At 54.6% G+C, this 123,096-nt stretch overlaps 2 protein-coding genes across 8 annotated transcripts in view; both read right to left on the bottom strand.

Moving 5' to 3' along the window:
* Window positions 1–2,678: 2,678 nt before the first annotated feature.
* On the bottom strand, window positions 2,679–69,970 carry PXDN (peroxidasin). Of its 5 annotated transcripts, none has more exons than XR_003794929.1 (24): window positions 69,728–69,970; window positions 46,273–46,344; window positions 45,021–45,092; window positions 41,338–41,409; window positions 38,008–38,079; window positions 37,588–37,659; window positions 35,418–35,587; window positions 32,978–33,095; window positions 30,917–31,086; window positions 25,279–25,551; window positions 24,057–24,173; window positions 22,772–22,930; window positions 21,926–22,038; window positions 21,062–21,218; window positions 18,341–18,449; window positions 17,625–17,782; window positions 15,068–16,571; window positions 12,146–12,280; window positions 11,631–11,839; window positions 8,912–9,032; window positions 8,603–8,735; window positions 6,743–6,853; window positions 5,868–6,193; window positions 2,679–5,750 (listed from the first exon to the last, which is right to left on the bottom strand). XR_003794929.1 is itself a non-coding variant. In XM_029232145.1 (23 exons), exons 1-23 carry the CDS (start codon window positions 69,925–69,927, stop codon window positions 6,074–6,076), a joined length of 4,437 nt encoding a protein of 1,478 aa, XP_029087978.1. In that variant the 5' UTR covers window positions 69,928–69,970; the 3' UTR covers window positions 2,679–6,073. The 5 variants fall into 5 exon arrangements, 3 of the variants coding, with proteins under 3 accessions (XP_029087978.1, XP_029087979.1, XP_029087977.1); XR_003794930.1 differs by having other exon boundaries at window positions 2,679–5,746; XM_029232145.1 differs by having other exon boundaries at window positions 2,679–6,193.
* A 15,134-nt stretch (window positions 69,971–85,104) lies between these two features.
* The window catches only part of MYT1L (myelin transcription factor 1 like), a 133,520-nt gene continuing 95,528 nt past the window's right edge, over window positions 85,105–123,096 (bottom strand). For 2 of the 3 annotated variants that reach the window (XM_029232120.1, XM_029232123.1), the window contains exons 15-21: window positions 120,551–120,613; window positions 113,771–113,854; window positions 112,233–112,454; window positions 96,562–96,653; window positions 88,682–88,785; window positions 85,564–85,707; window positions 85,105–85,245 (exon numbers count right to left, since the gene is read on the bottom strand). In XM_029232120.1, coding sequence (XP_029087953.1) covers window positions 85,105–85,245; window positions 85,564–85,707; window positions 88,682–88,785; window positions 96,562–96,653; window positions 112,233–112,454; window positions 113,771–113,854; window positions 120,551–120,613 — 850 coding nt within the window. Of the gene's footprint in view, window positions 85,246–85,551; window positions 85,708–88,675; window positions 88,786–96,561; window positions 96,654–112,232; window positions 112,455–113,770; window positions 113,855–120,550; window positions 120,614–123,096 lie in introns of those variants that run through there. The other variant, XM_029232124.1, reaches the window with a different exon arrangement.

Here is a 123,096-nt window from a genome sequence, read left to right as displayed (position 1 = left end):
CACGGACGGCCCCGAGCGCAGTGTACGCACGCGCACGCGCACACGCGCACGGACGGCCCCGAGCGCACGGTCTTCGTAAGCAAATGAAAGCGTGGTTAGGATTGTAGTTCAGCGCAAACAGGAAACCGTATTTCAAGCATTCAGATTCCCGAAGTTACAGAATGTCGTCCCCCCACGGGAGGAACATTCAATGAATCAGGCATTTCTAGCAGCACCTTGGGTGAAGCACAGCATGAATCAAAGTGTTAATTCAACGTAGGTGTTCATTTTCTCTAAGTTTGGTGAAATGAGAAAAGTACTGGCCTTACTGTCAGAAGAAGTGGGTTTGAGCCTTGGGTCCACGATTCCCGACTTCTGTGGGGCCACGGGCAGCAGAGGCGAGACCCAGCCCGGCTGAGATGTTCCGCGGACACACGGCCAAGGCGGCACCAGCATCCCGTCCCCTCTCACTTTACTCACGCTGAATCACGATTACAAGAAATGGTGACCGTGGCTACTCTCCGAGTTAATTTCTGGTGCCGTAATTTTTAACGAACACAAACACCAATGTTTTCCAGGGATTTCCTGTGAGAACAGCTGCAAATTAAGTCGTCCAGCAGAGGCTCTGTTTGTGTGCCCTGATTTGCTTTGCTCAAAGATAGAACAACAGGAGAATTCGTCTGGGTGCCAGGAAGGATGAAGCTAATGGGAAAAGCATGTAACAATGACGTCATGCAGCTCCGAAGTTTAGGGCTTTCAATCGAGGGTTAATAACCATTACAGAGAGATTCGATTTTGATAAAACACATCAAAAATAACATTTTCCATGATACTTAAGATTATGCTCAATGTTGGAAAAGGAAAGGAGGTTATAATGAAAATCAGAAGATTCCTACCCCTCTCCTTCCCCAAACCTCCCGCACAGAAAAGCCACACCGGACTCACCGTTCTACCCTTGAACAGTCCCTGCAAGCGACAAAGGGACAGTCCCCTCCCTCCCCACTAACACCAAAGTGCCCATAGAGAAGCTATTTCTGAAAAACGGGGCTTCCTGGCAGAGCCGACTAGACCAGCATCAGGCTGATGTTCAGAGTTATAATGGGAAAAAAGCCTGACTTCGAGATCACTCTGTTAAGTTAGGGAAACGTTTACAGCAGGAGGTAAGGCTGCTGTGGGAAAGACCACGGAGACGTTCTGGCGGCCTTCCTTCCTCTGGAGACCCCGTCCCTGGAGAAAGAAATCCAGACACTGAAAGAGCAAATACGACTGAGCTATTTTCCACAAATCCCACAAACATTAAAATAGGCACCACTAGAGCCTCTGGAACCTTCCAGCTTCAAACATGCTGCTTCCCTGTCAACGCCTCCAGGTTTGGGGTCTGAGAGTATTTGTTACCATTAGCATAAAAGAAGGCAAATCCACAATTAGAAGATTTCAAGCATGAAACCTTAACACTCCATACCTGAGGAAGCAGGAACGTGGTCTGTTCAGGGCCTTTGTCAAAGTAGCCGCTTAAAGAAAACAGGATGGCAGCCCAAAGGGACGCACAGCGGTAAGGAGCCTTTTCAGAGGAGCCTACCGGACAGGACAGACACAGGCCTGGGATAAGCTGGCTGCAGGGGGCCCCAGGGCTGCCCTCCACTTGCGGGTGGCCTGGTGCAGGTCCCCCGCCTCTAGACCCATTTCCCCTCTCCTGCAATTACAGGACAACCCATTTAGCTGTTCAAGCCGAGGCTCCCAACAGTCCATGGTGGGCATTTGGGAAATGCAAGGCTCTGGTGGCTTCGGGGACAGAGGACTCCGCACCCCAATCGCTGACGTGCTCCGTCCTGCTCCCCCATCTGTCTCCAAGGTTCTAGGGTCTCATGGCTACAGCTGTGGATGGTGATGCGGTGGTAAAACCAGAAAAAACATACTCAGATGACTTCCTGAAACTCTGCCAGAAAATGCTTTTTTTAAAAATTGCTTTTGGGTCATTCTCTAAGCACAAGGAAGAATCCTTCTTTTTTTAAAAAAACACCTTTATTGGAGTATAATTGCTTTACAATGGTGTGTTAGTTTCTGCTTTACGACAAAGTGAATCAGCTATGCATATACATATAAGGAAGAATCTTTTGGCAAATCATTTGGCAAACAAAACACAACTATTTATGTCACTGAGCACATAATTTTGCCCACAGGAAACAGGTGTGAATATTTTAAGAAGGCACAAGGAATGTTTCCATACATTCTCCTCATTTTTCCTTTAAATAAGACTTTATTTTTTTAAGGGCAGTTTTAGGCTTACAACAAAATTGAGAGGAAGGTACAGAGAGGTCCCATATTATCTCCCTGCTCCCCAACTGTTAAAACTGCTTAATTTTTAAATATCTTTCTAATGACTTCAGATTTTTATTATGAAATAAAATACACAAAAAATTACCTAAAAGTAAACCGACAGCTTAATAAATTATTGTAAAGAAACTCATGAAAAGCACCAAGATCAAGAAATTAGGTTTTACCGTAATTATCTCAGAATACCTCTCTTGATTGTTTTTATATCAATCTCTCTCATTTTCTTTTTTTTTGAAGTTTATTTTTTTATACACCACGTTCTTATTAGTTATCTATTTTATACATAATAGCGTATACACGTCAATCCCAATCTCCCAGTTCATCCCACCCCCACTACCCTCCCCCGCCCCGCTTTCTACCCTTGGTGTCCATGTTTGTTCTCTACATGCGTCTCTATTTCTGCCCTGCAGACCGGTTCATCTGCACCATTTTCCTCCTCTCCTCATTTTCTAAAGCAAGATACAAACGCTTTTCGCCAACTTTACATCATCCATTTCATTTCAACTGAAATGGTACAGGATGCCCGGACCTGTGTTGACCTGGGTCAACCTCTGACCAAGAAAGCGCCTCATTTAATTTGTCTTTTGTTGACCGAGGGGTGGAGAGCGGGTGAGCTGCAGGTGGGCCAGGTGACATGAACCTCTGCACCTCGGGCCCCAGCCTCTGGCAGAGGCGGCCTCCAGCCGAGTGGAATGGACTGTGGACCCTGGGTCCCCTGGGGAGGTGGTCAGGGCACCGTGCCTGCTCAGAATCTGGCCGAAGGGGGACTGCTCTCTCCCACCCCCCAGCTCAGACTGACTGATGGTCTTTCCATGGGCCAGGGGGCCGCCATCCATCCCAGGTGCGGTCAGCACGCCAGGTGTGGCCGGCACATGGCACAGGTGCTGGTCTTGGGTCTTGGGGGAGGGAGAGGAAGTCCAGGCAGGCCCGTTTCCGGGTCCACAGCCTGGCCTCCACATCGTCCAGTCTTTCTATCAACCTGCGGCCCATATGCCCTTCTGTAGCCACTCTACCTGGGTACCTGCTTCCCGAGCTCCAGCTCATGGGGATCCTCAAGTACCCAACACTACATGGAGCAGCTTATTCATGTTACACAAAAACGTACGTAACACGACATCTGTCACTCGAAGAAAAGACAGCTGCTCGAGTCGTTCCGCGCGATCCCTCAGCTTCCCCTGTGACCGGGGCGAGCTCCCCAGGACAGCCAGCACCAGACGATTCAGGTTCAGCATTGCCTGCAGTGAGGCAGGATCGTGAAAGATCAAGTGTCTCATCACAAATTTTGAACTGATTTGGCAAATTCAAAAACTTCAGTACTGAATTTTTCCCTTTCAATTTTCTTCTTGTGATAACTCCATAAAGAGCCATGATTTTTCCAGCTCCTGCAAAGACACCCTCACATCCCTTCCAGGTCCCTTCAGGACGGCATCCTCTCTCCTGCCTGGACCCAGGGCACCAGGGGCTGGAAAGCTGTCATCACACGGTCACACGTTTCTGGCCACAGAGCCAGAAACCTTGGGGGTGGGGTAGGGGCTGGAGGTTTCTCCTGGGAGCTCGCCCCCAACCTGCCCAAAATTCACAACACAGAGGTCAGCTCTGTCCACAGGACAGCATCCCAGCCACAGGGGAGGACAGCCTCCATTTAACTAATCCCCTTGTTTTTCTTCCTTTTTCATTTTTTTCTATGAATGGTGGTCCATGCAGAGACCCTGGGCTCCCCCGGGGACCCGCCTCTGGGATCGGCTCATGAAAAGAAGAACACCCATTCTCCGTTTGAAAATGTGGCCCATTTATTGGAACTGAAAGGCATCGTTACATAGTGCAAACGGCTCTTTGGTGACGGACTGATCACAATGAACAGAAGAAAGGCACTTGCTCCTGGCAAAGGGTTAGAAAAGTAAGGGAATATGTACACGCAGCTCCCCACGGGGCTGGAGGCGTGTCCAGGCCCCTCCCACCACCTCATCAAAAGGCCGATTCTGCAGACGTTCCAATTGCAACCGCAACCGCAGAACTTCTCTGTGAATCACAGTCAGCCTCCCGTTGGGCTAGACAACGCCGTGCTAGGCTGCCTGTCTAAACCCACCCTCTGCGTGAAACCACAGATAAACCTCCCGGGCACCTTCAGACACCAAAACACTCCAGAAGGCGGGATTTTATACCTGAGCAACTTACATAGCCATCAACTTTCAGACAAAGTTATCCGTTTTCTGCTTATAGAGATTGGTTCCAAGATTTGGTTATCTATTCAGTGTGAGTTATTAGTTCAAAAGAAGTCCCATGCCCGTGAAACGCTGGAGTTTTTACTGATCACTTAGTGATGTGTGAGGACAGACTTCAAGCCGACCGTGTGTAAGCTGCTGTCGAGTCCTCGGGCTGGAATGTTAGCAGGGCAGGCACTGGGGTCTCCTGTGGCCGGGAAGGAGGCCTGTGCTGGGCTGAAACCAGGCTTTCAAACTGCCCACTACCTGCTGGATGCTGGCGGGAGCCCTGCCTCCCCTCCCCCATCCCGTGATGAGCTCCGCACGGGCCACAGGCTTTGGCCCCTCGGACCGACACGGCCGGGGTCCTCGAGGGTCTCCTGTGGGAAGGGCAGGTGGGTGCTGTATCCGCGCCCAGCACAGGACCCGGTTCGCTGTGGACACTCAGGTCTGCGGAACTGAGCAGGACGTCCAGGGACATGTTTCTCAGAACACAGACCACTTTGTATTTGGAACAAGACGGGAGGTTTTTGGTCAGTTAAAAAGACGGAGACCATGAGGTATGGAAGTTGCTTTTCACTGAATCCTACAAGAACTTTTGCAGAGTGGAAATGATTTTTCTGATGTATCTAAAACTAAAGCATGGGCGAAATTTCATCAAACATCACACGCTGTGAAACAGAAATGAGGTATAGGGATTGGTTGTTTTTCTTCAATGTACTCACACAACCTGAAGTGAGAAAGTTCCCAACATTCGAAATCCTCCCGTTGGAAGAAGAATCTAGAGCACTGTGGCCCTCCCGTGGGCTCTGGTGGGACAGAGCACGCGCTGGCCGTGGCTAACGCTGGCCGCGCAGGTCAGTAGGTACCGTGGTGTGGAGCGGAGGGTTTTCACATCTGGTCCACACCAGCCAGCGTGCGTGCAAGTTACAGGTGAATGCAGACCTGTTCTAAACGCGGCTGAAAAACCTTCCAATCCCGGGCGAAGGAGTCGGGAGCCGCAGGACGGGCTGCTGCTCCAGGCGGCGGGGTCATCCGCCCTGTGGGCCCAGGTGATGCCCTGGGAGCTGCCGAGGGCCGGGGCTGGGGGGATGTGCTCACTGCCCAGACCAGTCACCCAACACGCTCCGCAGACACTGCTCCATGTGCCAGAGACTGATTTTCTTTCCAATCCCGTGTCCCTCCTCTGGTGGCTCCACTCTGCAAGCTCCTGGTACCAGAACCAGGCGGGACTAACTTTCAGTTGAGAAGAAACGGTGACATTAGGTGAAATCAAGTTAGGAGCCTAAATGATTTAATCGTGCAATTTAATAGTAGCACCAATTTTTCATTTAGAAAAAATTAAATAAAAACCTGAGAAGTCTAACATGAAGTTAGGACACGTGTCTGCTCCGTGGTCTGTTGGCGAGCACTCCGGCCTAAGCCCCCTGGGCGAGTTCCGACATGGCTCCGTGCCGTGGCCCCGAGACGTCCCGGCCTCGCTGTGCCGTGTCCCCTGCACTGCCCGTTCCGGCCTCGCTCTCCAGGGGACAAGGGGGAAGCTCAGGGCTCAGAGGCACTCAGGGCTTCTTCCCCATGGAGTCTCCCGGGCAGACAGGACAGCAGGCCCCGCCGACCCTCACAGGTGCTGGACAATCAGCCGGCTGACAAGTCTCCACGAAGCAGGTGACCTGCCCGTCCTGGAGGAGAGACGGCGCCCGAGCCCGTCAGTCCTGGGGTCCCGGCCCCTGCATCTCACCCCACCCCCAGCTCTGACCTCCCACTGGGGAACCCGGGATCACGTCCCTGGGTGTCAACCAGGAGGAGGTCCGGCTAGAGAGGAGTTGGGAGGACAGGGCTCTGCCCAAACCTGACAACCACCAGGGACACAGGACGGACCCCTGCTCCTCCAGGGCCAGGGGACGAAGTCCCCTCCCCATGTGCACCGACCCGCCTGCTGTCCTCCCGTCCTGGCTCCCAACCCCGCCCCAAAACTCCCGCCCAGCCTGGGCAGCGGCCAGGCCCCTCTCCCCTGCGGCCACCACTGCCCCCTCAGTCCACTTGCTCCAGGACCGAGAACAGTGTGGACAGCCCCGCGCTGACCAGGGGCAGTGATGTCCGTGTCGACCTTCAGCAACGGCTCTGGGGGAAGAGCCCTGAGTTCTCAAGGGACGTGGGAGGGGACCCCACAGCTGAGCGCCCTGACGGCCCTGCTGCCTGCCCGGGTCCCCGGCGGCATCCACACTCACGCGGCATTCACAGACGGTGCAGGGATCCCGTTTCCATGTGGTACCGTCCGCGCGCGAGCTGCCGTCTGCATCCACGCACTCGGTGCTGAGCCGAGACTCGAGTTTCTTTATCTGCGGCAGAGCAGAAGCGCTGGTCACCGGGACGCAGCGGGCAGCTTGGGTACCGCGCACCTGCTCCCTCACTTGAAACGATGCCTCACGACGAACGGGGACCGAGGTGAATGTCTAAAGCACTTTCCTGGAACCTCAGATTTACTCGTTAGGCAGCTGGTAGCTGTTTGTCCAAAAGCTCCATGACAACAGCCTGACCTCCGCGTGTCTGAGGCCAGAAGTGCACGGACTGTAAGTTCGGTGAGTAGTCGGTAAAGAAGAGAAGAGAAACCTTAGAAAGAAGCAAAGAGAGTGCCGACACAGGACTGGGTGACGAGAGCATTCTGCACCAGCTTCTCAAAGGAGCTCTGGGCTGTGACCGGCTGCTGACCCCGACGCACACCGGCCCCAGCTTGGGGCCACCCTCTTGCTGGGAGGGAGGTGCTGACAGGGTGGCGGGGGCTGGAAACCCTGGGGCCTCTGCACCGTGGAGGGTCTGGCAGCCCCGGCCCATTTCCCTCTGGGATACGTGAGAGGAAAGTAAACTTCCACCTCGTTTATTTAGCCCACCATCGTTCGGGTTTTCCGAGTCTCAACTGACTCACAAACAAGGTGTGGGATGGGCACCGCCGGGCGTGGGGTGGCCAGCCTCTCACCGCCCCGTCCTGCATCCCCCATCTCTGGTCAGCCTGACCCATGTGTGCAGAGCGACCAGGCCTCTCTGCCGCTCCCTGTGGACTCTCAGGGGTCAGGGGTCAGCCGTCTGGCCCTGGACACTCATCCGAGGGTGCAGCCCCACCCTGGGCATGCTGTGTGGTCAGCTCAGGGTCTGCTTGGGTTTTCTGTCTCCAGCTCCAGGCAAAGGGCTTCTTGTCCGGGCCCCGAACCCAACGGGAGGCCAGCTGGGGCAGGCCAGCCCTCCCCCCGCCCCCCCCCAACCGTGGCGAGTCTGTTAGCACCTGAGGCTGTCAACTCTGTCCCCAGACCCCTAGGCGGGAGAAGCTACAGGGCAAGCACAGAGCAGATGCAGAGCAGCCGGCGCACTTCTCCCTGGAAGATACAAACGTCTTCCAAGCCCGCGGACTGAGACCCCCAGAAGCAGGACGTGGCCTGCACCACAGATCCCCCACTCGCAGGCCTGTCTCTGTAATGTTCCACAGCATCAGAAGCCCTTCTCACTGGCACCCTCTGCATGCGTCCCGTTAACCTGAGATCTCACTCTTCACTCCCACTTAGGTGACATCACACTGAGACCCCCGTGCAGACATGGCAGGGGCGGGGTGCGGAGGTCTGCAAACCCTGCAGACCCCCAGGGAAGAGCCCCGGAGTACGGATGTGCCAGTGCCCTTCTGGCACCCAAGGGGACCCGACTTCCATCAAAACCTCCTGATCCCCCCTGGGAGCAGAGGTTTAACAGTCATCCCTGAAGAGGAGGCTTTGGGCAGGACTTGAGGTTTGAATTCTGCGTGGCCCTGACCCGGAGCCCCTCACAGCCAGTGTTCGGGGGGAATCCGCGCCCCTCACCCAACGCGCCAGTGGGCAGCCCACGGCCGAGGGTCCCCGGTCCCAGGAGGTCCAAAGGCAGCTCAACGCGGCCCAGCTGGAGCCAAGCCAGAAAGAAGGGCAGAGACAAAAGTGACCTCCCTGGAGGCTCCCGGGCCGAGGACCAGGGGTATGTGGGCAGCACCTTCCCTTCACCGTCACAGGAGAAACGCACACCGGGCCCAAGGGTGGAGAGGGGCCGGGCAGGTGAGGATGGGGACGCCCAACCTGCTTCCTGAGGTCCCTGATGGTCTTCTGCATCTCCAGGACAAACTCCCGGAAGTCGCTTGTCCCTGCTACTGGTGGGCGCTCAAAGGCGGTGGCCGAGGCGTTACTGGGCCTCGTCCCGGGCATCCCGGCTCTGCTTGGGAGAAGCAAGGGAGACTCAGGACACAGCCAAGGATGTGCGGCTCCCGGGCCCGAGGGTGGGGCGCGTGGAGTGGCTGCATGGGTGCCCTTGAGGCACACCCCCCACAGACACCCAAGGGCCAGCTGGCAGGGTGCACGGTCCCAGGTCCCGGCGTGGCTCGGCCGTACCTTGGCATCTTCCCAGGCCCCGCATCCGTGGCTGGCTCGTCCTCCCGGTAGCTGAATTCAAGGGACCGCCTGCCTCGGAAGTGGTAGGAAAATGCGTTGAACTGTCCCCGGGTTCTGCAGTCTGCGGGCAAAGCGCAGACACGTTAGGGTCTCGAGTCCCACGAAGGGGACGTTAAGAACAGTTCGGCAAGTATCACTGTCCTTCCCGCAGGACACGCTGGGCGCTCAGGTCGGCAGCGCTGGAGGCACCGTCCCCACTCCCCTTCCCCTCCCCTCCCCACGTGAGCGGCCTGGAGCCCCCCGACCCCAGTGCTCCCCCCACCCCCGACAACACCCTCCTCCGGGTGGGGCATGCGCCTGCTGTGCTGCCCACACGGGAGTTGTTGGCACTATTTCAGTGACTTCTACAGTGATCTCAAAAGTGTGTGCATGTGTGTGTCTTCCTCTCCGTGACACATCAGTCCTCACAGAGAAGCTGAAATTCCTGACTTTGCTCAAGAGAAAAAGACACGCATCCTCCCAAGGGCAGCTTCTTAGGTTTCTCACGTGTGCAGGTTTCGTACTTGGATTAAACAAATATACAATTAAGAGATGAAGCTTAAGAAAGTTTGGGTTGAGTCTTTTTTTTGCGGTACACGGGCCTCTCACTGCTGTGGCCTCTCCCGTTGCGGAGCCCAGGCTCCGGACGCGCAGGCTCAGTGGCCATGGCTCACGGGCCCAGCCGCTCCGCGGCATGTGGGATCTTCCCGGACCAGGGCACGAACCCGTGTCCCCTGCATCGGCAGGCGGACTCTCAACCACTGCGCCACCAGGGAAGCCCGTAAGTGAGTCTTTTATAAACACTGAGGTGTCGATAACAGCTACCGACATTTGGTTCTGTCAAACCATAACTCTTTTTTTTCTGCCACTTTTTAGATATGGCTTCTGGACTAAAATAAAAACAGATAAAGCTTATAGAGCATTCTTTAAGTTTTGTCAGCTGAGGGCTATGCCTGCTATTTCTAAGAGGAAAAGAATCCAGAAGAAAGGATGTCGGAAACTGCATCAAGTGCGTAAGCCTCTGACTGTCCAGCTGAAGTAAGAAAAGGCTCTGGGCTGTGGCACAGACGACAGAGCCTGGATCCAAGACTCAGGCTCTAGCTCTGGGCTGTGGCACAGACGACAGAGCCTGGATCCAAGACTCAGGCTCTCAGAGGACTTCGGGCTTCTGGAGCAAAAACCAGAAAACCTGTCTCTGTTCCTTTCTAAGCAGCTACAGGGAATCTATCTGGTAAAGTTATCAGAAAATGAAGATTCTGTAACTGAAAAGAAAGACTGGCTTTTTCCAATGATTTTCAAAGAGAACAACTGCAAACACAAGAATCAAATTCTCTGCCATGTGTGTGGAAAACTGTTGCGACCTTAATATACTAGTCAGAATATTTTTTTTAAAAATCGAAAAAAAAACCCCAAGTTCCCAACAGCTATAAAAATGAGAAATTAATGCTTTGGAAACTTGGGCATGTAGCGAGCAAAATTTTAATATTTATGTGAATTCTCCTACAATGTTGCAAATCGTATTCATTATATATATATTTAACATATTATGTATTCCATGCATTAGTTACGCACATCATACATATGCACAGAGAGAAGCCACAGACACAGAATCACATCAGACACGCTCACTCACACACAGAACGTGCATCAACCCAGATTTCAATACTTACTAGTGAAAATAACAGCTCATTAAAATTAATTACTAGCGAGAACAACCTGGCCAGGGCTATTCCTGCGGAAATAACGAGGTGCAAAAGAAATCTGGTTTCTGCACCTGGTGTCCACGGGCATCGCCAGCCGAAGGTGGAGGGCCGGGGGCCGGGGCTCTGGGCCCTCCTTGTCCACCGCACCCGCAGGGGCTGTGTGGCCCGTGGTGTTGCCCCAGGCTCGGGGCCCCATTTCCTCACCACAAGAGCGGGCTTACCCAGAATGGGTCCTCAATGTTCCCCCCATTGCAATGTTCCCTGGGTCTCTGATCACAGTCGGAATAAAGCCAAAATTATGTTCAAATGAGAACCTGCAGTCGAGATTAGCTACGACCCGGCTCGGGAATGCTGCGTAGGAGCCGCCTGGACAGCGCATCCAGAAACAGCTGCGGCGGCAGGACAGGCACCGCCACCTTCACGGGCTCCCAGGTGCCTGGGTGAGGCCGCCGCGCAGCTGCCTGTCACACCCTCCACTTCCTCAGGAGGTGTTTTATAGCACGTTTCTCTGCTTACACAAGCTCTTCTGGACACTGAGAACACACAGCACGCAGTTTTAAAGTTAAATTTGATGTCTGGCAAGCTTTGCGATCTGATTCTTGTTCATATTTTATCTGCGGGGACAGACAGGCAGGCTATCAAATGCAGACGTGTGATAGGTTTTAAAGAAAAGCTGGGAGCTAAGCTCATTAAAGTTTTGCTGTCTGTTTCTTTTACTTAGTAGTTCTCATTACTAACTCCTATCTCTTGGCATTACAAATTCTTCAAAACCATGACTTTAATTATCCTCAGGTTCTACAGTACTGCTCAGTATGGATACTCCAGAATTTAGCGACCCCCCTAGAGCCGTCTGTTTTGTTTGTGTTCTCAATGCTGTGCTGATTCCAGCCCGTGCGTTAGCGGGCATTAAGCTTCCACCCAAACTGTCGGTGAAGGAGGACGGACCCCGGTGAGCGGCAGGGCCCCGGGACGCCCACCTTCACAGCAGTCTTGCCACACGCGGAGGTCCAGCCGGGGGATCTCGTCACAGCTGCTGTACCCGTGGGGGAACTCGGCCACTCGGAACACGTCCCTCTGCACACGCGTGATGTTGTCTGAATTGTCGCACACGATCCGGGCCAGCGACGTCTGCTTGATCTGCGTGAGCTGGGCGGGGGTGAAGACCCCCGGGTTCTCATACCACAACCTGCGTTCCCCAGAACGAGAGCAAAGCTCAGGGAAAACACGACACGCAAAAGCCCCAGGGGGCTGGTTAAAATATTCCTCACACTCAGTTTCGCCAGCGATGAGACGTAAGTGGTTCAATTAGGTTATCGCTTAAAAATGGACTCAAACGTTACTGTGAGCCACTCAAAAAACAAAGACCAAGAAATCTGCACTGACATCACCAGGGGCAGCTCCTCTGATGGACCAGCACAGGCCACTTCCAGAAGCACTGCCCGGCACACGGCCACCTACCGAGTCACCTGGCAGCAGGTGCGTCTGCACTTACCTGTCCCCGTCCCGTAAGCGCTTGAACTGCGTGCTCAGCAGACACATCAAGGTAGGCCCCAGGCGGCTGCCGGGGACCAGGTCCTCCACCATGAGGGCGGGAAACAGGTCGATGTTGAGCGGGGAGCCGTACAACCTATGAGACCAAGCAGAGCCTTAAATTCACTGAGCAAAGCCGTACCTGGTGAAGAGCACAGCAACTAGCGGAAAATAAAACCCTCGTGGCTTCTTTGTCATTATTTGACGTTATTCAGGTCTTCACTTAGTAAAATCCCCTTATTTCTTTAAAGCATCTATCCATTATGTTTTAGAGATATGTTCCTATTTCCCGTTTATATACGCATGATAAAACACACACATAGGTATATTTATTGTACAAAGCTTAGAGAAGCCAAGAAAACACAAGGAAGGAAATTAAAACCACACCTTTCCTGACTATTTAGAGACAACTTGACATTTACTGTAAACCCTTCCAGTGTTTTTGTCATTGATACATATGAAGAATAAGCTACACACACAGCTAAAGACACGTTTTCAAAACAATACTGGGATTCTACCATACATTGAAAACATACTTGCTCTGAAGAAACTACTTACTAAGTAGGAATCGCACAAAAGACTAAGACAGCAAGGTCTGAATGTTCAAGAACAAACTTTTTCATCAAATTCTTCCAATTCCTTAGAAATAAATGCTTCCAAGCAAAGAGCTGACAACTTCTCTAACATCATTCTTATCTGATCTCTCCTGACACCCTGGGAAGATGGTAATGGCTTAGTTTCAGCTGCCACCCAAAGCTCCACTGGACCTTTTAAGTGCGTCCTGTAACTGAGACGCCTTTTCCACGTGCTTGGATTAGGGGTGCTGACTGCGGACAGGGCCGTGCCGGGCCGTCCTCAGCGCTCCCCATCTCAGGAGCAGGGTGAGCGCGAAGCTGCCGGAAGGGCAGTCAGTCCGAGGACATTCACACTGAACTTTATCCAAGTCCGAGGACGCTCACACTGAACTTTATCCAAGTCCGAGGACGTTCACACTGAACTTTATCCAAGTCCGAGGACGCTCACACTGAACTTTATCCAAGTCCGAGGACGTTCACACTGAACTTTATCCAAGTTCGAGGACATTCACACTGAACTTTAGTTCAGATGGAAACACAGAAAGAGCCTTGCGAGTTTGGTTCTCTGCCTGCAGGGGCTTTTCCCAAAGGAGACACCCCGTTCCTGGGCAGGGCCCCCTTCCGTCTGCCCCCCACCCCTGGGTGATTGGCCACACAGGTGGGCCCCGCAGACCCCAGACCGAAGCAGGGCACCCTCCTGCTCACAGCCCCCCAGCACAGGCCACACTTCCCCCTCGCTGTGCACCCAGAAATGGAAAGATCTGATCGGATGTCACTAACACAGGTGCAAGCACACACTCCCTTAAGCCCCGTCTAAAAGCCTCTCTTCCCTGACAGCGTCACTGTCCCACAGCTGGGACCCACTGTCCCGTGTCGTCACTCTGCCCGGGCACCTGTCTCATCCCCACTCGGTGAGTCAGGCCTGACGCAGAAGCCGGTAAACGCGTGACTCTCCTGGGGGTGGATCACACTGACTGCCTCCCCAGGGTCCCTGGAACTCGAGGTCCAGGGCCCCCAGCCCCCAGCAGCGCTGAGCTGGAGAGCAGACGGCTTTGACAGACGCTGGGCAAAGGAAAGAAACACCGGGAAAGTGATCTCGTCAGTCTGGACAAGAACAACAGAGGATATTCAAGCATAAAGAATACAGACAGTCCACACACCCTAGCTGAGCAGCCCGTGCCACAAAGGTCTCTGTACCGGGGGAGCGTGCGTTTATGTACCGGGCAACCTGACACTGTTATGTATACGAACACCGGAACATCTTAAACTGTAGAGCATGGCGCTCACTTATTCACAACCTGCGATAAACTACGAGTAAAAGTCATTTTCTCCGGAAGGCACAGGCCAGGCCCTAAAGAGAACACGCCTGAACAGCAGTGTTAAGCGTGTGACTGAAGCATCAGCGATTTACCTCTTAGTGAGCGGGAGAGTCCAGAAAATGACCCAAGTGGGCCTTTACAGAAAAGTATTTTTTCCTTTTTAAAGCCGTTCTTTCAAATGGGAAAACATACTGTAAGTACACAGTGACCAGCGGGCCACAGGGGACCCTTGTGGGAAAACTAGTGAGTGGTTATTTCCATTAAAGACCCCCCCCCAGAGAGACTGGAACAATTAACGAGAAAAACAGGACTTAAGGAGCCAGGGCAGACTGGACACGAGAGGGGCGGGGGCGGGGGAGTCGTGAGGACCCTGTCTAAGCAGCGATCTGGACGCAGAGACTCTGGGGAGGAGGCAGCCGCTACAGGCAGGAAGCCCCGTCCCGCCAGACCCCGGCCCCTCGTGGCCTGACAGGGCCGGCCTTGGCCTCTGCGGGCCCACGGAGGAGGGGCTGCCCAGGGGTCTCCAGGGGCCCTGCCCCGCGCGCTGGGCGTCCTCCACTTTCGTGCCCCCGGCCCAGTGAGCCCTCTCCCAGAAGGGGGGAGGAGACTGCTGCCTGTGACGGACGGGGGTGCAGGGGACGTGGCGACGGGCCCGGGTCTGGGGGATAGCGGGTTTAGGAAGAGGACTCCGGACAAAGCCTCATAGCTGGGGGCCCGCCCGTCCTGCGGCGCCAAGGGCTGGCGCTCCGGCTCCCAAGGCTGCAGCAGGGTCTCCTCCCCGAAGCGCCCGCGGGCCAGTCTCGTCCTGCCCGATGATCTCATCCCTCCGCACCCCTCTCATCAGGCCCGCCGGACAGGGCCCCTCATCTCTGAAGTCAAGCCTCAACCTGCCCCCTCCCCGTCTCCACGTGCCCCCCGCCCCCGAGGCTGCACAGACAGAGATTCAAATCCAGGGGCCACGACCCCGTTGGGCTGCCCCCCCACACCCACCGTTGCAGCTTCTCCCGGATCTCGGGGCTCCTGATCTCGTTCTTCAGGTCCTCGAAGGTGTGGGCGGCCGACAGGTTGCAGTAGACGCGGTAGTCGTGGTAGGGCGGGATGCCGTGGTCGCGACCGCGCTGGATATTGATGGCGGCCAGGTCCAGCGCTACCGTGTGCGCCATGGAGAAGAGGCGCTCGGTGAGCTCCGTGTTGAGCAGCTGGGACGGCACGCGCATCTTGCCCGGCACGCCGAACAGGCCGCGGAGCAGCGGGTCGATGCCGCCCTCGTTCACGATGCGGAACGGGGAGAAGAAGGCCTTGTGCAGCGGCACATGGCCGTGTGCCACGGGCTGGAAGTTCTCGTCCAGCCGCTGTAGCAGCGGGTTGACCAGAGTGTGCCCAAACCGGAAGGCGGCCGTGGCGAAGGCGTTGGAGATGCCAGCGTTGGCGCCCGGATCGTAACCACGGTACTCGCCCAGCATCTTCATGCCCACCTCGCCCAGCACCTTGGGCAGCCAGTGCCGGTAGGTGATGTGCTGCACCTGTGCCCCTACCACCTTGCGGGCCTCGTGGTAGATGGTGTCGCCGTCCCAGTGTGGGTTCAGCGCCAGCAGCTCGGCGGCCACGCGGTTGTGCTCGCGGAACCACAGCGTGTGCATGCTGGTCAGGCCGAGCTGCTCGTTGGCACGGTGGTCGCCAGCCAGGAAGCAGGGGATGGGGCTCTCGTTCTCGTCGCGCATGCACTCGGTGGGCGGCCCGGCCGCAAAGGGCAGCAGCGGCTTGCCCGAGCGCTGCACGATGCCCTGGCGCAGCAGGCCCCGCTGGCTGGCCAGGTCGCGGATGGCGCGGGCCTCGTGCTCGGAGCTGCCGTAGACGTTGGAGGCGTCGATGTAAGAGGTGAGCTGGTTGATCTGCTCGCGGGGGTACACGGAGTTCATGAGCAGCGACGTCATGCCGCTGCCGCACACCGGGCTGGAGCGCACGAAGAACATGCAGCGCGCCCCGCTGCGCGCCCGCGGGTCATCGGGGGGGATGGCCACCGAGAAGCAGGGCGGGTCGCTGCTACACGTGGAGCTGCAGTGCTGCCCGTCAGAGAAGCGGGCCTGGCTCAGGGCCACCACCGTGGAGTCCAGGTCGTGGTCCAGGAACTGGCCCCACTGCATGAGCATGTGGGTGAACTGCTCGTCCGGGGTGATGGCCTCGGTGCCGATGAGGGCCGTGGACACCAGGCGGGGCATGGGCAGCGGGTGCCCGTGGTAGTGCCGGCCCGGGTCGATGCCACGGGGCGTGTTGAAGCCGTTCTCGTACACGGCCTTGAGCAGGCGCTCGAAGGCGGTCAGCGAGGCGCCCCACATCGGGTGCTGCAGGTTGTTGCAGGTGCCGTCGTGCGTCCGGTACTTCTGGTGGAAGCACATGTCCGAGCAGTTGTTGACACGCCTGTGGGCCGTGCAGCCCGACAGATTGGCGATCAGGCTCAGGTACTGCGGGGACACGAGGTCGTTGTAGTGGTAACCTGGACAGAAGGTGGAGACACGCCTCAGCAGCCCGGGCACCAGGCGGGCACGAGCGCTGTCCCGGGGCCCCTGCCAGCTGGGCCTGCCGGACCAAACAGCAGTGCTGGGACCCGGGAGAGAACAAGCAGGGAGGTGAGGAAGCTCCCGCAGGAAAGTCTGGAAAGGACCTGGCACACCAGCTCCCGCTCCAAGCTCTCCCAGACCCGGCGCCTGGGGCTCCCCACGCAGGGCCCAGGCTCCCCACGCTCCCCACACGGCTGCGGGGTGGCCACCACTCATCTCGCTTCTCCCTTCGGGACCGACTCCCATGTACGTTTAAAGAAGACAGGTGGCAGCTCCCCTCCGCAGAGGACAGTGCCCTCAGCACCCACATACGGAAGCAGTAGAGAGACGGAGGTGAAATTTCCCAGGCTGGGGGAGAAGCAGTCAGACACACAAGCGCCGGAGGCCTGCACGAGAGAGGAGCTTTGCAGGGATAGGACACTGGGCTGCCGTCGCCATCTGGCGTCGGGCTCAGACCCGAGAGCCTGGCATCTCCCGCTTCCCCAGAGAGAAGGGCGAGGCTGGCATGCCCGCTCCGTCACAGCCGCCCTGAGAAGTCCTGAACGGCTGAAGGGCCAGCAAGGAAAACGCCTCCTCCTAAACGCTGTCTGGGCGCTAATGCCCCTCCGGCCCTGCAGAGGCTCACGGGCGGGGCCCCTGCAGCGGGCAGAGGAGGGGGTGGCTTCACCCTCACCGTCTGTGCAACACCTGCTGGGGCTCCATCAGCGTCCTCTCTAACTGCCCCAACCTGGACCCACGGCCTCCGAGGGGCTCTCCTTGGTCCAGAGGCCCCGATGGTCAGAGCCCGGGGGCCAGGACAGCACGACCACCCGTGCTGAGCACATGTCAGGTCACCGCTGGGTCTCCCATCAGACCTGGGGAGCCACAGGACGGTCCCAGCTCAAGGCAACCCGCACGTGACCGCGATCATCACAGACCCTGGGCCCGACAGGCTGGACGTCATCATGGGGAAGGGATCTGCGGGGTGTGGACCCCGCCCTGGTACTGACTTGTTCCGTTCAGGTCCACCATCAGGCCGTGCTGCACGTGCTCCTGAATCAGCTGCAGTGCCCGCTCGAATATCTCCCCGGCCCGGGCCTGCTCCACAGTGTAGGGGTCCCGTGGGTACCGGAACAAGGCCAGCAGGTCGTTCGGGGAGCGGGGTCGGCTAGCGGGTGTTCGGGAAGAAAAGGGAAGAACGGAACAGATGACTGAGAACAAAGGTCACTCGCGCCCGAAGGAGAATTATCGCTCTTAAATATTTCTGTGGCTACGTTTCTACAGACACAAGGTATCGTACCTTACTCATCCCAAGAGGAAGGCAACAAAACAAACGAACAAAACCAAAAGACACTAAAAACAAATAATTAATTACGTCAATAGAAAAAACACCAATATACTATTTCAGTTCAAATGCAGAAAAAACACGTTAGAATTGCCAAGATGAACAAATGCACGAAGGGCTTATGAAATATTTTGTTTTTGCCAAATCACTGAGTTACAAGCCAAAATAATGAGTCAAAAATTTTTTTTAAATGTTCTATTTGTGAATCATAGTTCAGTTTCTACTTGGAAAGGAGAATCTTTCTGTTATCTTAACCCCCAGCAAAGTTAACACCAACACTGTTTATGATTTTCAAATTAAAACAGTGTTTTGTTCCCATCAAACAGGTGAAAACTGCGTATGAGAATCACCCTCTGTAGCCCCGGCCGCCTCTGCAAATACCTGTCAAACAAGTGCGTCCGCGTGGAGTTTATGGCTCTGTCCACCGTCGCGATTGCTTCAACAATGGATGTGGCTACAAATGGGTCCCCGTTCCTACTGACATCGGGAACTAGGAAATGCGAGGTCGCACGTCACCAGAAAACGTGCACACAAGTTAGTCAGAGAATAATGTCTAGACTCTACGTCACTTAGACTGAGGCATACTTTTCTCCAATGTTATTTCTACTTTTCACACCAAACCTTAAGTTATTTCATCACAAATTCTACGAGAAGCTGTTTTCAAACTGTATGGAAGTTGCAGACGCTTAATTTTTTAAATCATGGGATAACCCATAAAAGGACAAGGTAGTTGTAACTTCAAACACTTAAGTTCTTCTACCAAAGCATCGCCCAACAGGGGAGGCGCTGACTCAGGCCCACCCACCAGAGCAGCTGCCCTGCTGGGCGGAGAGTGTGGTGCTTTAATTTCCAGTGGATTCTGTGTGTTCCTCCCATCAAAGGCCAACCTGCCTGGGTGCTGGATCTCAGCCCCCCCCCCCCCCCGAGACTCTGCTCTCCCTTCACCCTATCCCCTCAAGGAAGGATCAGACATTCTTACACCCAACATGTGTGCGTGTGGGCACGCACACACACACACGACCACATGTGCACACACATACATGACTATATATGCACACACATAACTATACATGCGTGCACATGTGTTCATGCACACTCAGGCACACTCGGATAAACCTGACACCTATGAAGCTACGGCTCCCTCTCTACTTTCCTCTTTTCATTCCTTTTTCACTTAATATTGACATTTTTCTAGCGTTTAGAGTTTGCTAAATAAAATAACCTTGTTCCAACCAATCTTTTATCTTTATTTTTCAAAATGTCTCATGCCAGGTCACCAACAGCACGCATTTTAATAAACGGTATCCTTTTCCTTCAAAATACTCGACCTTCTAGAAAATCTGACACGGCTGAAAATGTCCTTATTGAAATGTTGCCTTCACTTGGTTCTGGGATACACACCCCTCCCTCCTGGAATACACCCCCCTCCAGACTGGGACATACGCCCTCCTGATACCGATCTCAAACAGAGCCCCAATTTACTAATTTTTAGAAGCTAATATTTTTATGCCATGTGTTAGACAAATGGACAGAACAATCTTACATAATTGTATTACCCTAATATTTCATTACTACCAATGATTTAAACTGACTTTGTTTTTCTTCAAGCAATGATCACAGAAAAATAATCCAAAAACACTTATTTATATGCCTTAGAAAAAGGGTAATGGAAATTCACTAAAATGTTCAGGGTGGTTATTTTGGGGGAGTGGGATTATGGGTGGGAGATTATTTTTAAACTTCATGTGTAACTAATTCATGTTAAAGTAACATTATTTTTCAAGTATAAAAATAAACATTAATTGAGAAAAACACTGTTTCTAAGTCAGGAGATTCACCAATTTAATTTGTAATCACTTCACGCTCTAATATAATGGGAAAATAAGGTCATTTAACATTTCCCCCCTCAAAAAAAAAAGGTATCCAGTTTCGCCTTTACTGCTGGTTGCAGGTGCCCACAGGCTCCAGGCACCGTGCAGGGAGTGTGCAGTATGGGGTGTGAGGTGTCGGCATATAAATTAACCACACCCAGGCAGGTCTGAGGCTCACCAGCCCTCGGGGAAGGCAGATTAGGTGATTAAAGTGGAAAAGGCAAAAACGCACATGCAGGTGGAGGATGTTTCCTGCAGGAGGAACTGGGGGATCGTCCAGAGGAGGGGCCTGGGTGTGGAGGCTCTGTTACCTGAGAACTCAGGCTTTCTGTGCTGGGGGGTGGCAGGTGAAAGCAGGGCACAGAGAGAGCTGGAGACAAAGTGCAGGTTTGGGTCGAACTGTAGGACTTTATGCAGGGACTTCCCTGGTGGAGCGGTGGTTAAAAGACTCCACACTCCCAATGCGGGGGGCCCGGGTTGAATCCCTCGTCAGGGAACCAGATCCCACGTGCACGCTGCAACTATGAGTTCGCGAGCCGCAACTAAGGAGCGTGCGAGCTGCAACGAAGACCCAGCGCAACCAAATAAATAAATAAAATATCTTTTTAAAAAGACTTTATGCAAAGCTACAGGCTGTGCATTTTACCCTGTTCGCCCAGAACACATGGAGTGTGTTAGGAAGGTGGAGGTGACACCTGGATGGACCAGATGGTGGGGCTGGAGGGGACGCCCTGGGTGAGCTCTGCAGGCCGGCACAGAGCCGGGGTCCACCTGGCTCTAGGGCCACCAACCAGATCCAGGGAAGGGAATGGTCCTTGATTATTTGGGGGTTTAAAATGAAGACTTAATACACGCCAGGACCGCACAAGGCCACACACACCCAGAACAGAGAGAAAACAGTGAAGGGGCCGGGATTCTTTCACAGCAGTAACTACGTCTGTGCTTTGCCAAATGGTGACTGTAAATGACATGCTGTAGAATTTGAGGGGGTTTGGGTGACCACTAAACCAACCAGGAAACCCAGAGTGAGGCAAGATCTCCAAGGGCACGACCACATCGGCCTGCAGAGCCTACAGCAGCAGGAGGAAGGACGGCTGTGCCTCCCTGGACCCCGCCCACCTCCCTGCAAGGTTGGGCTGTGCTGTCTTCAGAAAAACACCCGAACCCCCAAGCTCCCTGCTCTCCTCGGTCGCCTCCGACCGCGCGGGGAGCGTCAGTGCCGCGGGCTCACCGTGCACGCTGAGCACCGTGCTGACCGCCGCCTGCCCGATCGTGTTCCGGGCTGAGCACTCGTAGCGGCCGGCGTCCGCAGGCCCCACGTCGTGGATGGTCAGGAAGCCCTCGGGGCTAATGTGAAATTTCCCGCTTTCTGTCACCTGGACCCCATCCTGGAGCAAGATAAATGGAAGAAACAGAGGGGTCAGACTGCGGAGCAGAGGCATTTACCCTGGAGAGGGGCACCACCTGCCAGGACCTCGCTCATGGCTCCATCATGGTGGCTGTGCTGAGACCCGCCGACGCTGGCAGGAGCTCGCCCGATGCCAATTCAAGGGGAGGAACTTCTCCCACCTGCTTGCAAAAGACCCAGAAAAGCTTAAGACCTCACTCTGGGACGTCCCTGGATCTCTGGGGTGCGCGTGCCAGGGCGTGGCCACAGAAGGCAACCTTCCTGGGACGTGTACTGGGGGTGGGTGGTGCGGGAGAAGCCAGGATGCCTGAGCCACACCCGGTGAGGCCGAGGCTGCAGGGCCCCGAGACCCCGCACTTCCCTTCCGGGGCGCCACTGCACGACCTCCAGGGACAAGTTTCATATTAAAACACTTGCTTGCAATGAAACACTGATATTCATTTCTTTACTGGGCTTAATAAGAAAAACACAGAGAAATGAAACAACAGGAAACCTTCTCTAGTGATTACAGGACCAAGGATCTAACAAAAGGGTTTTCTTTGCTTTTGTCACCAAGAAGGACTCGTAAAGGAGCACGTCCAAAGTTTGTCTCATTTTGTTTACACCACGGCTGCCTTCCAGCTACGGGGGGTCTGGAGAAGCAGCGGGCAGGGGCAGCTGCCCCCAGCCACACGCCGCAGCCCTTACCTTGTTCCAGGTGATGGCGGGCTCAGGCTCCCCCTGAGAGCTGCATGGCAGCTGCACGCTGCTGCCCACCTCCACCGTCGTGTCACTGGGGATGCTGGTGAACACTGGGGTGACTGCAAGGCAAGGGACACGGGCTGACACACGTGGAGAACCCGGGAGACTCCTGATTTGTTCCAAAAGCTTCAGGCGAGCAGAGGCCCCGCCTTCGGTCCGGGCAGGCCCAGAGCACGGAGCGCTCCCGCTGCAGCTGCCGGAGCAAAGGAGCCGGACGGGACCGAGGGACGGCCCAGGGCTGCCACTCTCCACCTGTGCGGCAGCATCTGGTCTGTCCGCACAGCTCCGGTCTGCTTGGGGCGGCCTGGGGCTGCCAAGTCCAAGCCCCCCCCACCCCTCAAGAGCTGGTGACGGGAGGAAGCAGGGGACCGGCTGATGACCTCACCCACGGGCCGCCCACTGTCCTGCCTGCTCAGCACCGGAGCAGACCCAGGCCCCGACCCCCAGGGACCCTCTGCAGGCAGCCCCCCTCCGCGCCCACCCCCCAAGCCATCACCCCTCCTGCTTTCCTCTCCCGGCTCTCAACAGGCACCCGGGGCCAGCAGGAGGCAGAACCTCGCGTGCAGGAGGACATGGGGGCCTGTTCCCGGGTCAGCCGGTGCTGCTGGGTCCGGGGCCACCTTGCTCACCCCCAGGGAAGGCAGGGATGACACAGTGACATAACGTGACCCGTGTCCCACACGCGGCACTGTCCTCACTGCCGACATGAGAGAGACAGGCTACGACTACGGCCTCGGGATGCGCGTCTGGGGGACGGTCCATCGCAGGGAGGGGTGCGGGACCACTGCCTACCTCGGGCCTGGACTGTCAGGTGCGCGGTGACACTCTGGGAGCCGATGATGTTGACAGCCTGGCACTCGTACTGGCCCTGGTCGTGCAGGGCGACGCCCGAGATCCGAAGGGTCCCTGACGACAGGACCAGGTGCCGTCTGTCCACCGACAGCTGGCTCCCTGCAAGGTGGGGATGTACTCTCAGTGACAGGGGTGCGTGGACACGAGCCTGGCCTTCGAGGTGGGAGACGGGAGCCTCAGGGCCAGGCAGAACCCTAGCTGAGGGACAAAGGGGTGGCAGAGCTTGTCTTTTCCAGATCTGGCCTGGAGTCACTGTCCCGGCCTTTGTCACACACCTGTGCGTGTGCGACAGTTCAGGGACAAATAGCACACAGACCCGCCCCCCCCCCAAGACTCTCCAGAGAAGGAGCAAGGGGCAGGGACCAGGGGGTCGAGGGCTAAGTAAGCAAGAGCCGGGGTGGTATGCAGACTTGGAGACAGGGAGAGGCCGGTCCCAGGCTGGGCACAGAGGGATGGGGGGTGGAAAGGGGACGAGGGATGGGAAGGCGTCACAGGCTGGGAAGGGGATGGAGCTGGTGCTGTTTAAAGACAAGCAGCTCCCCAAGTAGGAACAAGCCTCTCCTCCCGAAAACATGGAGCTCTCCTCTCGTCCAGGTTGCTCCCAGGATCCCTGGAAATGGCCCCTCAGGGGCGGAAGGGATGGTGGTGCCCTTTGGTCCAGCGCTAGTCACCCCCTCGATTCCAGAGCAGACCCTGATGGTCCACCAACGTTGGCACCTGCCTCTCTGCAGCCTTCCCAGCCAGGCTGCTGTCACCCCCTGGGGTGACGGGCTGGGCCTTCCCCACATTGTGTGCCCAGCAGCTTCCCAGCTAGAGAAATTGGCTGGGGTCCCACCCAAGGAATTAACGGGGTCAAGTCACAACACCTCTTGGGGAGCAGCAAGAGAACTCTGGGAATTCAAGTGAGAAAGTCATATATACGGTACATGTATTCTACCACCAGTTTCTAGAAGGTTCTATCTGCACATTAGTAAATCTGCTCCAGAGGCTAATTCAGTGCACACTGAAGGCGGGACCCAGACTACTCAGGAGGAGATGGGCCTGACATCCAGGTCCTCGGTGCGGACAGGTCTCCTGTCCTGTGTGTGAGGGGGTGGCCCGTGACCCGACGTGCCCGCAGCTCTGGGTCACGTCGGGTTCAGCCAGCGCCGGCCTGCCCGGGGGGTCCGAGTCCCAGGAAGGGAAGGAAGGAGGAAGTGGGTCACCGTCCTGCCCGACACCTCACCTCCTTTCGTCCAGGCGATGACTGGCTGTGGGTAGCCCCTCGCCTCGCAGTGGAACTCAACTGTCTGACCCTCGATGACAGCTCTGTCCTGGGGCGTCACGGTGAACTGAGGAAGCGCTTCCGGAGGGAAAGACGTTGGAAACGCAACATTTAGGAGACAGCTTTGTGTGAAAACGCCGTTTTCAAGGCACACCACCCACCCTCAAAGAGTCCTACCAGGACCCCGACTGTGGGTGCAGCATCCCGAGGAGAGGAAGATGCCGGAAAGTGAAAAGGAAGAATACCAAACGCTGGGTGCTTCTCAGCATCACACTGACAAGTGTGCAGAAGACTCTTAATTTAACAGCACTGAGGCTACAACACAGAACACAGGTAACGACCTACTTCAGCTCCTGGAAGGGGCCTGACTTGAAGAGATTCATCTCACTCCTCAACCTAAACTAATATTTGCAAATGGTGTAAAATGTCATCTAGCGCAACTGTGCATAGTGACAGGAGTTATTTTATTACTACTGGGTGAAAAAAAATTACAGAATAATATATGCAATATAATTCCATTTTTATAAAAGCAACAACCACAATTAAAAAAGGTAAAAACCAGTGACATGACTGCTTGGTCATAGGTGCAAAGAAAGGGCCAGAGGACGGATTAAGGACCAACTTTTAGTGACGTGGCTTCCACTGGGGACAGAGGAAGCGGGGTGGGGGACAAAGGAAGCCGGTGGGGACAGAGGAGAAGGAAAGAACTCATTCTCTGCATTTCACACTTCTGTGTTGTCCCAGCGCTTCTTAACCAAAGTCCCGCTTGGCAATTTATTTGAAAACTAATAAACTCATTACAGAGTCAATTAAGGAATTTGGAAACACACAGCATTAAGTCTTAAAACTATACATATTTTCAGACCCTATGTCCAAAAATTGACCCTAAGGAAATTCCAAGACGTGTGTAAGACATACTGATTCCGTACACGCAGGCCTTGGTGAATTGGCATGTGTACCCACATTCGTGTGGGGAACACAGCAGAAAGCTAAAGCTCTGACCACCTAAAGCCTGCACCTGGAAAATAAACGTATCACCAAGTCCCACCGAAGGTCAGATGTGATGGGAGAGGATGAAGCAGGCCCCGGGACTGGAAGACCAGGCGGAGCCCGCGGAGGGGCTGGCTTGAGGGCAAGCCAGGGAGGCTGCGGGGAGCCGGGGCCTCTGCGTGGACGCTCTCACCTTGGACGATGATGAAAGCCGTGGCGTGGATGCTGTCCACGGTGTTGGAGGCGAAGCAGGTGTACTCGCCACTATCCTCCCGTTCCACGTTCTGGATGTAGAGGCCGCCGGACGGCGTGATGCTCACCCGCGGGTCAGCGGGCACGGGGGTCCGGTCGCCTCTGGTCCAGGTGATCCTTGGCGGGGGGTGGCCCGTGGCGCTGCACTCCAGAGTCACACTTTCCCCCACCAGCACCTCCGTGTTCTGGGGTTGGATTACAAAAGCGGGGCGAGCTGTCACAGGAAACACAGATTCAGAATTAAAATCCTCCAGTTTAGCAAATGTTTTTGCTTGGTGTTTCTATTTTCATGCTATTCATTCTAGCTATTAAAGTCTAAAATAAGTAAAACAGAAACAATACAATTGCACACTTTGTCTCCTTTCTTTTTTCAAGAAATGTGCAGACCGCAAAGAGGGTCCGTGGCCTCAGGTCAAACCACCATCAGCAGCCCTGACTGACCTGATTCCTTCTTCAAACATGGACCAAACTCTGCAGAAGTCTTTCTTTTTTAAAATTCTAAATGTATATGTCAGTCTTTTCAGTAAACCTTGCTAGTAGTTCTTACTGGTTATAGAACATTGCTTTTAAAGGGTATTTAGAACATATGGAAATAACAAATTTCCCTCATAGAAAGAAAAATACAAATTAATACTCTAAAGAGATGGTTATAATTATGATTACAATGAGATGATTTTTCAACTCTAAATCCAGAAAAAAAAACCCACACACTTATTATTGAGCTTGTGTGTCAAGCACGTGAAGAAACAGAACTCTCACACGGGGGTAGCACAAGTTGCCACAGTCCATCTGGACAGAAACATGGCCACATACATCAAAACTAAAAATTCCTTCACCCTTTTACCCAGAAATTACTCTGCTAGGAATGTACCCCACACATATCTGGTCGGCCAAAAAGTTCGTTCGGGCCTTTCCATGTTACAGAAAAACGCAAACAAAATTTTTGGCCAACCCAATATTTTTTACTGGCTTGTAAAACAATATATGTACAAAAAGGGGTTTTTATTACTGTGTTGCTTCTTCAGGCTGACATCCTGACCCACAAGTTTCCAATCCAAAAATAAAATATTTTTTCCTAACTTCTTTCCTTGGTCTCTCTAGCACGAGGCTAGTCATAATCTTCATTTATTCCACTTACTGTGAACATCCATTCAGTTTGCTATAGGATTTTACATATTGATTGGGTGGGGCATTATCCAAGATTCTGTGACAGTTCAAGTCAGTAAATGGATTACGTACCATGTGGCCCTTCTGAAAAAAAATCCCCAAATTTCCACTTTTCAAACCACCTCTGGCCCAAAGGGTTTTGGATAAAGAGATGGAGACCCGTGACAGCAAAAGATTTGGAATAGACTTCATGTACCCCAAAGGGAACGGGTTAAACAGATGTTTCATCTGGATAATGGGATTCCATGCCACCAGCCATAAAAAGGGCAAGAGTAAGGAAGTCCCTCATATGTTGAAATGAAAGGTCTCTAACAACCAGTAAGTAAGAAGCAGCTCTGGCCTTGCAGGCACTGGCAGTATTTTCTAGAAGGAGGTTGGATGGAGGTGGGAATTACGTGGACCAGGGAAGGAGACAGGAAAGAGACTTCTCTACATATTTTCTCGTTTGTTCCTTTTCATTTTTCTATTTTAAAAAATTTTTAAACTGCTTTATTTTTTTCTTCCAGTTTTATTAAGATATAATTGACATATAGCACTGTATAAGTTTAAGGTGTACAGCATAATGATTTGACTTACATCAGTGATTTGAATTACAGAAATTACCAAAATAAGTTTAGTGAATATCCATCACCTCATACAGATACAAAATAAAAGAAAAAGGAAAAATATTTCTTCCTTGTGACGAGAGCTCTTTGGATACTTTTGTTTATTTTTAAACCCCACTTACCACACATCTAAGTAACAGTGGATCATAGAAAACACAGAAGTGACATTTAATGTTAGCATTTCCAGAGGACGGCAAACTGGAGATGTGGAGCCACGTACAGGGACAAGAACCAAAGGCGAAGCCCATCTTGAGGCATTGGCATGGCCCTGCAATTGTATATGTGGCTTGTAGGACCCTTAGGAGATAGAAAGATGAGGACACCCCAGGATGAGAGTCAGACAGAAAACTCTAGGACGGGTCCCCAAAATGCTCCACCATCAGTACGAGAAAGAGAAAGTCAGCTCCTACCCCCCAGCCCCCCACAGGGACCTCTGCTGAGTAGAAGGGAGAAATAAACCTCATGTCAGCCTTTATCAACCTAAAGTGGGCCGTCACATAGGCCTGCTGTCTAATTCACACTACGTTAGGCAGAAGGAAAGTGACCTCAGTGGAAGAGCTGAGATGCAGGAAGAAATAAAAAGAACTGGAAGTGATAATTACATGGTACAGCTAGACAAACATTAACAGTACAACGTAACAACCTTTTATACATTAAAAAACAGAACTCAGCCTAGAAACTAAGGTGGGTAGTTATACTTGAGACAAACGTAAAGACAGTAACTGTAAACGTTGATAATTTAAGAATGCATTTGAAATTTCTCTAGAATAACCACTTACAGAAAAGAAATAAGGTATATAACTTCTAAACTAGAAGTAGGAAATAGAAGATGAAAAAAAATATTTCAAAACGAGGCAAGAAACATAGAAAAGGTTGGATGAATTGTCCAAAATAAGAGGTAGAATTTATAAATCTAAATTGCTAACCACAATAAATGTATATGGACTCATTTTTAAAGTCAGTGTGAGTTTTTTAAAGAAAAATCTAGCTCTATGCTGTTTACAACAAACACCCAAAATATATTAATATAGAAAAAGGTTCAGAAATAGAGTCACAGGGCTTCCCTGGTGGTGCAGTGGTTGAGAATCTGCCAATGCAGGGGACACGGGTTCAAGCCCTGGTCTGGGAAGATCCCACATGCCGCGGAGCAACTGGGCCCCGTGAGCCACGATTACTGAGCCTGCGCGTCTGGAGCCTGTGCTCTGCAACAAGAGAGCCGTGATGGTGAGAGGCCCGCGTACCGCGATGAGGAGGGGCCCCCGCTCGCCGCAACTGGAGAAAGCCCTCGCACAGAAACAAAGACCCAACACAGCCAAAAATAAATAAATAAATAAATAAAATTTAAAGAAAGAAAAAACCTGTAGGTTATAAAAAAAGAAAAAAAGAAATAGAGTCACAGATATAAAAAACAAACTTGTGGTTACCAAGGGGGAGGGGAGGGGGTGGGATAAATTAGGACATTGGGACTGACATATACACACTACTATATATAAAACAGATAACTAATAAGAACCTGCTGTACAGCACAGGGAACTCTTTTTAATACTCTGTAATGACCTATATGGGAAAAAAAAAAATCTAAAAAAGAGTGGATGTATGTATAGGTATAACTGATTCACTTTGCTGTACACCTAAAACTAATACATTGTAAATCAACTATACTCCAGTAAAAATTTTTAAAAAACGTAAAAAAGAAAGGTTCAGAGCAAAATGATGGGAAAAGTATAGTTGACAGACACTAATCAAAAGAAAGTGGGTTGCATCCATATAAAATCAAACTAACTTTAAAGCAAAAAGCATTAATAATCAAAAGTTTAATTCATGAGGAAGATTAAAAACTGCAAACTTATATGCCCCTAATAACAGAGCTTCAAAACAGAAAAAGTACATTTAACCCTTTGTGACTCACGGAGACTTACAAATGGGTCCATTATCATTACCTACATCACGGTGTTGGCAAACTTCTGTAAAGGGCCACAGAGCATATTTTTTGGGCTTTTCAGGCTATAAATCTTTGCATCTGATTATGTTCCAATAAAACTTAATTAATAGACATTGAAATTTGAACTTCATATAATTATCATGTATTCTAAAATATTACTCTTAAGTTGCTCAATCACATAAAAATGTAAGACACTTTTTTTTTTTTTTTTTTTTTTGCTGTACGCGGGCCTCTCACTCTTGTGGCCTCTCCCGTTGCGGAGCACAGGCTCCGGACGTGCAGGCTCAGCGACCATGGCTCACGGGCCCAGTCGCTCTGCGGCATGTGGGATCTTCCCGGACCGGGGCACGAACCCGTGTCCCCTGCATCGGCAGGCGAACTCTCAACCACTGCGCCACCAGGGAAGCCCAAGACACATTTTTACTTCAAAGATCTTGGAAAAACAGGCAGTGGTCCAGGTTTGGCAGCCCCTAGTCTAGGCTGGCAGGCTGCCACTGGCTGACCCACTCACTGTGCAGTGACATTCCAGTCACGGATTGTAGGAGACCCTCCATGTGCATTTTAGGGAGCAGTGCCAACACACAGACTAGTGCACTAAAGAAGGCTCTCGTTCCCGAGAGAGAAACAAAAATTCAGATAAAAAGGGGTTAGATTTGGAACTCTCAGGCCACAGAGAGATTTTAATATTCCCAGCTAGGAATCAATTATCCCGCTAACACAGCAACTTTGCTAAGGAGATGCACTGTTTATGTTCTATTACTCCCTTTTGTCCTCCGACATACACCTACAGAACTGCGCCACTCTGTTCAGTATTTTGTGGGTTTCCCTGTGCCTTACAAATTAAGCACAAGCCCCTTCTGCGACCGGGCGCTCTAACTTATCTGTGGTAGGTTCACAGCCATGTGACTTTGCAAAGATGCTGGACGCCTTGTTCCACTCGGGGAACATGGGATTAAAGGGCTTTGATGTGGCTGCAGTATATGCACTGCACTGCACTTTCCCTTGAAGGGAAATTCGACAGCTGGGAACTCTCATTCATCAGTAAATCTTGACTGTGCCTATGCTGGGATGAACCCAATGATACGAAGGTCTTGTACTAGGAATCTAATCAAAGAAACACACAAACCACTTATCTTGGGATTGAGGGTACTGCAATGCCCTGAACGATAAAGCATGAGGGAAACACAGACCCTGGCCCACCTACACGACAATGACACAGGCCCATGGAGGTGGCCTGGCCACCTGTGCTCTTCCAGCAGCCACGGGGGACCAGGCCCACCCTGGGCTCTGCTCCAAGGGCCACAGCTCCTCTTCTGACCAAGGCTCCAAAAGTCAACACTTCGACAAGGGCGGGGTCTGTAACCCGGTGGGACCCAGGCCAATCAAGGCCACAGCCATGCTGCCTTTGGCTCAAACAATCTTTTCAGTTCAGGTGCCAATATTTTAGACCTGGGGATTCTGCATACAAATGCAGATTTCTGGCTTCTTTTAAAATAACCAAAGCCCTTAGCACAAGAGAGAGCCCACTGCCAAATGGCAACAAGTGAGAGGAGCCCCTGGGACCAGCGTGAATGGGAGGTGTCGGGGGACGGGGCACGTGTCTGCCCAGGTGTCCACTGCCCCTCTGCACTGTGCTCCCAGCAGCACCTGCCTCTACTGTCCACTCTGAGTGACCGTCCTGGATTAGGGGTTGATGGTGGACTAGGGCAATGGTCGGGGGTCACCTATGACCCTGAGCCGACCCTGCTGCAGCAGCTTAAACGGGAGACCTTTGTGTTTTGTCTTTTACCACCAGGTGCAAACAAAGAAGGGAGTGGACCTGGAGGAAGGTGGGCTCTAAGTGTCTGAGCGAGCACGCAACGTACCTGGAGACCCGAAGTACCTGAGGGTCACCTCCTGCGTCTTTACCTCTCCGGCCACGTTTTTCGCCATGCACTGGTAGATACCCTGGTCTGTCTCCCGCGTGTTCTGGATCATCAGGGTCCCATCGTCCAACAGGTTCAAGCGGGAGTCCGTCTTCATGCTCAGCTCGTTACTGGAAAGACAGACCTGGCAGGCTCAGGCTCTGAAACAAGGAAACACCTGGTCCCCCGCGGGGGCTTCTGTCCTGGCGCGGGGACCCCAGCCTGGAGGCATGCAGCACCTGGAGATGCGGGGCCTTAACCCGCCTTCCTGGAAACTTTCCTTCCCAGCAGCCTGACTTACCAGCATTTCTGGGAGAAGTGTTTATGCACTGTGTTTATTTGCATCTGTAATTAACTCACATATTCACTTTTATCAAAAATGTTCAACCTACAAACGTTTCAAAGTGGTCCTCGTTCCAAAGGGAAAAAATGAACAGAGTGGAAAAAATTCACAGGAAAACTTTCCCTTCGTTTCTGGCAAATCCATTTGAGACAGAGGGGTAGAAACATTTAAGTTATTAAAAGCGGAAGATTACAAACGTCCCCAGAACAACACCACCACTGTTCGAGGGATTTCCCAGGACCCCTCTCAGAATCCAGGTGCCCACAGGCTACAGACCCAGCCGTGGGAGGCGCTGTCCGGTTCCTCGCCCACCTCCCTCGTGCTGTGCTCCACCTGCACCAACCGAGCCACCAAAACTGGCATCTCCGTCCTTCACGAGCACTTCCGGATGGAGGCAATAGACCTCTCAGGCCCCATAAGTGAGGCTCTTCCTGATGTGGCCCAGCTTTCTCCCACAGACACCGTGAGCCCCGGAGGAGGCTGGGCTGCTGCAGAGATGGGCCCCGGGGTGCAGCAATGCACCAGACACAGGCCTGGGGCCTTGGGTCTCCCTCTGCTGTGACTGGCTCTGCCAGTATCAAAGTGTTGACTTACAAACATGGGTGTGACCACTCACGAATGCAGGTGTGCTGGCCTTGAGCGAATCTGTGCTTCTCTGCCTTTTGAACGCACACTCCCCAAAGGAAGCTCTCCTGTGTTCGCTCTGGAATTTACCTCTTGCCACCCTCAGAGCTGTCCCAGATCCCAAGGCACTGGGGACAAGCCAGCATCTCACGTTCCCCACACAGCTCTGGCCCCGAGCCCAGCGTCAGCTGTGCTAGGTCGACGACAAAGTCAGGCCTAGAACCACTCCACGCCTCCATGGCAGGTGCATCTCAGGTGACCCCCCAGGCTCACTGCCCTGTTCTCCTGTGGAAACACCACTGGACTCGAGAGCTGGTGTCGGGGGCCCATCTCCTCTCACCATCGCGACTAAACCCAGCCAGGGGCTCTACGGACCACACTGAACCCACAGGAGGGCTCTGTTGGTGAGTGAGCGCGGGCCGGGGTGCTCGCGTTTACAGTAAGCATGGGGGCAACGACGACAACGTGGTCTCCCGCCGAGGTTTCCTTCCCAGGACTCGGTTCAAAGCGGATGCGTGCAGGTGCCGCCCTTCAACCCAGACGACCCTCGGTGGTCTGACCCCCGGGCCCCGCAGGGATCTGACTACATCCTCCCCTCCCATACCAAGATGCTTGTGGACAGAAGGCGAGGCCGGGGTTTCCGGAGACAAATCAGATGCACAGGAGCGAAGTGCATGCGTTCACCTCACAGGGTCTCCCTGAAGATGCCACCCGCAGGGAGGACCCTCCCTCACCTCCCCGGGACGCAGGGACCTCAGCCCCGGTTCCGTCCCGTTCCTCTCCCCGGGCGGGGGTAACTGCCCCTTCCGTGATGACCGGCCTCGCTGACCCGGACCAAGCCCAGCAGAGGGTGACGCGGGCTGTGCGCCTCGCAGAGGCCGGGATGTGCCCGGCAGCGACTTCAAAGCAGGAAGGCTGCTCGGAAAGCCCTCCCTCCTCCTTGCTCTCCTTCCAGGGAGGAGGAAGGGTCAGGGCGGGCGGATCGGCCGCGGCTCACGGGGCATCTGGATGGAACGGGACCCGGCGCCCCCGGCGGCCCGTCCGGAGCCACTTACTTGTTTCGGAGCCAGATGATCTCGGGCTTGGGGTTGCCCTCAGCCCTGCAGGTGAAGAAGACGGTGTTGCCCAGGGTGACGTCTGCGTCCTGCGGCTCCGACGTGATCCGCGGCCTTTCTGCACCAAAAAGGAAAGCAGGCCTTCCTGGTCTTAAACCGTCACGTGACAAGAACCCAGAGCAAATCCCTTCTGTTCGAGACAAAATCACTCCCACAAGAACGGCAGGGGGGCATCTCCACGGAGAAGACGGTGTTAGAGCCGAATTACACAGCATTGCCAGCATCTGAGGTCCACCCGCTAAGAACCCTGGCAACCGGTGGCGCTGAGCCTCTGACAGACAGAGCACCGGGTGACGACCTCAGTGGGCGCTCCCCCCGAGAGAGCCGGACACTCGTGAGTCAACAGTTTTAGGGAATGAAAGGACAGACAGCGGCACTTTTCGGCTGAAGCCGCCATGAAGGCAGAGGCTGTGCAGGTGCGGCCAGGGGCTCCCAACCGCAGGACCATCTCAGTGTGGGGTTCCCACTGCAGTCCCCTGCGGCCACCCAGTCACTGAGCACAGAGAGGCATCCCTCCTGCACTCCAGCTGCTGGGTGACTGTCCTCTCTGTGTCCTCACAGCAGGCTGGACTGGTCACCTACTAACCAGGAAACTCGGAGAGCTGACCCCTCTCAGCCCAGATGTATTCACTGACCTGCCACGTGCAAAAAGAAAAAGCATGCTCACGTGCAAATGCGTGTGCTCCTGTGTGTGTGTACATGCGTGCACGTGCCTGCAAGTGTGTGCACAGTGCCTTCACAACACCTGGCATCTTAAACAGTCACAAAAGGCCGTCTGCATGTCTATTACTGCACAGCGTCAACAGGAAACCCCTCGGACTCACCGCCGTCCACGTTAACCCCCCGAGGCCGCGCTGCTCCCGTTTCCACTCCCAGGTGCCCTGCTCCCCACGCCAGTCTGGACACTGCGGCTCCCTCTGCTGTAGCCGGAGGACCCCCAGCCCCACCGCTCATCCCTGGCGCCACACTCGCCCACTCGCCATCCTCTGACGTGCTGAATTTGGGGACTTGGAGAAAGCTCTGCTTCTCCATTCTGTCTCCAGGAAGAGGCAATGGTGCTGAAGGAGCCAGAGGAACGACCACCCTCCTGAGCACCCCCCAGTGACCCCGAGTGACCGGCAGCAACTGAGGACCTGCCAGGACACTAAGGGCAGAGGCATCGTCCCCAGGCGTCCCGCGAGGCCCCAGGAGTTCAGAAAGTTCAAGGCACCACCGCCTCGGTCACCCCAGCCTGGTCCCTGTTGACAAGGTCGGAGCTGGGCTGGGGTGGGGTTGAGGGAGGAGGGTCTGCTCCTCCCCCAGAAGAGAGGTGGGCAGAACCCAGGCCGACTCAGGAGGGCAGCCCCAAGGTGGGCACAGGGAAGTGAACCTGTCGTGACCCCCGAGCAGGTCCAGAGGGCAGAGGTCAGAGGGAGCAACCTCCCCCCCTCCCCCCGTCCTTTGCCCAGGAAGCCGATCCTAAGGAGACAGTCTTGAGAACGGGGTGCACACAGCACAGCACTGCTGCCCATCCTGAGGGACCCCTGCCAGCAGAGCAGCCCTTACAAAGACGAGGGCACGACGCGCGGAGGCCACAGGGTGGCCCTGGGACTGAAGTCAGTCACCTGCACACACGAGAGGCAAAGGAGCCTGACTGTACAGGAATCACTCGTAAAGCGTTACAAACGGCGACGAGTGAACTTACATAACTGCGGGGGGGGGGGTTTACTGTGAAATGGAGTGACCTTCAAAGTAATTAATTTTGTTTTCAATATATGAAAATAATAATGATGCTCTGGAGAACCTAATTTTAGCACCACCCCCCCGCAAAAGTGCTAAACTTAAGAGAAAAGCTGGATTCCTCGGGCATTTATCAGGAAGATTTGTCCAGCGAGATTTGGTTTCGCTCCTTTTCTTGTGTTTCTTCGTGAGGCACTGCGTACGCGCAAGCGGTGCACAGGTGCAACAAGCCGGACAAACTCGGCCTACGGCCACTCTGCGTGGCCACCACCCAGATCCAGACCCAGGAGGCTGCCGGCTCCCAGCCAGCAGCCCTGCGCCCTCCCCCAGAGACCGCCCCCGCCCCCGCCCCCCAGCCCACCGTTGGGTCCTGCCGGCCAGGCAGCTGCAGCCTCTAAAGGCAGAGGCCTGGAAGGAGCAACAGAGGTAGTGGTGCATTTCAGGTTCCTATTTTTTTTGCAGGGAAACCTGAAAATTAAACCCAAGTTTATTACCAGATAGTTTCTTACAGGTACTACAGAGACTGGCTTTGTAAAGCAGGGTCCAGTCAGGCCCCACCCAGACTTGATCTGTGGGATCAGCCAGTGACAGCTGGAGACAGGGCTGCACACGCCATGTCCTCTGGACAGCGATGCGGGCTTGGGCCCCCGGACTCACTCACCACAGTCCAGCTCCTCCGGGGTGATGGCGGCCACCGACCGCCCCTGGATGCGCCTGGGATATTCACAGGTGGCCGCTGCCTGCGCATTCCCCGACCGGGCGTAGCTCTTCAGCAAGTCCGCCAGCCACAGGATCTCACAGTCGCAGTGAAGCGCGTTGGAGTCCAGACGCCTACGAGAAGGAAGCCGCAGCCGGTGAGACGTGGGATGGGCAAGGGCTGACCCGGGCCAGGCAGACCCGAACTGACCAGCAGTGATGGGGCCCGCAGACAACAGAATCTGACCCGGTCCTGCCCGACCAGGGGACCCAGCAGAGATCCACACTCGGCAGAAAGAAGAGCCCGAGAGTGGGGGGAGCCCGAATAACGCAAATAAAGGGCGGTGAAAGGAGCAATCAAATACTGTATATTTTAGGTTCAAGACCGAGGGACAGATACTGCTGGACGAGTCCGGGAAGTTTCATGAAAAGCACAAGACAGGAGCCTTCGTAAAATCAGTAATGCAGAAATCCCCACCACCCGGGACTATTCCCGAACTCTCACCACCACTGGCACCGCGTCATCATGTACTACCTCACTTAACCCTTAAATACGCCCTAAAGGACAGTCAGCCCGCAGGGCACAGATCTCAGCTGCTGAATTAAGTTCCGGGAGAAAGTGCCCCATGGGGCTGGACACATCCGTCCCAACAAGTGGAACAGGCAGGGTGTCATCTCCTCCCTCGGAAACGATGACCATTTATGCAGCAAAGCACGAGGTAAGGAGTGTAACGGGGGGACGTGAACCAAGAGCGAGGAGGTGGCAGCAGGGCTGGCCCCGTTCAGAGGGAGCTCCCCGGGATCAGAGCCGAGGGGCTGCCCTCGGGCGTCCACTGAGCTCACACCTGTCGGCCAGAGCTCCCCAGGGAGGCGGGCCCGTGATGGCACACCTCCCACTTGCATTTCTCCAGGACGCTGGCTCGGAGGAGACAGCAGGCAGAACTGGCCCTCTGTCTGGACGGCCAGCTCTGATGAGCACGTGCCGTGGAATCCATAGGGCTCAATGCAGACACCACAGAACCTCCCCCCCCCCGCCGATTCCTCAGGTCAGCAGGCCGTGGGGGACCCAGAATCTTCCCGGCGCCCGCTGACCCCACAGCCCCTCTGAATAAACGGCAGGACCTCTGTGCTCAGGACGGGCCCCAGGGACAGTGGATGAGCAGGTGTGTGACCCCGGCCAGTGGCCCCTGGGCCGAGCGGCCAGAGCAAGAGGTCCCCGACTGCATGCTCCCCTCTGTCGTCTGGCGGGGAGGGGGAGGTTCACGGGGGCAGAGAAACCTAGGGTTTCTCAGAGGGCAGTGCTAGACCATCAAAAGGCCAAAGAGGAGGCAGAGACGGAGAAGAACCTTTCCAGCCTTCTGTAGACTCAGGTAACCCCCACGTGCCCTGAGCTCATCTTGGCAACTCCTGGCAATTTCTTTCCTACCCTCTTATCTACCAAGCGGGCAGTGTTTCTCTCATCTGCCACCCTAGAACGCAGTTTTTAGTTTGGCTGGGGATTTCTTTATCCTATAAAGAAAAAAATCGTAAGTAGTGAGGAAACTCTGTGTCTTACTTAACTCAAGAGAGAAACAAAGGCCACTCTGGGCCCAGGCCTGGTAATTTGACTTTTCTATCTCTTTCTTAAGTCCAGTTCATTGTACTCTCAGTAATACCTAACTGAAAAACAACGGCCTTCAAGACCTCGGAGAAAAACACACAAAAGGTGTCAGACAGCTTTCTCCATCAGCTATTATAAGAAATTACTCAGTGTAAAGATAAATTACTTAGAGACCTAAGAATGGACAGAATTCAGCTATGTGCATGCCTAAATAAAAGGAATGCAGTACAGTTGGGATTAATTCTAGGCCAATTTTATTTCCACCAGTACAATATGTAACATGGAATTAAAGATTAATTTGAGGAATTTAAAATTGATTTTTATAAACGTCTTCCTGTTGCCACATTCCTCCAAGCCAGCTAGGTCTTGGTTCGGCGTTCTGATGGCTTAATCCACCCTCCCTTCCTAATTCATATCCAGACCGTGATGAACTCTTCTTTGAAATACCCAGTAAAAGGGGTCAGGTAAATGCATATGACATGGAGAAATTATTAGTCTTTGCTGAAAAGACAGCATAAAGGGTTATTATACTTACAATCTTTTCATAGATTCCAAGTGATTAAATGTTCCCGGAACCAAATGTGTAATTCGGTTGTTATGTAAAAACCTGTTGAAAGAGGTGATAAACCACAGCAATGCTTTAAAATACTTTCCTAGACACGTAGAAAAGTGTACAAGCAGTTAAATAAATCAGCTTTCAAAGAACATCCCAGTGACTGCCTTTGTTTTATATACATGAATTTGAGGACAATGTTATTTAGTACAGAAAATAACGACATTGTTTTCTATTTTATCACTATTCCCACTTCTGAACTGTTAGAGGAGAGCACAGATTTCCTACTGAGACGTTTCCCGGTTGTTTGCACAGACACAGATGCTCTTTCTGTTACAGGAAGTGGACAGAGCCACGGGCTCCAGGACCCGCAGGTAAAGAGGGGCGACCCACACTACTTACAGCCTCTCCAGCTTCGGCAAATGCTGGAACGACTCTGGGTCCAAAGTTTCTATCTGATTGAAGTGCAGGTATCTAGAGGTGTTTTTAAAAATGGGAAAAAGACACAAATTTTAAACAATTTTATACTTTTTATAGATCTATAGGGTTTTGCTGAAAACATGTGTTCTCTAAGCCATTTCAAATACACACGTCAATAGATAACTCTCTAGATCTCCTACATTGTATGGAAAACAAACACAGTCATCAAACAGGAAGATTAAAGACAACGGAAAACTGGGTGCAGACTTTAAATGATCGACTGGACAATACAACTAAGGGTCAAGCACACCGACCGGGCTTCCTCCCCACCCAGCGGGGAAAGCCAGGGACACTCAGCTCTCCAAATACATGGACCTTTCTAGAAAAAAATCAACATGATCTTCATTACACCACACACGCAGGTACGTGAATGCCTTCATTCCAATCTTTTAATTTACAAACGGATTTAGGAGACTTACACTTCAAGGTGACATTGGGTATACTGTTTTTCAGCTACAGAAACAGCAACTACAGAAATAACAGAAGAAACCTGGCCCTGAGTTAAGCGAAATAATGTATTTCCTCAAACGTCCTTTAATTACATCGACCATCCAGAGCTTATACTTCCGTTTCTTTCCGCATATACTTCTTTCTTGCCGTAAGTTACACATTTTTTCGTAAAACTGATTTCTTCTCATTGTCTTGCATACCGCCTTTCTCACTTTGAAAATTGGTGGGCTTTTGCCTTAGAAATACACGGAAGCCCCCTCTAATCGGTGCTCGTGCAGGAGCCCCTCCTGCCACACAGGGACCTGGCCCGACACGCCAGGCTGCGTCTTCACGAGACGCTGGGACCAGCAGGGTCATGGCACAAACCCACGCAAAGGAGAGCTCTCTCCACACTCCCTCCACCAGGTACAGCCTTTCACTGACTTTCTGAAATGATGGAACCTCAGGGTCCCTCGCCCTGTCCTGTCGGTGTCCGGCCTGCCCTGGGCCAGCTCGCCAGGAGAACCATCATGGTGACCACGTGGCCTCAGAGCTGCCCACCCACCTCCGCGGGCAGGCAGCCTGGTGGGGGCCGGGTCTGTGCCCACCGCCCTCCCTGCGAGAGTGGGGGCCTGAGGGCAGGATGGCGGGGGCAGGAAACGCCCCGTCCTGACTATGCAGGACATGCACTTCCAGTGGCCACCGTGGAGCAGCCTGGGGCCACGCCATCAAGCACAGACACGGGGAGCAGACGCGCTCAGCCGCGCTGCTCCAGAGACCGCGGGCCGGCCGGCCGGGTCCAGGGTGAAGCCAAGGGAGGGAGAGAAGGGAAGACACGCCGGTCCCAACCTGATGCTGCTTAAAAATCCACGTGCCGACAGCCAGGGGGAGGCTGACCGGACGCGGGTGCTGCCTTGAGGGGCTCAGGGTTCACAGGCTCCCTGGGCTGTGGCCACCTCTACCGATAGTGGAGGAAAACGGGCCGAAGGCAGGAAGGGAGCCCCCAGCGCCGTCCACGGTCCCCGCCCCTGCCCGCGGCCAGCCTCTCAGGGAGCCCAGGTGAGCCTGCTGGACGGGGCGGGTCTAACGCGCGGCCTAAGGAGCCTGTCAGCGCCTCCGGGTTAGAGACCAGAGCTAAGGACACACTTTGGGCAGCCGGCCGGCCCAAGGCTGCAGCCCGTAACCAAGTGCCCTGCTCTGCATCTGCGCCTGTTCCAGGAGTCTTCCCCCAGCCCTGGGGCAGGGGGTGTCCACGCACGGCCGGTTGCTGAGGCTCTGTCCCAATCGATTTCGCTCAAATAAACTCTATAAACATTTGTATAAGCCTCCGCTTATCTTTTAAGGCCTGCGAGAGCCGACATGCTGGGCAGACACGGGGCTCGGGACCAGCCTCCCCTCTGCTGGAGCACGTGTGCCAGCTCTGGGCATGGGGGGCCCTGCAAGGATGGGGACCCGAAGCGCTCTGCACGCGGCGGGGGCAGATCTGAGCGCGCTCCTAGGGGAACGCTCCCCTCCCCCTCACAGTGCCTCCCTGAGGGGCGGGGATGGGTCCCAATCTCCCTTCATCCCTAAGTCTCAGCAGCAGAGACCCCTCCCTCCCAGCACCTGATCCTGGGTTTGGAGGCAGCCTGTCTCAGGATGCTGTCCCGAACCCCTAGGACCTTGGTCACCAACTCCCACTCGGCGCTCCGTGGATGCCATTCCCCTTCCCTCCTCACTTCTCCCAGACTTTGCCTCTGTTTTCCTCAAAAATAACCCCGCTCACCCCCTCCCAAGGCTCGACGGGCCTCACTTAGTTGCACACCTGACAGCACGTGTAAATCCCAGCCCCAGATCCATTAAAACTGAGTCAGATGCAGGAACGTGTTCCGGGGACCCTCCCTCCACCTGGGGGTTCTCCAGATGCTCCCACGTGTTTCTGTGATGATCTGATCCCTGTGTCGTTCTCCCTGAAGCTGAGGGTGCACAGCCCCTCATATACAGCTTCTTTCTAAATCCAGTCCACGGCGAGCACAGCAGGCTCGGGAAAGTGGCTCTCCGCTGGATAAACAAATGGGTATCTAAAAACAAGAGCCCTGCGTGTGCTTCGGAAGCTCCTGGTTCAGGTGAGGCCTCCCCAGCTCTGCCTCAAGGCCTCTGGAGATGTTTCCATGTCCGGCCAACTGACAAAACACGAACCACGTCCTCAGCTGCAGCATCCACGTGAATCCAACGGCCTGACACGTGATGACTCCAGCCCGTTGACGGACAGGCGACCGGCCAAGCAAACAAGTCAGAGGATGCCTTTGACCAGGAATTCTACTTAAAATGGGCATGCTGACTTCACAGCAAAGTAAGTAGGACTTCCTTCATACGCAGCCCAAGAAACAACATCCAGCGTACCCTAACTGGAAACACATGGAAAAGTTTATTTTCTCCAAAATAATGACATCGTGAATGACGCAAGGAAACCGGACGTGCAGATTCACAGACAGGAAATACTGTACGAGGAAAACAACCTCCTGGTCCCCGAAAGACCTCTACTTGCGCAGATCTGTTTACAAGTCTAACTTGTTAAACTGGAAGCACCATGGGGACAGGGGTCAACCGGTGTTACTGGTCCTTGCCCCAGGAATGCAGGGCACAGGGTGCGGGGTGGCTGCCCAGATGGGCGGGGTCAGAAGGAGGGAGGGACCACGGCTTTGTCATCTGCATGCACACAGCCCTACGCCCCCGGAGCACAGACATGCATCGTGCAAACAGCAGACTTGGCCTAGTTTTCCCTGCAAGAGGCAAAGGGCAGGTGAAATCTGAGACACCGCAGAGCAGAGGAGAGGCACTTACAGTTGCTCTAGAGAGGCAAGTCCCTTAAACGCTTGCCTGCCAACTGACTGGATCTCATTCTTGTACAGATAGCTGAAACAAGAAACACGGGAGGATTAGCACACGCACGCCAGGCCGTAACTCAGGGTGGAAGGAAGAATTCAGTTGGCACGTGGAGACAGTTTTCAAATTCATGATCGTATTAGGATACAAACAGAACGTTTACACAGTAGGTACAGTTCCTCCAAGGAGGCTCTCCTTCCCCTTTCTAAGGAAAACCTCCAACCGGAGATGATCAGACCACCGCCACGTCTTCAGGAAACTCACAGATTCTTGGAGGACAGCTTATGAGCAGCTGACAAAGCATTTGCTTCGAAGCCTGAAGAAAATAAAATCATTTCCCGAAAAACAGGTCAAATGCATTGAATATAGGCTCCTGTAACTGATACAGTTTCAAAATGCCCAGAGATAATCTGGGGAATAGAAATTACAGACTAAATTACGAAGACTACATATTCTGTTTTCCACTCAGAATCCCGTTCTCCTACAACAGAAGCAACCAAGGCTGATCAGAAGGGGGCACCCGATGGGCTCACTGCCTGTTTCTTATGGCCTGCACGCTAAGAATGGTGCTTATGTTTCTAAATGGTTAAATATTTCGAAACACATGAAAATCACGTGAAATTCACATTTCAGTGTCCGAAAATACAGTTCTGTTGGCACACGGCCATGCCGACTCATTTACTGTGATCTACGGCTGACTTTGTGCCCCATGGAAACACAGACGTATGGTCCTCAAAGCCTCAAGCGTGTACTGCCCCGTCCTTTCCAGAAGAAGCTGGCCAGCTCCTGAAGGAACCCATCAAGGGTGAAGACTTTCACACCAAAGTATCCAATTCCACCAGAAACACAAAACCAGGTGTGTGGGGTCCACCCATTTGTCCTGGACTTCAGAACACATGTCCACCGCGGCCGTCTGTATCAGACGTGGAGACACCTGCCCCGGGCATTTCTCCATCGCTGATGTGGGCAGAGGGACGGATCAAAATCCACACCTTTCCTATAGTGTAACTCAGGCAGATCCTTCTCTGCACACTGGATGCTCGGTGGCTGGGCTCTCACCTACCTACCCACTTAATAAACGATACCGCTTTGTCTCAATGCTTGTAACGTCGCCCACTTCATTTCCAGGACATGCGTTTTACTTAATAATATTTGGTGCACGGCCCAGTCTAACAGGACCTGATGTGCTGCCTTTAATCGCTGCAATCCTTCCAAGCGTTTTCCCTTCTCTCCCTGCGCAAATCTGCTGAGGCCACTTCAGCAAGAACTACAGGCCTTAACACAAACCAGCCAGAATTCCCCCTGAAACTGAGGCCCAGTGCCTGAAAGAGGCCTGGCACAGACATTACGCCTCCAGGCTGCCGGGTCTGAACCCTTGAACTGCCACCTACTGGCTGTGTGTCTTGAATAAGAATTAACGTTCTCTGCCTCAGTTTCTCCGTATGTAAGATGGAGTGAATAGCAGTACCTCACAGGATCACTGAAATTCAACAAATATATAGAGAGCTTTGGAATAGGGCCTCACACGTGCAACTCCTCTCCAGGTGTGAGTTGTTTCTCCTACTGCTAACCCTATAGGAGGTGAGTCTGAACAAAGGTTTCTGTGCCTGTCGCTTAAACACACACAAGCAAAACAAAGTATCAACACGGACATCACCTTGCATGCACTTCAAGAAGATGAGAGTAAAGGAATCCTGTCAAAGAGTACATGCAGTTGAACCAAGCTAGGACGTATGAATGCATGCTGGTAAGGACACTGGAGCGTAATCTGTTTTCCTAAGAATAACTCGGTATTGATCATGATCTAACAGTAAATCATACATAATTTTCTACTTCATCAGAGAGTTGACCCTTTGAATATGAGTTCTAACTACCTCAAGGGTTAACTTTCATCATCCGGAAAGCTTAATGAAGGCAAAGGTGTATTCCTTACCAGAAGTCACTGGAGCTCCAACACGTAAGGAACACTCAACCTCCAAAAATACACTTTGGCACTGATTAGATAAATACCAAGGCTGCAATAATCAATAAACTGTGGAAGCCTTCTTAAACATTTAAGATGCATACCGCACGGTCTCCTAAGTCAGTGCCTGTCAGGATGGACCCTCCCGATGTGGTCTGGGAAGTCGGAGGAGAAGGCTGGGTCACGGGACACCTTCCCGCCACAGCTGCATCCCTGTCCTGGTGTCTGTTCTCACAGCGGTCCATCTCCCCCCCCCCCCCCCCCCCCCCCCCCCACCACTGCTCAGCCCATCCCGGTGACCCTGGAACCTACCGCGTGGGTGTCTCGGATGAGTTCAGGTGGGAGGGGGAAGGGTTGGCACGTGGACGCCTTGACAGGAAGCCCGTCAACAGACGAGGTTTAAAAGTATTATTTTTAAAAACTGGCTTAAGTGAAAAATGAAATATCCCTAACTACTAGGGTAAATGATAAGTTGCTCTTAAGTAATTCAAACCAAAAAAATAAAGTAAAAAATTTCTTTTCTTAGAAACAGACTAAACACGCACACACGCACTGCAAATACTGGCTCTCAGTTAACGGACTCTGCTTCTAAGAAGTCCAGGCTTTCTTCTGGAGCTTACACAGCACTTAAAATCAAAAACCAAAACAAAACGTAAGTAAATAAATGAAAAGACCTTTCCCTCATTTTAAAAATGAGCAACAAAGCTCAGTGTGAACATTGTTAATGAAAAATCAATACACTGCACCAAGAGTGGTGGAGGAAAGTGTGTAGACACGACACTTTCAGGTTCTTTGTGGACGAAGATGTATTTAGTAAAGAGTTAATGTTATCTCTTGCCCATAACCACTGTCTCACCTAAACTCAACAGGACTTGGAGACATCCAGGTTCACTTAAGCCACACGTTTCCCCCCAAATCACTGATACCAATCCGTCATTAAAATGGGTCTAGCTGAACAGTCCTAAAATTAAGAGTAATTTCCTCAATGCACATGATACTTACTTCTAATCTGTTAGAACCAGCAATGTATTCAGTGTTTTGTTAAAGTTTCCAACTTCAAAATAAGTGCCTGTGAAGGTACTGAACCAGGCGAGGTCACTTTCTAACTGCAAAAGTGACTTCAACAAGCAGATGTTTTAAATGCTAATAAACTCATTAATTCAAATCAATTTTTAAAGGTAGAATAAAATTTAACTACATAAAAATAAGAGGTGAAATCACTTGGCGGAAGATAGGGAAAACTGGCAGGAATTAGTGACATTCCAGAGGGATCTGTCATTCCCATCTCGCATCTCGCCCATCCCTGAAAGCTCAGATCCCACAAAATATGTCAGCTGTTCACAATGGCGGCTGAACATAACTTGTCACCTTCCGTCTCAAGAAGCGTCATAATTACCCGAGAGTGATTTTCAGAGGCTATAGTTTTTAATTTTATTCAACCAATTTTACTTAAGGCTTAGCAGATAAACATTAGAAATCACGTAAGGTAGCACTTTATACTGATAACAACTCATTTTAAAAGTCCCAACCAAATTTTCACTCACCTTTCGAAAATAAAACCTCTTTTTCACATGAATGTATTTACAATAATTCATGAACAGTACAATATTTAGCTCAGTGAGTAAACAGTCCAAATACAGGTAACAGACTCTGGTGTAAAGAACTTGTCATGACTTACAGGTATTTTAGATTCTCCAAGTCTTCAAATGACCCATCAGGTATACTCTTGATCTGATTATTGTTGAGAAGCCTGTGAAAGAAAGTCTCAGTAAGAATTTAAAAAACAACACGCTTCTGAATTGTTATGATTAAGCCACAGCCCTAATACCGACATTCGCTAAATGCAAATTAACACAAGCAAGAGCACTGCTGGTGCTGGATGCTCCCAGCTGCAGGTTTCCTCAGGGAGCTGGTCCGTATCAGCGCACACTGCTGCAGCTCTGCATACAGCGGAGAAGCAATCCCCTCTCTCCTGCACAAAGACGTCTCTCTTTATCCTGCCGTCTCTTCCATTTCCCCGCCAGCCAGCTGGGAGGCCCTCGCGGAGGTGCAGGGTGTCCCGGAGGTGGGTGTCTCACCATGGAGCTTTCCTTTTCACAGGGAGGGAGCTGGGGGCCGAGCCGCCTGTGCCCCCCCCACAAGGCTTACACGGCAGTGGTGAACGTTCCTGGCCCCCAGGGCCTGCACAGAACAATCACCTCCTGGGGCGGAAGGGCCAGAACCCGTCTCCGCCCACAGCATTCAGCACAGCCCATGGAAGCCTGGAGTTGGGGTCTAAACCCTGGGACACAGATGGACAGCACCCCGACCCCACCAGGGCCCGTACTAGCTCAGAGGAGGGCCGTCCCCTCGACCCTGCAGTGGGAGACGTGACCAGCACAGGCCTGGATCACACCCAGACGATGGACAGGTTCACAGAGGTCGGATGAGACACACGGGGACAAAGGTCATGACGGCCACCAAGCCTGGGACCCAGTCCTGGCATCTTAACGAGCAAATTCCTCTGTCAGGCTCCACGGCAAAAACCTCTCAGCCATGCCCACCCATAGCGGGCAATAGGGTCGACGTCCCTCAGCCTTCGGGATCTACCCCCAGGGGAAAGGTGTGATGATTTCTGAGACCCCAGCCTCGGGATGTACCCACAGGGAAAGGTGTGATAATTTTTTTTTTTTTTTTTTGCGGTACGCGGGCCTCTCACTGCTGTGGCCTCTCCCGTTGCGCAGCACAGGCTCTGGACGCGCAGGCTCAGCGGCCATGGCTCACGGGCCCAGCCGCTCCGCGGCACGTGGGATCTTCCCGGACCGGGGCACGAACCCGCGTCCCCTGCATCGGCAGGAGGACTCTCAACCACTGCGCCACCAGGGAAGCCCCTGGTGTGATAATTTTGATATCTCTTTTCTACCGGCTCCTAGTACAATGTTTGGACTTACAATGTGTTCAAGTTTCTCAGCCCCCTGAAGGCCCCCGGCTGGATCTCTCTGATTCTGTTAAAGCGAAGATCCCTGTGAAGACACAAGAAACGCATTTACGGAGAGAAATCTGCGATTGTCACTAGTTGTGTGTCATCTTTAAATATTCAGTTTCCAAGCAGCAATAAGGCATTTAAGAAATTAAACCTCCCTGTTCATTCCTTGGATGCATCAACCCTGGGCCAAGGCTAACAAAGACATGAATATTTGTCTGAATGACAGGTGGACGCTCTCACCTCACAGAGTTTGTTTAAACAATAATTATGGGGAGGTAACAGGTTCCTTGGTCACCCATCCATCCATCTCCGCCAGCCCACGGGAAAGCTCAGGGCTCAGTGTTAAGACAACACACAGGACGGATTTTGCAGGGCCTCACGAAGGGAGTCACCCCTGGAGCAGGCGTGGAAACACTGGGGTTCCCTCCGGTAACCTTTGAGCTGGAACTCACTCCCCCAGTAAGGACATTTAGCCCGAACGCTCAGAGCCACAAAGCTCATTCAGCATGTGAGCTGGAAAAACAAGGCTCTTTCATGTGTGCATCTTAACATGGTAGGTAAAATTAAATGCAGAAGTAGAAGAGTGGACGGAGGGAGGGCCTGAGCAGCCCAGGAGAGACCAGAGCCTGAGGCAGAAGCCGGCCCAGCCGCAGGAGACGCGCGGACATGGGGCAGGCCTGCGGGGCTCAGGCCGGGGCCAGGAGTGCCGGGACAGAAGGTCTGCTGAGATGCCCGCTCCCACCCTCCCCCAGCTTGACGTAAAATCTATCAATTGACCAAGTATGAAAGTCACTGACAACTAAACACAAAGACCCCTTTCTTGACGAAAGAGTCTTAGAAAAATTAAAATTCCTTCCTCACAGGCTGAACCCCTTCCATCACAGCCCAACAGGGATCATGACGGGCTGACTGTGTCCCCACCAATTCACAAGTTGAAGCCGGACTCCCAGGATCTCAGAACATGATCTTATTTGGGGATAGAGTCCTTCCCGAGGTGACCAAGTTCCAGTGAGGTCACAGGGGTGGCCCTGGTCCAAGACAGCCGGTGTTCTTGTAAAAAGGGGAGATTTGGAGACGGGCACACGGGGGAAGGCCAAGGACGGCGGCAAACCTCCAGAGCCGGGCGGCGGGTGGCGTGGAGGCACGGCCTGGCTCAGGATCCCCCTCGCGGCCACAGAAGGAACCCGCCCTGCCAGTTGACCGTGGACGCCCAGCCTCTGGGACTCTGGGAGAACAGACTCCTGTCCTGTCGGTGGTGCTTCGATAGGGCGGCCACAGGAAACTCCCACGGGTATCCTGGTCCAGGTCACGAGTGGACATCTCTCCTACGATATTTACTGAGCCCTTTCAGTGTTCATCATCTTTTCAGGAATCGGATTATGTTGACCCGATTCAACAGCTCTGACTGATGACAGAACTGGTTTGAGTTTGCGGTGGAGGCTTCTCGGAAAGCGCTTGTTTGAGTGGCTGAAACCACCGTGTCGGCGTCGGGCAGCGAGTGCAATGCACGGCCTTCGGGCATTTGCTACCTCGCTCTGGGTCAAGTCCTCGGGACCCAGGCAAACGGTCAGCACCTGACCCTCACCCGGGTTCACTCTCTTTGGAGACCCTGTTGCCCACCAGCATGCTCCCCCAGGACCCCTCCTCCCCTGCACAGACAGGCTTGCTTTCTAATAAAGAGTAATTTACGTTCATATTCAGAACAGAGCGCTTGGCCCCCTTGGGGGGGAGCTGGGAAGGGGAGGGCAGATGGGGCCAGCGCCCCTGCGGATCCTAATGCTCCTCGCACTTCCTGCTTTCTTCTCGACTTCAGAGGGCTAAGGTGGCCCTGTCAGCGTCTGGTTCTGTCCCCCAAGAGCTTAACACTGGTCCTTCAAGCCGCCCTCATGCCCTGATCCTAGCGCACCGCCAGGTCCGTCCACTTTCCCCGGACAAGGTGCAACATCAAGCCCACCTCCTTCTCTCCTCTACCACCAACGCTTGGCCAGGCCCGGCCATGTCTGCAAACCTGACCTCACTCCTGGACTGGACGCCGTCCATGACTGCCCAGCCCACTGCTCCCATCACCGTAACAAAACTCCTGACAGGGATTGTGGCGGACTTTCCGTTGGGCCCCGTCCACCCCTCCTAATGCTTCAGGCCCATGGGCAGCCTGCATGGAGGACCCAGGTCCCCCGACCAGGGATGCAGCCTGCAGACCTCTAAGTGGACCGTGTGCCCAAGCCACTGCCAGCGCTGGGTGAGGGGCCTTTCAGGGCAGCCACGTGCACCTCCACGTGGCCCACACGGTGCATCACAGCCAGACAGAACTTTCGTTCCCATTTCCTGCAACACATAAACGGTTCCAAAGCGTTATCACTAGTAAGTAATTAACTGTTCATCGAGGCGCGTCTGGAGGCCACATCCCTGCCCCTCACAGCTTGCCCTCCTCCCCGGTCGCTCTTCGGGGTTACTCTACCTCACCCTTCCACTGTTTCCTTTGGAAAATCTAAGCAAATAGAACGTGTGTCTATTTCCCTCCCTTTCTTGCACAAAAGGCAGCTCACTGTGAACACGCTTCTCCTCCCGGGATAAACTGCGGAGCTTCCCGCAGCCGTGTGTGGACACGCCCGCACCTCCTTCCGTGCAGCGACCGCGGCCTGTGCTCGGGCCACCTGGGAGGGCCGCTCCAAGCCGTCACGGGCAGTACCCGGGACTGGCTCTCTGGACCCATCAATTCACACTGTCGCTGAGGTATTCACGGAATCGATTCCTAGAAAGGCGTGGCTGGGCCGAAGGATAAACAGGCGTCATGACAGCTGACATCTCTGGGCTTGCTAAGTGCCCATCACTTCCATAAACACGTGGTCCACACACGCCACGCGCTGTGGGAGCCCGGCGTCGCGCAGGAGCGGGTGACCTGCGGGAACCAGGCCCGGGCACTGCCTTCCATCCTCTGCTCCCAGCATGCGGCTGAGCAGTGAGGGCTCCAGGAGGCTGGAGGCCGGGGACAAAGCAGCCCAAGGGCGACTGCACGTCCAGACCAGGCGGTCAGGCCCCCCAGAGCCAGGGGCTGGTGCAGCCCGCGAGCAGGCGAAGGATAAGGGCAGGCTGTGCACTGCGGCAGGGAGGGACACAGTCGGTGGGGGAGGCCCCAGGCTGAGAGGCGTGGCCACCGCTGATGGAAGGGGCCTGGAGGAGTAAAGTGACAGTAGGCGGTCCGGTGACAGGCCTGAGGGCCCAGCGGCAGGCACACGCACCACGCTTCCCGCGCTCACCTCCACCTGCCTAAGCACTCGGAGCCCTCGCCAACCACATCCCTAAGGGCTGACTCGGGTGCGTCCGTCAGAAACACGGCGCCCAAGCACGGGGTCTCCCAGGCCAGGTCTGAGCGGCGCGGATGTCAGTGGGACCGGACCTCACCCCGCCTATGCCTGCCAGCTATGCTAGGAAGGCAAGGCCCGACGCCCCTCTTTCCGGGCAGGCCCCAGAGCAGTGTCTGCAGGGAGCAGCCTTGAAGGATGGGTAATGCCACCTCGGGTCACCCTAATACTTGCCCACCGCTCCCCCTAAAAGGGTGGCCTCCCCAAGGTCAGTGCTTCTCTCCTCCAAGGGACGTGAGGGCTCAGGAACCAATGCCCTTGTCTTTGACCCCCAGGCCCCAGGAAGGAGAGAGAGCCTGAACGTCACCCCCTCGACGGGAGCTGTGTCTCTAGGTGGTAAAGTGATGGGTCAGGTGTTTCTGGCATCACCCGCTTCACTGCAGAGTTGGGTTCACCTACGTTCACGACACTCAACCACAGGACTCACTTTTAGTCCCCCCCGCAAATCCAGTACTGGTGCTGCTGATTTTTAAAATATAATTTAACGCAGGGCTTCCCTGGTGGCTCAGTGGTTAAGAATCCACCTGCCAATGCAGGAGACACGGGTTCGAGCCCCGGTCCGGGAAGATCCCACGCGCCACGGAGCAACTAAGTCTGTGCGCCACAACTACTGAGCCTGCACTCTAGAGCCCGCGAGCCACAACTATTGAGTCTGCATGCCGCAACTAGTGAAGCCCGTGCTCTGCCACAAGAGAAGCCACCGCAGTGAGAAGCCCGCGCACTGCAATGAAGAGTAGCCCCCGCTCGCCTCAACTAGGGAAAGCCCGCGCGCAGCAACGAAGACCCAACGAAGCCTAAATAAATAAATAAATTTAAATATGTGTGTGTATATATATATAATTTAACTCAATTCAGTATTTACTGAGTAGCTTTGAAAAAACAGGGGTCACGGCTAGAAATCACAGAATGTTGAGACACTATGATACATGTATTTTTATTGGTTTTCATCTCTTCCTCCTTTCACATACAACAATAGAAGAAATAACTAAAGGAATGAGGGGGAAAGGAAACAGGACAGATGGAGAAGCAGACGCTGGCGGCGGGCTGCAGGTCTGGCTCAGAGTATCCCAGCCGCCAGTGTAGAGACAGCCTGATCAAGTACACGATCACGAGCTCCAAAGAGCCCTCGGCACGCTGCCCGGGAGAAGTGAAGCTTTACCGATGCTAAGACACAGGCAAAGCTTCTCACAAACACTGGGCACGCAGGTGTACCTCCCGAGCACAGGCCTCGTGACTGGCTCTGCGTGTGTGCCGCCCCCTCCCTGTGCGCACTGGCAGGACTTCAGCGTGTGATTCGGGCGAGCAGTTACAGAACTTCATCCTGTCCATGCAAGTGCATCCTTCCGGCCTCCGAGGCCTCCCTGGACCCTGATTTGTATCAAGGACTCACTAATCCTCCCAGGAGTGTGTCACCTACAGGTGTCATAGGCACACACTCTCCTTCTTCACTCAAATTACTGAAATTAAAAAAAAAACAAAACGGGGGCTTCCCTGGTGGTCCAGCGGTTAAGAATCCGCCTTCCAACGCAGGGGACGCGGGTTCGATCCATGATCGGGGAACTAAGATCCCACGTACCGCAGGGCAACTGAGCCCGTGCGCCACAACTACTGAGCCCACGTGCCACAGCTAGAGAGAAGCCCGCACGCCGCAACTAAGACCCGATGCAGCCAAATAAATATAAAAAATTAATTAAAAAACAAAACAAAAAACCACAATCAGAAATGTAGGTCAGCAAAGGAAAAAGCAGCGTCCGATGGTGAAGAGCACGTGGGTCCCGGTCAGAGGCTGGGGAGAGGCCACACGGGGCCAGGTATTCTGGACGAGGGACAGTGACAGAACCTGCACTTGCACCCATCACAGGGGGACAGCCTTGCTCCAGCGGGACCCAGGGCCTGGACACGCCGTCTCTGCATGTGCAGGGTGTTCTCGGACACCGGATGGTCCAGCGTCCACTGCAACAATATGACACCCCATCCCTCCTGAGGGGCCAGGGTGACCACGCGTCCTGGCTGCCTGTGAGGCCCCAGGACACAGCCCTCAGCCCCACACCTATTAAAAACCGCTTCACTTTCAGGAGTGGAGCCGTCAGGGGCCAGGAAGTCCTGGCTGCCCAGGTTCTGCCCCTCGTCCTTCTTGCCGTGGCACGAGGTGACCCACAGGCGGCCTGAAGGGACGAGCTCAGAAGAGTCACAGAGGTCAGCGGTTGATCCGCCACCATGGCAAAAAGCCAGGTTGCTGGGTCTGCTTTTTCCTCCCACTGTGCTGTAGCCTCTTCCGCAAACACAGAAAACGTTATGTCGTCGACGTGGCAGCAGAGCCCGGTTGCCAGGGAAACGCTTGTACTTATCGGTGACAGAGCGGCCCTTGTGCGGTCAGTTGTGCAGACGGCACTCCGGGCCTGGCTTCTTCGGATGACGTCCAGGGCACCAGAGAACAGGCGGGCCCTCCCCACACAGGAGCCTCAGGGCGCAGGGAGAGGGGCCCCGGCGGAATCGTGTCCCCCCCCCCCCCCGAGGGCTGGCGCTCCCGTCGAGGGGAGCGGGCGTCGGGGTCTCTAGAGAACTTCCCTCTAGAGCCCTCCCAGGAGGTGGGTAATGTGCAGGCCCCTGGGTGCCGGGGGTGCCCGATGGGCGAGTCCTTTATTCTCCAGGAACAGCTCTGAATTTCCTGCTGCGTCTGTTCTTCATCCAGAACCTCAGGTCCCAGAAAAAGGCCACACGGACAGAGGAGGGACGTGGGTGCTTGCGACACAATTCGCTAAGTGTTTCATCTTTTTGTCGTCTCCCCTTCCAGGATGTAAGCACATGGAACCAGGGGCCCATCTCTTGGCTCGAGAGCACGGAACCTGCTTGGAGGGGCTCCCTCAGTGCTGCTGACGGACGGACCCGGGATGGGCCCTGAGCTGCTGCCGTCTCCGGGCCAATGGGTCCTCCTGCGCGGCCGCCTCCCACTCCTGGGGAGGGGGACTAAAACACGGCTCGGGGGTCGGCAGCACTTCACACGGGGCGGGGGACGCACTCCGAGGGGCAGCAGCGTCCAAACTCTGCTAGGCCCTCAACCCACCGCCCCAGCTCAGCGTCCTGAAGGTGGGACCTGAATTAGGTCAACTCTTCCACCTTCTGAACCTTCTGATCAACTCGGTAAAGTCTGGTTCACTGAGCCATGTGTATGAATAAAGAGAAAACGGGAAGGCAAAAAAAAAAAAAAGCCATTGTTTTCTCCTGATAGAGAATTTTTAAAACACTGAATGGTTCAAAGCCCAGGACAGAAAACTACTTCAAAAGAAAACGGACTTTAGGAAATAAACCAAGGTATTGATTCATCCAAAGGAAGCACACATGGAAGAGCGTTTACTCCGGTTTTGGTTTTAGGTTTCGTACAGTTAAAAAGAGAAGCGAGGAAGAGCTTAGAGTGTTTTGGCAACTGGGAGTGAGAAGTGAGCTCCCACCTCGGAGAGGACCCTGGTTTCCACCTGATGGCCCGCACAGACCACGGGACGGCCAACATGTCCGTCACCCTTAAAGCGTCACTGCATCACTGCTGCTGACAACCGAGGGCAGTTCAGTGCTGGAGGGGGGGGCTCTGGGGACAGCCCTCAGCAAACAGCGTTCAAGAGATGCACTGCCCCTGCAACCTCTCCAGCCCGCCAGGAGTCAGCAGGGACGCTGCTCATTTGAGGACCATTCGGTTCATCGCCTTGCCACTGCACTTGGACCGTTGGGTCATTTGTTAAGAACCTCCTTGGTGTCACCATCGCCGGGCCCCCAGGGAGCACTCGAGGGGCCCAACTCCAGCCCAGATCCCATCCCTCCCCTCCCAGAACCGGGGAAGGTCCCAGAGGAAGGCGCAGCTGGCTGTGCTCTGAGACCAGCCACGTGGGCCCAGGCAGTGACCCTGTCCCCTAAAAGGCTGGGCAGAAAGATGGTGGGATTCGGTCCCACACGGTCTCCATGGCAACCCCTCCACTCCATTGTCACGGCTTTACAGCCGAAGGCGGTGCCACAGTAAGGGACCTGCTCTGATCATGCACAGCTGTGATCACACACTGAGGTTTGAAACTCAAAAAACTACGACATCAGGAAGCACTACTCTTCTGTTTTCAACTATTTAAAAATGTAAAATGCAGAGTTCACAGGACAGCAAAAGCAGGCGCTGGCTGCTCCGGGTCTGGACAAGGGTGCGGTGAGGCAGGTGTCTGCCCACCGTCCCAGGAGATTGACTGTTCCTGGGCCTCCGTGTCAGGAGCATCGTTCTGGGCCACGTGCAAATGTAAAGCCTCCCCCTCACCGCCCCCGCACCGCCTCACAAATGAACAAAATGTATCTACTGGTTCACGCGCTGCAGGCTGTGTCCTCTGGGAAAAATGCCCAAACTTCTCCCATGGCTGTTTAAAAAATGAAATCAGTGTTTTTCTTGCTTTCCAGACCAAAAAATGGCCATAGCTGTGTACCGAAGACTTCTCTCTCCCAAGGCCCTTTCACGGCATCCCAGGACGCCCCCATGCAGGGGGCGAAGCCGAAGATAGCAGTGCAATTAGGGGAAAAGGCCCCCCTCTGTCTCTCAAGCAAACACGGAGCCGAAACAGCAGCCTGGACGAGCGTGAAATCCGTTCTGCCCAGCGCGGTGCGTCAGTGAAAACACGGTGGCCTGACGCCCTTCTAGAGAGCAACAGCCCAGGAAGCAGTGCGCACACACGCCAGCAGAACCCGGCCCAGGCGTGGGAAACGGAGCTCCGCTTCTGCCGGAGAACAGGAGCAGGTGCGGGTGAGCGCGTCTCCGCATGGGCGGGGTCTCTGCAACACCGCAGCTCCCCTGTCCCCCGCAAGGGGTCTCGGGGTCTCTGCCGGGCCCGGCTTCGCGCTCCAGCCCGTGGAAGCCCGAGGGGCTGCAGGGGTGAAGACACGGGCCTGGGCCCTGGTCTCGCCCTGAGAGGCCACCGCGAGCCTTGCGCCCATCCAAGGGGCCCCGAAAGCCTTCCGTCCAGGTCTCACATGGGACATGGGAGGAATCTGTGCATGTGTGCCCACGTGTGTCCACAGACACACCTCCTCCAGGACAGGGCACCCCGAGAGCTGCTCTGCGTAGGTGGATCAGCTTCCGAGTCGGGCACCAGGCAGGTCCAGATTCAAATCCCTGCTCTGCTCTTCCCTGGCTGTGCAATCCTGGACAAATGCCTTGACTTCTCTGATCCTTCCTCGGTTTGCTCATCTGCGGGATAAGGGGATGATGTCCCTGCCTCTCCTGTGAGGACCACATGAACTGAGACCAGCGAAGCAGGAAACGGGCCGGGGACAGGACCAGAGAGGCGGCAGCAGGTGGGGGTGGTGGGCACAGGTCACAGGTGCACCGAGTGCGTGGCAGCCCGGACAGGGACGGGCCACCTCCCGCTGGCGTGCGCGGTGAGCCTTCATGTCACACTCAGAGGAGAGGTTCAGAGAAGGCAATTAACTGGCCTGAAACCACACAGCCCACCTGGGCAGCCTACAGGGGGGCCGGGGGCCTCATCCTCCGCGCCAAAAGCGTGTCCCCGAGACCCCCCCTTCCCCAGGCACAGTCCCACCAGCCCCCATCAATGTGACCTGAAGACATCAGAGCAGCGCCCAGCAAGCCCCAGTTTCCACCTGGTGAAGATGCAGGCGCGGCTGGAAAGACTTGTGTGATTTCAGCACAGCATTTTTCTGGGGCGCCAAAGCCATCCCAAGTCCATGTCTAGAAACCCGGCCGTGTGAGACTTCCCTCCCACTGCCCATCCCCCAGCAGGTCTCTACCCAGCGAGGAGTCCACACCGCATTCCCAGGTCCGACGCCTCCGGATCAGCACACTTTCAGCCGCGGCAGGTGGATCCAGCCAGTCTCAGCAGCTTTCCTGACTGGTAACCACGCCAGCAAGAACAAGGGATGCTGTACACCACGGGGAAGACTCCACGGGCCAGCTCCGGAGACTCACCTCATTTACCTGATGGTGAAACCGCTGACATGGGCAAGTCCTATTTACAGCGGAGTCTCATGCAGAAGGAATCACAGAATTAGAACAGCCGCCCGGCGGGACGGGCAGATCAGGAACCACCAGAAGAGACGCCAAAGCACCTGCTGACGGGCCTGGCCTCTCCCTGGCTCCGCACGCGCTCAAGGCACCATCCACGCGCACGGACCCCGACCCCGCGCCCTGCAGGGCTGGTCAGACTAAATGGACGGACACCAGCGGCCCAGCATGTCCACGGCTTCCACCTGCCGCCCGGTCCTGGCTCCGCCCCTGACCTGCCACCTGCCGGGCACAGACATCAATCAGCCCACAGCCGTGCTGTGGCCTCACCTGGAAACCAGACGCTCAGTGAGTCAGGACGGAGACCACGTGCCTGGAAGACGGCCACCTCGGGGTGAGCAGGGAGAGGCGCACAGGGACCCACTGACACCACCCCTGGGTCACCAAGGTGATCCGGGCACAGAGGAAAGCTCACAGACGGAGAAGCAGATGGGACAGGTGGAGGGAGGGGCAGGGTGCACACAGGCACACAGGTGTTCTCCTCGTGGAGGGTCAGGACATCAGTAATACAGAAGTAAGTCCACGGACGCCCTGGGAAGAGACAAAGTTTCTATGCCCCAAGGGTTATGGGATGCAGGATAGAAAGTATTTTTCTTTTCCTTACCGTGTTAAAAAATCTTAAATGAACGATCACGCTTATATAATAGCACATAACTAAAAGATGTTTTTTTCCCTTTCCTTGTTAAACGTAATTTTAAACAAAGTAATCAAGTTTTGGGCTCAAGCAATAAAAACTCATTCAACAACTTGCAGCCTCGACCAGGAACAGAGGCGCCACACCCACTGGCTCTTCTCTGAGAGTCTCTCTCTCCCGGGCCAGAGGTGCCTTCACAGGCGTCCAGGTGTCCGCGCTCCAGCCACCCCCCTGCCCCACCTCTGCCCTCTCTGCTTCGTTGGAGCTCTGAGCCTCTAATGGGCTTTTATGGCTGCCCTGGACCCTCACAGCACAGCCTGCCAGCCTCAGCTCCACTGCTGACTGTTTATTCCCTTAGTATTTTCTAGTTCCTGTTCCCCAGAGAGACATCTGTCTGAGCTAAGCCTGATCACAAGTAACCGGCCAGCACGTGGACTGACTGTCTTGGATCTGGTGTCCACCTGGATCCAACCAGCTATGGCTGAGAGAACCAGGGTCATGCGACACTCGACACGGACCGGCATCAGTCAGGGTTCCCTGGAGAAACAGAACCAACAGGACGTGTGTGCGTGTGTGTGTGTGTGGGGGGGGTGCGCATGTACAGAGAGAGACTGAGATTGGTTTCTGTTAAGGAAAGACTTATTGTGGAAGCCGGCAGGTCCACAGTTTGCAGGTGAGCCTGCAGGATGGATCCCCAGGGAAAGGCCGCCGTCTGCTCCCAGGGCCGTGTCCTGCTTTTCTTCTCTTAAGTCTTTCCATTGATGGGGTGAGGCCCACCTGCGCCGTGGAGGGCCATCTGCTTACTTACTGACTTAAGTGTTCATCTCCTCTAAAAACACCTCCGCAGAAACCTCTAGAATAACGTTTGACCAAATATCTGGGCACTGTGTCCCAGCCAAGTTGACACATAAAACTAACCATCACAGACACCCAAGCGTGCTGAGATGTACCCTACTTGTTACAACAAATGTTATAATTTACACGATTGAATGGGCTGAGTTTGTTCTTACAGAGACAGACAGAGCTTACTCTTTGAGTTCAGCAAAATAAACGGATAAATCATGTTATCCCACTGGGCGTTCGTCCAAGACTTAGCCAACTGGCAAGCGGACAGTCACAGAACCCAGCAGAAACCAAGCCCAGGAAGTAGATTTCAGGCTCTACCAAACAGATTGATTTTTGCCTGTTGCTTTTCTAACAGCCTCAAATCAGACTGCGTTGTAGTTACCACCACGGAGGAAATGGATCAAAAACAGAATCAACAAACACTGATACCAAATAGTTACCCTCCACCAAGACACTCCGGGAGCATCTAACCTAGGAGGCTTCCTACATACACAGATCTTGAGTTTTTAGGAAGACGGGATGTGCAAGCCAAGTTAATTACTGAATGAGAACACATTTCTAGGGTGTAAGTGATGTGGTTTCCTCAACCAGGACGAAAGAAGTGTGGGGCAAATAATAAACCCCAAGGAACTTAAAGTGGATGGGTCAGAGGCGAGCCCTCAGGAAAGGCTCTGAGGGGAGGGGACACGAAATGGAGCCTTGTGAAGGGAGTAAAGGTAGACCTTAGCCGAGGTGGTCCCTCCTGAAATTTCCCCTTCGCTTTCATTAAGGGGATCCCACGTTGCCAGCCTGACCCGCCTCACCAGCCTCTCCTTGGCAGGGATGCTGGCGCAGTCCTCTCCCTGTGCCCTGATGTCCAGACTTCTTATGGTCTCACAGTCCTTCTCCAGTGAGAAATCGAGAAGCCTTAATGCAGCGCCCACCGTATGTAATGCACTGGGTTATCTCCAGCACCCAGGTACTAGTCCAGCAGGATCCTTGCAAGAACTGAGAAAATAATCACTCTGATCATTTTCTGTTGGGCTTCCTTCTCTCACAACCCAGCTGAGCAAGGCTGCTAGACACGGAACTCTGAGAAACCACAGAAAAATGGGAAGAAGGCTTCTCTAAGACTAGGGAAAATGACGAGGAAGTTGGATTTTAAGCCAGTGCGTTCTGAGTTTAGGAGGAAAGAGGCTTGGGTCTAAGAAAGTTCTTCCCAGGCGACCTCCTTTCTATAACCACCCCCTCCCCTTGCTGGGCTTCCAACCCCACCCCTGAACCACGGGGGTGGGACGGATTGGGGACAGGTCTGCATCAGGATAGAGGTGCACAGCCTACACCACAGACTCTGCCTCATGGCAGTGGGGTCCACACATCTCAGCACCAGTGCCTGACACTTACCAAGGACACCAGAAAGGGGGGCGGGGAGGGACAAACAGACGGGCAGATGGATGGATGGATGGATGGATGGATGAAGCCGTAGGTGGTTATGGAAGGATAGACGCATGAATGGATGAATGGATGGACAGATGGAAAGGCAGATGGATGGATGGACGGACAGATGGACGGACAGATGGAAGGGCAGATGGAAGGGCAGATGGATGGATGGATGGGCGGAGAGATGCGTGGGTGAGTGGATGGAAGGCGTGACACAGGCATTGACCTAAGAAAATTACACATCAAAACAACACGCACAAGGAAACAAATGCTCAGGAGTAATATCTGGCCACCCACTGCCGCGCCAATACCAACATCCTACATGTCTGAATAAGTAACAACGATGACTAACTGCACCCACTTTAATTGCTATTTTTAAAAGTTGAAGTGCCGCTTAGCTGGTTATGGATTTTTAGAAATATTGTTTCACTCCAGGAAGTGACAAGCCTAATCTAGGCTCTTCCCCTAAAGGAAGCCGTGACCAGGAAAAGAAGCATAAATTTAACCAGCGCCACAGATGAGCCCGCATTCCTCGGGTGAATGGCTCCCTCTCTCGCACTTGTCTGCAATCTCATTTCTTTCTGAGTAAAGAAATCTCCCGCCTGAGGGCTGTGTCGGCCTCACTTTTCCCCACAGAAGGGAACATATCAATCCAAACGTTGCAGGGGCAACATCTTCCCATCTTTACCAATCCCAGCCTTTCATTTATTTAGAGTAACTCTGAATTTCCATTCACATCCTTAATTCTTAGCAAATAATTAACATTAGATCTGGCAGGAACGGCATTTGAGAAAAGTTGGGAAAGGCAGGAACTCGATTACGGAGCGTTTCCTGGGTCCCATGAAAGGCACCTTCTGGGTGCAGCATCACAAGGGGAGTTTAGATGCTTCTTAAACACTTGGGTTTGGCCTGGGAGAGGGCACGCCTATCTAATAGGCACTGAAAACGAGCCTGGTGGTATTTCCTGCCTGCACCGCAAGTACCTGCTTCAATTAAAGGAGCCCTGGTGTCCTAGCTCTCTCCCGCTGCCTGTCTTCCCTCCTCTGGACTCCTCCGGTTCACGTCCGCAGGGTCAATAAACCCAGATGTGATGACAACAATAGCTACCCCAGCAGAGCATCGACCAGGCAGGCTGTGTCAGGAGTTACACACGCATCCCCTTCCTCATGCCCAGGACGCCCCTGCAGGTGGGAAACCGAGGCTTCAAGGGGCGAGAACCCTGCCCAGGGGTGTACATCGGGAAAACTGGGAACGAGCGCCCCGGCCGGGGCCGACCACACCCTGAGCTGCAGCCTGGCTGGACGAGCTCTCCTTCCCCCTCAGTGGGACGGGCATCTCCCACAAGGTCAGCCTCCGTCACTAACACCGTGGCTCTTACTGGCTCCGTCTCCCTGCCCGGGAGACCACAGCTTGGCCAAACCGAAGGCAGCCTTGTCCATTTCCACGCCCGGCACCTGGCCTGCGATGTCTCCACGCAGGCTCCTCCTGGCATGTCGCAAATAATAATTAACGGCTTTGAACTTGACAGAACCTCAAAGGCAAGATACTTTCTCCCCAGAGAAGATTAGACAGAGACTGCTGAAGGTCAGAAGTGTCCTGCTACTCTGGGGGGAACTGCCCTGCTCCTAACCAACCACGTAAACCCTGAGACCCCACTCCGAGGAAGGTCTGGGGTGAGCGAGGGGAGACTTTGCGGGGCAGGCAGCGCGACGAGGCCCCTCCCGAGTCCCCGTGCCCTGAGGTCACAGCGTCTCCACCTGGAAAACGGGAGGACGCTGTCCCGCCCCATCGCTCAACGGGAGGACGCTGTCCCGCCCCATCGCTCACGGATTCCAGATTTGAGAATTTTCCCAAAGTCGATCCTCGTGGTGTCTCTGTCACCATCGAGGATGGGCACAGAGATGACGATGATGTGTCCAGTGTCCTTTTCAGGGTCTATTTGGTGCCATGTTGCTCGCATTTTTGTGCCTTTTGTTGGTGACTCTGCTGTTCAAAATCGCCCGAGTGCGGTGCCGACGGGCTGTCCGGTCACGGGGAAAACACGCGTGTGTGGGATCGGCTTCCTCCGGGCACGGGTCTCTGCTGCCCTGAGCTCCACGCTGGTGAACCAACAACAGACGTCAAGTACGGCATCTGTAAACAGAAGCTCACAAGGCCGGGTTGTGCCTCAATCGATGGATGACAACAGCGCCGTGACCTGCGCCGGGCTGGGCGCTGACCCTGCGTCTCTTGGAAGCAAGGGTCCCGGGTCACTAACTCAGAATTCGCAGAGACTATGTAGAACACAGCCCTGCAAATAACGAGAATCAACCTTAAACTTCGCCTCCGCTGACAGAGATGGTGCTGAGCTGGGGCTCTCCCAGCCCCTCCCACCTCAGATCTCGGGGCCCGGCAGAGACATCCAACCACAGGGCAGAGACCACACAGGAAACCGGCCACAGACGGGGTGGCCGGGACCCAACATAAGCCAGGGGAGGGGCCCACACAGGAGCTGGCACAGCCCTCAGGACATGCTGGCATCAAAGCCTCCGGAGAGAAAACCCGGGACCACCATCGAAGTGCGGCTACCGAGGGAGGGCGCACAGGTGCGCGTGCCATGTCTCCACGGTCAGGTGTGAGAGGCGCCCTTGGGGCCGTGCACCCCGCGTCCTTCAGATGATCCACAGAACACGGCAGACGTAGATGGCTGACGGACAGATGGAGCGGCAGACGTGGACAGACACGCAGACACCCCAGTGATTCCGTGTCCACGTGCGCGCACATGACTGTTTGTGTATCTGAGGGAAAGCCCGGCAGGTTAACAGTTTCCTCTAATGACGGAAATGTGAGTCATTTATTATGGTGTTTTTATTTGGATTTTCACATTTTTCTACCATGAACAGGTACAGCTTGCATAAAAATATTTAAAAATATGTTGTAAAAGAAGAGTAAACAGGACAGGGCACTGGAGTGGGTGAGGGGCAGGCTCCACAACCTCCTGCTTGCAGCTGCTGGGGAGATACTGCCCCCCCAAACCCCCCCCCCCCCGCCAGGGCGGAAAGGCTGTACCTCCAGCCAAACTCCACCCACGATGACCACCCCTGCAGGGCCTTCTCGGCAGCCTGCAAATTTCCAAAAACCCAGCGTAAACCCAAATATGCCTCGTCCTGGCAGAAAATCTGGAGTCAAGCGCTTGGCTTCTAAGAAACCCGACTGTGATCTACGGGTTACCGCCACAGGCGGTTCAACACCTGCCATTATAATTACACGGCGCGCAGCTCTCTGTTGAGGAGGAATGAACAAAATTCTTGTTAGAAGAAGGAGATTCTAGTTTCTAACCTCTATTTACCCATGATGGCCCGTTACAGCCCACAGTGGGACCTAAACTAACGGGGGGCTGGAGCAGGGAGCCACCACGTGGCACAGGACACGGCAAGCAGGGCCAACACCTCGCAGCCCTCTCTGTTCTGCACGTGAGGGACCAGAGGTGCCCACATGCAACAGCAGCGCCTGGAGAGGACACAGTGAAGGCAGCACGGCAGCCACACACCGCCCGTCCAGCACGTCCGACACTCCCAATGCAGTTTTCCTTCCCGGGAAGGCCCTAAACAACGTGTCAGAGCCCGCCAGGCACCAGGTGGGGACAGGGGGGACCGGTGCCCCCCAGGCAATGTGCGCACAAGTGACGTGTCCCCTCGGGGCCGTCGAAGCCCTGGACCCTCCTCTCGCTCACTCCCCCCTCCACTTCCCTGACAGCCTGGAGGGCCAGGGACCAGGACAGCAGAGCTACAGGGTGGACAGAGCCTGGGTCCCCAGGTCACTGGTAGAGTGCCGTTACCTTAAAGGGTCAGACAGGAAAGGTACTGTCATGTCACAACTACCCAGCTCTGCCTTTGACGTCAGAAGCAGCCGCAGCCACAGGTGGGTGAAGGGCATGGCACGTCCCGCACAGATCAGCCTAGCACCCAGGCCACTGCCCTGCTGGCCGGGGTCTGCAGGCCCCGGGCTGAGAGCAGAGCCTCCAGTGACAGCTGCCCAGCAAGGACATCTGGCCTGGATTCTGTGTGAGGGAAGCGGACACTCACACTGTTTTAAGCCTCCGAGACCCTGCGACCGTTTACTATGCAGCTGCGGTTGAACTCCCCTGCCCGATACAACAGCCTTCCAAAGGCAAATGGAGAACAGCGGGTTGGACAATTTTTCGTTTGGGGCATGTGAAAGCATTATTCTATTTGTTACTTTCTTTACAAGCCACACTGTTATAAAGTTGCAGAAGAATTTAATGAAGGTTTTACAAAATTACAAGAAGAGATGGGATAACAGGGGCCAGACCTCCTCCCCTGTCTGAAACAACCAAAAGCTGACAAAATACATGAAACAACTGTTTTCAAGATACCGCGCACGGGTCAGCAATGGACAGGATCCCCGAGGGAGTGAAAACGAAGAAGGTGAGCACAGAACCGCCCCAGGTTGCTGCCCAAGGGACGGCGAGAACCCATAGGACGCAGACAGGACAGCTGGAGCTCCAGGGACAGAGACAGGACACCAGGGAGCCTGGAGCGTCAAGCGCTCAGCGCAGCCGTGCGTGTGAGGGCAATAAAGATCAGAGCAGAGATCAGCAAAACAGAGAAAGGAAAAACCAAAGAGAAAGATCAATGCATCCGAAAGCTGGGTTTCTGCAAAGGTCAATACAACGGAAAAACGTCTAGGCGACTGATCAGGAAAAAACGGGAGAGCAGACACGCGTTTCCGACATCAGGAACCAGAGAACGGACGTCCCTACACATCTTCAGACGTTCGGAGGGTAACGGCGAACTTCACGATGGACGGCTGTCCCAGGATCATGCGACGTGGCCGAGCTCCCAGCTCCCAGGGCTCACTCAGGAAGAAACTGTCCCCAACAGCCCTGTGCTTACTGAAGAGTTTGAGATCACAGTTTAAAACCCTCGCAGGAAGCCCAGCCCAGCCCGGGGGCTTCCCTGGGAAGCTGGAGCAGACCTCTAAGCGGCACTAAGCCGCGTGCCCCCTGCTGTCCCCTCACACCCGCTCTGGGAGGCAAGGTCTGCCCTGATACGCAAAGCAGACAAAGACATTCCAGGACAGGAGAACAAAGCCCAGAGCCCCTGGTGAGCACAGATGCAGTCATGCCCAGTGAGGCAGAACTCGGGACGAAGGGCTGCCAGGGGCGCGGACCGCACGGTTGAGGACACTCCTGATTGTGGCGACGGCTGCACAGACCGGACACAGCACGGTCCCCCGAGCGCGCACCGCGAACACGAACTCCTGCTGTCCTGTCAGCGGAATCCCCACGAGGCTTTTGATTTTCCTCAGGGAAAATTCATCCAGACAGAGGTCGGAGAAGGGAATCGTCACTGGTTAAGCTTCCACCGCGGACCTGACCACAGAACAGAAGGGGACGAGCCTGCGGGCTGCCCGTGGGCCTCTGAGCTCCGTGGGCTGGGTGACAGCAGCCTGTACCCACCCAGCCGCCCTCCCGAGCTCCCCTGGGGGCTGGGCATCCAGACGCCAGCAGGCACCATCCCTCCGCAATGAGCTGGTCATCCAGTGGGCACCCAGCTCTGAACAGACCACCCTTCAAGGGAGGCTGACAAACCAGACAAGGCCAAGGAGAGCCCTGGGGACACAGCGTCAGATCACTGCCCACCCAGGGTCTGCGGGGGAAGTTCTCTGCAGTCTGCGTCCCCTCGGAGAGAAAGGCAACAGTGTCCAGAAAAAAGAAACTGATCAAATCAGCAGGGATAACTGACCCTGTACCCGAGCCAAGAAAAGGGGAGCTGAGAATTAAGTCCTGAAACAACTAACACATTCTTACTTAAACTTTTTGCCAGTTTTGATTCAGTCACATGAGTCATCGTTGGACTGAGCGATCCCGGGATTTGCCTAAGTTTTCTGTGGGCTGGTGGCATCTGAAGAGAAACCAAGGAACCAGGAGAGGAACACGTGGGATTTCTACTTTTCAAAATTAACTTCAAGATAAAGAAAACATGAACCACTGGACTTACCAATTTAGAAAGATCCTAAGTTATCGATGATGTTATTTTAAACACCAAAGGGCATTCCCTCACCCACTGACACACGTGGGCTGAGTTCTGTGCAGGTGCTACATGAGACACGTAGGTGCCAGTTCAAGTTCAAGGCCGACCCCAGAGAGCTGCCGGCCAGCAGAGACGTACAGTAACGCACGAAACGTCCAAATAGACTATTTAAGCATCAAATTCAGTGATGTTTAACTGCGTTTCAATTGAATTCACCCAAAACTGTATTTGTAAACAAACCACATTTTCTCGTGTACCCCCAAAAGCACATGAAACTGTCACAATTCAAATGCTCGTTAAACCGAACGCTAAGTTGAGAGACCTGACGTCTCGGGCACTGAAGGCCGGCAGCGCCCCGCCAGTGCACACGGTGGAGGGAGACGGGAGGCTGGGCCCAACTCTAGCCCTGGGCGCTGCCCTCAGAGCTTGGCCAGGACCCCGAGGCCCCCATTCCCTCACCACGGCACCTACTCCAGTTTCTTCCTGTTGGCAAGTGCCCAGGAAAGAGGTCGGCATCTCCAGCCAACAAGACAGAACCTCCGACTCAGGCGGGAACCAGCACAGGCGCACAGACCTTCCAGCGCTCACCCATTTGTCAAACAGATGACGGGCCCAGCTCCGGAGACTGGGATGCTGTCACTGTTCTGTTGACACCTGACCGTGGCACCTGTCCAGCCTGCCCCCCTGCCACCTCTTCTAATAAAATGCCCGCCTTCCCCCAGGCAAGGAGCCCTCCCCCGCTTCCAGGCCACGGGTCCTCAGGCAGGGCAGGTCCTGTTCTTAGCTCCAGGGGCCGCCAGGCCCGGGCCTGGTGGGCATGACCGCCCGCCGCCCAGGGTGTGCTGGGGACAGACAGCGGGTCTGTTCACACAATTCCCAGAACTCGGGCTTGTGACCGAGACTCATCTCCTGCACTTAGGCCATCGGAAGGGAAACCGATGACAGCTGCCGGGCGTCACCAGGCAGGGAAGCTGAGTCATAGCACTGAGGAGGCGGCCGGGGACGCACAGAGGGGAGGGGACCGCGTCCAGGCTGTGGTGTCCACACCCTGGACAAAGCCGGAGCTACCCCCGGATTCGGAGTCACAGGGCCCCATGTGCTTTCTTTTTACAACGACTTCCTTGACTCACTAATAACACAGTGGGGCGGGGGGGCCTTCTAGCTGCCCTGCTGCAGTTTCCAAGGAAGTTTTTCCAGATGCAGCTTCCAAAGGCATGTTTTTAAGTGTAAAGTTGTGTCCAAACTGAGCACGGCCCCAGGACCACTCCCTGATGGCTGACGTCACACACAGCATCCCAGGTGGCCTCTGGAAGCTTCCTCGGGTCACCGAGGTCTCCCCTCTGCGCACAGCACGCTGGGTGTTCTTAAAGCCGTGGGCTCGGGACGCCGCAGAGTGGTCACCGCCATTTTGGAAAAATAAATTACCAACATTCAGATACTTGAAAAATGTCCCTCTGGGCTGTTTTGAGAATGAACACTTCGACTTCATCCCAACAGGGGTCTAAGAGCAGAAATCTGCCTCAGGTAAGCCACGGGCTTCAGCTTAAGGCCTGTTGTCACGGCCCGCACGGTGTCCTGCAGAGACCGACAGCCAGAGGCTGCTTTGCTGACCTTGTGAAGCCTCACCCAGGGGAGAAGAGGCCAGCCCTGCCTGGAGGCCGAACGCGTCCCCCCAGGACGGGTGGCGGCGGGAGAGAGGGAACTCCCTGAACCCCAGGAAGACAGGGGAGGGGACGTGCAGCTGACAGCCTGCCCACCTCCCGGCCCAGGAACGCTCCCTCCCTCCGGCCACCTGTAGGCCAGAGGCCTCACCTGGGCACACAGGGAAGCGGTGGGAAGTTGGATCCTCCCGTCAGCCGGCTTCCAGGAGCTCCAGTGGAGGCTGGTAAGGGGAGACGCTGTGCCTTGGGGGGCTAGTCCCCAGGGAGCACCAAGACCTTCTCCGAGTATGGGAATATGACCCCAAAGACGGGTGGTCACTCGCCCAGACCTCCAGAGGCACTGGCGCCCAGGGCTGGCCTCCTGCAGGCCCCCTCGGCCAGACACGCCTGGATGGCCAGTTGCCCTCATCACAGGGCCGCAGGGCCTCCCTCCCCAGCACCCCAGTGGACCCGGGACCCCGAGAGGCAGGAACCGGAAGCTGGCCCAGGCCCAAACACACGGGTCAGCAGACGTCGAGGGATCTGAGGACAGCTGCCCGGCAGGCTGACCACGAGCCCAGGGGAGGAGCTCTCGCCAGCCCCCGGCCCCGGGCGCCCTCTGACGCCAGGGCTTCCTGTCACATGGACGGCGGCTTTGGAGCGGCCTGGACCGTGGGGTGGGAGCCAGCTTTAAGGAGGCGACCCCACGACCGCACAGACGAGGCCACGGAGAGAAGGACGGGGTCGGGGGTGGGGCGCGGAGGGCTCGCGAGGACTCATGAGGCGGGAGGTGTAGAACGTGTCGTCCCGAGAGGTCCCGGCGGAGCGGAGGACGGAAGCGGGCCAGGTAGACGGCACACCGCTTAGGTTTTAGCGCTAGCTGTTTCATCATCACCGTGACAAACGTCTCCTGTAGTGCTGAGCAGAGTAAAATACTCAAAAACTAAACAAGTATTTCTACAAAAGCTGAGCTGGACTGAGTACCACACCCGCTGGTGAAGGGACCAGCTGCAGCGCCGGAGCCCGAGGGCTCCGGATCCCAGGGCGGCTAGAACACCGCTTTCTACTTTCCAGGGTCAAACCGGAATCACAGGACACTCTCGGACCATCATTTCCGAAGCCCAACCACGCGGCAAAACAGTCCACTCTCGGGTCCCACCTGGACACACCCTAAAATGCCCTGAGCAGGACACAAGTCTGATATGCCCAGAGATTCCCACTCAGTCTTTCTGGGGGTGGGGGGGGGCCGAGGGGAGGGTCCCGAAAGCAAAGGGATGAAGCGATGGCTGGACGGCCCAGTTAAGTCTGGGGCCAGGTCTTCACTTACCCTCACATCTTTTAAGTCCCCAGTTGCCACCAAATCATTTTTTAAAAATAGAAAACAGCAGCAGATGCATGAGAGCAGAGACCTGGAGAAAAGCTGCGGGTGAACACTGAATGTTTCTGCACAAGTGGAACTTGTGACATGACTGCACCCCAACGAGCAGCCCCCCAGGAACGCACCAGACTGGACCCCGGAGCCCACAGGCGGCAACATGGCGCCCCCGAGCTGGTCTCTCTCTCATCATCACCACCCCCCTCTGTGTCCCCAGCTCCGGGGCCCCACTCGGACCCCCTCCCACCAGGACTCAGTTCTTCCCCTGTCCCTGGTCCACACTGGCAGCGATGGGAGCTTCCTCCCCCTGCGCCTGTGTCAGCTGGGTCTGTGTCCATGTCAGTGGTAATCCGCTTGGTTCTGTGAGGGATCTGGTCAGCTTAGCACACCCTTCCCCCTCACAGAATCAACGAGACCACGCAAGGTCCTTTCAAAACATCTTTAAAAGCTATAAAACCCCACGAAAGCATAAGGCAAACGAGGATTTCTGGAAATCTTGCCAGTTACCTATTATGTCACTTTCCCTGCCTACCCTCAGCTGTTTTACAAAACCCTATGAGGTTCTGTGGAGAATCTCACCACCCGCAGGAGGCTGGTGGCTCCATTTCTGTTCTACGACAACCACATTTTAAAATATTGTTCTTTTTAAAAAGCCATTAAGATGTGAGGACACAGCACAGTACGAGTATTAGACTGTGGCCAGATGTGAAAAATGGCTTCAGGGTCCAGGCTTTTTCCACTGACTCACTGAAGAATTAAACGACTGCCTCCAGGACACCCTCACTTGGCCGGTTACGGTCCCCCTCCTCAGCGCCTGATGCCCTCCTGCTGGCCCGCCTCGGCTGGCTGGCCGGCCCTCCACACGGGAAGGAAGCCCGTGCCTGTCTCTCTCGGAGGAGCAGTTTCCAGGCTGCGAGGGGAGTCCCGCCGAGGACCCCGAAGGAAGCTGCCAGTATAGCCGGCGGCCACTAGGAGAGTGGTCTGTCCGTGTACTTTGTTTTAAAAGCAGGAACACTGACCGCCCACTTCCTGAATAGCCCACTCAATATTTTACAACTTTTGCAGGCTCTTCGTGGTGCCAAAGTACTCTGGCTCAGCCAAGAAAAGTGGAAACTATTTTTGGCGTTCAGAAGGGCAGCTGTAGGACGCTGAATACGGTCAGCGCCTGAAACGCAGGCTGCCTTTACAGATTTTGAAAATTCCTAATCAGAGGCGCAGCCAAATAGGCCTGCTGCACTCGGCGGCACCCGGGGCCGGGATCCTCTAGGGAGGGCGGGGGTCGGCCGGCGAGGGCGCGATACGTCCTGCCAACCGGAGCGCCGGGTCTCCGATGGCACCACCTGGGCGCGCCCCGGCTGGAGATGAGGGCGGGGACGTGCCCGGGGAGCAAACCCGCTTGGACCCCGACTGTATCCACCCCCGGGCCGCCCGCGCTGCCCCGCAACTCGGGGACCCGCACCGCGGCGCCTCCCGGAACTCGGCCAGGCTAGCTCACGGCGCAGAGAAAGCCCCAGAGAACGGTGCGCCCCACGGGCCCCGGGACAGCCCGGGCAGGAGGCTCTCGGCGCCCCGGCAGATGCGGGGACGTGAGGTCACGGAGGGTGCGCCACGGAGGGCCCCTCCCCGCCCCAGAGCCGGGACAGGGGTGCCGCGCTCGGGGAGGAGGGGAAAACGGGGAGCGGGAACCGCCGAGTAGAAGGAGGGGGGAAGAGAGGGAGGGGAAAGGAAGGGGGAGGAGAGGAAGCCGGAGGAGGGGGAAGCCGGGCCCCAGGAGAAGAGGGGGCCGGAGAGGGGCGGGAGGGGGAGGAAGGCGAGCGGAGGAGGGGAGCCAGCAGGACCGGGCCGGGCAGGGCGGAGGGCTTTCCCCGGCGGCTGCCGACAACTTTCCCGTCCCTCGGGGATGCCGAGCTCCGAACAAAGGCGGCTCCGGAGGCGGCGCGCGCTGAGCTCAGGTCCGCCCCCCTCCCGGCCACGGAGGACAAAGGCGCCGCCGCGCGACCCTCCCCCCGGCCCCCGGGACCCGGCCGCCCCGCGCGCCCAGGTACCCCGCGCCCCGCCGGACTCACAGGATGGAGGTCTGCGGCGCCACGGCGGGCACGGCCTCCAGCAGCAGATGCATGCAGCGCACCGTGGTGCGGAAGCACAGGCAGCGGCTCGGACACCCGTTGCCCGGCTTGGGGGCGACCGCGGCCAGTGCCCCCCAGCACGAGCACAGCACGAGCGCCAGCAAGCAGGGGCGCGCGGGGCGCGCGTCGCGCACGGCCATGGCCCACGGCGCACGGGACGCTCGAACTCTGCGACCGACCGCGAGTTCCCGGCGTGTTCAGCGCCGCCGGCTGCGGCCCACGTCCCAGCTGCGCGCGGGGGGCGGGGGGCGCCAGCTGTGCACATGCGCGCGGCTCCTCCCCGCCCGCCCCCTCCTCCCCAAGGGCCGGGGCGGGGCGAGGACCTCCTGCCGGGCGTCGGGCCGCGGCGCTGCCCCGGGTGCGGAGCTCAGGTTGGGCCCCCGGGTTCCAGTCCCAGGTCTGCGCCCACGACCGGAGGCCTCGGCCAAGTTGCTCCGCCTCGCCTAGCCGCCGTTTCCACATGTGTGCAGTAGGGGTGGAGGTTGTTTTATAACACACGTTCGCAGTGCTTAGCAAGCTGCAGTCAGGATTCCAAGCGCTTGCTGGAGCCCTCTCTGTCTCTCAGCCTCCCTCCCTCCCTCCCCCCCCCCCCCTCTCTCTCTCTCTCTCTCTCTCTCTCTCTCTCTCTCTCTCTCTCTGTCTCTCTCTCTCTCTCTCGCCCCCACCCCTCCGCCTGTCTCTCTGTCTCTGTCTGACTTGTACAAACACCCCCTGCAGCAGGATCGGAGCCAGGGGTTGGAGCCCGTGAGGCCTGTTAAGCACCCAGGTTGGGCACTGCTGCCGCCAGGCCACTGCTGGGAGCGCAGAAGACGTTTGCGTAGAGGCCTGGGCGCAGGGCTCGGCCAGGTGGACACTCAGTGTCCTTTAGTTTCCTCTTTTGTAGCCACACCCGGAAGAACCCCACCGGGCCTCCCCCAAGGGGGCCTTGCCTGGGGCCACCAGAAGACGCAGGGGTCGGTGGGAAGGAGGGGAGGCAGTCCCACGTTCTTCTGTCTGTCTGCAGCCCCATTCTGACACCACTCTCCAGGATCCAGGCTCTGCGTGTAACAGTTGAGGAAGTCCAGGCTGTCCTGTGTCCAAAGACACATGATCACCAAGTCCCAGCGTCAGAGAGAAGCCTGGGTCTGTCCTGACTTCCACACTGTCGTGTGACCAGCGGGGCGTTCTACCTCAGGTATGCTGCGGCAGGACTGGGGTGACAGGGCGCTTTCCTGCTGCTGTGTCAGTAAACTCCTGTACCTACACGGTGCCCCGCGTCTGCATCTGCGGGCAGCTGAGCTGCGGTCTGGCTCAGGCCCCTCCAGACGCTGCACGTTTGTCACGGACGCTGTCATCCCTGTTACCATAGGGAGGAGCCTTCCCAGTCCTCCAGCGACCCGGACCACGCCAGCCAGGGGTCCCGTGCTAACCAGTCACAAATCCCCCCAGGCCTCCACACTCCTTTACAAGTGCTGCCTGCTCGCCCCACAGGAATTTCAAACTTAAATGCAGGAACCCAAAGCCTTACTTTCCCTGAAAGATGTCTGGTTTCTTCTGGATCGCTGATGTGATCCTCCAAACTGCTTTCTCAGACCCTCCAACCCAGAAGTGGCCTGTTTGGTGCTCACCCACACGTAGGGAGTTGAGAAACCCTGTGGATTCCGGTTGTTCCTTGCGGCTCAGTCGATTTCTGTTCCTCCATTTTCCCTCTTATAACCGCCGACGGTCCTGGCCCTGCCCATCGCCCTGGACCACCGCCAAGACGCCACCCCACACCGGTCTACCAGGTCCATGCTCCCTGCAGCAGGCAGAGAAGGTGCCACTGCTCTGACCCTGCCCACCCCCCATCCGAATGTCTCTGGACCTCTCCAGTATAAGTGGGTAAAGATCAAGTCTCTCGACCTCTGCCACCCCAGGCGCAGGCACCCTGAGCAGCACACAGTCTCAGCCTCTCTTTTCAGCTCAGCACCAGCCGCGGCTAATTTTACGTGTCCGGCCTGCTGGGCTGTCACACCTCGTGATTTGATCAACCACTAATCCAGGTGTTGTGCTGAAGGTATTTTGTAGATGAGATTGACATTGGTGAACTTGGACAAAGAGGAGTTCCCTCCATAATGTGGGTGAGCCTCATCCACTCAGTTTAAGTTCTTTAGAGTAGAAACTGAGGCTTCCTGGAGAAGAAGTTCTATTGCAAGATCTCAGCATCCACTCCTGCCTGAGTTTCTAATCTCCTGACCTGCCTGTAAAATGTAGGACCTGCCAGTGCCCACAAGTGCGTGAGACACTTCCTTAGAATCCATCTATCCCTCCCTCCTCCCACCTTTCCTCCTTCCATCCTTCCCACCTCCCCTCCCTCCCTCCCTCCCTCCCTCCCTTCGTCCCTTCCTTCCTTCCATCTTTCCTTCCATCCCTCCATCCCTCCATCCCTCTATCCACCCATCCATCCACCCACCACCCTTCCATCCATCCCTCCATCCATCCGTGGTGCTGTCTCCCTGAACATGTGTGTCGGGTACACAGCCGTCTGCAGAACTCTGGATGGAGGTGTGGCAGCAGTGGCCAGTGCAATGACTGGCGCTCAGGCCGGAAGGAATTCATGTTTTAGTAACGAAGCTCTTACTTGGAGCTGAGTGTGCTTCCCGCACCTTTTGTGCAGCATCTCCTGCATCTGCCCTCTAGAGGCCCACGGAGGCCTCACACCTCCAGGAGCTCAACCTTCCTGGGGAATCACGTGCAGACATCAAAGCCACTCAAGTTTTCTGTTGCCCAAGGCCCTGGTGACTCTTCCCATTTCTCTCTGATGACCACTCTCCATACCTCATTGTCTGCCCGCAATCCTGTTATCTGTCCTACAGCAAACAGCCCTTTCAGGTGTGATTGTGCTGGTTGACAAGCTCTAGTTGTTCAGATGTGCAGACAAAGGAGCCAAGATTACCGCCATCGTCTGTTTTCTGTGAACAGTATCGCTGAGCTCTCCAGTGGATCAGGCAGACGTGGGGACATGAGATCCGTCCTCCCAGTGTCTGAACACAGGCTCCGAGGCAGGGCCTGCTCACACCAAGGTGCACAGACACCTGAGCCTTGAGACATTCCTGAGGAGGTGTTACTATCCTCGTTTTGCAAATGAAAACACCGATGCTCAGCAGAGAGAGTAACACGTCCGAGGACCTGTCACTCATCCAGGGAGGGAGGGAGGGGAGGGGACAGGAAGCTGCCTGACCTGTGAGCCTCACCTACTGCACTGGACGGGGTTGGGGACCCCCCCAGATGTCACTGGGCCCCTGCATGCCCCCCCACCCCCCAGTGGCTGCCGACCTTCTCCGGAGGCCTGCTAGGGCTGCGAGGGCTACGGGGGCCGTGCTCCTGGAGATGCTGGGCACTCCGCCCCTCCTGAAGCCGCCTGCAGCCGCAGACACAAGTCAGCCCTCAGACTGCAGGGCTGCCTGGGCCTCAGGCGATCGTGGCCAGTGTCTCCCCTGCTCGGTAGCTGTCCTCACCCCGAGAGCCCCTTGTGCATCAGGCTCTGCTGAGAGGACACCTGCGTCTCCTCCGTAGTGCCACGGGGTCCCCCAAGGACAGGACGGTCCTCATTTCCTGCTGCTTCTTCTAGAGTGACGTTGCTCCTGTCTACCGGTCTGTCTCCCCATTTGCCTCTTCGAGGAGTTATGAGGAAAAGAACGTGGGGTTTGGAACAAGGCAAGCTGGGAGGCAGCTCTGTGACTCCTGGCGACTTTCTCGCCCTCTCTGGGCCTCGGTTTCCCGTCTGTAACAGGAGAAGACCAGTTCCTACTCGAAACGCAGGCTGTCGTGAGGACTGAGTGAGGGCTGTCGGGGGTGCCTGCCTGGGAGCCGTCAGCCACGCCAGGGTGAGTGTTCTCCATGCTGGGGAGGCTTTCCGGGTCTGGGTGGCCCCCAGTCTGGAGGCCTAGGGGCCATTCCCAGACGGTGAGTCACCCCTGAGAACCTGGCTGTGCCTGAGACAGCCCCCCCTCCCCCCAGTCCCAAGGGCCTCTTCCTGCATCTCCCTGCCCTACGCCTGCCCACTCGCTGGCAGCCCAGGGGAGCAGGGCCCCCGGCTGACCTGGGTGTAACTCCAAGAGCCCGTTTTGGGGCTGCTGCCACAAAGCATCACACTCGGGTGCCGCTGACTAGCAGAAACCTGTCCTCCCACAGTTCCAGAGGCCAAGGTTCCTTCTGGAGGCTCAGAGGGAACATCCGTCCCAGCCTCTCTCCGGCTTTGCCAGGAGGGCTGCAGACTGCCAGCCCGGCCCCGGTCCCGTCGCCACAAGACCTTCCCCCAAACTTGTCCTCACCCGGTGTTTCCCTCTCCTTATGAGGACGCGCTGGCTCAGGGCCACCTTAGTAATGCCGTCCTCCTGACTCTGACTACGTCTGCAGCAGCCACATTTCCAGAGAAGGTCACATCCCGAGCTCGGGGCGGGACTTGGGTTCAGGGGGACAGAGACAGCAAGCAGGGGTGGTGATGAGCCCTGACCCTGTGGCCTGGGGTCCTGCTCACCTAGGCTGCTCCTGGCTGGCGGAAGGGAAGGGCCCAGACCTTTATTCAGCCAGATAAACTTGAAACTCTAGAATGCAGAGCTGGCTGTAAGGACCACAGGCAGACGCAGTGGCCTGCACACTCGTGCTCCGTGCCCTACCTCCAGATAAGGACGTCGATAATGCTGGGTCCCCCTTCCTCCTTTCACGACTGTCTGAAACCTCCATCCCAGGGATGAAAGCACAGCCGTGAGGACATGGTTTCATTTTATTGTCATGAACTCGGAGACAACTTCTCAGCCAAATGGGTCTAAGATCAGCTTTTCCCAAGTTAAAGCCGTTCCTGTTGACAGACGCCCCCGTGTTTAGTTGTAACCCCACACGCACCCTTTCCTGCATCCACTTTATCTTGCAGCTTCGATCAGCGGGTTATACTGCTTCCCGTTAGGTCGGCTAGAGCCTCTTTTTTTATATTTAAATTTTGAGGAGAAGGCAGGTGACTAAATGCACCCGCTTAGAGCTGTTTTAGACCGAAATCAACACAGCCGCGAGTGAGCTCAGACCTGGTTCTCTGACCACCCCTTTGGGAGCTGAAGTGGAAGGAGGTACCATCCGGTAGGGCTGGGGCTCGGCCCTGAGCAGGCCACAGGGTGGCCTCTGTGGGTCCCGGCGCCCTGCGGCCCGCGGCCTCCCGTCCACCATGAGACCCCGCCCACCGCAGCCCAGCCGGCACCAGGCCCGGGTGAGCACCCTGCCTGGCGGCACATCCCCACTGCCCAGGGCTGAGCCAGGGATGCTCAGAAGTGGGCCGAGGTCGGCTGCAGACGAGCCTGCTGGGTCCTGGCTGCCTTCAGCCCAAGATAACCCACATGCCGAGGTGGCGCATTTTGGGGTGTCACGGTCTGCCCCCCTTCACCTGCTTAGGCAGGTCCTCCGACAGGAGCCACAGTATCTTGGGTCCCCTCCCCAAGGGTTTCACCGCCCAGGATGACTCCTGTCACAGGACTGGAGACGGGGCAGTGACCCCACACACAGACGAACAGTCACAAACCATCACCCCCCATCCCACCTCCTAAGATCATCTTTTCTTAAAGCTCTCCCCTCGGAGGCCTGCATCCTCTCCCCTCCTCAACGAAGACGTGCATAAACTCTCACGTCTCATTCATGCTTATCCTGTGGTGCACCGTTCACGTTATATTAAAAGTTAACCGACGTCTGTGCCTCTCCTCCTGCTATAACCCGCCTGCGGTCCGTTCACTTCACAGACTGGCCATCAAGGCCAGAACGGCAGAGGGCCTGGCTTTACTCCCTCCCCGGCTTTGAGCCAGGACGCGATGGCATCACAGGCAACCTGCTCAGAGGCCACAAAGCCGGGGAAACCTCAGCTCTGTGTGGCTGGCTGCGTACAACCCACTGCAGTCTGGAGTCTGGAGACCATAGGCCCATCTCCTCCCAGGGGTCTGGACAGTAGGCCTGGGCCCAGAGGGTCACAGTCAGAGAGATGCTCTCAGGTCCTGGGGGAACTGCCAGGAGGGCAGAGGCTTACTTTAGCCATTAGGAAGATGTACACACATCTGAAAAGGCCCGAGAAAGATTTCCAAAAGAAAAGGGAAACGGGAAGTTGCTGTCTTCCACAGGGAGAATTAAGCCTCTGGTTCTACCTCGTGTTCCCCTGACCCTGGAGCTATCACAGCACAGACTCCAGAGGGCTCTGCCCAGCGTCACTGGCACATCCAGGGGGGCAAGTGCAGCCTCCACTGCCTCACCTACACTGAGTGGAAGCCCGATCTCTGGGTGGAAAGCATCACACTCCACCCTGCTGGTCACTTGAGGAATGTTCCAGAAGGGATGCCAGTGTGGCTGCACGGGGAGGGGTGGACGGAGAGCTCCCGCTGGAGAGCTGGTGCCGAGGGGACCCAGGCCCAGGCACGCAAAGAGCCCTGAGTGGGGCTGGAAGCCAGCCTGTCAGTTGGCCTTCGGGTCTTTTTGAGAAAACTCTTAACAGGGCTCAGCAGGGTCATCACCTGCTGTGAAGAGCCAGGGCTGGAGTAGAATTTCTCTGGCTTCGCTCTAACTATCGCTTTCCCAGGCTCCCCTTCAGACTGCTGTTGACCCTGATTATTTCAGGGTCCCAAGACACGGCCTGTTCTTAGGACAATTCTCCCTCTGCCCTTCTGTTGCAGGTTCGTGGGCCTGACACACAGTGAGGCCAAACAAAACTGAAACGTCGGAGTTTGGAGCAGAGAAAAAGGTTTGTTGCAGGACCACGCAAGGGGAACGGGTGGCTTGTGCTCAAAAACCCCAGACTCCCCAGTGGTTTTCGGGAAAGCGTTTTTATAGGCAGAATTCGGGGTGAGGACTGCAGGCTGTGTGACTTTCTTCTGACTCGCTGGGGGTGAGGTAGCAGGTGGGCCTCCAGGAATCTTGCGCTCTGCCTGAAGTTACCCTCCTCCATCCGGGTGGAGGCCTTAATTCCTGCAGAAGAACTCAGAGGTACTGTTATGTATATTCCCTGTGGAGGAACCAGGACACTGCCCCAAGGCTGCACTATTGTTTGTTGACTGCCTTTCCGGTGTTTCTGCATCCCCTCCCTTCCTGGATTAGTAACCTTTGGAATCTACCCTTTGGAACAAAGGGAAGGTCTGGGAGGCTGAAGCCTTTTTCCTATTGTTACCGAGTCCAAGCTCGCTCTGCTGGCCACACAACAGGCCAATAAACCAGGGGATGAGGTGTCGAGGCAAGGAATAGTGACTTTATTCAGAAAGCTGGGCGTCGGAGAAGATGGCAGATTAATGTCTTAGAGTACCATCTTATCGGGGGCTGGATGCCAGTTTCTTTGATAGAACAGAGAGGGGGAGGAGGTGAGAATGTAAAGTAAAAAGGCTGCAAGTCTTGTAAAATATCTCCTGGCTTGGCCAGCCTCAGGGAGGGGATGTGTTAATTTCTTCTTTTCTGCAGCCATTCACAGGTGGGCAGGGTCAGGGTGTTTCCCTGTGAGCTGAACAAAGGCACTTTAGTTTAACATTCAGGCAGAGGGTCAGGGTTCTCCAAGGGAGGTCATTATGTATGATTATAATAACAAAAGCAACGAGAAGCAAAGGTTAAAGTCAAAGAAACAGATCCAACATGGAGTCAGATTTTGTTCTTCCCTGGCACACTACAAAGAACTGGGGCACACGGAGAGGCTTTTGTACCCGGCAGGGCCCCACAGGGTCCTGCTTGGTTTTACTCCTGTGTTCTTGGCTGGGGGCCTAGTGATAAAAGACTAATGAACAAGAGAAAAAAAATCAAAAGTTTATCCAAGGGTGTGCCTACTGTACTCAGGGGCGACACCCAGGGAAGTGAGCATCTCAGAGGTGGTTTAGAACTCAGGTTTAACTGCCATCTTCAGCTAAATCTGAGGAAGAAGCCTGTGGAGGCCAGTTATGGGAAGGGGACCCAGAACGGCAAACAGATAAGGTTGTCATGCAGATTTAAGTCAGGACTTCCCGGTGGATGAGGGTCTCTGGGGATTTGGGATCATCCTTCTCCCCAAGCTCAGAGAGGAGACCCCCTTACAAATGGAGATTTCCCTTATCAATGAAAAATGTCACTGCCATATTAGTGAACAAGGGATGCTACAGCCATCCAGCCACTAAAGCTACCCCTATGCCCTTATGGTGGACCTTGAGGGAACTCAGGATGGAGACAAACGGCCTTCTAGGAATTATGGTTTATTGGGTGGACTTGCTGAGGACTTAAGCCCAGGACACAGCCTCTCAGAGAGCTCTGAGGGACCGCTCACAAGAGGTCAGGGGGGAGCCAGGATCTACAGGAGGTTTTGCCACAAAGTCCAGGCAGTCGGAACATCAAAGATGACTGTTAATTAAAGAAAACCAGACATCTCAAGTTAAGGAATTTAGCACTTTTCTACGTATGGGAAGATGCAAGGGTCCAGGCTCACTGAAATCATCCCTTTGATCCGCACGTCCGCTACCTGGGGCCAGTGTCCTGTGGTTTCCCAACCCGAGTCCCCGCAGGGGGCCCCGCAAGGGTGGCTGCAGCCCGTTTTGCCTCCATCCTGAGTCCTCTCAGGTCTCACCTTCGGGGCAGCCTGAGTGGCAGGATGGCTGCAGCGTCCTTTGTTTACTGATACGGCAGCAACGTTTTTCATTCACAGCGCCACGAACATAGCTTTGTACCAGGGAGGTGAGATGCTGAGAACAAGAGCTGTGCTTCTGGAGCTGCTCCAGACCTTTGCTCAAAGCCCGTCAACCCCCGCCTTTAGATGGGGTGATCGTAAATCTTTAAGTTAAAGCGTCCAGAGACAAGAAAGGAAGCTACAAACAAATGAGAGAGAGAGAAAAAAAGCAGATGGAACTGTTGCAGAAAAGAGTGGGGTGTGAGAGGATGGTCATGTTCCAGGTCACGTCCTGGGTCTCCCGGGCACGGCCGCCAGGTGAGGGTCCTTGGCTTTGTGCAGGAAAGAATTCAAGAGCAGCCATTGTAAAGTGAAAGCAAGTTTCCTTAGAGAGATACACATTCCATGATAGAATGCAGTCCATCTCAGAAAGCGAGAGGCCCCCAAATATGGGGTGGTTAGTTTTTATGGGCTGGGTAATTTCATAGGCTGATGAGTGGGAGGAATATTCCAGCTATTTTGGAGAAGGGGCGGGGATTTCCAGGAACTGGGCCACCGCCCACTTTTTGGCCTTTTATGGTCAGTCTCAGAACTGTCATGGCACCTAGGGGTGTGTCATTTAGCTGATATGTTGCAATGAGCCTATACTGAGGCTCAAGGTCCACGTCTTGGACCTAGTTGTTTCTAATCAGTTCATGTCGTGTCCTCAGTGGCTGTCATTCTTTTAAAGGTTGTGCCCTGCCCCCTTCCTGTCTCAGAACAAGGGCCCAGATGGCGAGGAGTCTGACCTCCAACAGAGCCCCAGTCTCCTTATACACTGATTTTACTACATTCGCATATAAATGACACACCTACAGGGTGGGACACGATTAGACAGACAGGACCAGTGTGTGTGGGGGAAGCCCCACCTCTTCCCCCGTAGACTAATGCATGCACCGCCCCATCAGCCTCACCCCGCTTCCCTTTGTCTTTATTGGTTAAAGTAAATTTCTCTGGCCAGGTGGGTGAGAAGCTTATCTGTGAATTTAGTTCCTCTTCTCCATATAGAGCTTGTGCTGTGTTGATCTCAACTTTGGTTTTGCCTCTCCATCCTGAAGGGAAAAAGAACCCTCTCCTGCTAAGGCAGGGAGCCTGGCTGCGGCCTGAGCAGGGTCCATACAAATCAATTTGGTAACACATGGAGGACAGCTGCCAGAGGAAGGACCAGAGATTGGAGGACAGGCAGCTTCTGGTGGGGCTGAGACACCAAACCCTTTCACGTATCAGAGAATGAGACAGATAAGATGCAAATCCAGACATCCAGAAAGACTTTCTCATTCTGGAAAGCGAAAAGGATCCTCCCCTTATTCTGCAGGAATAAAAGAACTTTAAAAATGTGACCATGAGCTAATCTTTCATGCTTTGCATCAGATAAGCCTAAAGTATTTAGGAACATTTTCGAATCAACACTTCATTGGGCTCCGGGAAAAATTTTTGGCAATACAGCAAATGATAAGATGTTAATTCACAAAGCAAGTGAACTGCAGAGACTTCCAGCTCTCCTAACGCTCAGGATGGGAACGAGGAAGCCGGAGGTCTGGCTGCTTCTAGTGTAGTCAACCAATCCGGTCACAGCAACGGGGAACCAGATGGAAAGCAGAGAGAGTCCAAAAGCAAGCTTTCAGGGAGGTGCTTTGGGGGTCAATACCGGCAGATACAGCTCCAAGGGAGCAGTAACACCTGTGAATATTAATGTGGAATAAAATTCATATTTTATGGCAAGACAAGAAAGATTTAAACCTAACAAATGTTCTCTACCTTTTGGCCTCCTCTCTCCCCTGACTGTGCACTGTGTATCTGCATTAGGCATCGACCAGACCTCCCCATCGGGAGCAGTACCTGCTCAGCCATAAAGAGCAGTGTTCTCCCAGCATCACCTAGAGAATTCCTTAAAGATGGCATTTTTTCTTGATTTTATAAGGGGTCACATGACCCTCCTCGATGATGATGCTTAGATCTGATTATGTCGATCACACCTCAAGAAAACTGGGGAAAACACAACCCTATAGAGAAGGAAATGAGCAAGGCTCGTAATCTGATCACATGGAGAGAATCTGTGTGATGGTTTTGGTGAATAAACTTCTGGATCTAAGGCCGTGTAAATGCAAAAGAAAAAAGACAGTGAATAAAGTTTGTTTTTCTTGATGCATATTTTAAAGTGCTTAAGGCCCAAGGCTCTCCTGCTTTGCTCTGCATTGCTGGGGAGTCCACACGGACTGGAGCTCAGGCTGTGGAGGGAGAGCTCTACTCATGGGAGCCCTGAGTGCACCCAGGTCTCCCGCAGCAGAAATGGCCCCAGATTAACAGTGCAGGGACTTAGGCCTTCGGGGAGCTGAGATGCTCTGGCCGTCAGTAAAGGCTTCTCCTGTTCCTGGAGAGGCTACCTCCCGAGGAAGAGGGGCATCACTTTCCTTCCCGGTGACGGGGCTTCCCGGAGGAGACCGAGGACGGAACTGGACAGATCCCCCTTCCACAGGCTTGGGGGATGGCTGGACCACGAGAATCGTGGGTCTCTCAGTCACTAACACAGGTGGACCTGGCCCAAACTTGCTGCCACTCAGCTGCTCCTTAGCGTGTTTTCTGTACTGTTCACTGGCTTTATCACAAGCATCTTATCACTGAGTCTTTATAACCAGCGTTTCTAGGAACACCATAGTGTTCCGTACGGTGCATTTGTCATCAGCTACTCAAACCTCCCTCTGAAATAGGACTTTATTTCAATGCATTTACAGTTGCTTTGGTGTTTTTAGGGGGACTTCTGGAATTACTGGGTCAAAAATTTGAATTTTATGAGATCTTTGATATTATCGTTCAACTGCTTTCCAAGATGTTTATACCAATTCTCAGGCAAGGGCAAAACGGCTTTCGACAATCAAGTTGAAAGATTTCAGTCACTGCCAGCAGCTCCTTGACGCACCACCATCTGCTTTAACTGCGTTTGATCCTGAAGACGGGGCTTTTCACAGAGGTGCACCCCAAGGTATGGAGAGACAGAGGTGGCAGGGTCCTGAAGGCATCCCTCCACCCTCCCCCTCTGTCAGCCCTGATGCAGCTGACCAAGCTGTTAGGTATAAAATATCAACAATGCTCGCTGGGAAGAGGGGCTCAGATGGCCTTGAATCAGCAGGAGACGCCACGGGGACTCTGTTTTGGATTTAACAAAGAGTATGGCGGGTCTCTTCCTCAAATTTTATATTTTGCGGGACTGTGTCTAGTACAGGTGAGTGTTTTTGGAGTTTTAGAGGGTTACTTTTACTAACGAAGGTGATGGGCAGCTGGGTAACTCATCGTTGTTAAATCATATTTGGAGGCTAATTTAAGGGTTGTGGGTGATCCTTGCTGATGGTGTGGAAGGAACAATGGTGACGATGCTCCCAGGGGACCAATCACAGGGCGAGTGGCCCCCGGAACCCCAGATGGGAGGTGCTGAGAAAGACACAGCGTCTTCCTTGGAACTGAACCATCAGACAAAGCTGACCACCTGGACACCTCTCAAACCTCTGTGTCCTGCAGACCCGGGAAGGCAGGGGAGTGAAGGGACCGCGGGTGGGGACGTGGTAACTGGAAGCAGCCTGTGAGCCCTCGTGACACCAGATCTGGAAAAACCCGTAAAGGACGTTCTTGGCTCAAGTGGGAACTTTGGGACGCGGATGCGTGTTACGTAATGACGATGTCATATCTAGAGGGATAACTGTGGCAGTGAGGACGTCCCTGTTCTGGGGAGACACCTGCGTGTGACGTGACCTTGGGGGAGAGAGCGGGGTGACGGCTGGTGTGGCAGAGTGGCTTCCAGACAGGCTCCGCGCAGGCGCCTCCTGAGCTGCTCGCATCTGCTCTCAGGGGCCTCGGAGTAGAGAACGAAACCTCCGAAAACGTTACAGTGAAAGCATCCGGCGTTGGGGAGAAACGTTCCCGGGGGTCCCGCTGGGGGCCCCAGACAGCAGGCACTTCCGGACTCCAGTGAAGATGCACACCCGGTTAGAGACCCATCGTGCCACAAATGTGGTAACACCTTTTTTATTTAGAGTAAGATGTGTTAACATCCAGCATGACAAAATTTGTACAAAGTTCACAATTTAAAAATGAATATCACTGCAACTTGTGATTCCACACATTTATAGCAAAATTAAAGTGTCAACAAACCCATGCCGTGTAGTACAAAAATAAATCAAACTTCAGTTCCACAGAGAGCACGATAAATATCTATACAAAATTCTGTCTTAATAAATGATTACTTAAATTAACTTAGAAGTGAATATGAACAGTAAGTTATAATAAATAAACTCTGATGACTCACAATAGTTCCATGTGAAAGGTCAGCATTCTAATATGTGACACTGTTGTGGTCCTTATATAATAGTCACGGGTAACTTTTGATCTGATATTATGTACCAATGTTAGATGAGCAGCAGACTTGTGCTTAAAACCCCTTTCCATTGTACATAGGTGAGAACAATTAGAATCCCAAACTGACACTACCTATTACTCTACCAAAAGCATCACTATATTGGCCAAGAAGCTGCAGACACGACGGGGCGGGGAGATGCATGTGCCGATATGAACAACGGGGGCCCCCCCGCAAGGAGGCCGGGGCCCTGGATGGGACATATGGCCGCAGGTGACGCAGAGCACCTGGCTTCAGTTCTCAAAAAGGCAATTCTGAGCAGGGCAGCTACAACTAATCACACAACAGAAAAAGGGCTCTCCAGAGAAGGGGCTGCAGAGCCCAAGTCATGACGTAATCTTTTCCCAGCTAATTATTAAAGTCCTCCTGGAAAACTGTAAGCTTTTGTACAGTGAGCAGTCTAAAGTGCCGCTGGGATGTACATATATTTATACATATATATATATATACCGAGGTTGAGTATTGTATCAGAGTATTTGCTGTGAGGTCCCTGTAATCTCCCTTAGCATCATCGGGTCAGCCGGGAGGCCTCCTCAGATTCCTCCAGGGTCAGTGTCACGAGGCTACTGACACGGGAATTGCACACCTCCGTACGGATATATAGGACAAGGTAAGTGCAAATAGTCGACTGGCACGTGTGGGGGCAATGACCCTGTAAGTCCTGTTCTGCTAAAAATATTTTTTTTTTATTTTTACAAAACCCATCTTTTTTTTTTTTCATAACAAAATTTTAAGTACTTTTGTACTTCCTGCATAACATCAAGACATGGAAGGAAGAATGCTATTACATGTAAATCAAGTCAACGGCAATCGGAAAACACGACACACGTCGTCCCAGGGACGAGCGAGCAGGGGAGAGCGCAGCTGTGGAAAGTGGTCCTATGCAACACGTAGTGCAGTCGTCGGGTAAAACAATCAATCTCCAGGGTGCAAATGAGTCTAAGATGATCTAGTGTAAAGCAAAAAAGTGCTGAAGTATATTTAGTTATTCTCAACATCTGATTGCATTCATTCTTAGAGAAGGTCATGACAGATCAAACAAGGCTACGCAAACGTTCTATGGTCAACTGGTCTCCAGCGGACGGGACGGGACAGTGGAGCACACTCGTCCTGACTCTGAATAGGACCCGGGCTTATTCAAAGTCAGCGTGGGGTGAGGGCACTTCTCGGAGCTGCTGGCCCACGCAGGCCAGCAGACAGATCAGCCCAGTCGCTCGAGGACTCACAAATCATGGGCCTTCAACCCCGTACGTGACATCATAACAGCAACAACAACTGCAAGAATAATTCTGTTTAAGGTGGAAGGGGAAGTAAATAGTCTTAAATGATCTTTTGAGCGTAAATGAAAACACACAGATTCTGTTAGACAGTTCAGAGGGGCACGGAACTCTCGGGGAGGTAAAAGAAGTTTGTTCCAAAGGGTACTGAGAATGGAAGAGGAAGTCTTCGGGTCATCCACCTCTAATAGGCCCCTGTCTTAACTGAAGGTCCCATAGTCACACCATGTAATTAATGCTCAGGAGTTAGTTTAAAAAGTGCTGTTTAAGCTGCTTTGAATCTTCTGCCAAGTTTCCATGGCTTGGTGCTGTCTTACAATAAATTACTTATCTCATTTCTTACAGTTAATCCATATGCCATTTCCTTGGAATGCAAAAAACCTCATTTATTGCCCCACCATACACCATCCTCCTAAAACAAACAAACAAAAAAATCACATAATATTTCCAAGCATTGTTCAAAAATAAAGCATTTGTTTTTTGCAACCAATTCTTGCTATGAAACAATATGCACACGAAATGTTTTTCTTAAATTCCGTAAAATCCTCCAACGTGAGGCAAAATGATAACACCTAAAGAGTGGCTGCAGGACCACCAAATGATCATTCAAAGCTGTTTTTGTTTTTTGTCCATTTCAGTTCAAAATACTAAAACATTTAATCACTAAAGCATTAAAAAGAATTTACACTCTATTTATTTTGATTGGCTTACCTCTTCAGAAATATATATACCCTCAAATGTGCATACATTAGCAGCTATAAACATTACATGGCATATCACACTATGTCAGCTTATATGAAAACGTACAAAAATGTGAATGTATTCCAAAACTATTCTGTAGGTACTATCTTTAAAGCAAGACATGAAATCATTATGAAGTCTTGTAAGCATAACACTGTTTCAAACAGAAATAAATATATAACACTTTCTGGTAAATTACAGCAGCAAAAAACAAGAGGCATCCTTTTTTTAAGCAAGATTCCATCACTACAGCAGCTGTTCAGACCTGAATTCCTCTCACAGCCTGCTTTATATTTTCCAGTAGAGCTTTATTTTCTGGGCTCTGATAACGATCTTGATTTGTATACATGTCCGTCAAAGTAGTCACGTATGCATCAAAATTTTGTTCATTGATTGGATCCTACGAGATATTAAATAGTAGTTCATATGCAACTTTTACTTTCTAAATAGGATATTCACATCAGCATAAAATAGTATCATAGCATAACGCCACTGTCCTTATCATAGTTAAAAGGCCTTTTCAGAGAGACTTAATCTTAGGGGATCTACTGGTTCAGCCCCACCAGAGTCTCTAGCAATTAACGTTATGGTTTGGGGGAGGTAACCGCAAATATCCAAAGTTCGAAGAACGGTGAAAATAGAAAAGAAAAAGACATCTACTCTGGGATGCGCACCGCACGAGGCCTCCGGTGGCTGCTCTGCGCGGTCAGTCACTTACCATGTGCGGGAGCTGGATGTTGGCGAGACTGTGGATCAGGGACTGGCTCAGGTTGGCGAGTTCGTGGAGGAGGGACTCGTTCTGCTGCTCGATCACTTTGTTCTCCTCCTCGATGGTCTTCAGGCTGCTCTCCATGGTGGTGATCTGAAACGCACAGATGCGTGGGACATGTAACACGAGCCGGCCTGGGGAGCAAGCGCCCGCTCCCACAGGGAGAGGCCTCAGCTCCCGAGGCAGAGGAAGAACCTCTCTGCTTAAATCAAGAGGTTTCCACGTGAAGCATAGGTCATTTTCAGGGTCATTGTCTTGTGTGCGTTGAGTCATCACACTTGAGCACATGGCAACTGGACTCTAAGGGCTTGTCTTTCTGAAAGGGGATTCACGCGTTAGCGTGGGCTTGACTCCTGGGCTGTGTCGACTTTCACTCAATTTTTTAAAAAGTTCTGCTTGTCCTTGTGCATAGGGGATCACATGAGGACTGTGTCCTTGTCCCGCCCTGGCCTTTCCGCTAGCGTGATGGGATTCTTTATCTGGATTAGTATCTTATGCACTGTGGCGACTAATACATCTTCTTTTTAGCCTGAACTTAATTCTGCACAGATAAGTCTTGAAATATTGATTTATTTGTGAGGCACGTCACTGCCCTCTCCTTAGGGTCGAGGCAGGTGTCTCTACCGGCATGTATGACATCTCTGCATCCCTCCATCGGATAAAGGTCTACCGTGGCTTCCTGGGCAGCTCTTCCTTCCTCTAATATTCCAGAGAGAATTTAACAGTTGCCGTGGCACCTTCTGGCCTCCACCTGCCACCAGACAACCAGCACTTACTACACGGCCAGGCAGGAGAGCTGCCCCCATCTGCGTGGGCTGCAGGGACACAGTCGTGGAAGCGAATAGGCAGCTTGGATGCTGTAGTCAAGGCTGGTTACATGGGTACGGGGGCTCCTGGCAGCCACAGAGCGTGTGCCAGGCTCTGTGGGTCCCCCGCACCTGTGTAGCTTGGCAGCCGCAGGTCAGCATTACAGGGGATGCGTAGAAACAAGACAGAGTTGCCAGACGTGCACCGAGCTCACAGCCTTAGCGCCTTCACGCTGTAACCACCGGCTGCCCCCAGTCACCTGAATCTCTGCTTCATAAGCTCTAAACTCCGATGTCTCAGGTAGGGTTTCCCCGCTCACAGCCAGGGGGAGGGCGGGGCACGCGGCTGGTTCTGTGCCCCCGGCCCTCGCTCAGGGTCCTCCGCCTGGGGATGGGGACCTTCCTCCCCTCCCTGCCACTGGCAGCATGTCCTCCGACTACGTGTCTGAGGGACATCTCGTTTCCTGCAGTGCAGGGAGGAGGTCGCTAGGATGGTGTGTGCGTGTTTATACGAAAGCTAGACCTGGCTCAGGATAAAGATAAGATTTATAAGAGACAAACATAGAGCTTAGCAATCACTGATTGGATGATATGAAAAAAGTATATAATTCTTCATACTGTTCTGAGCATTTTGTTTTATTTTTTTATTGCTTTGGCCATGTTGTGCGCCTTGTGGGATCTTAGCTCCCCAACCAGGGATCGAGCCCCTGCCCCCTGCAATGGAAGCGCAGAGTCCTAACTACTGGACCACCAGGGAAGGCCCCAGTTCTGAGCATTTTCGATGGACAGACCGTGAACTCTGTCCAGGCTCTGGACCTGGGACCCTGCGAGGACCCTGGTCTCCCTCAGTTTCTGCAGTTGTAAAATGAGAGAGGTGCGGGTCAGACTGACCATTCAGTGCCTTTGAAGCAGCAGAATCAGAAGCTATTTTCACAGTGAAGGCTCACTGGAGCCCTCAGGTAACACAGGTAAGAGTTGGGCTCTGACAGCTGGGGCTTGGGCTCCGGGGCTATCAGGCGCGGTGACCGTCGCTCCCTAACTATCCCAGCGGCCGTGCTACGGGGCTTCTGGGGGCCATGCATGTGTCCTGTGTGGCCAGGGTGTGCGGCCTGGAGAGCTCTGTCTTCACCTCCAGTCGCTGGACAAAACGCAGCAGCACGGTCCTCTCCCTCCCGGTGTCACTGACCCGGCTGGAGGTGAGGGGTACCAGAAAGCCCAGTGGCACGGTCTCCACCCTTCCTGCTGTGGTTTTGGATTAAAGGTAAGGAAAACCCTTGCCTGTCTCAGGCACACCTTTGGCTGCAGCACAGCCGGAGGTGAGGCCGTGGTCAGCAGGTGGGCTGGTGTCCGAACAAGTGGACAGAACGGCCAGGCAGAGAACCTCAGCCTCACATCCACCCGAGGGCACGAAAGGGTAGCCCTGGAGTCCCTGTGGTGACCCTGGTGGGGGCATAGCTGGAGGGCTCCCCGCCCTGGAGAGGCTGTGCCCGCGGGGACGGGGACCAGCAGGGACCTGTCCTTGCCCCCTAAGCCCATGGGCAAGAATCCCAGTAAGTCTGTGATGCCCCGAGGGGATGGCTGGGGTTGGGCAGGTCCAGGCCACAGAGGGCGTGGGTTCGAACAGGACAGGAACCCCTGGCCTCACTTGTGAGTGGCTGCAGTGCTTCCCCATTCCCAGAGCCGGGGCGGGGAAGGCCTGTGGAGAGGCAAACTGGGTGCGCTGGGCCCACGGCTCTGCGGCCCTGGCTGAGCAGTCAGGTGCAGCGGGAGTTGTGGACACTTACCATGTGGACCGCTGTGGGCACCTGGGCTATAGGACCAAAGCCCCTGGGATGGGGCATCTAGTAGGTGCTCAATAAAGCCTCCACCCCTCCCCTCCGGGCAGGCTTGTGAGGCCACGGATAGCAGCGGCCCCCGGGAACCCAAGGAACAAGCTCCCTGTTCCTGTTTACCGCGTGATGACCTTAGGGCCTTTGCATCCCGGGGGGAAAGAGCTCACCCGCTGCAGGAGCAGCGCTCCTCGGGACCGTCTACTCATAACCACGTGTCATTAAAAATACCAACACAAGAGGGAAAACTAGCCGGCCGGCGGCCCCTCTGTCACAGCAAGTTTTGCCACTGAAATGATCTCAGCAGGACACTGAGAAAAAAGGTGAATAAGTAAAGGGAAAACCGGGCAAGGAAACAGGAAATGGCGGCAGCCCTCGGCTCCGCGGCGTCAGCGCAGGCGGCGGCTCGATTGAGGCCTCAGAAACTGTTACCTGAGTCCGGAGCTTGATCATGTCGGCTTCCATCTGGGAGTTGGATTCGTTCAGCTCCTTGATTTCCTCATCCAGCTGCTTGATCTCCTCATCGTTCTCTACGCCTGAAAGGGCGGAGGGGAGGGGCTTAGAGACGCTGCACCTGGGGACACTACAGGTAGAACCTGGCGGTGTCGCTCTTTCTAGATTTGGAACCGAATTTGCTGGGAGAGGATACTCTTGAATTAAAAACTAGAGTCACAGTTTGTGTGTCTTCTATCCCCACTGCCACCCTCCTTACAATTAAGGCACCTAAAAACAGAAAAAATCAACTGGGGGGACTCAGGCCCCCCAAACTGAAAGGCTCCGTCTCCCTGGGACGATTAACCAGAGCCTCAGGGTGTGACCCCCCCCCCCACGACTCCAGCCGAAACCATCTCGTCCTGGACGTGGATTTACGCGGTGCAGCCCGTGAATTGTCTCCTCTGTTTATTCCCTGTCTCTGTCTGCATCTCTGTCTTGCTCCCTCTCTCATTCTCCCCCATCACTCTGGGAAGGAGCCTGCTGACATATCTGAAAATGAGGCCAACAGGGTCCCTGCCCTCCGCAAGCCTAGATTTTGGGTAGGAAAACTGATAACAGACCGGTAACCAAAAACCCGACTCGGTGGGTGCTGAGGTAGCTGTCCCCTGTGGGAGGATGAGGGAGCAGTGACAGACTTCAGGCGGGTGGTCGCAGAGGCTCTCTGAATATTTACAGCTAACTAATAAACAGGTCCCCCCATCTGAATGGCCAGGGCGTGAAGCTTGGCTGGGCCGCGTCCTGCGGGAGGGGGGCTGTGCAGCCACCAGCGGGGCCCTGGCTGGGCTGCAGGGGCAATTGTTAGGGTTTACAAGGGGCGTTTTTGAGGCCAGCTCGCCTGGCTGGCTGCTGGCCACCTGGCCTCGCCAGTGTCAGAAAGATCCCGATACTTCTGGTGTTTGACACTGGTATCCCACGGCTGAGCGTCCCTAGGGGATGAGCAGAAACCCGGCAAGTGAAGCTACGGGACGACCACACCTGTCCCTCGCATGGCACCTGGGGGAACTTGGGGGGCCGCTGTCCAGCTCTGTAGAGAGAGGGGTCCAGTTCGCCTGGGACGGAAGGCCCCAGACAACCTGGAATGCTGCAGACCCTCCACGGAGGGTTCCTCGCCTCCCAGGAGTCGAGAAGACAAAGCAAAGAGAGACTAGGGGTCTGAGTCTCAGCTGCTGATTTTAGCGAAATGGAAAAAAAAAAAAAAAAAAAGATCCTCAAGAGTAAAGCATCTTCCTGCGAAGAATCACATTCCTCCCACGGCGTTATGTGTCCTCATAAAAGCAGCAGGAGGAGCGTGTCATCGTGCTCAATTTAATTTCCCCTTTAATAATCCTTCCTTCTCAATCGTTTCTCCCCATGCACCTGTCTTAGGTGTGAAGCGAGGCTCACGGACAAGCTGGTCTTGAGCACCTGCCCAAGTCTTCCCTCTTCCCCCTGCTGTGCTCCCACCGTCACCCAGGGGGACGGGGGGTGACCTTAACCAGAGTGATGGCTCTCTCGTCCATGACCCCTGATCAGCGTCTTAGGTCCTCAAGGTGCTTCTCTGCCAGCGTCTTACAAGGTCCAGAACATCAACAACAAAGTCTTCCTTTTTATCAAATGCACCCCGGAAAGCAGGTCATAAAGGATATAATAACAAATACTGCTAGGAATGAAACGAGGTTCACCCTTTCTCAGGTGGAGGCCGCTATTCCCCCACGTTTTATATGTGACCAGGTCTTTGTGGCAATCTCTCAAAATTAGGGCTTAGGATTGACTGAGTTAGGGTATATAAAAAACCTGGCACACGGGAGGTCTCCATCAAGGCTGTGGCCAACGTAATTATTCTTCCGTAGTTGAAGTTCAGGTATAGCTCAAGATAAGAATGCATAAAAATAATCACGATAAATGCATAAAAATCCTGACTTGTAAAACAACTAAATCATGAGGCAGTTTATCGTTTAACGAGGATTCGCCACACCTTCCTCTAAATTGCTGGTCTTCCAACCGCACAGAGAACATCTCTTGTGGAAACTGAATCCTCGGGCTGTGATGGTCGTCAGATTTTCCAAGTGAATTTCTGTTGATTTCTGGACAAGTTCTTCATGTCATATTTCTTCAGCTTTTCAGATTTGAACTTTAAAACTTTAAAACTTTAAAACTTTCTCTTTTCCCGGGTGTGTTTTGCAGTTTCTGTTGAGGACCAGCCGTGTAAAGAGAGGGTTATCGCATTTTCCTAAGAGGCCCAGAGGATGTCCCTCGGTTCTCGGACCCTGAGGTGCAGCTGCCTTTTAAGGTTTCCCGAGCTTTGCTTGCATTCAGGCTCTTTTTGAAGCCACTGTTACCGGTTCGAATGTTCTGCCGAGCAGGCGCTTGCTGAGAGAAGGGGCGCGCCTCCACAAGGCCCCTCAGGCAATGGCTCTGAGCCTCTCTGTAGTGTGAGAATACATTGTGCAAAGGAAACGCGTCGGTTAATACAGGAGCAGTCTTCTCTCACATATTAAATAAAATGTCTCATTTTTACTTGCATATGACACTGAAAGTGTCAGAGAGCAGACATGATTGCGTGTCACGAAGGTACCTCCTGCCAGAGTCTGTATGTGAGGCTGGGGCAGCTCTTCCTGGGGAGCTACCCCCTGTGCACCTCCAGAGCTATTTGATCAAGAGATTTGATTCTGGATAACCGCGATAGGAAGGGCGAAAAATGTGCTACGCAACTTCCTGTTTCCAACACCGAGATTTCACGTTTCCCTTGAGAAGTGAGTGGAGTTGTAAGCAAAACAACCCATTTCAGGGCTGGCGGTTTGCAGATCACTACCCTATTATAAAACCCGGAGAACGGCGGGAGAGGATAGCACGCCTCGAATTTCCAATTAAACCCCCTTAATTCACTTGTCAGGAGCACCCCATCGGCGGTACCTAATATACAGCGAAGCGTATAAAATACACCGTCACGTCAGCATCTTTGTCTTGAGGCTAGATTCCAGCAAACTTAGAAGAATTTTGATAAAATTATGAGACAAGAATGTGGTCTTTCTGGAATATAGGTGAAATCTTGGGAGCCCATTTCACTGGTTTGAATTTTCATGAAAGAGTTTCCAACAATTATTATGTTCTGTTTAACTTTTGTGGAAAACCAACGTCTAAGCAGGGGACAGAGATCACGGTCCTGGGAGATTTCCTGAAGTCTGGCGGCATTGCTTTCCTTTCCTTTTCTTTTCTTTTTTTTGTTTTAACATCTTTACTGGATTATAATTGCTTTACAATGTTGTGTTAGTTTCTGCTGTACAACAAAGCGAATCAGCTATACGTATACATATATCCCCATATCTCCTCCCTCTTGCGTCTCCCTCCCACCCTCCCTTCCCCACCCCTCTAGGTCATCACAAAGCACCGAGCTGGAAGCATTTCTGAACTGCCTTGATGAGAGGTTTTAGAGGTCTGGGGTTTAGAGCCGGGTTTTGAAACATGACAGACCTGGAATCTGAATCCATATCTTGCTACTTAAGAGTTCTGTGGTGAGTACTTTCCTTAATTCCTAGAAACCTCAAATCCCTCCATTTAAAAAGGCCCCTACCTGTCACAGTGGCTGTAAGAAATAAGCTAACTATATAAGATACCTGAGCTATAGCGCGACTCGCCAAACAGGGGCCAAAGAAAAATGTTAAATGCTGTGTTGTCTGAGCAGCCCGACAGCACCGGGGTGTCTGCAGGCTCATCTCTGCTCTGACTGGAAAGTAGCACAGATTGGTTTTGTCCTGCTGACCCAGTCGATGTGAGCTGACAAACAGTTAAAAGGAAAGAAAAAATACTGTATGTGGTCTAGTGCAGCGGGCTTCGATACTTGTTGAATTAAAGAACTTAAAAAAGACACACCTCTCCCTCACAAGTCCTAAAACTGCCATCTGATGGTTTTTACTGTGACTTTAGTTGCCAAAAATGTATATATTTCTAGAAAATTGTATGTTGCAGAGTGCTTTCAGTATATTTTCATCAAAGCCTTGGACTGAGTGTTTAATTTATTAAAAAAAATCTACTGTGTAAACTAAGTGGCAAATCAGGCTTCATTATCAAAACAGTCTGCAGATCAGATCAACCGTCCAACAGAGGCCACCATAAACCCAATAAAGCGCTAGCCAGGGCCCCATGGTGACCTTTCCGTCTCTAAATTTTATTCTAGGAGATGGACGGGTGGATGGATGGATGGAGGGATGAAGATGTGAGTTTTTGCCTGGATGAACTAAGGAGCACCGGCTGCAGCACTGTTTCCTCCTGAAGCTCTTGGACCTGCCCTCCTGCCCGCTTGGGGGCGCCCTCAGGAGCCCAGCATTCGTGAGTGGTTCCTCGTTAAATGTCTGCACGTGTGTGAGTCCAGGACTCGGGAGCAGCCTTTCTTCCGTGACGGTGGGGAAGCTGGGAAGACCTGGCAGGTGACGGATGGATTCTCAGACTGTCGGATTCTAGTGAGTCACGTGGAATTCGAGGGTCTGGAATTAAAGCCATCCATGTGAATGTGCCCCCAGGTCACCCTCGAGAGCCCCAGGGCACAAGTGCCTGGCTGTGAAGCCCGCCTCTGGAGAGGGGAGAGCGCCAGGTAGGCTCATTGGCCCCTCGGTGCCACTGGGGCACGGCGGGGCCCTGGCTGCGGGTGTGCCCTCACAGGTCGCCTGGCACTGCTTTCACCTCTTCACCGCTTTGAGTTTCCTCTTCCTTCTTGGTAAAGGGGAGCGTCAGTACCCACGCTTGGGGCTGATGGGAATATAAATGAATAAGTGCATGAAATCCCCGGACAGAGCTGCAGGCAGGGGAGGGGGCCTTCCCTCAGCTCACCATCCCAGACAGTAGATGAGAAGGGCAGAAAAACGTTATTTCTTTTCCTTCTCTCCTGAAGGCTTGGCCAAAAACTGAAACCAAAAAAGCAAAACCCCAAAGCCGCCTGCAGCCCAACTCCGGGCAGAGATGCTCACAGGCCCGGAGTGACCGTGTGCAGAGGGTCCTGGAGGAGACCCCTGGTAACTTCGCAGAGCCCCAGCTGCTCGGAGAGCTGACCGACGATGTGGGATCATTCAGGGGGAGACATAGAATAGTGAGAGTCTTTGCGGGGAAGAGATGGGAACAGACTCTTCTCTAAACTTCAGAAAGAAAAAGAAAGAACCTTGGATTTTAGAGCTGGAAGGAAACCTCAGAGACTTTTAGATGCACTCCTCCCTCTTCAGATAGACACTTGGGAGAAAAAGCCGGATCCCGGGACAGGAGCGGCCCGGCCCGAGTCAGCCCTAGGGCTCCAGGTGGTCCCTTGGCCGCGGTGCTCAGTCACCGTTAAGAGGACACATTACACATGGAGGGTGAGTGACCTCGGGTAAGGTCTGCACTCAGCATGTTCAAGAGATGAGAGGGTGAGAGATGGGCTCTCCCTCACACAGAGTGAGGGCCACGCCTTTGACCGTGAAGGTCGGGCACAGCTGCAGGGTCAGTGACCGCTGAGCTCCTGACCCTCAAAGAGCAGAAGTGAATTTCCCACAGTCCTGCCCTTTGGTCAGACACACACAGGGATGAGGCCATTTATCCACGGGATGACGCGTGCTCTGGGTTTACTAGGAAGTGCCCTGATCTTGGCAGAAAAGGTGCCCCGACAGGTGAGAAGCAAGGGGACCGCCAGCCCTGGGCTCCAGCATGGACTGGGCTTGGGAAGACCTGGGTTTGCCCCTCTTCTGCTTCTTCATCTCCAGGTGACCTGGGCTTCCCCGGGTCCTCGTCTGTGGACAAGCAAGTGACCGAACCTACAGCAGGAAGAAACATTCTGAAGACTAAAATCAGGAAGCTGAGCTCAGGTGCAGAGAGGTGGGTGGATGGCAACCCCGCAGGCGACCCCACTGACCGGGGTGGAGCTGGGAGCCGGGTGCCCAGCCTGGATGAAGGCTGGGGTTGGTTCCTCTCCCAGATGCCATGAGTCCTTTCTGGTTAACAGCTGTGACTAGCAGTTACAGAAGGAGGACTCTGAGCGTCGGATGCCCCCATGAGAGGTGCCAGCCCGGGGGACTCCCCGCTCTCCCCGGCCGTCCCGCCCGCTGGGAAGCCTCCTCCTCTGGGTGTGCAGACCTGCCCTCTCCACTTCTCTCCCCGCTGGGTCTGCACTGCGCTCCGTCTATCTGGAGTCATGAGCTGGCGCAGACTCACATCGGTTTGCAGAAGGAGTTTTGCTTTAGCCCCGGGGACGTTGTGCGGGTGAAATGTCGGCTAAATATTTGGAAAGAGCTCAGTGCATATTGTTTTCTCTCTGGCAACGCGCCCTGCCCCTCGATGGCTGAGTGAGAAGGGACATTGGTGACCCTGGCGTCTCGGGATGGGCTCCTCACGCTGGCGGGTGAGTCTGAGAACTTCCGTCTAACTGGTGCCCGCCCCCCATCTCCAGCCCCTGAGCCGCCTTGAGCAGAGGTGGGGCTCACGGGACTTGAAACTTCAGGTGGAAGCGTCGTGGCCCTGACTGTCTTCCTGGTAAATGACGGGGGGCAGGATGAGGCATGTCTCCTGCTGAACCCCTCGTGCTGTCCTCACGACCGAGAATGAGTGTCCGGTGAGCCGTGGAGGCCTCAGGACAGCGGCCGGGCCCCAGGCGTCTCCAGGCTAGGAGCGCATCAGGGCTGGGTCCTTGTCTGCATGGATCCTGGGTGCGGGGCAGCCCGGGAAGCGGACGGGGAGGGGTCGGCCCCATCCGCCACCCAGTCCTGGGGCCCGAGCTACCTGCGGCGGGTCCAGGTGTCCAGCACGGGGTTGACCCGCGTTTCTCGGCACTTGGTTCCTTTGAGGAGCATGGAGCTCGGGAGGCACCTTGCCAGGCTTCAGCACATTCACTATAGGCCCCGCTCTGCCCGAGCCCCGTTCCTCACAAACTCCCCTGAGGGGCTGGGAGCGGGAGCCTCTCACAGGCCACTCTGCTGAGGGATTACAATTGCACTGGTCTCCCGATCGCTGCAAACACTGCACTAGTGACCGCTGGACCTCAGCTCCCAGGGACACACGCGGTCACGCCCCCGCGAGCCTCTGGTGGCAGTACGGGCATCAGCGCACCAGCGCGTGTGTTTCTGTGAAAGACACGTCCTCATTTAATGGGTGTACTGATTCATTGACACTGGAGTCTCGGCCAGCAGCCTGTCTGACGCGGGTTTCCTCCCGAAGGCGTGTCACGGCCTCCTTACGCCCAGGACACCAGACGGCACCCCTGTCCTGCTCTGGGGGCCTTTTCAACAGGGGCGTCTCCAACGGGAAAACACAAAAATTCAACAAACGCAGCGCCCCACAGACTGTGAAGAGGACCCTTATTTATGGCTGAGCCAGGAGGAGAAGGCAGAAAGGAGGGGCCTCGCGGGAAAGTGGCCGGAGATTCAGGCTCTCCTCCCCTCCCCGTGGCCCTGAAAGCACCGCGAGCGCTGGTCTGGGGTCACAAACTGACTGTCGCGTGGGCCCGGGGCCCCGAGGCCGGGCTGGGACGGGCTCCGAGGCCCGAGCCCCCCGCGTGCGCTCCGCCCACATCTTTGCGCGCCTCCTGCGGCGGGCCAGGGAGCATCTGGAAGGAGGGCTGCGCAGACAGACGGACGCCAGCTCCCGCCCCAGAGTGAGGGTGAGGGAGACAGCCATGGGCTGCGTGTGGCCCGAGGGCCCCTGACTCAGCGCCCAGCGCGGAGGGCCGTGGGGAGGCCGCCTCCCCCGGCGTGGACCGGTTTTGCCCGGGCGGGAGTGACCGCTGCCCCCTCCCGAAGGGACGAGGCTCTGCTGGGGCTCCGCTGGGGCCGCGAGCACGGCCGCGCTGTGGCCATGGCCCCGACGCGCCGGGCGCACGCGGTTACCGTCGCTGGCCCGCTGCCGGATGGTCAGCATCTGTTCTCCCGACAGCTTCGCCTTCTTCATGGCCGACGTGGCCCGCGGGCATCCCGACAAGCTGGGGACGAGACGGGAGGTGGAGTTAGTCGCAGGGTCCGGGGGGGGGGGGGGGCTGCCCGGGCCTGCAGGGAAAACTGCCGCGAGCTGCAGGCCCCCACGTCACCCGACTGGGCTGGTTGCCGGCAAAGGACCACCTGCACGTGGGGAACCAGAGCGGAAGGTGGGCAGGGCCGGCTGTGCCCACAGGCTGGTGTCTGTGGATGGCGGACTTCAGGGCGGACACGCAGCACAGGGCCACAGTGTGGCCTGGGGCGAGGTCTGACTGCTGGGGCTCGGGCGGGAGGGAGATGAGCCCTCTGAGGGCCCCTGGGACTTTTAGGGAGCGCCTATCTCACTTTAACAAACTTCCTTATTGGGACTGCCCTGGCGGTCCAGTGGATAGGGCTCCTCCGTTCCACTGCAGGGGGCTCGGGTGCGATCCCCGGTCGGGGAACTAAGATCCCACACGCCGCGCTGCGTGGCCAAAAGTAAATAAAAATATGAAAAACTCCCTTATTGTGGAAAGTCTCAAACTCACAGAAGGGTTGGATTCAAAACTTAATGTCAAACGTGCAAAAGTAGAAGGGGCAGAGTGATGAGCTACCACCCAGTCTCACATCCTGACTCACCAGGGCCCCTTCCCCATAGTTATTTGGGAGAAACCCCCAAACAGAGCCTCAGCATCAGTATCTCACCTGAGGGTCTGAAACGTGTGCCAACGCCCTCGCCTGTCGGGGTCCACAGGCCCCCATCTGCCTCCTAACCTCATGAATGGCCGTCTGCCCGGGTCCACACGTGCCCTGCACCCTAAGCTGGGACCTGGTCTGGGCAGCGTCTCTGCAGGGCGCCTCCCTCCCTCTTTCTTTCTTTCTGGGTCCGTGTTGAGGACGGCGATCCGAGCACCTTTCGCGGGGGCCAAGCCTGGGCCTCCGCACCCCTCGCCCCTCGCCTGGCTACGACCTCCAGGGGCCACACAGGGGGAGCCCACTGCCCCGTTGTCAGGGTCCCTCTGGCGCTTCATACGCAGGTGAAATGTAAGCCAGTGTATATTATAGTATTTACATATATTCAAACCACGTGTATCATTTCGTATTTCGTCTGCATTTTCAGGGCTAGACGGACCCTGTCCTCAGAGAGTGACACTTACACGGTCACTAGGCAACATCCGTGGGACATCTGCGTTTATACAGGGAGGCTGATGGGGATTTTAGCAGGTGTTTTGGGGGAGGACACCTTTGTACAACAAATGTTCTCACGAGGAAGCTCTGAGGTGCTGGTTCGAGGAGACGTTCGCGTCTGGCAACTGTGCAGGACTCTCCCCGAGAGGCCGAGTGACCGCCGTGCCCACTGCTCTTCCCAGAACCTCACCGGGCCCTGCGCTCGCTCACGGAGCTTTTAGATTTACAGGGGAAGGGGCAGTGGGACGTCACCCCAGAGGGTGACACAGCGCCCTGTTAGTGGTCGTTGGGGCCATCATCCCTGGGGCCTGTTGCTCAGAGGCAGCACGTCGCCAGGCGTGCCCAGGGGCTCCCGGTTGCTTGTGGATTGGAAGCTGTGTGCAGCAGGTGGCTGCCCACCCCGATTCTCCTACCTGAACAGAAGTGGGAGAGGGGGCTACAGGACAGAGTGAGGGTGGAAAGTAACGAGAAGGAAGCCCAGCCGCGCGGAAGCCAGCGGGGTGAGGGACTCGGGTGTCTCCACGCGTCCATCACCAGCTGGCAGGGCCCAAACCCGGGTGTGCAGCAGCAGGATGGCCTGGAAACAGTTTCAAACACAGACTCCTGGACCCACGTTGGGGGTCAGAACCAGATTTCAGTCTCCAGTTGCTTCTCCTAGCTTCCAGTTAACTGAAATGCCAGCCGAGAACGACAAATAACGGTGTCCTTCAGCCAGAGCTGGGAACTAAGTTAGGAGACACAGACAGGCCCGCAGGAGGATGTGTCCTGTGCAAACACGCCTGCACCGTGTTCCTCCCATTCCGATCCAGTGACTGCATCCCAGCCTGGGTCAAATTTGGAAGCGTCCGAAGCAGGCCGGGCACCGGTGCCGGGTGGCGGGCGCCAGGCGAGGGCGCAGTGCCATCTAGTGGCGGCCCGAGCCAACCGCACCGGGTGCCCTGGGTCTGCGCTGGGCCAGGATCTCAGGGCAAAGTCCCCTGCCCGAGTCCTGCCAGGGAGCGACCCCGGGGGGATCTCGGTGTGGTGAGAGGAGAGTCCTGAAGCGGAGACCCAGCGGCCCTTATGGAGACGCTTCTAATTAAAGCCAGGCTCCAGGTAGCAAAGAGTTAACCCGTGTCTGCCCCAGCACCCACCTCTGGGGCCCCAGACGTCTGGCCCAGGCTCCACCAGAAATTCCTGGGAGGCTCCGGGCAGACACTGCCCAGGGCTTCAGAAAGGGACAGAGGAGACATCCACCCGAGTGGCACTTCCTCCAGGAGAACATCACCCCTGAAAATAGCTCAATAAGTAAAAATTTCTGGGAGGGGAGTGGTTGGAAAGACTCGGGAGTCCACTGGGAGGAAAGTAAGAAATTCGAGAGCACGTGGGGTGTGTTGCTCTGGTGTTTGCTCACGGCCCAGAGTGGCTCGGGAATCGAGAATACAGGGCCCCGATGTGAAAGGCCCCTGTGACTCAGGCTCTATCCCAAGAAGTGCGGCTGGGCTGTTATGTACCTTGTTTTTTTCACTATTTACGATTTCACCATGATGTTAAAATCCTCTAGTAAGGACGTGGTACCTCCCTGTACAGCATAGATTCCCATGCTAATGCCACCCTCTGTATCGTAGCACTGTGGACGTGTCACCAGCTGATTCCTGGTGACGGGCACTGCACTACTGTTACCCACTGCGTCGTAACACTGGGGACTCTCGGGGGTGGGCAGTGCAGGCAGACGCTGAGCGAGGGAACCGGCGTTAACACCGAGGGCACGCGTCACGCTCACCGGAGCAGCCCCTTTTGAATGTGCTTCCTGAGACCACAGGGGATGTGTTGGGGGCACAGGGTGTCCTCTGACCCCCATGGAATTTCTGCCCCCAGATTATTTGTCTGAACTGCTCTCATCTCAGTGCGAAGGGGTGTCCTAGTGGCTCCTTCTCAGTCCAAGATGTGGATTTGGAGTTTATCCCCAGCAACGTTCTGAGTTTCTCCAAAAACATATTTGGTGTCGAGAGCATGCCCTGAGCTGTGGAGGGAGGGAAGCGTTAGGGCAGGAGCCTCTGTGTCCACCTGGGCCTTTGGACAGACGGGGTCTCCCAGTCGCAGGCGTTCATTTGCAGGGGCTGCGGGTCAGACGGGAGAGTAGCAGGCTTTGCAATCGCGTTATTTCTCCTGCTTGATCCCCCTCCATCCATGCATTTTGATGGCATTACGGAGGAATTAGACTTTTGAGAGCACCCGGGTCCCAGCTGGCGGGTATCACAGGATCGCTGGGGTCTCCCCGCCGAGGATGGGGGGCTGAGTGGCTCATACTCTTCTGACCCCCTTTCTTGCCTGGAATTACTGCTGAGCCCGAGGGCGCTCAGCACCATTGCTGGGCAGGTGAAGGCAGGTATGGAGTCGGACGACCTACAGGGACGGCCCTTAGGAGGCTCTCTCCTCAGGTGTTCTTTTCCCGACAGTGTTGCGACCGACACTGCTGAATCGAGGGGGCTCCAAAGTTCATCTCTTGGGTGAGTGTCCCCCTGGTGTGGCTGAGAATGACGTTTGTTTATGACAGCGAGGCTGGTACTTCGGGCGGGGAGGCCTGGGTGCTGGGGAGGGGTGGTCCTGCAGTCCCCAGGAAGCCCCCAGGCTTCTCCTGTGGCCGTTCCTCTGGGGGCAGCTCGGCCGATGGGGCGCCTTCCCTTCACTGCACTGGTTACCTGCGAGGTCTTTCTCAAAACTCAAAAACCCAAGATCTTCTCAAAACTCAAAACTCTCAAGCTCTCAAAAACTCAAGACTCTGGGTCGTGGAGGTTTTTCTGATTTCCTTCTTTGATCATTTTCTTTTTTCCATTTTCTCTCGTCTCTCTACTTTTTCAGAAACTCCTATAGCTGTTGGTTATTAAATCACATGAATTGTTTCTCTATTTTTAAAATATTATCTTCTTTTCTCACCTCTTTATAATTTAAGGGAGAGTTCCTCAGCTTTGTATTCTAACTTTCTATGTGGATTTTTAAGTCTTACTTGCCTTTTTTTTTTTTAAAGAGAGATCTTTCTTGTTCTCTGAATGCTTTTTGAATTATGAATATCATAACTTGTAATATTCTTTCTATCCTTTTCTGTCTGATGACAAATTACAGTTGTTTTTGTTTTAAAGTCTTCTCCTTCCAGAAATGTCTGTTTTCGTTGAGCTTTTTTTCCTTTTCTGTCTTCTTCTAAGTGTGTTTATTTTGTTTTCTGTCCTGTTACCTGGCGCATCCCTTAAACAGCTGGAAACCCTAGGCTGCTCATTCCCGTTCTCCAGACATCACACCTTTCTCTGGGACCCGCTGGTTTCGGGGGTGGAACACCGCCCCCTCTGGATGGGCTTGAGTGGCCACAGCGGCTCTGAGACAAGCTGGGGGGTGGCGGGGCCTCCACATTTCACTTAATGCTCCTGAGTCCAGCACAAGGGCCACCCCTGTGTCCAGCTGCTCCTGGGGTCCCAGGCCAGAGCTTCCCACTCCACTGGGGTGACAGGGGCATGGGCTGGACATCTAGGGGTCAGGCTGCTTCTTATGGAGACTTTGAACTAGTCGTCTGTTTTCAAGCCTTCTCTGAACCCCCCACAGAGGGCCCACTGGATCCGCAGCCCCCCGAGCTCCCCCTTCACCCGTGTCCCCCGCCACCCCTTCCTCTCCCGGAGAGGCAGGTCTGAGTCATTTGTCCGTCAGCTTTGCAGCTCCCAGGACTTGGTGGATGAGATAGAATTCACTTCTCTTTTGACAATATTTTACCGTTTAAAAAACTTGCGGGGTTTATAAACTGAGAGTAGGTCACTTCAGTGGAGGTTTGAGATTGAGCGGAGATGACTGTGTTCTCAACCTGTGGCGTCTGACCAGGACTTTCTGTAGAGATGCCCACTGAGGTCTGGGGTCCATGGGCACTTTGCTGTAATGTGCGTGCTCTTTCCGCCCCTTTCCTGGGGGCCAGTGTGGCGGTCTCTCTCTCCTGGAGTGACGGTGGTCCTGGTGGCCAGATCCTAGGCACACCTGGTCCAGGGGACGGAAGCTTAAGTGTTGCCGTGACACCCAGGGGAGCATCCTCAAAGACAGACCCGTCCTCCATCCAGGGACAGAAACAGCCTAGAGACGAAGCTTCCAGGGTGGGTGGGGTGGGAGCTGGGGGGTCAGAGGGCAGAGCCACGGGGGATGGAGCCGGCAGCCGGGTCGGGCCTGCTGGCCCGGGCCTAGTGACGCAGGATCACACCTAGTGACCTAGTGTCCCCACCGCCCTGAGCCCCACTCGTTCTCCTGCCGCATCCTAGCAGACGGCGGGGAACCGGCTTCTCTCTGTGTTTCTCCTTTTGCTGGTCTCTAGGAAGCCCGGGGCTCACATTCCTGTAAGTCACTGCTGGGGGCTGATCGTGTCCCCAAAGGAATGCTGACGCCTTAACATCCAGAACCTGTGACAGGACCTCATGGGAAATGGGGCCTTTGTAGATGCCGCTGAGTCAGGATGAAGTCGTGCCGCGGTGGAGGCCTCGTCCCGTGACTGGGTCCTTACGAGACAGACACAGAGGAAGGCCGGGGACGACGGCGCAGAGACTTCGGGTGACACCCAGGATCGCCGTCCCCTCACCCCCCTGCCCGTGTCGTGACCTCTGTCTTCCGACGCCAAGAGGATAGATTCTGTTGTTTTAATCCACCAGTTTGTGGTGTGTGTCAGGCAGCCTAGGAAACGGATCGCATCAGACCTGTTGATTAACTTTGGACTCCTAATCCAGATGTTTCCCCGTCTCCTGTGATATTTCTATCCGTGTTTGGATACGTGAACGTAACTGTTCTGTGAATGTGAGTTTGGCCGCGAGCTCAGGCGGCACTGGCGCGTTGGGGGGACAGATGGTAACAGGGGAGACACCCCGGCATCGAGAGCTCCGGGTAGAGGCGCCGCAGGAGGGGCACGCGGGGCCCGGCCCCCTGGCCAGCGGTGAGAAGTGTGGCCGGGCGTGTCCTCACCCAGCTGGGCCCCTGGCTGCACAGGGGGACTGCTCAGGGCACGTTCTGGGAGGGGGGACCCGGTGTGAGGATGGCACAGGGGGATCCCAAGGGACACGGAGCCACGGAGCTTTGGGAGGGGAACCGGGCGCAGTGGGTCGGGGCCTGCAGGGCATCCAGGGTGGGAGCCCCCAGCCCGTGTGGGTCACATTTCAGCTTGTATTAACTGAAATCAAACAACGTTAAGTGTCATGGGGACTGGACGTCAGCCGTGGGCCCGGCAGCCTCGCACGTCTGGTGATGACAGAGCAGCCAGTGGGACACGGCGGCCGGTCACGCGTTCTGTGCCCGGGGCGGCATCGGCCTTCAGAGGGGCTGGCGGGAGAGCCCGGAGTGTGTCATCGGTTCTTCAGCGGAAGAGAGCCTCCTTTGGGGGCTCAGGCAGGTTTCTGGAGACAGAGTCTTCTTGCAAAGGGAATTCGAGGAGAGGCGGGCGACCGTGGGCAGACGTGTTAAACTCACCTTACGTCTAAGACTCTGTAGCTCGCGCAGCAAGGACTGGAGCGGCCCCGCTGGCTCTCTCAGGCATCTGAGGTCACGGGGGCACTTTCTCCCCATCCCTCTAGCGTCACGGAGGCTCATGACCTGCCAGTGACACTACCCGCGGGGCCGGTGCCCAGGGCTCTGGCCTCTTGTGCTATTTGGTTCCCAGGGCGTTTCTTCCAACTCCACGCTGCTCAGGGGGACGAACAGAGGACAAAAGGTGCCGGGTCCACGCAGGCCTGGACAGAGCGCCTGGGGGGCCGGGGCAGCTCGCAGGGAGGATGCTGCCTTTAGAGGGATGAAGACGTGATGGTCTCGGGGCCAGCGCTGCCTCCCAGCAAACCTCGGCAGGAACACACCAACGAAGACAGTCTTAGTGTGAGTGTTTCTCAAACCGTCGTGAGGACCAGAGCACGGGGGTCACAAGATGCGTCCAGGGGAACGAGGCCAGGAAGGAGGTGGGGGGCTCGGGGGGTCCGGCCCAGCTGCCTGGCCCTCCTGCCATCAGGACGTGGAGGGGATGCTCCCTCTGCCGGGTGTGGGTCTGGTGACGCATCCCAGCCTCATCTTTGTGCCCTCACGGCCCTGTGGCCCTAGTATCTGGACCTCAGGGGTGCAGGGAGGCCTGGCCATGTCGGGGTGCCCCCGAACGCTACCCTGCTGACCGGGTGGGGCTGCACGGCACCCACAGGCTGGGGGCTGGGGTCAGTGCGGGGAGCCGCGGGTGGGAACCAGTGTTCCTTAGCTCATGCGTTTTTTCGTTCTTCCTCTTTATTTCACCTCCGGCTTTGCTAGAAGGAGAAGCGTGTGCTGCCTTAGAGCTGGAAGCAGAGAAAGGGCTTGTGAGCTTCAAAGTCTCAGTGTTTTGGAGATGCCGGATCCCAGAGTCGGAAAGAAGTCAGCGCACAGGCTGTGGTTCTGGAAGAATTCATCCTGGCGAGATAAAGATTCCTAGAGAAGGGGAAGGAGAAGAGATGGAGGTGCGAAGAGAGCTGGGATGCTGCTGGTCCGGAGAGGAGACCCATGCCCGGCAAGAGACGGGGCTGCAGCAGAGACCCGGCTGCCGGGGACAGACTCCCCACCCCCTCCCCCGAGAGCAGCCTGGCTGGGAGAAGCCCCCAGAGGCCCCACCGCCTCTGCCCTTCAGAGGCCTGGGAGGCAGATGCTGGGGGGAGGCTGGCTGGAGAGGCCTGGCGGTGCCAGGAATACCGAGGGCCAGCCACGTGGGCTGACGGCCAGACGAGACGACCTGGGAGGCCCCAGGCTGCCCACTGATCGGGAGGGACACCCTTGGTGGATGCAGGGGGCACAGGTGCTGGAGGCCCCAGGCTAGGCTGTTGTCCCACAGTGAGGACAGGATGGAGAAAGTCACAGAAAATGGGCGGACGTGTGGACTTCGGATTTCTTACAACACGATCACAGTTTAGAAACTGCTGAGCTCCTGAAAACCTACTTCAGGTTCGCTTAAGAGTTGAGGGCGATGTTGTCCTGATCGGAAATGATCGGAAGAGTCAAAAGTCCCACGTGTGTGTGTGTGTAACTGAGATTGAATCACATTCTGGACCTGAAAGCTTTGAAGACTTCAGTTTCTCCATCTGTTTGTTGGAGAGAAAAATGACCTTGTGTATTCATACTGTTAATTTTTTGTTTGTACATTGCTTTTCCCTATAAAATTGTGACAGGCCAAGCTTCTTGGGGCAGGACTGTATTAAGAGATTTATTTCTCCACAGACCCCTGCACTGTGGCCAAAGCAGCAAGCCTATGGGAGGCCGAGTTCTAAACCAGCCCTTGGGTCCCTGCGAGGTGCCCAGGCCAGGTTAGCCCCATCCTGGAGATAGAGATGCTGGCGATGGGGCGGCCCCTCCTATGATCAGGTGATGGGGCGGCCCCTCCCGTGGCCCGGCAATGATGTATAAACAGCCCTGGGCGGCTGGAGGGGCCTGTGCCCCTGCCGTATTGAGGGCCATGTGGCCAGCACCCGAGGGAGCCTCCAGCACTGAGAGCCACCCTGGTCAAGAGCCAGCAGGAAGATGGGGCCTTGGTCCTGGAGCCTCGAGGAGCTGAATTCTGCCAAGACCTGGATGAGCTTTGGGGTGGACCCTGGGCTGTGGGCTGGGTGGGGACGCACCTGCAGACACTTTGGTTCCAGCTGGTGAGGCCCAAGCCGGGGCCCACGGAGGCCAGGCTGGACTCTACCCTGCAGAATCTGACGGAGCAGCCGCGGGGTGTGGCTTTGAGCCCCTGCGTTTGTGGTTCTCTAGAGAACTGGTGAGAAAATGTCCAGAAACCTGTGGGGGAAGCAGCCTGGGCGCATGTGCCACGGCGAGCCCAGCTCCAGGTGAGGTGGATGCTTGGGTGTGTTCATCCAGTCTTTGTCGGATGTGTCCCAGGCCCGGGAGAGACAGGTGGGTGGACGCAGATGCGCTCCGGGAGGAGGAGTCTGAGAACATCGAACGAGGTGGTGCTTCCCCAGCAAAGCCCCTGCCCCAGGGCCGCCTGTGGTCTCGGGCCCAGGACGCTGGCAGCTGTGACCCCGGCTCCTAACTTTCATGGGCCCTTTGGGATTCACGGTTTGGAACAGATGTTGGATCTGAGCTCTCCCCTCCTTAGTGCTTTTCGTCAAATATTGGAATGCGGAGATTATGCAGTCGGGACGCCTGAGCTGCTTTCGGGGCCAGTGGTCGGCGCAGGGTGGTGCCCAGGGGACGGGCCGAGCTGCCTGGTGTGGGTCCTTTCCCAGGGGGGCACCTGGACCGGGGACCCGGCGGGAAGCTGGGCTTTTAAGGGCAGTGGATTCAAATCCCCCGAAGGCTTTCCCATGCAGTTGTGGGACCAGTAAGGCCAGTGGTCCAAGGAGCAGCTCCAAGGAAGCGGGTGAAACGGGGGCAGTGAGGCACGTGGCCGTGATGACTGTGGTTTCTTGGTGCCGGCGGCTCATCATCGTGGCGCCCGTAAACCCTGCGCCCCTCCTCTGGGGGCTCTGGCTCCGTCAGGGCAGGAGGCCCGCAGCCCCGGGAGCCTCCCCACGGAAAGGACTAGTCCCTCTGCGGGGCCTCACTGCACCCCTCCGCTTGGGGGCCCCACCCCCGCGCAGAGCAGAGGGCAGCCCGCCGCGGGGGGCAGGTTGCCACGTGCCCAGCCTCTTCCCGCATCCGAAGCAAAGCAGAGAACAGGGCTGCCCAGCGTCCCTCTGTCCTCCTGACGGGCAGCCTGGTCGGACGACTCAGGCTGGCGGAGTGAAAAGGGGGCCCAGCTGGCTGAGTCCCGCAAATGCGCCAGAGCAGCACGAGGTCTGCTCTGCATGCAAACGTTCTCCACCCCCGACAGCATCTACTCCTCTGGAGGGGCCACCTCGACTCTCCACCCTCCTCACCTACTGCAGCTCACAGAGAAATCCAAAATGGAGACGGTTCCTCTCGTCGCAGAGTGAAGTATGATGTTTCCAATATGCTTTTGTCAAACAGAAGACCACCCGCGGGTCCGGGGAGCCCTGGCCATGCCTCCTGTCCCCCCGCCTCCGGCCAGGAGGCAGCAGGAGCAGGAAGTTGGGGTTCAGAGAGGGCGGGAAGGGGTGCATGACAGCCCCGGGGGCTGGACGAGAGCCCAGGAGGCAGCAGGGGCAGGGCTGGTCTGCAGCCGGATCGCAGCTCCTGGGCTGTGACGCTGTGGAATCTGGATTTACCATCAGCGGGTCTTGAGTAAGGAACTCTGGGGCTGCTTCAGTGTCCTCCGTCCCCACGTGTGTCTTGGGCGAGCATGGCCCTGGTCTCAGCCTGAGAGGGAACAGAAGGTCCACCTCCGTGCTCCTCGGCAGACATGGACCCGTCCTCAGAGGCCAAGGGCAGTGGGCTTTCCTCCTGGCGGGATGGCTGGGCAGAACGGAGAGGTCAGCCCTCTTCACTCCCTCTCCCTGGGCTCCAGCCCACGAGACCTGGTTTCTTCAGTACCTGCCCTGCGGCAGCCCTGTGTTTGGTCTTGCAGATGCACAGACAGACAGGGATACAGATGGTCCACGGATGAAGGCCCCAGACAGTCCTTGGCTGAATCCAGCTTTCTTCTTACTGGCAGTAGTGTTCTCATGTCTAAAATGGGAACTATGCAGATCTCAGGGCGCTGTGGTTGCCTGTTTACGTAGGTTTTGGTAAAAGCTATGGCTTCTCCGCATTACAGAGAAGCAGGTGCCTAAAGGCTCGCTCTTCTCCTTGGGCTCACAAGGACTACGTTCCCCAGCATCCCATGCGGCCTACATTTCCCAGCATCCCAGGTAGACTACATTTCCCAGCATCCCTTGTACTAGGGGATGTTATGGACCTGGTTCCATCTGTGGGATGTAAAGGAAGTGATCCGTGCTCCCACATCTCCCGAGTGGATCCTGAGTGTTCTTTCCCTCTCTGGCTGTGAAATGAAGACCACCCTTGGAGAATGTGCTGAAGGTGGCCGAGCCCTTTTCTCCTGTTCCCTCATCCAGTTCTGTCATGTGGGCAAGAGGTAAACTTCCACTCTTTGGAGCCAGTTTGGGTGTATCTGTTAAGGCAGGTAGCCTATCCAGCTCATATTTACATTAAACAGGATGGTTGGTTGCAAAAACCCCTCATAGTAAGTACACAATATGGTGACTCGTTTTTATCACAATTCTCTTGGAAAGTGTCAAGCACAATAAACATCCTAAAAAAGCCTATCTACTCATTTATAAGAGCCGTAGAGGAACTGAAAATAAATAAACCACGTCATGTGGTTCAGGGGGAAGAGGTTTAAGGGGGGCTGGGAGGGAATTAAAAAAATATTTTGGTCAAGCTCAGTGAGAGATGACTTGCTTCTAAGATTATTTATTTATTTGTTAGGGTTAGAATTGTGGCTTTAATTTTGGAGAAGCTTCCTAATCTACATAAAGTGGTAAGATTGGGGTGATAGCACAGTATGACCAGCACACCCGCACACAGAGAAGCGGTTCCACAGGTAGACCCCCTGCCCACGCCCTCCCTCCTGCCCAGCCCCTCCCTCCAGCCTGCCTCCGTCCTGCATCACCGGCCCCATAGTGCACACAGTCCTGACACCCGACCCAGGCTTGGGGGGTCTTCCCGGCCAGCTGAGCCATTGCCCCCCAAGCCAGCTGAGACCCTGGAAGAGCATCCTCTCTCCTGCCCTTGCTCCTGACACCTCTAACCCTGATCCTGGAATCCTGAGTCCCTGTACCCTTTCAGGCACCTCATCGTGCCTCTGATGAGATCCCAGTGCCTCGGTCTGCCTCTCAAGATCTGGCCCCGTCAAGTCCCCGTGACCGCTCTGTGCCTTTAATTCTTTTCACCCGTTGGTTTCATTCCTTCAGGTAAATCTCGTATCCAGATTCACCCCTCCTAGAAAACCCTCCCTTGCTCCCGAGCCCCTACGAGCTACTCCCAGGTATTGTCTCCCATCCCACCCGCCGTTTTTGACGCAGCCAATCCTAACCATAGAGTAAGCCAATCCCTAGTCCTTTATAGCAGCTCTGCCTATAGGGACCGGGAGGAGGTCCTCCCACCTATCCTTACACGGAAGAAATGAGTGGAAATGATTTTGCAGCCAACAGGGACTGTGGGAGCTCAGGGCACGTGTCACCTGTCAACGTCCTTTTCCCAGAATATCCATGTGGTCACCTCCCAAAGAGGAAAGCGGGGTGAGTGGGCTTCCTGGGACCCGGAAGCCAGGGCGGGTGCTCCCCCTTCATCCACGCACCTTAGGAAGTGATCCTTTATCATCTCGCTGGGTGGTCACAACTTGGAGGGAAAAGAGCAATAACACAGGAATTTCTGTTTCCTTCTACTCTTTTTCTGATTCTAAAAGCTGCTTTGCTTTCATGGCACATGGGTTGTACAAGGAGCCCTGCATCTCAGGGTACCACCCATGTCTTTCTGGGAGGCCCCTCCTCACTGAGGAGGCCTTAAAGGTCTGGGGAACCAGAGAGCCGATGGGCCCTGGGCCTCCGGGGGAAGAGGCGTATGGAAACCCTACCAAGCCTGTGTTTGTGCCCAAGCCATGTTCCTGCCCAGGATCTCGGTTCTTACACCTCCAGGGAACAACGTTTCATCTACACAATAAAATAAATGAAAACTTGTTCAACAGTTGAAAACTGCAGGCTGACATGCGACAGGACATGATTCCACCTTAAAAGCCAGATGATTCTGACACAGGCTACAATGTAGAGGGACCCCAGGACGCTATGCTGTGCGAGATAAGCGATCACGGGTCAGACACCATGTGATTCCACTTAGGTGAGGACCAGAGAGTCAGATCCGCTGGAGAGTGGGTGCCAGGGGCTGGGGCGGGGGCTGGGAGTGTGTGTCTAGTGGGGGCAGGGTTTTCCTGGGAAGGTGAAGGGCTCCAGAGGCAACAGTAGCAGTGGCTGCACAGCAGTGAGACTGTGCTTACGGCCCCTGAACTGGACACTTAAAAATGGGTGAGACGGTAAATTTTATGTTATGTGCTTCACAGCACAATTTAAAAAATGCAGATCAGCTCTCTCAGGGTCCTGATCGCCTCTCTAACCACTCCACCCCACGCCCGCGCCCTGCCAGACATATTCACACCCGGAGGGAGGGCGCCCGCCTATCACCTGACACCCCTGGGTTCCCAACCCTTTCCACGCAGCATCTACATAACCTTCCTCCTCAGAGGTGACAGGTAGCAGGTCAGACTGTTCTGATTAAGCTTCACAGTGAAATAAAGTATCAAAGTCTCTGCGCGGCTCTGCCCACCACAAGCAGGGCCCCCTTGGAGCTGCTTCTGAGATGCTCTGAGGGTCCACCCTCCAGCTCCATCTCACGGTGGAGCCGCAGTGCCCTGGACCAGAGGCTCGGCTCCCAGCGCAGGCTGGGCGGACCAGGCTGGTTGCTTGTTCCCTGGACTCGGGGAGCTCCTCCCGGGACCCTCCTTGGGGCTCTGGGTGAGCTGTCTGCAGACCCCAGGGTGCGTCACGAGGAATTCTAGGTGAGAGAGATTCTGCCCAAGTCACAGGAGTCACCGGCTGTGCCTGTCTTCACTCGACCTGTCCGGAGATTCCCTCCATCTGCTCAAGGCAAAGGCACCTTTGAATCAACACCCCCCTCCTGGCCAGAGGCCCTGGGGAGATGTGTCTCTTGGGGGAAAAGAAACAGGGAAGGCCAGGAACCAGGAGATCCTGGGCGTCTTTACGAGATCACCTCCGTCCTGGCACCTGGGTGTGAATCTGGAGGGTGATCAGGTGTGTGGGGTGAGCCCAGCAGCATGTGGGGAGGGGTGAGCCCCGAGGGTCCTGCCTGGTGGTAGCGACTCGGAGTCTGGGGCCCTCGAGTCGTCCTCCCTGCGAGCCCTGAGGACGCGCTGAGTAACCAGCCTGCGAAGGCGAGTAGGATCTGCTGGGTGGCTCTGAACAAAGGGTTATTCTTCCGACTCTAAGGCAACTATCCTATCAAAGGTTTGGAAACCAGCAAACGCCACACAGGTAGCAGTTACGCCTGTTTCTGGAAACTGAGTGCTTACATTTAATCAGAGAAGTGGAGCTTGTCTTCATTTGTGTCAGATTAGCCAACCACGTATACCCTCATTCATAGGTCATGTGGGCAGGATTTTTAAATTTTTAAAAAATTTATTGATTGCCCAAAACTTAAGGAAGTAGGCATTTTTTGGAGGGCACTTTGGCACTTCCTATCAACATGTAAAAACTAGCGTTTTTGCTTCTAGGACGGTACCCTGAAGACACTCTGGTACAGGGATGTACAGAAGTCAGCAGAAGGGAGTTCCCTGCCGGGTAACATCCCGTCTAGAGTGGAGACTGGGGGCCGCAGGCCGAGCCCTCCCTCTGGAAAGGAGGGGGCCGCTCTGAGCAGGAGTGAGACGTTCGCCGGCCAAGGACACGCCTGCTACCAGCTGGGCCCGGGGCTGTTCTGGTGAAGGGCCAGCCCTCGTTCCACGCAGACGCCTAGGAAACACTGTGATCTATTTCTATCAAAAAGAAGAAACCGGTGTGCCATGGGGGTCAGGGGTCTCTGTGCCCCTGGGCACGTTAAGCCGGGCTGCGTGCCTCTTTGCTCAAGGGCGCTTTCTGAAGGGGGATGCGGGGACTTCCCACCTTGGGGAGAGTCAGGGAAGGACACTCATGTCTCTCTTTAGGCCCCTTCGTCCCGTCTGAGTCTCTACCTGAGCAGGAATTTCTTTTACAATAAAATCACTTCCTAAAACTGTTAAGGCGCATCGTCACGCATCATTCCGTTTGGCTCATTGCATGTTCCATGCAGTTTTGCAGATGGAGGCAAGGCGCACGGGGTTTGTGGTCAGAGAGGCCGAGGGAGCCCCGTGGCTTTATGTCGTATGTGTGATGCTGTGTCCCCCCACCTGGATCCTGGGAAGCTGGGGCACGCCTGTGATTTGTCCACGTCAGTCATTCATCCTGATTTCTACAGGGAGCCACTTGCTTCAACAGAGCAAGCCTCTTCTTCTAAGGCAACGTAATCGCATATATAGATATTTCACAATTAAGCAAATAACAATCAATGGTGATGATTGGCCCTTCTGTAGGATTCCTGATGTATCTGATGAGGCCTTTGTAACCAGGTGCCACCCACTTCCCTCGAGTAGGACCTGCCTGCAATATTCAGCCAAAATGAATAACTAAATCCACAGATACTCCTGTGAGTGTGTGTGCGCGCGCGTGTAAAATGACAGCCTATTTCTTTCTGCGGATCCTGATCAAAGACATTTGGAAACCTCTACGTACATGCAGACGTGGTAGGACGAGTCTGTGCTTTTCAAAATAAATTTGTTTGTTTCTTCCTTTCCCGAGCCTCAGAATGTCATGAGTTGGTACCATAGTGTTCGGGGTCTCCTCTCTCAGCCTGAGGGGTGGGCGTGGCACCATCGCGGGCCAAGCGGCGCCCCCGGCCTCCCCGCGCCGCCCGCGGCGCAGAGCCTGGGCGGGCGTACTCACCTGCGGTGCGTGAGGAAGCTGCCACTGACGTGCCCGGAGCCGTCACAGCCCGGCGTGGGGCAGGACATGCCCTCCGTCTTCACGGACTTCCAGGAGAACTGGGAGCCATTGAGGTACCCGTCCTTCTGCCTCTTGGCCGCCAAGGGGCACCCGGACGCACTTCGGTGGGAGGCGTACTTGCCGGTGATGTGGCCCTGGCCATCGCACCCGGGCACGGGGCACCTGGGGGACAGAGGGGCAAGCTTGGCTGTCTCGCCACCCTACGCCTGGTGGCCCCCAGCAAGGTCAAGTTAACCTGACACGAGAGGCAAACCGGCATCCTCTACTGCAGCAGAAGGAAAGAAAAAGAAAAGTCCCGAAAAGACACCACCTAGCGGAGCCGTGAAGTAGTTCACCCTCCTGGAAACTGGTCCAGGCCAGGTGGGAAGAAGGTTTACCTGGAACACCAGAAAGTCCAGGCTTAGTGAGGGATGCAGATGCCGTGCGTGACAAGGAAGAACCAGTTTGTTGGAGCAAGTGAGATGCGGGCATCTGTTCAAGAGGCGAGTCACAGCTTTTATGGTGGAGATGTGCAAAGTCAATGGGAAACTGCAGGATTATTTTTAAAACATTGTCGCATAAACCTGTGTTCTTCTCAGGAGCTAGAGAATATTCATTTGTTTGGCTATGTTTTCTGAGATCACAGGATACCCTTCCAGCTAGATAGGTTTTTGAGCAGCAGAGGTGGTATTTAGTTAAGTTTCCGGGCATAGCTTTGGCACGAGGTACCCCAGGAGCATTTTTTTTTTTTTTTTTAATAAACAGGAAAATCATTGGTTGGAGCTAAGGTTCAGCAACAGGGTAATTAAATCGTGCTTCTGAAACTTCTCTATTGCAGGTTATGGCAAAGGGCTGAGGACTCACAGCCAAACCGCAAACACATTTTAATTTTAATCAAAACTTTTCTCTAAAGACACTGAATGAATGAGATTAAAATTTCAGGGAGATAGCAGCAGGTTTATCTCACAGACTTTTGAGACCCAGGCTCACCGGGCAGCGGTTCGGGGCAAATGCCTGTGGGGAGGGGTAGGGGCTAGCCTTCTACCCACCGTGCTCTCCATCCCGCCTTAGCGAGAAGCAGAGTACAGGCAGCTAAGCGACCTTCCTAAGCTGGAAGTCAGCCAGATGTTCTCTTTAGCTGTTGTAGTTAATAACTTCCTATGCTCTCACGGACCTGCCTTTCCCAGTAAATTACACTGCTTTTCCCATCCGAGGTAGAGGGAACTTTCTTATACTTAGGTTACTCAGAGCATCGGATGGATGGATGTTTGGTTATCACCTCACCTGTCACTTAGAGGATGCTTTTGGTCAGTTAGCAGGTGTGCATGGTCTGGTTTCAATGCTGTGACCTCACACTTGACCGACCTCTCCAAGCCTGGCCTCCCCGCCAGCCCCCAGCTTCCACTGACCCGACACCGGCCCCCAGCTTCCCCCGCCCCCGCCCCACGGCCCCCTGACCCCGCCCCCCGGGCCCCTGACCCGCTCCCCGGCCCACACACCTGATGGGCTCCTGGTCTTCCTTGTCCTCTTTGCTCTGTGCTATCCTGATGCCGCTCTTCTTGGCTCTCGGGCAACCTGAAAGGCTAAGGAAGAAGCGCGACTTCAGGAAGCGCCTAAGCTATTCACCCCGCAAGCCCCTTTCACTGTCGATGGGGCTTTGACGCAGTTTCCTCCAGCAGTTGGTGCTTCTTGGCATGAAAACGATATCCTGGGGGCAGCTCCTCTGTGCTCCCCCTAGGCCTTCAGACACTGTCAGGCCCCCGCGAGGGTGCCCAGAGCCTGGGTGGGAGAAGCTGGTGTCAGGAGTCACCAGGAGAGGCCGGGCTGACTTGCCAGAGGGGGATGAGCTTTCTGCACAGAAGGGGCCACAGGGAAGAAGAAACACACGCCTCCCCATTCCTTTTTGGTGGCGTTCCTGTGGCCGGATTCCAGAGCCCTTCGTCTTGGGAGGGCGCGTGTCCTGGGCATCCGTCCCCACTTACCTGGATACGGCTGGCTTCCCATGGCATCTGCGGAAGATGCAGTGCAAGTTGACCAAGCTTATTCTATTTAATTTTGGAATTTTGGAAATAGCGGCTCACGTTGTCTAAAGGAACTTTGCTAGCTGGAATGTCTATATATGAGTTTTTTTCTGTCCAACAACAGCTAACTGTAGGCTATTAGGCTATTAGATGTGAGATTATATAGAATAAGCGGGAATTTTTGCAGAGAACTGGAGAAGCAGGCATTGGACCGTTTCTGGAGCCCCCGGGGAAGTGTGGAGGCAGAGGCCCCAGGGCTGAGCCAGGGAGGAATGTGCCGTCCACTGGATCGTCCTGACCACAGTACATGCTTTTCTGCTGGGTCTGGTTTCTGTCTGAGCACACTGGCCCTCAGGCAAGGGCCCGGCTGTCTTGGGGGGCACCCCCATCACCCCGTCACCCCATCACGGCCGTCTCCTTGGTTCTGTTCCACGTTTATGCAGGCGCCTGGCTCCTCTCTGTAAAGTTGCAGCTCCGGAGCCCCCCGCCCCTCGTGTCCCCATTTTCAAGCGCTCCAACTCCCCTGGCACGCGGCCTCCCTCGCTCCGCCGCTTCACCTGTCACCCTCTACAGGACAGCAAAAGAGAGTGCGTGCGCCTTGATTCACTCTCTCCCGCTCCCTCCATCTCTCTCCTCCTTTTTTGGATAAAAATTTAGAAAGTGGGGGCTGTGTTTTCACACCTCTGGTCCCCCCGGGGTCTTCTGTGAGAACTGCTCTTATCCTGGTGGGTCACGGTGGCCCGCAGGAACCAGGACGCCGCCTTCACACTGCAGGACCGGCTGCAGCTCCTGCCACCCTGCTGGGGTCCGTGTCTGGCCTCGGCTCTGCGGCTCCGCGATCTGCAAACTCCGTGGTCCACTTGGCTTGCTCTGCCCGTGCTGAGCCAGTCCCCCCTCCAGGCCCTCCTCTGTCCTCACGCTGCCACGGCTCCTTGGTCTCCAGGTACCAGGCGGCGATGACTCCCAGCTGCCCCTCTGCAAACCGTGCTGCCCGCGGGGACTGGGACACCTTCGCTGCTGCTGCTGCCGGAAAACTCACCGTCCTCCCCGGCCGAGCCCACACCACTCCCGTCTGCTCCTGTCAGGGGCCAGAGGCTGGGTCACCCGTGGCCGTTCCCGGGTTTTCTCTCCCACGAGTCCTGTGGCTCTTCCGTCCTGAATGCCTTCCAAGTCGATGTCACTCCTGCCTGTGGGATGGGGTGTCAGAGCCGCAGGGCTCAGCTGCATGCGCGTGTGGTCTGCTTAGCCTCTGCCCGCTTCCGACTCACCTCAGGATGGACCCACACCCCTGCACGCAGCACCCAAGTCTCCTGGTTTGGGCGCCGCCAGCCCTGCTGTCCCTGCCCCACGCGGTCCTCTTGGAGGCTTCCGGCATGTCCCGGTCCCGGCCAAGCCATCCTCGGGCCTCGCATCCCTCCCCGTCTGCTTGCCCTCAGCCTGGACGGTCTTCCTCCAGGGAGTCTTCTCTGCCCACCTGCCATCCTGACAGCAGCCCTGGGGCTCTCACGGCCCCCGGTCCCCGTGGTGTTTCTCACTCCATCCTGGTGACTGTCCATTCGCTCGTCCACACGAGTGTCAGTTCCCTGTGTGTTTATTCTCCCTTCTTCCTCTGATTCCCAGGCCAATGCCTTGCGCAGAGCAGGTCATAGTTAGATGTTTGTCGTGAGTTAATCAGTGAATGACGAGGAGGGGTGGGTGGGACTCGAGGATCCTGCCTGGGAGCCCGTCTTTCCTGCCCGTCCCCACACGGGGACCTTAGTGGTGAAGGGAAGCCACAGGCCAGGACGCTGGCCAGGGAGCCTGGCTCTGAACTTGGGAGAGAGGTGAGGCTCTGCGTCCTCACCGACATGGGGCTGGGAGTGAAAATAAACTGGAACAGGACCAAAACAGAACAGATAGCGCAGCAGGGAACTTAGTCTGGACCCGACCCTGACTCCGAGGAAACCCTGGCTCTGACACGGGCTGGCCTGGAATCCCGGCATCCTTGTCTAGGCGAGGGAGTCCACAGCCAGCTCTTGCAGGCCGGTCTGGGGTCACTGTCACCTCTGAGCGTGGGTCCCGTGCGCTGGCCCCTCACATGCCCTTAGGAGAAGAGCCACGCTCGGAGAGTGAGATTATCCACGCACATGTTCTCGGCACGTAGTGACTGCTCAGTACAGCTTGTCTTTCGCTGTCAGAGAACATTCTGGAGCCCGAGGGGTGCCACTGCTCTACGAGATGGGGAGGGGTCCCGGGGGAGTCAGATTCGTGCCGCATCGCCGTTTGTGAAAAGCCTGGGTGCCACCTCTGCCTCGGAGCACCCGCTCCAGGCCGTGGGGCCTGCTGCTATTGGCAGGTGGGAGGATGGCGTCGGAGGAGGCCTGGGGAGGCCACGGGGACGACCTGGCCAAGAGGTTGCTGTGCCAGCCTGTCTGGAAGTTGCAGAAACAAGCCAGCCTGGAGAAGGGGCAGGAGAAGAGAAAAGAGGCCTGGGAATAGGACCTTTGAGGGAGAGAGCTGAAGCAATGGATTGCTCTGTCGTGGTCTGAAGACAAGAAGACCAAGCCGCAGCCTGAACCCCTCCGTGTGCGATGCTGAGCGAGGTTTCTCCGCTCAGGACAGACAAAGCTGATGATGGGCATTTTTTGATAGAACATCAGAGATGGTCAACAATATTGACCAAAATGGACTTAAAAAAGCTTCAGAGGAGGGCTTCCCTGGTGGCGCCGTGGTTGAGAGTCCGCCTGCCGATGCAGGGGACACGGGTTCGTGCCCCGGTCCGGGAAGATCCCACATGCCACGGAGCGGCTGGGCCCGTGAGCCGTGGCCACTGAGCCTGCGCGTCCGGAGCCTGTGCTCCGCAGCGGGAGAGGCCGCGACGGTGAGAGGCCCGCGTACCGCAAAAAAAAAGAAAAGCTTCAGAGGTGACGTTGAGACAGAAAACACATCACCATTACAACCCAAACAAGAGCAAGGCAAAGCAGTCCCCACCTGGGGTCGGGGGTGACCCTCCTTTCCCTGTGTGAACTTTGCAGGCCGTCCCAGGTGCAGAGGCCCATCCACGACCAGATGTGTGACACTGGCGGTGGCCACTAGGCTGAGTTCTGTCTCCGACACATAATCGCTTAGAGCCTGTTTCCTCCAGTGCAGAGAGAAATGAAATTACCTGCTGCTCAGGGTGGCTCTGAGGCTGGCGGGGCCGAGTAGACTTTCCTAGTTCCCGGGACAGTGCCTGGGACACACAGTCCTTGGTGGCAGCTACAGCAGGGAGAAGTGAGCTCCTGTAATGTAGACAGCGTCTGCATGTGTGCATTTGGCCTGGGGGCCGGGGGTGGGCGAGTCCCGGCCACAGCTGCTCAGGGGCACCCGAGGGTCCTCGTGCTGTGACTGCTCTTCCCCCTGGAGCCCGAGGACGGGCGTGCACACCCCTTTTCGTTGCGCTTCGCAGACCTTGCATTTTTCACCAGCTGAGGGTCGTGGCCACTCCGAGTCAAGCAAGTTCTTTTGGCTCCGTTTTTCCAACAGCACTTGCTCACTTTGTGTCTCTGTGTCACATTTCAATGGTTCTCGCACTTTTCAAGCTTTTCTATTATTGTTTGTGATCAGTTATCTGTGATGTTACTATTACGAGAAGACTGCAGCTTGCTGAAGGCTCAGATGATAGCCAGCATTTTTTTAGCATTTTAAAAACCAAGGCAATTACGTCATTTTAGACATAATGCTATTGTGCACTTAATAGACTACAGTGTAGTGTAAACATAACTTTTGTATGTGGTGGGAGACCAAAGACGTGTGGGACCCGCTTTATTGTGGCCTTCGCTGTATTGCAGCGAGTGGCCTGGAACCGAGCCTGCGGTATCTCTGAGGTGTCTGTGGCTGCCTGGTAACCTGGCACAATTTAGCAGAAGGCTGAGGAATCGGTCCCTGAGAGGAGTTTCCCTGTGGTTTGCATGTAGGTAACATCGCCTCATGTTCCTGGGAATGGATCAAGTAAGAGTAACCCCGAAAGGCGTGTTTCTATGTGTACTTACGACCTTCAAGGGTCGTCGGGCCTGGGGGGCCGCTTCTGTCTTTCCGCAGCGTCCACAGGACTGTTACCCTAGCCCCACTTCTGCTCAGCCAACAGCTCAGGCCCACCCTAACTTCTACGCGTGGAAAGTATTCTCGGATAAACGATACTGCGAAATGTGCTCTACTTTTAATAGGCCGCCCCCTGTAGGGCTGTACGTAGCACTGAAATGTGCTGAAAGCCAAATCAAATTTCCTTTCCAAATGTACAGAGCAATCCTGGTGCTTTTTAGTCCAGGCACAGAGTATAGCTTAAATCCAAGCTTAAATTACGTTTCATTCACAAGTTTACGCTATACGAATATACCCACCATTCTAAAATACACGTTAAATGCATGCGCATGTTCAAATTATGAATAGATTTACATGATGTCAAACCAAAAAAAAGTAGTAAAATAGACATTTGGATATGGAATGACCAGTAAATGTTCACTTTTAGTTTGCAGGCATTATTCAGTGCTGGGAATTCTGGCCTTGTGAGGACTGAGGTAAATTCTAAGATAAATTAAAATAAAGAGTAGCATAGAGTGTGCTTGACTTAGAAACTTAACTAGAGCTTTATTTTATTTTATTTCATTTTCTCTAAACCGGTGATCCTACGCTGGGGATCCCTTTTGGAATGTATTCACCCTTGTTCTACATTCACAATACAGCAGCTGGCTCTGGGCCGCCGGGTAAAACCAGCAAGACAACCTGGCAAGGCTCCTCTCGACCCTGTGGTGCATGGCAGTGGCCCTGGGAACATTCGGACATGTCTGCAGACACCTAGTTGTCATGAACGGGGATGGCAGTGCCACCGGCATCTAGTGGGTGGAGCCAGGGATGCTCCCCAACATCCTCCAACGCATGGGACGGCCCCCAGAGCAAAGAACGATCTCATCCCGAGTGCCCACATTGCCCAGGTGGACAGCCCTGGTCTAGAGAATGAGGTGTTTTTATCAAGTCAGTGTGAAGAATCCACCCATAAATTGAGGAATTCAGTTCTCCTTGTTGGTCATCATAATTCCTACTTTTCCCAGACCTGAGCCGTAGAAACGATGCTCCCAAATGGCTGGAAAGTGAACACAGAAGCCTGTGGCCTTAAGGAGGAAACAGCCCACCCTGCCAGCTCCGTCTCTAAGCCACGCTGAGCCAGCCAGCCCGGGAGCGCCCCCTGCTCTGAATGCTGGGATCTGGTCACTCGGGCAGCCACACGGTGTGGACCCCCCGTGACCCACACAATCCACTCTGCTTGTGGACGGTGCACGGGCTGTAGGGTGACCCACACCAACTGTCCTGACTCCCTCCCTCCCTCTCTCCTCCCCCCTCCTTTCTCTTTTCTCTTCATTTTTGTTGCTGTTTTTGTTGGGGAAGCATTTAAAGCTGAAGGGCTCATCCACATTCCGACTGCCCACTTTATAATCTGATTTTAGAGGGTGGCAAGGCGACAGCTATGTTGTAACATGGTTTGTTTATTTGTTAGACACAGCTCCCCTTCCTGCATTGGAGACTTCGAGTTACGAGGGTCTCCGTTCAGAGAGGCTCTTGTCCTGACCTTGGCTTGTTGATCCTGACTGAACACGACAAGGAATTCTTGCTCCTGCCCACGGGGTCTAGACCCACCTTTGTGCAGGTGTTGTACCAACAGGCTCTTTCAATCCACTTCTAACATAGGGCCTGGTGTAAGACAGACGTTTGTAAACTATTCAGCGACCGTGGGCCTCTTGCTGCCTCATACGACTGACTCTTCACGCTGTACTTAGACGCTCCCTGCTCTTTGGGACCGGCGGGGCCTGGGATTTGTAAGGTCAAGCCTTTCTGTGTGTTCAGCTCTGCTGATCCCTCCTTATAATAACCGTACAGCTTTGGGGCTCAAATCTCAATATTTAAGAGATCCACTCTCAGTGGGATTAGCATGCTTGTCTCTCAATGGCTGTTCTCTGGCATCTTATAACACCCTGGCTCTTTTTCTCGTCCCTTTTTGATTTAGAAAGACGTGCTCCTGGGTGACTTGAGAAACGTTTCTTGCAGATGGAGCCAGTGGCACCATGAGGGGGACGTCAGAGGGGGGCCACGGTCCCGAGAGCTGGCGTTCTAAGTGAGGCCCCTGGGGACAGCCCCGTTTTGTGGGCGAGGGTCTCTAGACCCTTAATTCACCAGTGGAGGCAACCCGAGCCCCCGTTAGGGGTCCCGCGCATGGAGGGGGTGTTTGCGGGAGCGAGCCATGCATACCTCCGATGGGAAGCGTAGTTGCCGGTGATGTGCCCGGAGCCGTCGCAGCCAGGGGTGGGGCACCTGCAATTACAAAGGCACATGGAAAGGCATCAAACCCCTGAACAAGTCACTTTCTTACTTATACAGTTCCAAAGTCTCTTTAATGCTGAGCCTTCCTGGGTGAGGAGGTGAGATGGAGCTGGAGGGTCCCCGCCGGGCTCGTGGGGCGTCCCCATCCTCGTCCACCACCAGGTGCGGCTCGGACCCCTTCTTCCCTCCGCGCACAGCGGTGCCGTCCAGGGACCAGCGATCTCGGGGCGGCAGCTGCCCCTCCTCAACAGCCGTGCGGCACCTTGGTCCCCAGGTGTTCACCCCATGTTCCCAGCCCTTCCATCATTACTTCAAGTCCAGTGGAACCAGTCACAGCAGGACCTGTTGCTGCACCCTCCGAACACGATGCGCGACTGGTCATGAAAAGGCGCACACGGCGGCCCAAGACCGGTCCCCGTCTAAACTCAAAACAGCGGCGTTGCAACAGGCCCGTCACAGTGGCCCCTCCCAGCCGGGCCCCTGGTTGGCCCCAGAGGCTGGTGCGGGCAGCCTCCTGTACCAGCCCTGGGAGTTAGACTAGCTGTCTTTCAGACCGTCATCGGGCACTCAGGTAGCTTTGATTTACCTTAAAACCCTTCTTACTTTTAACTGACGTGAGTAGGGAGTAGGGCACAGATCTGTCTCGGTCCATAAGCCAAGTCAGCTGAGACGCTGAGATTAGTTTGGGCACCTACGCTGCCTGTGTTTAGACCTCTCCAGGAAACTCCGTGCAGTCTCTTAACTACCACATTGCCACTGTGCTAATGGGAGGGGATGTTTTTAAAGAGAGCTTTATGGTCATTGCCCTCTGTGGAACTTCTCAAATACGCCATCTCAGGAATAAGCAGTCCTACAAAGACACTTTCACTTCAACCTACAACAGCTGCATTTGCACCCACCAGGAATGTAAGAATTAAGGACAAAAATTAAGAAAAAAATGTTTTTCTTTTCACTAAATTTTAACTCTCAAGAGACAAGGATGAGATGATTTAGTAACAATATTACCACCCAGTAGTAACCCTCAGATCATGCCCTGTGCTCCCCCCACCCCCCTACTCAATGAGCATCTGAATTCCTGGCAGGGACAAAAATCACAAATTAAAAATGGTTCATAAAGGTACATGCTTCTAAGAGATTTCAATTTGCTTTCCACTCAGAAAGCCACCCTGGATATTGGATGTCGGGTTAAGGCCAGCAGATTACTTGCTTACAGACAGACTTTCTCAAAACCAGTGAGAGTGTCAGGGAGCGTGGTGGGCATTCATGCAGCTGGGCTGAGTTCAAGGGTGTGAATGTCCCAGTTTACAGTTAGATGCGCAATCAATTGTTGGTATTTAGAAACTGACAATTCTCATTTAGTCCTGAGAAAAGGAACGTGATTACAGATCTCAGGTGTACAGTTGATACTTGGCATAGCCTATAAAGGGTTAAAGTTTATAGACTGCTGTGGGAGAATAAAAAAGGCACTGAGGGAAAAGGGGTCGAGAAATCGTCGATGTGTGTAAGTGGAATCAGGGTTTAAAAATAGGAGTTTGGGGCAGAAGGAGTTTAACGCTGTCCTTCCATCAAAACGATACCCTGAATCAGATTGTTGGCCTGTCATTAAAGTAACAGCTGTTCATGAACTGAAAGTTTGACCTCAAGACTATTCCGTCAATAATGACCTAAATGACTGAATCTAACTGATCTCCCAAATGGCACCTCATGTGGAGACACCCCCAACCCCAGAGGGAGGAGATTTGGAAAGCAATAAAAATCATTCTAAGAGAAGCTAATCTGCATGCACATTTCTGTTTTGAAAATGTATCAAGAAACAGTAATGTTTCCGACCAGCCAATAATATACATGTGGCCTTGCTTTTTGGTCAAAAGAAAAAAATCCTTAAAGTCTTCCTAATTTAAGCGCCTAGTGCAAATTTATTTAAAATTTTTTTCATTTAAACATGAGTAGAAATTTTTTAATGTCTTTTTTTTGATAGAGGCAGGAGGAGGTTGACATATTCTGTTCAAATTTAAGTAGGCATTTTAGTCAAAATCATGAAAACGAGAATTTACTAATTATAAAAAAAGAGAAAAGGATTTTGGAGTAGTTTTTGTGTGTTTAAGCCATTTACAGATGCATCATCTGATAAAAAAGAGGCATGTAAACTGTCCTTTGTCACCATGAAAACAAAGAAAATGTTACTGGCTCATTTTCAGACCTTTCACAGTGTCAGGAAAGAATAAACATTCCCAGAAAGAGGCCTGGCTTTCTTGAAAGGTTTGTTATTATCTTCAGGGTTTCAAGTTCGGCCGCTGGGGTCCAATCCCTGGCCTGCCACTTGCTGGCTTCGAGAATGTGGGGAAATTAAACCTCCAAGGTCACGCCCCTCAGCCGGGGGAAGAGGATGGGGGAGGGAGCTTGTCTGTGCTTGTTGGGAGGCTGCCGTCCCCTGGAGCTTCAGGACCACAGGGCTCCGTGCAGGCTGTGAATGC

Source organism: Monodon monoceros, unplaced genomic scaffold (genome assembly GCF_005190385.1).
Source record: "Monodon monoceros isolate NGI ecotype Baffin Bay Population unplaced genomic scaffold, NGI_Narwhal_1 Super_Scaffold_19, whole genome shotgun sequence".
Classification (NCBI taxonomy): Eukaryota; Metazoa; Chordata; class Mammalia; order Artiodactyla; family Monodontidae; genus Monodon; species Monodon monoceros.
Note: the sequence above shows the minus strand (reverse complement) of the source record. Positions and strands in the feature narration are given on the sequence as shown.

Excerpts from the sequence above, each read along its gene's own strand:
- PXDN (XM_029232144.1), bottom strand. The coding sequence starts at position 69,927 with ATGGCCGTGCGCGACGCGCGCCCCGCGCGCCCCTGCTTGCTGGCGCTC. Across the intron at positions 46,345-69,727 it reads GCGCCGCAGACCTCCATCCT|GGATCTTCGCTTTAACAGAA; the intron begins GTGAGTCCGGCG and ends GTGTCTTCACAG. Across the intron at positions 33,096-35,417 it reads CCCGGAGGAGCTGGACTGTG|AAAGGCCGCGGATCACGTCG; the intron begins GTGAGTGAGTCC and ends TTTTTGGTGCAG.